Below are 144,179 nucleotides of genomic sequence, written 5' to 3'. Positions count from 1 at the left end.
AGGCGTGCAGCACTTAGCTCTTTTGAATGAGAAAAATATGTGTTCATAATCACCAAATTTGAAATGTATGGCTACCGGAAATTTGGGCTGCTTCAGAGCCAGATTAGATGCTCCCAGAGCCCTCTCCCACAGCCTGTGGCCTGGCCTCTCAGAGTCTGCCCTGCCCCCAGATCCCTGATGCTACTTCTCTCAAGTTCTACCTGTTCTTCTACCCGAAAGCCTTCTCTGACACCTCAAGGCTTGGCTAGGTGTCCTGCCTCAGTGTTTCACTACAACCTGCATTTTCCCCATCATAGTATTGGCATTGCTCCTTCTCCTGTCTTTCCATGGGCTCCACCCCCATCCCCAACTAAATTATAAGATCTTGAAATCCAGCAACCATGTCTTTTCTGTTCAACAAGACAGATAAATTCACCAAGACCAAAACAGGGTTGCTTGTTCCCCAGTGCATAGCCCAGCATAGGAATTCAATGATTATGAATGAATGAACGAACGAACCGAACAAACTTCAGATCTACCTAGGGCAGGAACATCAGAGTTGGAGGTGCCTTTCCAACAGCCCCAGGGGCAGGGAAGTTCCGGAGAGAGCCGTACCCCGCCTGGCAGTGCGTAGCGCCTTCCCTTTCTTCCCATCACCACCCTTCCTCTCCCAACACCCAGTCTGAAGGCTGGAGAGCCTTCATGTACCACAGAGAGAGCTTTCATCCTTCACCCCATCCCTAGAAAAGATCCATTTATTATTCAGCATTGTGTCTAAAAGTCATTTAGCTCCGGATGCAACCACTGCAGAAAACATGAAGAGCCTTAGAAAAACTGCACCGCTGCTGGGGATCTTATTTTAATTATTCTATAAAATTTCACTTTATGCTTAGTGTCTGATTTCATTTGGGGCTGGTTTCCTCTCTTGCAGGCCCTGGATCCATGAAATCTGTATTAATTTGTATATGTGGCAGAACAGTATCAGCCAATCCCTTTCCCTGTGTTTAACCTCCTCCTTTCTTCCCCTCACTCAGGAAGCTAGCCTAGTTTCTGCTTCTTACCCAGATGAGGGATGTGATAGCTAGAAGCAGAGCAATGAGTGTCTTCCTGGCTTTTGGCTTCAAAAGCTGCCCTTAGGAGAAAGAAGATAAATTACACCATAGACAAAATACTTGGAGGAAAAGATAATAAGAGTAGAAAAGAGCTCCTTAGTCCTGTGGGGATGAATTCATGGGAAAATACCAAGGGCAAGAGACATTGCTAGGTCCTGTGTGCTACTCTACAGGCTCACCCTGGAAAGGTGGCACAATCCCAGATGTTTGTATGGGGCCTGGGAATAGAGAAGATGTTTTCCTTACATCCTCAGTAGAGCCCCAGGAAGGTTGCAAGACCTCAGAGAAGAAGTGGGTGCCTGGTGAGTCGCTGCTGAATGGGCTTTAGGCAGCAGAATTTTCCATGCCCCAGTGAGACATAAAGCATGTCTCCTTGTGCCCAAGACGATGCCAGAGAAATGGAGGGTGCCTCTGAACCTGAAGGGGTCATGCAACCAGGATAAAGGATGTCTCAATAACTACCAGTGTATTTGGTAGAATGACCTTGAGGACCAGATTCCTCACTCCCTCCACTCCCCCTCCCCCACTGCATACCTTGACACCTCATAAGCCCCTCCCAGGAACTAGACACAATCCAGGGGAAAGGGGAGGTTGACATCTACAAATTCACTGAGATTAAGTTACTGACAGTGCAAAGAAATGGAAGATCGAAATAAAAATCGGGTTATATTTCTTATATAAATTTGTGGATAAAGACATGTATCCACTGCTCGTATCTTACATTTAGGGATGACATTTCCCACAGAGGAGCAGTGCTCAACTAGCCACTAAAATGTCTTCTTAACAGGTTTCAAGTTTCTAGATACCAAATGGTGAGTGTACTATTCAACATATGCCATGAAAGTAGAGCCAATAACAGGGGGAAAGTTTCTCTCCTAATGGTAAGGTGTCCGAATTCTCTGACCCAATCAATAAAGTCAAATGATCTGACAAGTGTAAAGACTGCATTTCAACATTGAAAAAACTGATTTTGCTTAAACTCAAGCTTAATATTAACTCTACTTTTAGTTTCAGCTGATTAAGAAAATACATAACAAAAGGCTAAGCTATATCCAGCAACATTGTAAGATAATTTCTTTTTTTCATCATAAAAACACTTATGCATATTTGAGAAGTAATCCATATGGATGAGCACATTTTTCATTCAGTCTACAGACAGAACATGTACGTGGGTTTGCAGATCCTGTGAGGTAACTCTACCACTCCCAGAGGTCTGAGGTCCACAAGTTGGGACCTGCTGGGCCAATTAATTTGAAATCAGCCTTATTTGGAAAATCCAAAATGTATGATGGGGATGCCTTACAGAAATACCTCTTTTAGTATTCCAGTCTGTGGACTCTGGCAGAAATAATAGATTTTTGCAAAACAGATCACTCTTTTTTTTTGGCTGCATTGAGTCTTCGTTGCTGCGAGGGGGCTTTTCTCTAGTTGTGGCGAGCGGGGGCTACTCTTCGTTGCGGTGCGCTGGCTTCTCATTGCAGTGGCTTCTCTTGTTGTGGAGCACAGGCTCTAGGCGCACGGGCTTCAGTAGTTGTGGCGCATGGGCTCAGTAGTTGTGGCTCGTGGGCTCTAGAGCGCAGGCTCAGTGGTCGTGGCCCACGGGCTTAGTTGCTCTGCGGCATGTGGGATCTTCCCGGCCCAGGGCTCGAACCCGTGTCCCCTGCATTGGCAGGCGGATTCTTAACCACTGCGCCACCAGGGAAGTCCTGATCACTCTTTTTTGTTTGCAAAGTCTTCATACCAGCTGAATCACAGCTTGCTTTTCACTTCTCGTAACACCTTGCAACATCGCAAAATATTTGCTGGAGTTTGGGAAGGGCGGCTACAGAATTAGTAAACTGAAAGGAAGCCTGCCTTCACTCCCACCCCTGTCAGCACCTTCTGTTCTAGCAGACCGAAAGGCAGCTTGAGAACTCTGATTGCTTCTCCAGATAAGGACAACTCTTGGCACCGTTGCCTGGGGCAAGAATGGAAGCAAAGGAAACATTAGGGAGTTGTGCAGGTGCCAGTACATAATACTGGCACTTCACAGAATGAAATTTATAAATGACTCCATGAAGGTAAATTGCTATGGCAACCAGCCTTCTCAACTTTTGTATCTGTGAACACAATAGTGAAGACAATAGTGAAGACAATATGGGCCATTTCTATTTGGGAGTATATAATCTGGGTTTAATGAATAGCTACCATGCTCTAACTCCTAGTACTAGGCTCATATAATGCTAAACCAGGAAGGGACCTTTGCAAGTATCTAGTTCACATCCCAGGTTTATAGATGGGGAACTGATACTCAGAGAAGTGGCGCTACACAGCTAACATGTCTCACACCTGAGCCCATGTTTCCTCACTTAGTTTTCTAGTGCTCTTTTCCTTTCACCATGCTGTCTTTCTGAATGGACTCACCCAACTTCCGTGAGTGGATAAGAGAAATGGGACCAGAGTTAGACATAGGACCACCATCACTTCTTACTGAGATGTCAAATCAAGTATTATGGATATGCTGGTATCTAAGTATATAACTTTCTCCAGAGTTATGACAGATTCCATATTCCAACAATTTTCATTTAGCCAGCTGATACTAAAAGTAGAGTTAATATCATGCTTGCGTTTAAGCAAAAACATTTTTTTCATTGTTGAAATGTAGTTTTCACACTTGTTAGATCATTTGACTTGATTATTGGGTCAGAGAATTTGGAAACCTTACCATTAGGAGAGAACCTTTCCCCCAGTTGTTGGCTCTACTTTCATGGCATATGCTGGACCACCAAAGGTACTAGGAGAAGACATGGCAGTGTGGAGAGGTAGATAGTGACCTGAAGAGACTTGATCCAGTATTATGGTTCTATCATACATAGGTTAGCAAAGAATTAGAATGTACCAAAATTATATTGAACAGGTATAGTAGGTAAACTTCTTTTAGTGATTCAGAAAACATCCTCTAGGAATTTTCAAGGCCTAGTTTCTTGACTGACAATTTCCATTGCATAAATACGTGCAAAGGTGCTTTGGATAAGAGCTTTCCTTCCAGTTAATGAATCACCAGGGCACAGAAAATTTGGCTATTAGGAATCTTCATAGGTTCTTGCTGAGAGAAATGGCAGAAGTTTGGAGTATTTAATACCTTTCTTTTGAAAGCAAATCAAAATCCAAAGTTAAACTAAACAGTGAAATTAAGGAGTGTTTTAGTTAGAGTATTATTTCATTTTAAAGGGACATGTAAATACAAATACTTAGTTCCCCAAAGTCTTTAATCATCTGGAGATCTTGTTAAAATACAGATTCTGGTTCAGGAGGCCTGAGATGAGACCCACAGTTCTGCACTTCTAACAAGCTCTCAGTGGTATCAAAGCAACTGGTCCTTGGTTTACATCTTTAGAAGAAAGGGACAAGTTTACTTGCTGCCCATCTCTTTAAATGTGTTTTCTGTGGAGGTCAACCCTGACTTTCAGATCTATCACCACCCTAGTCATAGGAATCTTTCTGGCCTCTGAATTCCTAGGGCTCTTATTATATAAGTCATCCATGAGGCACTTAGGTACTTCCGTGTACTATGTCCTGTACATGCATGTCTTGTATCCCCTACTAGATTATAAACTCATCTGTGTTTGCTCAGCCTTCTGTGTGCAACACAGATGCTGAGTGAAGAACTACTGATGACTGATTGATACACTGAATATCATTTACTCCTTCCTCAGAATGCTACACATGCTGTTGGAGGCCAACAGTCCTGGGTTCAGAGCCTCATTATGTCACCTGCAAGGTGTGCTGGATAGTTTTCATGCAGGGTATTAGCTCCATCTAGTGGCTTACTGCTGCTAAGCTTCCTCACAAAACTGTCTTTCCCTAGTACATTTATTTATTTATTTGTTTGTTTGTTTTTATTTATGGCTGCTCGCTGGCTTTCTCTAGTTGCTGTGTTGTGGTGCCCGGGCTTCTCATTGCGGTGGCTTCTCTTGTTGCTGAGCACGGGCTCTAGGCACACGGGCTTCAGTAGTTGTGGCTCATGGGCTCTAGAGCGCAGGCTCAGTAGTTGTGGCGCATGGGCTCAGTTGCTCTGCGGCATATGGGATCTTCCCGGCCCAGGGCTCAAACCCGTGTCCCCTGCATTGGCAGGCAGATTCTTAACCATTGCACCACCAGGGAAGCCCCTGGCAGGCGGATTCTTAACCACTGCACCACCAGGGAAGCCCGCTTCCCCTAGTACATTTGATGGTCGTTTGATTCATTCATGCAACAGCATTTATTGAATGCTTACTGTGTGCCGAGCATTGATTTGTCTGCTAAATCCACAAAACAGTGAACAAGATCGACATGGTCCCTGCCTTAAGGGAGTTCTTGGTCAGATGGGAAAGATAGAACTTAAATAATTTGTCAAGTAAATTTTTGTTTTTACTTTTGTTTTTCAAATTTTTATTATTTTTAATTGAAGTATAGTTGTACAATATTATATAAGTTATAAGTGTACACTATAGTGATTCATAATTTTTAAAGGTTATACTCCATTTATAGTTATTATAAAATAATGGCTATATTCCCTGTGTTGTGTAATACATCCTTATAGCTTATTTTATACATGCCAGTTTGTACGTCTTAATCCCCTACCTCCTTCCCTCTCCCTGCTGGTAACCACTAGTTTGTTCTTAATATCTGTGAGTCTACTTCTTTTTTGTTATATTCACTAGTATGTTGTATTTTTTAGATTCCAAGTAAATTTTGAATTCAAATTGTGAAAAGCAGTATGAAGAAGAAGTACAGGATCCTGTGAGTTTGTAATAAGGCTTCCCTAGAGAAGTGACACTGAAGAGAAGGAGTTGGCCAAGAAACAACATCAGGCAGGTATCAGACACCCAGCAGCATCCCTCTGGAGACCTTAACTCCCATTTTGGCTCAGCATCCTGCCAGTTCATTGGGAGCTCCAACCTTGAGCTATGGCCTCTTTCATCAGTCATTTAGCATCTATCAACCCACCCTATGCAAATCAGTTTACATTACATCATCACTAATCTTCTCATATTATCCTTTTACAGACAATATTCAGAGAAGCTGTCATTCGCACAAAGATATAAAATGACATGTCAGAGACAGGATACACATGCTGATCTTTCTGCCTCCAAAGTCCATGTCCTTTCTTCTACTCATGCTGTCTTCCTAATGCCAAGCCCAGATCTCTTTATTCTGCTGCTTGCCTTCCACTAAAAGGAAATCATTAGGGGAAGTGTCTCTTAGGAAGAATGAAAACATGAAGGGAAAACAAAATAATAGCTTGGTGGGTCATGTGTGAAGGACATCTTACTGAGGGATCTGAATCACCCTTTGTCCCACCTTTTCTGCCTTGGTCTATGACTAAGCCCTTCTTTGGACCTCAGGTTTTGATAACTGCCCCAGCCTGACTTTCATGGGTATAACTTTCATGGCCTAACCTTCAGACCCTCCCAGTCTGGCCCATTTCTAAGATGACCAATCAACATGGTTTGCCAAGAAATGTCCCAGTTTTAAAGCTGAAAGTCCTGTGTTATAGGAAACCTCTTAGTCTTGGGCAAACCAGAATGGGTTGGTCACCCTATGCACCAAACAAAACTGCAGCCATTTTCTGATCCACTGAAGTTTTGCTCCTGGTTTTAAATCACAAGAGGGTAAAGAACATTACTGGGGAGACTTTCTTTACTTTTTTTTTTTAATATTTATTTATTTATTTAGGCTGTGCCAGGTCTTAGTTACAGCATGCAGGCTTCTTAGTTGCGGCATGCAAACTCTTTAGTTGCGGCATGCATGCGGGATCTAGTTTCCTGACCAGGGATCGAACCCTGGCCCCCTGCATTGGGAGCACGGAGTCTTACCTGCTGGAACACTAGGGAGATCCTGGGAGACTTTCCTTCCTGATGGAGGAGATCTCTCCAATTTACTTTTCTAAAACACAATGATGGACCATAACTAACCAAGCCAGCAGAGCAGTGCCTGGCCCATAAGAATACATAAACTGTCACCATGGCATTCTCAGGAAGAGGAACTCATGTGTCACCTTGTACTGATCACTTCTATAGCTCAGTTTGCCCATCTTTGTACAGTGGAAATCAAAAGCCCTGCCAAAACTTTCAGAAGAAACAGAACAGGCCATGATCAACAAGGAAATGGATAGTGGTTAGGAATGTGTGCTCTGGAATCAAACCACCTGTGTTACATCCAGCTCTGCCATTTAGATGTTCATTTGTTATTTCACAAACACTTATGGTCCAGGCACTGTGCGAGCACCTTACACATATCAGCTCACTTAATTCTCATAGCAGTCTTATCAGGTAGGTACTGTTATTCTTCCCATTTTACAGATGAGACTGAGGTGAAGCACAGAGAGGTTATTTAACTTGCTCAACTCATACAAGGAGCCAGAACCATGGGCTGGTTTGTTGACATCCCTCTTCCCCTAGTTCCCCCAGAAAAGTGGGGCTAATAAATTATGATACCTACTTCACTGGGTTGTTTTGCAGATTAGGTGAGAAAATCTATGTAAAGCACTTAGCAAAGACTCTCCATACTGACACACAAAGTATGTACTACTTAATTGGAGTGACAAAACACACATTATATGCTGTAATTATCAAAAACATAACTGGAAGTTAAAGAAAATGCCTAAATGAGTAAAGTAGTAAAAGTGTGGGGTGAGGCAGGATGCATAAAATACCCTGAGCTTAGGAAAAGGAGGGCAGGCCTAAAGGTCTTATTTGCATGAGAGACAATTCTCCCATTTCTTTGGGGAGAAATGGCAAAGAGGACTGTAAGGATTGACAATTGGTCCCAAAGCTCCAGGCTTTACCTTCCTGAAAGAGGGACAATAAAAAAGTCCTCAGTTCTGGGAAGAAGTTCTTGAAAGCCCCAGGTAGGAGAGCTGAGGTACCTGGAGAAGTCCACACCTGGGCCTGGGCTGGGCTGGCCAGGGAGGCCTGTACACACAGCTTTTTCTGGCCTCTGGCTGGGAAAGCCTGGGCAGGGGCAGGACTCCAGCCCACATTCCAGATTTCTACCATGACCTGCTTGCCAGTGTGAAGCCACTGTTGCATTATCTCCCTGGCTTCATCCATTTAGACTCCCATCTTTGGCTCACAGAACTCAGCCCTCTCCTCTTCACCTGTTCTATTTTTGATTTGCTCCCCTGATTCCAGGGAAGACACATGCCCATCTGCCCCAAGCAGGGGGATCTTGAAGGCAGAGGGGATTTAGCAGGGATGGGTGAGGTAAGAGGAATACCTTTGATAAGAGACATGGCAGCGTTACTCACAAATAGCTCTAGACTCCTGGCAGAGTCCTAGGAACTCGCCCAAGTTCTTCATCAGAGGGGGCATTAAACTTCATTTCGGAAACCTAGTAAGAGTTGTAATTAGCAGCACAGAGAGAACAAGAATCCTCCTCTGGGTTGAGTGACCAGGGCAGTAAGCATTGAATGGACATAGCTTGTCCAGTCAAGCTGTGGTCCCTTTCTTCTTCTCCTGCCTCTTAAAAAGTGACTGGAGCTGTGGTCTTGGGCTCAGGGAATTCTTCCTGGCTGCACTGCTTTGCCTACAAATGGATTCTCCGTCTCTCCTAAGCTCTTTTGGATAGATGACTGGATTGGATGGGACCGGATTTGCATTTCCATTTCTCCCCTGGATGTTGCCCTCTTCAAATCATCAGCACCCAGGATTGGCAGATTCCATTTCTCCCCCTTGTGTGAGTGCTACTCCCTGTCCAGAGTCAGTCCCTCAGGACCCCTTGTCTGTGTGGAGGATTTGGACGTTGGTTGCTGCAACCTTGGTGCCTGGCATTTCAACCTTGGTTTCTGCGGTCTTGGATTGTGGGTAGGAAGTTGCAGAGTGGAGCCACCACATGGCAGAGTGGGGCACAGCAATGAGGAGATTCTCCCACAATGATTTTTGTGGGAGGAAAGGAGCACCTGGGAACCCAGGTAGTGGAAGGCAATTAAGTTGTTGCCTACAAATTGACGTTGCCTGGGGAGACACAGCTAAAGTTATCATGTGCCTCTAGGGTTCCTCTAGGAAAGCTTCCAAGAAGAGACTGAAATTGAGCTTCAGTTGGGCTTAAAGGGTGGTCCACCCACATTGTGCATTCAGGTCTGCATTTCAACTCCAAGTGTTGCAGGAAAAAGGAGCGTGAGAGGATGGTCATGTCCCAGGTCTCAGGTGAGTCCCTGGGATGGGCTGCCAAGTGAGGGTCCTTGGCTTTGCGCAGGAAAGACTTCAAGAGTGAGCCATAGTAAAGTGAAAACAGATTTATTCAGGGAGATACACACTCCATAGACAGAGTGTGAACTGTCTCAGAAGGCGGGAAGCAGCCCCAGGGCATGAGGTCATCTGGGAAACTGCGAGCAGCCCTGAGATGTGGGGTAGTTAGTTTTTATGGGCCGGGTAATTTCCTAGGCTAACAAATGGGAGGAATATTCTAACTATCTTGGAGAAGGGGTGGGGATTTCCAGGAATTGGGGCACCGCCCACTTTTTTGGCCTTTTATGATCGACCTCAGAACTGTCATGGCACCTATGGGTGTGTCATTTAGCATGTGCTAATGCATTACAATGAGCGTATAATGAGCTTCAGGGTCTACTGGAAGTCGAATCTTCTGCCATTTTGGATCTAATGCGTTCTAACCGGTTTTTGTCCTATCCTCTCAGATTTGAGGGGAACCTGTCTATGAAGTAAGGTGTGGACTTATTTTATTTTTGTTTATTGTGATTTTAAAGGGCAAGGAGGAGAAAATACAGACTGAGGCAAGGAATGGGGAACTAGCATTTACTGAGCCCTTCGAGTGCTTGAGATGGATGCCTCACACGCATTAACTTATTCTTCCTCACACTGATCTTGGGAGGTGTTATTTATTCCATTTTAACAGAGGAGGAAACAGAAGGTACTTTGTAGCACAAAGTACCACAGCTAGTAAACAGAGAAGCCAGTTGCTAATTTGCTCTTTATTTAGTGTAAAACTTAATGAAAATTTTCTGAATAATTCAGTCCTTTAAAAAAAAAAAGACTTCATGAAGCATGCCATCCAATGAGCTGTGTGACCTGGGAAAAGTCAGTGAACCTCTCTGGGCTATAGTTTGAATTTCTGTAAAATCAAGAGGCTATTCTGGAGTGATCTACCATCTAAGAGCTTTTGACCCAGTCTTTAATTACCCTTGCTCTCAAAGAAGGACTTCCTCTTGCCCAGCCCAAATCTCTCAAGACCCTAAATCATACTAATAGGAAGTAAGTGATTCGTACTCATCAGGAGTACATCAGGAATTCACAACCCTTTTGGCTGGACAGCACTTGTACAGCTATGCTGTAACTCCCCCTAAATCAGGACCTATGAATAGGCAGGAGGATGAAAAAATATAGTGAGTACTGAAGGGTTTCTACCTCCCCTGGGTTTCTACCTCACCACTCTCCGACAGCCGCTGCAGCCAGTGTGCCTCAACCCTGCCATTGTTCCCTGTGCAGCACAGGTGCTCCCCCGCAGCTGGCCACCAGCATCATGGGAAGGGCCAATGCCTACCATGCTTTATCCCTGGGCAGGCCTAGCCAAGACACAGAGGCTGGACTGGCATGGCCTCCCCTGCACCCTGGGAGAGCACTGCCCAGGTAGGGGAAATAAGATAATATTTATGAGAAACAATAAAATCTGCAGCAGCATGTGCACCTTGAAATTCTAGGAGCCATGAACTGAAAAGGCACTCCCTGACTCCCCGTGCAATTTGTCCTCACCTGGCCTCGGTGGGGAAGGGATCACACATACACACACATATACGTGCATGCATGGACACACATGTACACCTATGTATTTATATGCATGTATGCATACCAGCTGTCTCCTTGGGGTTTGCTAAGCCTCTTACATGAAGCATCAACAGCCCTAGGAAACTGTACTTATGAACTCTAATTCAGCTGGAGCTTGCCAGCATTCCAGGGCCAAGTCAAGGCTTTTAAATAGCTGTGGACTAGATTCTGACCTCAGAGCACAGACTGGACAAAAAAGGGCCTAAAGATCCAGGGAAGCCAAAGCCTACCTTTCTCACCATCCATGTCCCTCTCTCCTCTCCAGCCTCCCAACCCCCGCCCCCCGCAATACATACACCAAAAAAGCATTAAATCCCAGAATGGGCAATTGGGTATAAGAGAGACAGACACCAGTTGAAGCTTTGTGAGTGGGTGTAGCTGTGCCCAGTGCTTGATCCAGAGATGACCACCAGAGGCAGTGTTATAATTTAAGTCAAGTCGTCTTTGGCACCCGCCTGCATCTCACAGTTTAGCCTCTTTGTTCCCATCCCAACCCTCCTCAGGCACCCCTCCAAGCTGCTCTGTGCAATTCAACTAAATTTATAGGACACTCCTCTGCTCGGCACTGTACTGAGGAATACAAAGTCATTCTGGTACTAGGTCTGTTGCAAGCTCTGTGACCTTGGGCTTCTCAAGTGACTGTGCTCTTGCTCCACCTTAGAGAAACTGGCATGATGCAAGAAAGATGACAAGGAACTTGTACTTAGCGGGAAAAGCCTAGGTTTCTCATCAAAAGACTGGCAAATAAACCCCTATCTGTATGTTTTAAGTTAAAATAAGATGCTTAAGGCTTGTGTGTTTCCTTGTCTTACCTGCTCCAACCAATGTTTTCAAGTAACTGATCAACAGTAGTCCCATTTGCATTTGATGAGAGCATCTGCGATGATATCTTAATTCCTTTTTTTATTAACGTCTACAATTTGTAAGGGACTAAGGATGCACTGTGCTGGAACCAAAGGGAGGAGGTACTGGAGGGGTGGGGCAGGGTGGGGGGTCTTGAGCCAGGTTGATTGACAGGAGAAAGGATCAGGCTGGGGAAGGACACATGGACCCAGGTCTGGATGCAAGGCCAGAGTGGGGGGTCAGGGAGGAGATGGGGCTGGCTGGGGCACAGGAACTTGTAAGAGAGTAAACAGTAGGAAATAGAATTGGATAGGTAGAATAGGGAAGAGGGAAAAAAATTATTATGTACCAATTAGTTTATCATATGATTTTGCATACTATATATAGTTTCATTTAATCCTAACATCCCTGGGAATAGGTGGGCCTGGAGATGGTGGTTCCTCAGCCTCTAACAGGGTTCATCAATGAAACTAACTTACTCGCTTAATCTCAAACAGCTAATTAGTGGTAAAACCTACATTCTAATCCTCCATTTCTGTCTCCAGGTCCAATGGCTATTTCTTTTCATTTTACCACACCTACCAAGCTACTACCATGTTAACTTTCTAACAATATTATATGAAATGGATTATATGTGCAAATGAATATAAATAATATACAAGTATTATTTAAGAAAATTAAGTGCTTATGAACCCACCCCTCAACTTAAGTAATAAAATATTACCAATATTATTGGAGTCCCATATGCCCCTCTCTTCCCAGCCCAGAGGTAACCACAATCCTGAAATGGGTGCCAATGATACCTTTGTGCCTTATAATTTCACCACGTGTATTTGCTGTGTCATTGCCATTTGCCCCTCCAGATCCATTCTCCAATCTTCTCCATCCTTCCCGGTGCCCCCTGAGGCTGCCCTATATGGACTGTACCAGGAGGCTCCCTTGATGCCTGGCTTTCTGATGGGTTTGGCTGAAGTGAAGTGCTGACAGGAGATCAGAGGATGAGGAGAATGAGGTTGGGATGTTAGCTCCCCTGCCCTTCCCTGCTGGGTCACCCACGATAAGTCGGTTGCATTCCTCTACCAAAGGCAGGCAGCCCTCCATGCTGCTCCCTGCCCACCCCTGGCTCCTTCAAGCCTAGGGAGGGTGAAGCTTCGGACTGTTTTGCCAGCCCCCAGGGCACTACACCATTATTTGTGGTTACCCAAACCTAGTGTTTCTCAATCTATTTTTTTTTTTTAATTTTCACACCTGCCCCCAACCACTATGTAGCCTTTTCAGATTTTTTTCCTAGTCTTCTTCCCCACCATGAAATTTTAATACCACAGACATACTATGTATCTATTTATGTACTATACATATCTATGCTTTATACATGGCAAGAATAATACTTTTTTGCCCTCAAGAATCAAATTTTGCCCCCTTGGGGATAATATTGGCCTCATTGAGAATGCATACCCTAACCCAACTCACATTTTTTGTAAAGAGTACCTTTAAAAAGCTTCATCAGCCACCCAGCTTGTGTGTGTCATCTCTTTCTTGCTAGAATACTGACTAGAACATACCTGTGTCCCTGAACAATATGTTTTTAGTTTTTCTGTGTTTTGATCTTTACATAAACGAAATGACATAGTGTATTTTTCTTGGTCTTGTTTTTCTCACTCAATATAGTTTGGGAGATTCATCCATATTGAGGTGTGTAGCTGTTGTTCATTTTCACTGCTGTATAGTATTGCATTGAAAGGAACACATCAAAATTTACATGTTCATTTAGTGTTGATGGATATTTGGGTTGGTTATTCTGAACATGTGGCAAAAACATTCTTGTAAGTGTCTCCAGGTTTGGATATGGATATGGATATCCATGAATGTGGATGTGGATATAGGTATAGGCATAGATATAAACATAGATAGAGAGTATCTAGGGTACATACCTGGATGTAGAATTGCTCGTGGTAGGGTATGCCTATCTTAACCCTTAGTAGGAAATACCAAATTGTTTTCCTATACCTGTACCAGTGTACACTCACACTAATAAGGAGTTTTGGTTGCTCCACATTTTTTCCATCATTTGTTTTTGTTAGACTTTAACATTTTTGCTCATCTGGTGGGTATGAAATGGGTATCTCACTGTAGCATCTTGTCACTTGTTCATTAGCCATTTGTGTTTCCTTTTCTTTGAATGCCTGTTTATGTCTTTTGTCCATTTTTCTATTGGGGTGTTTCTCTTTCTTCTCGATTCATTGGTATCCTTTGTATATTCTGGACACTAATCCTTTGCCAGTTACATATGTTGCAAATATTTTCCCAGACTGTGGCTTAGCTTTTCACTCTCTTTAAGGTGAATTCTGATGAATAGGAGTTTAAAATTGTAAGGTAGAAAAATGTATTAATCATTTCCTTAATGGTTTATGCCTTTTGTGACTTATTTGAGATACTCTTTCCTATCCTGAGTTCCTAAAATTATTCTGTAGTTTTTTAAAGATCTTTTAAATTATGCCTTTTACCTTTAAATTTTTATTCTGTCAGAAATTCATTTTTGTACATAGTAGGGATCCAGTTTCCTTTTTTTCCTTATGTTAATAGAAACTAATTTTCCAGTCTCACTGAATAGACCCTCATCTCACTTGCCTATCTTTAGCGCCTTCTCAGTCATATATTTATACATGTGTGGCTCTGTCTCTGGATTCTTTCTTCTATTCTATTAGTCTGTTAATATATCCCTGAACCAATAACACAGTTCTAATTTCTATAAGCTTAATAATAAGTCTTGATATCTGGTAGAGTAAGTCTCTTCTCTTCTTATCTATTCTTTGCTCTTGGCTCGTCCCCGTAAAAATTTTTAAAGTGGTTTGTCAGCTTCTTAAAGGGACTTGTCATGGGTAAAAGCAGGAGCAGGGAGCAGCATCTACATGCAGAGCAATGAGGACCACTTGGGGCAGAGTAGGTGATGAAAGGTGGTGCCAGTGACCAGGTCATATTTGAAATCCAGGAGCCAAGGCCTCTGGGAGCCAGAACAAGATCACCCAGTATGGGGAAGCTCAGCCAATGTCAAAAAGTGATATGAGGCTGTCTCTGCTTATTTTTATTAACCCAGTGGCCCAGGGACATCATAAAGGTACTAAACCTCTGCCTTTGGGGAGGTTTATTAATGAACTGGAATTATTTATTCTGAACAAAGAGAAAAACTAGGAGTGACTTAATTGTTGAATACTGTTCTAGGCCAAGAAGGCTATAAGTGAAAATGGGAAAAGAGGCCAGAGTTGGGGATTCAGACTCATAGGGATCAACTAATATCACAAGGAGACAAACCTAGCTGAACCCATAACACCCACCTGTTTTCTTCCAAAAAGAATAGATGGTTCTGGTACAAGTCCATGTCCATTTACTGGTATTTTTGTTTGTTTGATTGTTTGTTTAGACAGCACTGAGCATTTGCTATGGGCCTGCCTCTCTTCCAGGAACTTACCATGTAGTGATTTATTTAAATCCTGCCTACCCCAACCCAAATCAACTCAGAGTACGTATCCAACTGATGATTTTCCTGTCGGTGTGCTCCTATGAGGAACAGACCACTGAGGGAAGCTGAAGAATTCTGTGTATAGACTTTCCAGAGCCACTCCTCAAGCCAGGCTTTTAAACATTTCCTAGTGATATTGTTTATTTGACTAAAGCCAGGTGTCAAGTTATACAGTTTAAAAACAAAAAGAAACAGGATTGTGGTGACAACATTTTCTCTGTGGAAGCAGGCAGAAGGAAGGGGATGAGCAGGAAGACGGGTATTCTAGAACAGGCTGCCTGGAGCAGCCATCATACACTCCACAGAGACTGTATGAATAAGACCTGGCCCTCTGCTACAGGCCAGGAAGCCGACGGTATCAGATTCCAGGTATTGGTAACAAGCGTTTTCCAACAAGAAGGCAGCACCTCAAATCTTTTGTGGAGCAAGACAGGTTATAAATAGACCTATAAATTTTTTTAAGTAGAAGGCAACAGGCTTAGCACAGCTATTCTTCCTTGCTGGTTCTCCTCCCTATGCTGCTTTGCCTATTAAATCCCTGCTACCAGGCAGATCCACCTGCCTCTTAGCCAATCCGCTGCAGCAGCCTCAGGAGTGCTAGGCTGGAAACTGGCTTCTATTGACTCCAGGTTGTGACCTTGTTTGTGGAAAAGAGTAAATCTTCCTATCTTCTCTCTGGCTAATTGGGCAGGAGGTAGAGGAGACAAGAATTTATGCTACAATTTGCCACCTGCTGACTAGAACACTAATGTATCCATTTCAGAGGCAGGCTCTGATTTTAGTGACAGGCTGAAGAGAAAAAGGATGTAGGCTGGGTTTCTGGAACATGTAGTGAAGACCTGCTCATGAAGCTTTTAACTACAGGATCCAAAGAGTGGTATTTTACTGGCCAAGTTATATGTGGCTTGTGTTTTGTGTGTGTGTGTGAGAGAGAGAGAGAAACAGAGAGACTGATTTCATCTCTCCTAACAGATCCAAAGGCATCTGAGCATTCAGGGACTTAGAAATTATTTAGCCCAGGGCGTCTCAAATTTTGTTGTACATCAGAATCACCTAGGGCTTGTTAAACACTGATTGCTAGGTGCCGCCCTCAGTGTTTCTTTTTTTTAAAATAAATTTATTTATTTGTTTATTTATTTTATTTATTTGGCTGTGTTGGGTCTTCGTTGCTGCACTCAGGCATTTTCTAGGTGCAGCGAGCGGGGGCTACTCTTCGTTGCAGTGCATGGGCTTCTCATTGCAGTGGCTTCTCGTTGTGGAGCACGGGCTCTAGGCGTGTGGGCTTCAGTTGTTGTGGCACATGGGCTCAGTAGTTGTGACTCGCAGACTCTAAAGCGCAGGCTCAGTAGGTGTGGCGCATGGGCTTAATTGCTTCGCAGCATGTGGGATCTTCCCTGACCAGGGCTTGAACCTGTGTCCCCTGCATTGGCAGGTGGACCCTTAACCATTGCACCACCAGGGAAGTCTCCCACCCCCAGTGTTTCTGACTCAGTAGTTCTGGGTGGGGCCTGAGAATTTGCATTTCTCTTAAGCTTCTGGGTGACACTGATGCTGCCAGTCTGAGGACCACACTTTGAAAACCACTGATTTAGCCCAACATCCAGATCACAGATGAGGAAACCAAAGCCCAACAATTAATAAACGTATGTGTTTAAGGGCCCACAACTGATTATTAACTAAAGTCGGACTAGAATAGAGACTCCCGACTCCTAATCTGGTGCTTTCCCCACCATTTCAGGCTGGTGCATGGTCAGAGTGCCAGGGAGGTACCATTCTAATGATAACCATGTTTTCCTTTATGGCTGAAGATTACCAGTCTCCACATTGTTTCCTCTTCTGCTGCCCTCCCCAGCCCAACGTCACTGGTCCTGCTGGCTCAGTACATAAATAGCCCAGCCCAGCCCACTCACTCCACCATCCAGTGGGACTAAGAAACAGGTCCTGTTCCCAAAGCCTGGTGTCTACTCCTAAAGGCTGGTGTCTACTCATTCCCGTCATAGCCTCACGGGTAAATGAGTGGAGATCTGAGGCCTCTGCAGTGACCATTGGTCATGCATATTGGCCCCGAGTTACAGCTCTTCCTACATCCTCCATGTTCACCAGAGCTTTGACCATGATGTCTGACATTTAAGTCTTTTATCCTGCTTAGCAACTAAGTCCCCTTCTGAGGCTGGAGCTCCACTCTGAATGACCATCCAGCATTGGGGGACTATGCTTCTGTTGGTCTTCTTCCTGGGCTGGACTGTTGGCCTATTCCCAAACCTGGTGACTGGGTCCTACAGCCCATGGGCAAACCTCCTACATGGTATTTGCCCACCCAGAGGTCTTCTGAGCACTAATTGTCTCTTGAATTCCCCAGGGCTGTGCTCTGCCTGCCAGATTGGAAATCCCAGGCTTGGCCTGGTATAAATCATTGCTGAGATTTTCATCAAGCTTGGGATGCTTGTCTACCTATCATGGGCCAGCTTCTCCATTGGGTCAGTTCCCCAAACCCATCTCACCCTAGCCACATTCCTTGGTTTTCCCAGTGAGATCCAGCACAAAGATGTCCTAAAGAGGACAGGTGCTTCGAGTGGGTTTTCCACAGTGTGGGGAAGGGATACACTGACCCATCCACGATGGTACCTTGGAGGCCTCTTTTCATTTGGAAGTGATGCTCCAAAGGCATGGTCTGAAAGCAGACAAAGAGTTGGCTAAATTATTCTGCATAAGGAATTGGTGGATACTGGAGGTGATGGAGAGAATACAAAAGAGAGGACCCTGGAGAAAGTTGGAGTAGTTTGAGTGACACAGCAGGATGCTGTAACCTAGGGGGAAAGGAGCCAATAAGAGATTCCCTGTGTGGCATGACCAGAGGACTTCTGCTGTTCAATTTTTTTTAATTTATTTATTTTGTTTAATTATTTTTGGCTGTGTTGGGTCTTCGTTGCTGCGCCCAGGCTTTCTCTAGTTGCGGCGAGCGGGGGCTACTCTTCATTGCAGTATGCGGGCTTCTCATTGCAGGGGTTTCTCTCATTGCAGAGCATGGGCTCTAGGCACGCAGGCTTCAGTAGTTGCAGCACGCGGGCTCAGTAGTTGTGGCTCACGGGCTCTAGAGCACAGGCTCAGTAGTTGTGATGCATGGCTTAGTTGCTCCGCGGCATGTGGCATCTTCCCGGACTAGGAATCGAACCCGTGTCCCCTGCCTTGGCAGGCGGATTCTCAACCACTGCGCCACCAGGGAAGCCCTGCTGTTCCATATTAATTTGTCTGCTGTGGGACAATATGACCTCTTCCCTGCTAAACAGCTGGATACACCTGTTCAACTTTCGTGGTGGAGACATGAAGGGTGAGAGAGCAAGACAGTGTAGAGAAACGTGCTCTGCTCCACGCGCCTCTGCTGAGACTCACGTGTGGCTGGCAGCACTGGATCTCGACTCTAGGCTGGAATCTGCTAGTTCCAGGTGGCCAACACTAGAGGGGTGAGCAGAAGCTAAAAGTGGGTCTGGGAGAAGCAGGGGGGAGTCCTTGACACAGAAACAACCGCGGGTAGACTTAGGCAGGGACATGAAACAGACCCCCTGTTTGCCAAACATACTGGAGGCTTTGAAGGCAACTCTTAGATGACTGTGCCGGTTATTCTGGGATTCATTGTCATTACACGCTCACCATTTGAGAGAGCTGGCCTGATATGAGACACTCTAGATTCTCTTAAATTTGGATCCAATTAACTTGGAATTTGTGTTCCCAGGGTCAGGGGTTTGGGTGAAATTATCTTTTTCTTGTCTGTGAAGAAACAAATCAGAAGTAGAGACAAAATGCTGGGAAACATGTTTAGCCTTTGTAAATTTAGTAATTCTTGGTTTATCGCCCTAGGGAAAAAATTACAATAGATACATTGATAGTTAATGGGGGTTTACAGTTCTGGGGAAAATTGTTTTTAAAACCCTTGATCCTTTTTTTACAATTTGATTTGAGGATAGTTCCAAACCTCTTCCTAGCCACTCCCTCCCCTGTAGAGAGTTGATTCCTTTGTTTCTCCCAAGCATACCTTGCATGGTGAGAAGATGCTATGGAAAGCCAGATCGCCATTTTAAAGGCTCCCCCAAGCATCCTGGAATGGGACAAATTTTCTTTCTTGCGTCCAGGTAAGTGTCGATCATCAGGGCTGGAGTAGATTGTCAGGATGTGGCAGTGGGAATGAAAAGGGAGGCGAGGAGAAGGTTCTTGCTGAAACCATTCCCTTTCCTTCGTTTGTTCCTAATCCAAGAGCTGCTGGAAAGTATCTCTCAGAGCACACCTTGATCCTTTTCCTGAGAAATCCAAACTTGGAAGTGACTAGCAGGTCTAACTGTGCCTCTGTGGAATCTAAATTCTAGAAGGAGACAAAGAGAGTTCTGGAGGCCTCTGACTGAAGAGCCTAAAGGATTAAATCCAAGTCTCTTAACAGTCCCAAAAAGCTGTCAGGGTGCCTGGGCAGTGTGGAGCCAATCTGGGCAATGCATTCCAGATGGTTTGCCTTCCTTCCTTGGGTTTGGGGCCAGTTGGAGCTCCCGGGCGGTCTCCCAAGGTAGACCCCCAGAGAGCACAGGGCAACTGTCCAGATGGGAGGGACCAGGCTGAGGATCACTGTGGCAGGCTTGAAATTAGAGGGAAGGGCCTCCTCCTTTGTGTTGAGCATCTGGATATCATTTTTCAGGCTATTAAATAAACTAACTCTACTCTGCTAAATGCAGCCAATTCATTTTTTTCAAAAAGCACTTGGGGGCCAAGCAGTTGCCCCAGAAGGGATCCAAATAATTTGGGGCTATATGATATGGTGAAGCTCAGAGAAGGCGCTCCAAAACTCTCTAACAGGCATCCAGCCACCACCCCCACTCCAACCTCCCAACTTCACCAGTTCACGGGCAATGACGCCACCAACTGCAAAGACTCAGGACCATGCCAGGTCTTTGCAGTATATTTTACTTTTTGCTTTTGTGCAAAATGTACGAGGCAGATGTAGAAGCCTTTCTTCCATGTTGAAGGCTTTCTGATTAGGTTACTGAAAATAAGCAGGAGACAGTAGAAGGGTGGGGGCAGGGAGAGCATGTGAGAGAACAGAGAGAAGGAGCAGACTACATGAACCACCAAAAATTCTCGGTGGACTCCAAGGTCTGTGAATCGACTCTAGCCATGACTGAATTTTCTACTGCAGAAAGAAGGCCTATTTGCCTATGGTCCTGTTGCAACTGTGTGCTTTGGCCGGCAACCTAAGGGCAGGCAGCTAAGAGCAGCCCCCTCCCCAAGGGGCCTGGGGAGGAGACAGGAGGTGAAGAGTGAGCTTCTACCTATGAGTGTCCCAGGCTGGTTGGAAGAGAAGTGGTCCCTGTTGTGGGGAAATCCCGGCTAACGAGGCAGCAGGTCCCAGTGCCGGGGAGCTTCTGGCTTCACTAGAAAAGAGTGATCACAGAGCAGCATGCAATAAACAATTGCAAGGGAAGGGAACCCATAAGCATTGAGGGGATACAGGGAAGGGGTGAGCAGAACAGTCTGCGATTATTTGGAAGGAGAAGAGTTGCTAACAGAGAAAACCCTTTCCAATCCAATAATAACCTTACACAGAGGAAGCAGAGGAAGCCCAGGCACAGATCCTGCCCAACCATCCCAATGTCTAGTCTGTTGCTTTTGGACCTGTGCTTTAGTCAAGCTATTTTGGATACATTTCCAGAGGGTAAGTATTAGAGAATTAAAATCTTACACACCCAACTAATCCCCGAAAGTCACCCTATTTGAGGAGTGGAAATGTCTTCTATATATATCTCCCAACTCTATGAACTACCTATGATGGCAGAAGCAGGTTTCCTAAAATTTTCAGCCTAGTCCATGTTGGAAGAAAGTGATGACATTCAGGACATAAATGTCTAAATATACATCATTATACATGAACAAGCCATGAATAATCAAATACACAAATCTGTATACTCCGAACTTGTGGTGGCATACCCCAATGTGATGTATCCACACACCCCTAACTCTTACACTTTGTCCTTAGGAATCAGTCAAGAGTATGGTTATTGCCATTATTTAGAGACCTCACTTGACCCTGGTCCTCCTGGATGCCTGCAAATCTCCAGCCCCGAGCCTCAGACCCTCGCCTCTCTTGACAGGGCTTTTCTAGGCTGCCAAACAGCTCCCTGTTGTATGTATTAATTAATTTTGATCTCGTTCATGGCAGCTCTGCTGTGAAATGTCAGTCCTGTTAATAGCTCACCATCAGGCTCTGTGCTTATCTTCTCAGAGTCGTACCTCAGGACTAACCTTTACCTTCTTTTATGATACCAGAACATTGACAGACTCTCAAATGCCATAAACAATAGTTTTCTGAAACTCATCCGCCTTGTAACTGAAACATGTCATGAGCACCAGCCAATCCTTCTGAAACAATATTGATGTAAGTGACAGGCACACAAGGAAATGATAGGTATTTTTGCCTCCAGATTCAAATGGAGTGTTTTGATATTGTTTCTCAGACCAGAAGACTTACATGGTGGAGAACTTTCCTGGACTGAATCTTTCTTGCTCACCTGAATATTAAGAGAAACTTTCTCAAGGGGTCCAGACAAGTGTTGCTGTAATTCTTTAAATGGAGCAACATTAGTTCTTGTCTTGTTCATACTTGGTAACTAGCATTGCTCTTCTGCATGATGCTATGTACTTTCCCGCTATGGTTGGACCTCTGCCCTTGTGACTCCTGCTTCTCCACAGTAGGTTGATGAGGGAGCCCGGGATTCTCCCAATCAGAGAAACCTGAGACAGGCCCCAAATCAGTTAGCCTAGGTAACAGAAGCAACAGGGGCAGGGCATTACTACCCAGCCCCAATTCCATGGCCATCCCATCCTCATTTCTTTTCCTGGAGTTGCCACGAGCTCCACTTGAGGTAGAAGCTCTGGTGCTTGCTCAGGAAGGAGATGCCTGAGGAACTATTCCATGATGAAAACTGGACTCCTTAAGGCTCTGCTCCATAGGGGTTTGGTCTAGATTTCCTAGGATAACTCATCCCACCAGAGGAAATGAGTTCATCTGGTCACTGACCTGACAGATGGCAATGATTTGGGTCCAGAGTGCCAAGGAAAACTCCCCAGAAGATTGCTGCTCCTCCCTGCGGCTTTAGTGGCAGTGCCACATGGATGGGTCTGTCTGCCTGGTAGCCTTCTCACACCCACAGAGTGTAAATACCAAGAGCAGCCACGTTCCTTGGGATTTGCATAGGGGATGCCTCTGAGGGCATCTGACCTGATTTGAGTCAGCAGAGGAGAATCTGTCAAGCCAGATCTCATTCGGGCAATGTGGAGCTGTTTTTAGACTCTGACCTGGTAGAGTCCATCCTGGAACCATGAGCTGAGGAAAGGTGGCTGAAGGGAGCAAGACTCATTTAAGAAGCTGTGATGGAGGGACACCCGTCCTGCCCTGGTGGCTGGCTGCCAAAGTAGATTGGCTCCAGGTAAGTCACTGGCAACTAAAAGAATACTTCTTCCTGCTCTGCCTCAATAAACTGTGCATGGATCATGAGCTGCTGGAGCAAGGGCACGCCATGGAATTGGAAGGGCACCAGGAGGTTTTTGCAGCCTGTACTCCTGGGGCTCAATGAATTCTTCCATATGATCTACTTCCAGGAGGCTTCCTCTCCTCGCTTCTCTCCAGGTACCATGATAGGCCTTTCATTTGATATTGAACAGCTATTTCTATACCATCTCTGTCCATGCCTTCATCTAAGAGAATTTGTTGTGTTCTTGACTGACCGGGGTGAATACAATCTGGGCTTTTCTTCCCCCAGTTTCTTTCACTTGTAACTGAGAAATGAGATTACCATGCAGGAAGTACTCTAGGAAGAAGGTACACATATTTGCTGTTACCAAGAGTATCTAAATCCATAGCAATTCGTGTTAGAGGGAAAGGCACAGCAGTTTTCCTTTTTCAAGAGTTTTCCCTCTGATTGTTCATTTTGTCCTTGTAACTCTTAGGACCTTGTAGGAACGAGTCATATTACCTCCATTTGACAGCTGAGGACAATACAGCTCCACAGTGACTTGTTTGAGGGAGTCCAGAGAATTGGTGACAAAACTGATGTCTGGTCCTGATTTCCATTCCAGGGTTCTTTTTACCAATCTTCCTTATTTCATTCATTCAGTGTAGCAACTGAAGTGAAAAACTGCGTACTACATGACATGGTAGAAACAGGTTTATAGTCTTATCTCCCACAGCCTGCCCACATAAACCATCTGTCCAGCCACACCAAAATAGCATCGTGTTTCAGGCTCTGCACCTTTGCTCCTGCATGTCACTTGCTTGAACTGCCCTCCCCCAATTCTCTGCTTAATGAAACTTAACCATCCCTCAAGCCCAAGCTCAACTGCCCTCGCTTCTATATTGCTCTCATGATTATAGCAGCAAGAAGTAGTTTTTCTTGCTTGGGATGGAGTTAATAAAAGAGGGGCAACTTTGATGCCATCATATACTGCCTTGGATTATAGCTTTTTGCAGGTGAATTTTATCTCCCCAAATAAACTGTGAGTCAAAAGGAGACAGAAATTTGTTTCACAGATCTTGTGTTCCCTAGAGAGTCTTGCATAGACTATAAGCTCAGTATTTACTGAATGAGCAAATGTGATATGGAGGAGGTTAAGTGGCTCCTCTACAGTTTCAGAGTACTGAGACTTGAATTCAGAATTCCAGAAGCTGATCTCCATGTTATTTCCACCAAGTCATGCTGAAAACAATGCAGTTTTCACTATGATTAGCCTCTTTGCAGGTCAAAAATGGTTGAAAGTAGGCAACTTCATATTGGCTCAATGTAATACAATGCATATTGAGTTATTCTGAAAGAACAGAATAGTTTAAATGATTGGGCTCAAAAAACTGAACTTCCTGGGCTGTTGGCTTGCATGAAATGAGCAGCCCTTTCCCAGGGATGCCACTTCCTTTCATAAATTTGAATTGATTCTCACCATGAGTCAATGTGGGAATAAAATGTGGTGGTCATTAAGGTGCCTTCATGGGCCAAACAAAGAGGAGAATGAGAGAGTGACCCAGTGTTACCTTCTTTTGATCATCCATACACTATTTACATCTGCACTGACTAAGCATGCTCTGCCCACAGTGGACCAGTTAATGTAGATACAGAAATAACACAAAAATCCCTAATGGAATGCCAATCTAGTGACCATCTACAGCTACTGCAAATCATTTAAGAAAAAATCTTAAATTCAGCGGAATTTTTTGTCTCTCTTCTTTTTGTTTCATCTGAAGAGTTGAATGAAGGTTGGAACTCCAGGTATCATTCTGTAAATGAAATGTATACTCAGTCTGTATACTGAATCAATCTATATACTGAAATGGAATAAAATAGAGATAATTATGCTTATTTGGAACCTCTCAGGAAGCTGCTTGGGGAGGGAGACTCCCAAGGGAGTTACTCAAGTGACAGCAGAAGTGTGTTCACCTGCTTCAGAGAGGGGTGGGGTGTGGTCAACTGTAGAGCTCTTCTGCTGCACAGAGGGTACAAGTTTGGGTCAGAACTAAATTGCTCAAGCCAATAGAGAAGAGACAGATTCTGTCCTCTTTCTCTTGTGGTTGTCAGGCTGTCTTTAAATAAATATTAAGCCCATATTTAAGATTATGTGTTTGAAGCAATACCAAATTGGCCCATTAAGGCAGCTGTCTGTCTTGGTCTAGGCTTGTTTATCGGCGTCATTTTACTTATCGAAGGAAATAGACCACTCCTTGAGGAGTCACAGAAACCACAATGGAACTCAGGTATCTTAACCCAGTCTTGCATCCTATGCATTAACATCCCATTGCTAATAGCAATTCATTCCATTTGTTTATTTATTAATGACAATTATCTGCATTGCTCAAATGACTTCCTCATCCAAATTAAATATTAGGATATTAGGTCAACAACATCAGTTTTCTGAAGGCCATTCCTCTCTGAAGTACAAACGAGAGTTAATAAATCAAGCAAAGATCAACAGCCTACTTCCTACCAGGCGCTGTGCTGGGCACTGGATGTCACAGTAGGTTAGATCTAGTTTGGTTTATTCAGAAGACAACTCTGGTAGACAAACCAAGGAATGTTTTTGTAGAAGGATAAAAATAGTCTTTAGTACATAATCTTTACAAAATTATAGACACATCCTAAGCAGCTCTTGCTTCCTTTAACAACTCATTGTGAATTCTTTATCCATGCAGTTACCTACATTCCTATAGCATTTATTTTGTTCATGTCTCCAGTGCTTCTTGGTATGATGAATTTATAACTCAAAGACTAAAAGTAGAATTTCCTCTTACATGTTCTAAAATTACTCCTTTCAAAGTTCAATGGCTCCTTCTTCCCTTTAGTTTTAGTGATGGAAAATCTGGTGAATCATTCCTGATTACACAGTGTATAAACTTTGTATTTTCATAAAATCTAATCATGTTTCTGTTCAGTCTTCTTTCCAAAGTGCTTCACCCCATTCAGTAAGTCAACAGTCCTCAAGTCATTTCTGAGACCTTTCTGGAACTTTTCTAGATCTTCATGTTTATATTGATATGTATTGTTTCCAGGAGAGAAGGCAATAAGTACTCGAGGTATAGGCTACTACGGTTCTATATATATCCAGGTTGATGTCTACATAGTTCTTTAATAATAAACAGGTCAGTATTTCACACCACAGTTTGTCATTAATCCATGCTTCTTACCCAGATATTTCATTGCTATATAAACTCCCTTACTGCAAAAACAAACAAAACACCTCTACTGAAGCAAACACCTGTCTAGAACATTCCTTCAAAACTCCTTGTCTACTGCTACATTCTCTTCCCTGATTTTGGTTTTCTGTGTACACGTAAGCACTCATCTATGTGCTCAAAATAAACAAACATGCAAAACAAAAGAAAACCAACATATCCTTCCTTTTCTCCTGCAAAATACAAATCAACAAACCCTCTCCTTATTGCCTACACATCCCGATTTTTCTCTTTACCATACTTCTACTCCCTCACTAAATTTCATTTTCTCTTCTGGCCCATAGAGGTTCTTTGTCATCTTTTTTTTTTCCCCTACTGGGTATATGTTGAAAACACAACAAAAAGAAGACTCCCCACTCTCCAACTAATGTGTAGCCAATGCAGCAAGGGGAAAATAGGTCTCTTAGGCCAGATAAATTTTAGCAATTAACAGTATCTTCTGTGCCTCATACTTAAAAATACAGCTTTTGACATTTCATACTTCACAAACGTCAATTGTGAAACTTACATTTAGGTAATAATTAACTACTTTAAAAATAGACTCCACAACATTGACTATGATTTAGCATGGCGCCGTGTGTATAGGAAATGTATAGTAAATAACTGATGAGGCTTTACTCTGATAACTACATGAGAAATGCCTCACTATCCTATAGGTTATACTTCTTACTGCAGATGTCTGGTGGTAGTTTAGTTAGCTCTATGGATGTTTTTGTTGGATGGATAGAAATCATGTGGTGAATTGATGAGGAACGGATGGAGTGTCTGGGTTTTAAGTTTTTAGGAGGTAATATTCCCTTTGGGACCTTCTAGATAGTTTGAGGGCTAGTACTCTGCAGAATTAACACAAATATGACAGCGATATATATTTAAGTAAATTAATTAGTTCTAGAAAATGATACGTTTTAATGTTTCATTGGTGTATCTTCAAAAAAGGCAGCATTGTATCCATTCACTCAGGAAAAGCTTTTGTTAAAAAAGCAGATTAAAATTGGAAAATTGTCCAGGGTGTCTTTAATCTTTCACTGAACTGTCCACTCTAAGTACTTTTAGTCTAGGGAATCATCATTGTCCTCAAAACTTCCCAAAGAAAGCCTCTACTGAGTTTTTATCCTGAGTTTTCTAGTGACAGGTTCAATGCCAGTAGGGCTGCATGGGCATGTAAGTGGGAACTTCACCTTTACATACTCAGGCCACTGAGTAGGTGGCATCATATTTCAGTATTGGGAGTGAACACAAAATTCACAGGGACAAATGTTGACCCAAGCATAAGAAGATGGTTGAGTCTAATATTCTAAAATATATAATTAGTCAATGACTAGGAACCCTTCCACACATCAGTCTGGAAAGATAGTCAAATACAGAATGTTTTCTTTTTCTTAAATATCTGCACTAGTTAAGTAGACAATACTATGTCCAGTGCTAATTTTAGAGGCCTTGGACTCAGTTTTACAGTATAGACATAAAGAAAATATGAGGACAAAAAAAGCGCAATTTTTTGAGAACATAATGAAAGTCCCTGTCAGAAGCTACATGTTGTTCATGAGAATCCTGTTGAAATAGAAGAATATAATAAAAACCAACTGTCCTTCCCTGCTGACTTTTACTTTTTGAAGAAAGCTGAAAAAACACAGACACATGACTTGTGATTTGAGAGATGCCCAAATAAACTCCTTCAACATATTTATATACAAATAACCCCACAGAGATCTTCAGTTTCTGCTTCAAAGATGCTATGGCTTATGGAAGGATCCATACGCGCCTTCCTCCTGACTGGGCCTCTGAAAGGCAGTATGCTTCCCTGTCCTCCAGCTGCCTTATTCATCTCAGAGCAGTCCATAAAGATTCTATAAAAATTCTACAGAATTGAAGATCCCACCAGCTCTTATTTACAAAGCTCTCTGATACCTATTTACAGACTTTTGGTTCAGAATGAAAATGCACAGGACGTACAGCCTCTTCCTAGAATATTCACTATTTTCCTTTTGCTATTTAATAATAGGAAGTGTATTAATTTAAAGCAAATGTCCACAGAAAGCACCTCATCCTCCAGGTAATTTGGTCATATGTACCAAATTTTAAAGTGAGGAGGGAATTCTGGGAAGATGGAGGAAGTGGTAGCATAGCTTTGAATGCCCCCAGATCCCTTTCCCAAAACAAAGTAACTAGGTGACAAACTCAAAACCCTTGAAAATATTTACAGTAAAGCTAGGTGACAGAGTAGCTCCATGAATATCAAAATATCAATGAAAGGGGATAGCCAGAAGACCTGCATGTTATCAGCACCTATGCAGGAGGAAGCAGAGAAATCCAAGAGAAACAGCGTATCCGAAAGAGCTGGGGACAGGAAAGTTCAACAATAGCTAAGGGGTATTCACTGGAAAGCATTGTGGGCTCATGTGACAACAACCCTGAGTTCTTCAACAGAGAAACTGCATGGAGAAGAAAAGTTTGGAAGGGAAAACTGCATATTTAAAGAGATTTAAAAGATACATCAGAAGTTTTTTTAATGGACAAAACTAAACTATCATGTTTATGGATGCCACTTGGGTGGTAAAACTACAAAAAAATAGAAGGAAGTGATTTCTATAAAAGAATAGTGGTTATTTTCAGGGAGGGAGGAAGTTTTGATCACAGAGCACATGGAGGGCTTCTTTCGTTGCTGACAAAGTTCTGTTTCTTAATCTGGGTGATGGGTAAAGGGGCCTTGACTTATAACAATCCATTAAGCTCTGCATTCACTTTGTTTGGTTTTCTGTATTTGTATTTTATAATAAAAAGAGGCTTTAAAAATTTTTAATGCACATATCCTTTGTCCTAGTAATTCCACTGCGAGGGATTTGTCTATAAGATATACTCACCAAAGTATGCAAAGATAGGCATGCCCATTGCATCACTCTTTGAAATTACCAAAAAGTTGGCGGTGGTGGTGGTGGAAATGAATGTCTGTTAGGTGGGGACTCTGAATAAATTATGATACAGCTAGCCATACAACAGAATACTATGCAGTCAAGAAAAAAAATGAGATGGGTCTGGTCTATGGGTTCCCAGATATATCGTTAAGTTTTTAAAAGAGAGAGGTATACAACAATATTATTATGATCCCTTGTGTGTAAATACACACAGAGACACACATTGTATTTGCATTTAAAATATTTGGAAGAATATCTAAGAAACAGTTAAATTCTTTACCTTTAAAGTTGAGGTGGGACTAGGGATGGAGTCAAAGGGTGAGAATTCACTTGTCACTTTATATGCTTTTATACTTTTCAAAAGTATGTATATATTTTACTTTTACAATTTTTAAAAAGCTGATGCCTTGATTGCAGTCTTGTGAGAGGCCCTGAGTGGGAGAAACCAGCTAAGCTGTACCTGGATTCCTGACAGAAAGAAACTGTAAGATAATAAATATTGTTGTAAGCTCTCAGTTTTGGGATATTTGTTACACAGCAACATAGAATTAATACGGTTGACTAAATCCCATCCCTTTTGGAAGTAGACCACATAAGGAAAGACACTTGCCTTTGGAAGAATATCTGGCACATTGGGTGGATGTAGTAAAGTCATGATGGTTTGTTTTTTAGCTAATGTCCTCACCTGTGCCACTTTGTTTTGTTTCAACCCTTCCAGTGAGGTGACCTTATCTGTGAAGGCTTAGTTCAAAATGGGCTTTCTTTACAAATCCATTTTGTTTTCTGACATTGAGTTTTTTCAATCTCATTTTCAAAAAAAATAACTTTATTTATTTATGTATTTTTGGCTGTGTTGGGTCTTCGTTGCTGCGCGCGTGCTTTCTCTAGTTGCGGCGAGCGGGGGCTACTCTTCGTTGCGGTGCGTGGGCTTCTCATTGCAGTGGCTTCTCTTGTTGTGGAGCATGGGCTCTAGGCATGTGGGCTTCAGTAGTTGTGGCTCACGGGCTCTAGAGCGCAGGCTCAATAGTTGTGAGGCATGGGCTTTGTTGCTCCGTGGCATGTGGGATCTTCCTGGACCAGGGCTCGAATCCGTGTCCCTTGCATTGGCAGGCAGATTCTTAACCACTGCACCACCAAGGAAGTCCCTCAATCTCATTTTTAGTTTGAAAACTGCAATTTGAAAGTGATTTAGTTAAGAATCATCCCAGACTCCAATTTATTACTCTATACACTTATTATTTTCTGTCCTTGACTGCTTTTCTCCATTGTCTGCATTCTTCTACCTTTCGTTAAAGTTTTTCTTAGTTCTTTCAGCTCTTGGAAGGAGCATAAGAATCTACTTGAGTAAGATCTCATATTATTTCCACATTTCCACATTTTTTCTTTTCTTTTTCTGGCTGGAACTGCATTTTTTATATTATAGTCATTGCTCTGAAAGCTTGTGCATGACTTCCTTTTATTTCTCATTTAATTAAAAAAGAAGGAATAAATTCTACTTTAAGAGATAGACCATATGACCACATTTAGTAGTGGGAGAACAATATTTGCATTATTTTTTGCAGAATTGTCAGAATACTTGTTCTTTGAACAACATAAGGAATCCAGATTTAGGAGGCCTGAAATTAGAGGGGTGCTCTTCCTTCCTCTCCCCACCACGTCTCAGAATGGCAATTCCTCAGCTATGTGGGAGAATTTAGAAAGATAAATGGGAAGGGAAGATTTCTGAGTACCATTTTACTTTGTTTACCAAGTTCTGAGAAAGCCTATTTGGCATGAAACACAAAGGGATCCAAAGATTATTTTGACTGAATCAAGATTATAGGCTCTCTGGGACTTCCCTGGTGGTCCAGTGGTAAAGAATCCATCTTCCAATGCAGGAGATGTGGGTTCGATCCCTGGTCGGGGAACTAAGATCCTACATGCTGCGGGGCAACTAAGCCTGCGGGCCACAACTACTGAGCTCGCGCGCCTCAATGACAGAGCCCGCGTGCCACAAACTACAGAGCCCACATGCCCTGGAGCCCACGCGCCACAACTAGAGAGAGAAAACCTGCACACAACTAGAGAGAAACCCACGTGTCACAACTAGAGAGAAGCCCGTGTGCCACAATGAAGAGCCCATGCCACAACGAAGGATCCCACATGCCTCAACTGAGACCTGAGGCAGCCAAAAAAATAAATTTAAAAAAAATGAACAATGCATTAAACACAGTTAAAGCATTAAAAAGAAAAGATTTTAGGCTCTCTAAGTTACAAATAATAATAATAACAAAACAAAAAAATACATCACTTTTCCTTCTAAAATATTTAGAGAGATGCACGCAATGTGAGGAAAATGGCCTTAGAACAACATAGCAATATATGTCTTCTACCATGAAACACACACATGAGATCATGTCAAATAAGAGATCAAAAAAGCTGGCAACCAATCCTGCAAGGTTTTTACTTGCACTAAGTATTTTACCCCTTTCTAAGTGTAGCACAGACCTGACATAGTAAACGTACCCTTCACCAATCAAACCACAGGGGCAACAACAACAAAGACATGCATAAAAAATTTGTTAAATGTTATTTTGTTCGTTTGTTTATTTAGCACATGGCCCCAGAGAAGCTAACCGAAGACTCAGTCCTCTAGCTCTATGGTGTTACTCTAAGTTGCTCCTCAGGGCAATGCCGACATCAGATATGGGTACTTGAAGAAGAAAGATACTCCTTTCCAACCTAGAAGAAAATATTCAAGGATTTGGGAGACAGCATATGATATTTTGCAAGGTGCCACCAGTCTTTCACAATAAAATATCACCAGTGAAAAAACATGGAGGCCAGAAAGGGCTGGTGAGGGAGAAGTATGACAAGGAGGGCTGGCAAGAGTAAACCCTTGGTGAATTCAACCCAAGGGAAAATAGAGAGAACATAAGTGAGTATTTCTCAAAAGTTTTTCTCACCAAATTCCTTTCATTTTAGAGTTGAGGAAACCGAAACATGGGCATAATGACCAAAGGCATATGACTAGTAACTGACAGAGCTGGCTCTTTCTACTATATCCCAGTGCCTCTTCACGTTCCTAATTTCCTACCTCTGTTCTATTCTAAATTGCCCTTGTTAATTGGCATTACAGTCTCTGCACCTAGTGTTTTAGACATATTCAGAAACTTCTTTTAAACACATTGATTCATTCATTCAGGGCTGAATTATGTATGACAGCAGTAACAACTCCACCCTGGGGCGTATCCGACGGGGTGAGGGGTTCAGGATCAATCATGTTGTGTTCCATTCTTCCAGGCTTTCGATATTTTCACAGAGGAGAACTCAGTTTCCTCAGAGTGCACAAGCCCCAAGAAGCCATCATAAGGGTGTCTGTGGAGAAAAGAAGGCAAAGTCCCATGGGTCCAGCTACCCTCCACAGTCATCCTTAGGATGACCTTGGGGAACCTGATTCCTCCTTTGGCAAGGATGTATGTGGATTGTGTGATTTGGGAGAGGCAGGTTAACGAGCTATATGTATGTAGTTAAGTCTTTGGTCCTTCTTAGCATCAGCTGGCAAGACCATGTCCTTGTCGCACTGCTTCTGAGAGCCACTGCCTCTAGGCAGGAAGAGGAAGAGGGAGTGATACTGCATCTAACTTTGAGAGTAACCATTACCGTGTCAGTGTGCAAATGACATGTTCCAACGGGCAGGGTAGGAGTGCGCAGGATTGTCTACCTATCTTGTATATTATAGGCATGGTCTAATTCTTCCTCATATTCTTTCTTCTAATAATGAATTGTGAGAGAACAGGATGTACTGTTGTGCTTTATAATTCAGGAAAACAATGCAGGTATTGGCTAACATTGACATGATCAACTGCTTTGTAAATTTTTTTTTAAAGCCAGTCTGGCAGAAAAGCATTGGCCTATTGTGGGAGTTGCGTTGGCCCTTCCAACACTTTTCAGTCCAGTCCATTAATCAGCAGCAGAATTGCCAAGAGACCACATTACTACGCTGTAGCTCAAAAAGGTCTGTGGTTGTGAGTGGGTTGACTGGGAACAAAGTTATATCAGTCCAATTCCGATTGATTAATGCTGAAGTCCTTGCTAAATAATGATTACCAGTCCCAGTCCCCACAAATCATTCAGTGGTGAATAAGGACTAAGTTAAACAAATTTGGGCCTGTGAACACAGATTTTTCTTGCAGTGGTGGGCAGAGGTGTAGAGATGGTAGGAGAGGGGAGAGAAAATCTAGATTTGACTGAATAAGCAAAGAAAAAACAACTGCAGTCTGGGTTCTCATCACTTCCCTTCCTCCTGCTGTTGCCTTGTCCCCATCTCTGCATTCGCCATCTCTCCGCAGTCAGATTACCTCCAAATGGTACCACCATAGTCACTCCCTTCTATCACCCTTGGCTCTTTCCTTACAGATGCCCATTACTAGCCAGATGGAGTTATTGCCTAGTCAAATGGTTTAAACCTCCCCTCTCTGAAGGCTTTTCTACCCAAATTCTCCAACCCCCCCCAATTCCTCCCAATTACTTGTTTCTAGCAAAGTACATTCCAAGTCATTCCCTTTGTCTCTTTCTCCCAGTTTCTCTTCTTTTTCACTCCCATATCCAAGTATGCTCATGTGTGGAAAGATAGCATTCTTCTGCTTCGGTTAGATGGCCTTTTCAAAAATGCTTAGTGTATTTCCACCAATCCTGGACATGGAGTAGGTAGGGTATTAGAGTTGCAAGAATATTTTGGACAATATCAAATTTAAATATTGCTTTTCTGTTTGGGGTTCTTTGAGACATATCCAAACAATAATGGGGAAAATTTTTTTTCAGTTTTATGTAAGCTCTGGTTGCTTCGGTGTCAGCAATCTCAAGTGTTGCTTCTTGCCAGCTTTCCATTTGGTAGAAGGTGCTTCCTAATGATGAACTTCTGTGAAGTCAGAACCAGTATAGACTGAGCCAAATCACGATTAAAATGCTTGCTGGCTGCTCCTTTTGCCAGGATAGTTCTGTGTTTCCACTTGTTGGAAAGCTATCTGCCTATCAATGTTTGCAAACGCCAGTACCTTTTGTTATAACAAACTCACAGTGTTCCTCTTCAAGAATGTCAGCATTCGTAATTTTTAATCCTCCAACTTTGAAGAAATGGAAGCCTCTGAATTTCTCTGCATTTAAAAGTAGAAATGGTAATATTACATAGCTAGAAATTTCTGTAAAGTGGATTGGCAATAATGTTATTTATGCTTTCAAAAATAGGGTTCTTCTAAATTTATGCCTGTGTATCAGTCACAAGCTAATAAATTCTTTGACTTTAAACTACTTTCTTTCTTGTCCTAGAAATCCTGAATGATTGCTACAATGTAGACATTTACAGAAGTTTGACTTGAGACAAAATATTTCAAAACTCAGTTAGATGTAAATTATAATTTATTACTGGCAGGAAAACACTTAGTTCCAACATCTCTGACTGGAAAGTTTTTGAATTTTCTAAATATGACAAATAAAGATTTATGAGGTGTGATTTCACAGAAGAAAAAGCATTTTGATGAAAACTTTTTTTTGGTAGGTAAAATAGGAAATCACAAGAGTAACCAGGATGAACTTCAGTGGAAATCATCTGTGAACTTAATTGATCAAATGAAATCCATTAAACTCTGGGAAACTAACATACATGTTTATTATTTAGTTTCTGGTATTGAGTCCTTTCCATTTCCCTACAGAGTTGTTTGTGGGATCTATTATTTGGAAAACATGCTATTTTAACTTGAGTTGTCAATAACTTGATCCTAGTAATTTGGTAGAAAGGGCATTAGATTAGGAACCAGATGGCCAGGGTTTCATTCTCACTCTGCTACTCACCGAGTTTGTGACTCTGGACATCTCCCTTCCATACTTTGGACCTCTGTCTTCTCATCTGTTCGACAATAAGAAGAAATACCTGATCTTGTTGCCTCTTAATGTTGTTGTGAGGATCAAAAAAGGTCCTAGTTGTTAAATCATTTTGAAACCATAAAGTGCTATATAATATAAGGCAGTCTACTCATTATCACCTCAGAATTCCTCTCAGATTACATTGCCTCAAATGCATTATTTAGCAAAAGCACAAACTTGGATACCATATGGAGTCCCTGTTGACACTGCAGATGTTGGTTAATTTTAGATTCTAAAAGAACAAAAGAACAGAAGCACCACCAAGCAAATTAGCCTCTCTTTAGCTTTTTCTTCGAAATCTCCTATTATACAAATACCAAACTAAAACTGGCATGCTAAATATTATAGAAAATTACATCATTTGGAGCATTGAAATTCTGTATATCCAAGCCTTTTTGCAGTTTATTTTTGCAGGAGTTTATCCCCTTCAAAGCACATCACCAATGAATTTAATGCTATAAGATTAATTACTTCGAGGACCAAGTAAGAGGATTTTCATCTTAAACTTTAACCTCAAATAGCACAGAGACGGGGGAAACACAAAAGTTTCAGAAGAGTCACAAAAAGATACGCAATCCATTTTGGTCTCTCTTGCACTAATGGAAAACTGAACTAAGCTCAGCTAGCCTTGGGCTCTGATTCTGAAGGTTCATATTTATGAGTGGGAATTTCCTTGTAGAACAGGTGTGACAGACTTGCACATACTCATGACAACTGCTTTTACAGCCTCATCAGTTTGGGAAGACCTGTTCTGCTCATGTGTGCTATCTGTAAGACATCTCTTTACATTTTGTCAAATCTGACTCCCTGCTTACACATGCACCAGCAAGAGGTGTTTTTGTAAAATATATAGATGGCATCTGTCTTTCTATCTCTTGTTTGTATACCACCCACTAACAAAAAATATCCTGGAACAAGCTGAGCATTCTGTAAGTGTCTTGAAATTATTTATATTATAAATATATAATAATTATATTATATATATATATATATATATATATATATAAAGGTCCAGTTGATATTCTAAACCTAGATTTTTACTTTTTATTTTAGAGGATAATCAATGTCCCCAAATTGTTCACTAAGTCTTAGTGCCTTGAGATATTGACAGACTATCACTTTAATTAGAAAAAATTTTCAAACTCAGGCCATAAATGTTTCATCTACAAGACACTTGCTCCTCTAAAATAGGCAAAATTTTCACACTTGCTCCTCTAAAAGAGGCAAAATTTTCAAAGTATGTTTCAACCTATCTTTTAGTGATTTGGTGGATACTACATGATATTTCAACATATGCTCTCATGTGGATTAGAAATATTAAAAGCAAATCCAAAGACTAGATTTTATGACACAGCTTATTATGGATGCAGTCTAGGCTGATTATTTTAGTATTAAGTATACTATTAATCACCTCCCTCTCCTGCCCATATGCTACCTCTTTTAGCACAAAATGCCTAATAAGGCAGGTGCAACCTGATTCTACGTTACATAGTTCTGTCAAACTGGAACAAAATTTTAACTCCCCCAAATATTTTCTCCTTGTGAAGGACTTTGGATTACTGCAGATGATTACAGGCCTAAACCAGAAATGGATTCAAACAACTCTCATTCACTGCTGAAACTGAACTGGAACTGACCCCCAAAATAAATTGGCTTAATTCCCTATAAGAGGAATATGAATCAGGTTGCCATCTGTTCCCTTCTTTCTTTAACTTCACCAGTGGGCTGGGTTTAAACATAGAACTGGAGGAGTCTTTAGGGGAAGGGGAAGAGAATTCTGGTTTGGTGTCTAGACAGGTATGCTGCAAGGGTAGATTCACTCTAGATGCAAGAAGAAAGGAGTCTGTGTATTAGCTGGGGAAATCATGTAATTTGGCAAACCGTGGGAACAACGTGAGTTTAATTTGTCTAATTTTGTTTGAAGATGTTGCATCAACTAAAAATCCTTTGCTCTCCAGAGGTGAAAAACATAATCCAAAGTAGCTTAGTCAAAAAGGTAAATTTACTGGCTCATGTAACTGAATAATTTAGAGTATTTGGTTCAGGTGAAGCTTGATCCAGGGCTCAAACAGTATGACCTAGGACTTGGTTTCTCTCTCCATTTCTCAATTCAGCATCTTCAACATTGGCTCCATTCTTGAGCAAGCTGTCACCTCGTGTACCCAATATGGATGCAAGCTGCTACTTACCTCTAGGTTCAAATCCAGAGCCAACTTTTCTAGTAGATCTAGAATGGATCACTGTGACCAGGGGAATAGGATAGACTGATGACCTAGACCTAGGTCACATGTTTCACCCCTGAGGCATGGGGGTAGAGATATCGCTATTCTCCCCAAGCCCTGAGAGTATGGAGGACCAGAGTCCCCAGAACAAAATTAGAGTGTGGTCAGTAGAACTGATGTTCTCTACAAATACTCAGGGACCAGATGCACAAATAATTTTATCAAATATTATTCCTCACTTAAGCAGGAATTCTGGCTATCTCCTAAAGACAGAGTCCAAGTCTTACCAACTGAAGAGAAAAAAGGAGAATGTATAATTGACATTTCCTAATGTTCACATAGAAGAGTTAGTGCTTAATGAAAACTTGAAGGATAAATATCGCAAATAGAGAAACCAAAATATATGGAAGGAATTTAAAAATTAATTAATTTAAAAACAAAAAGTGGGGGGTGCATAATGACCAAAAGAAAGACTGTAGAATCCTCATGTGAGACATTTAAAAAACTGAAGATAGTTTCAGTTAGAGCTGGGACTAAATACTCTTCAGAGATATTGTACAGTTCTAGTTCTACAATTTGTAGATTTTGTGATTTCTGAGGAAGAGAGCTTTAGAGCTAAGGAAAGCTTTCTAGATGGCTGTTGGCTAAAACTTGTCAATTTCATGGGTTTTGTTCCTTTTAATAAATTTATTTATTTATTTATTTTTGACTGTGTTGGGTCTTTGTTGCTACACGCTTTCTCTAGTTGCTACACCCTTTCTCTAGTTGCGGCGAGTGGGGGCTACTCTTCATTGCGGTACACGGGCTTCTCATTGAGGTGGCTTCTCTTGTCGCGGAGCATGGGCTCTAGGTGTGCAGGCTTCAGTAGTTGTGGCACGTGGGCTCAGTAGTTGTGGCTCACAGGCTCTAGAGTGCAGGCTCAGTAGTCGTGGCCCACGGGCTTAGTTGCTCCGTGGCATGTGGGATCTTCCTGGACGAGGGCTCGAACCCATGTCCCCTGCATTGGCAGGCAGATTCTTAACCACTGCGCCACCAGGGAAGTCCCTCATGGTTTGTTTTTAAATACCTCCTTTCATGCTACAATTAAAACGAACAAGCAAATAAACAAACCTCCCCACACATAAAATGGAACCAAAGAGAAGTTCTATGTGGAAAGATAATTTTATTTTCTAATAATGATAGTAATATGGACGGACTATCTTCTTAAGATGTATACATACATTTTTTAAATGGCAGCTCTCACTGACACGTTACTTCTACATATTTCTACATCTGTATATGCTCTCCTAAATATTTCATGTAAATTAAGTGCCCTAGGATTCTTCCATCCTGGTCTCATGTATCTGGAATCTAATAAATAAGAAAAAGTATGGGTGGTGGCTAGTGTAAAGACAGGATACTTACTTTATATGGCTCAGTTATAAAGCACATTTACCGAAGTCTACCCATTTCACCAAGCCATTAAACCTATTTTCCAAAAGCAACCATGGAAAACTGAAGAATTACAAAGAGAAATGTAAAGGGGTGCTAATAAAAAATGGCTGAAGGATATTTGACCCTGGGGCTAGGGTAGCACTAGAGCTGTTTGGGGCAGTGTATACCTTACAGGTTCTCAACTCCAAACCCATCAATCCCATCTGAGACTTCATTCTAGAGATGCTTCTATAGGTTGAATTAAGAAAACTCAAGTATTTTCTAGAGCTTAAAATTCATTAACTGGGGCATAATCAAGCTGAATTTTATTCTCTTTTTTCTTCTTTTTTAAAACATTATGCCAGCTATTACTGGTTGCAGGAGAAACAGATTAAATATTTTTAAAATTTCCTTTTTGGGGCTTCCCTAGTGGCGCAGTGGTTAAGAATCCACCCGCCAATGCAGGGGACACGGGTTCGAGCCCTGGTCTGGGAAGATCCCACATGCCACGGAGCAGCTAAGCCCGTGCACCACAACTATTGAGCCTGCGCTCTAAAGCCTGCAAGCCACAACTACTGAAGCCCACGCACCTAGAGCCTGTGCTCCGCAACAAGAAACCACTGCAGTGAGAAGCCCCTGCACCGCAACAAAGAGTAGTCCCCGCTCGCCGCAATTAGAGAAAGCCTGTGCACAGCAATGAAGACCCAATGCAGCCAAAAATAAATAAATAAATATTTTAAAAAATTCCTTTTTGGAAAAAATACAAAGATATAATTTACAGGCCAACGAATGAGGAACTATTCTTAATGGAACGTGAGAGTTAATCCTTGGAAAGCTAAGGTTCTACTTTGGAAATCTAGTCATACCACCTTAGAATATTCCTTTAGAAGATTTTATTAAAGTGTTTCGGAGACTTCTGGGGATTTATCCTATGAATAAACCTGCAGACATACGTGTCAGGTTATTCATCACAGCATTGTTTGTAACAAATAACAAAGATTGTAAACAGCCCAAATGTTCATCAATAGGGGAATGGTTAAATAAACTATAGTGTAATGCTATGCAGCTGTTTAAAAGAATGAGGACACTCTCTTAGTACTGATATGAAAGATCTCCAAGATAGGTTGTCAGAGGGAAGGCAAGATGCAGATCAGGAGATATAATATGCCACCTCTTGTGTAAGAAGGGAGGAAGAGAAGAAAGAAGAATTGCTTGTATTTGTGTGAAGAAACACTGTAAGGACACATGGGAAAACAATATAAATAGTTATCTCTACCTATGAGGGTGGGTGGGCATGGAGAATGGGGTGGAAGAAGCAGGGTGGGAGGGACATTTTTCACCATATACCTTTTAATTTTGTTTTGATTTTTGAAACATGTGAATATATCAGCTGGTCAAATATTAAAAATTAAATAAATACCAGAAAGAAAAAAGCTTGAGAACAGTCATTCAGGAGTCATATGGTAACTTCATAAAAGTTCCAGTTACAATTACAATAAAAAGAAGAAGAAATCTGAATTCATCCTCAACCAAAGGCATACTGTTGGCCTGGTACGAGTAGGCGGGTACAGCAGAAGCTCAGACCATACTGATTCCCATTCCTGTTGGCTGAGCACCTTGCCTCTGTCCAGCATCTTTAACCTACTGGCTGTTTTTCCATATCCTTCCTTCCTCTTCTCTTAAAAAAAAAATCCAAGATCCTGGAAGATGCTGCTGACACCTATGGAAACTTATTCATAAAGAGTTAAATTAAAGCTTTATCTAGAATGTGGATTGCTGCACATATTCACAAAAGCCAAGAAAGTGCCCTAGTTATCTTCCCAAGAGAGTAGGCCTCCTGGTTCACTTAGCTGGACTAGACTAGGGGCTCCTTCCTGACACTCTCAGGGTACTCTATGCAGAGCTCTGACATTGTGCTTAAAACATCCCACAGAAATCACCGGGGTAGGAGGCAGACCTCCCCACTAGCCTGGGTTTTTTGAGAGCAAGTACTGTGTCTTAGTGGGCTTTGTATTCTCAGAGCCTAACACAGCGCCTCCGTAGGCACTGTGTCAACTCAGTAAACTGAACTTTTATCCACCTCACTACTTAGCTCCTAATCCTAAGGGTCATCTTTAATGTCTTTCCCTCACTCACTGTCACTAAATCCATCAGTTAGACTGGTCAATTCTATCTGCCAAACATACACCCAAACCTACTACTCTTTACAATCTTCAGGCTACCACCCTAATCCAGACCACCACCATCTCTAGTCTGGACCAAAATCACTAGTCTGCTTTCTGATCCTCTCTCCCATCGCCCCCAGAACGCATTCTCCAAATGTAGTTAGGGAGATCTTCTTAAAAAACAATCAAATCATATCATACTCCTGCTTAAAATCCTTCAGAGGTTTCTATTACAATTAGAATACAATTTAAACTCTTTACCCTGCCCTTCCAAGCCCTGTCTGCTTCTTTGACTTCACCTCCTACCACTATCCCTCCCTTCCTCCACACCATGTCGGCCTTCTTTCAGTTCCTCACATCTACTCTGCCTTCTCCTGTCTCAGGGCCTCTGTCTGTGCTCTTCCCTCTGCCTGGAAGGCTATTCCTCCTTCCTTCTGTAGGATTGTCTCCTCATTACTGATGCTCAAAGGCCACTTTCTCAGGGAGACTTTCTCTGACCACTCCTGTTCCATCAGCCCCACTCTCAACATTGTTCTATTTGTAGCACCTTTGACCCTACAGATTAACATCTTTATTTGTTGGTTTGTGCTTACTGTCCCCACTCTAATGTAAGTTCTGTGAAGGCTCTTGTTAGCCTCTGGATGACCAGTGCCTAGAACAGGGCTGACATTTAATGGCTCTAAAAAGTTTTTGTTGAATAAAAATAAAGGCATTTAAAATTAATCATGGATAGATTATATATTCCATTTCCTCAGAGACCTTTTGATGAAACTATTTAATTATAAAGGCAATAAACAATTATAAAAAAATGAGGATGTCATGATCGGCTTTTATATTGTACAAAGTAGGCTAAGAGAATAAATGGAGAGAATATGATTCTGCAAGAAATGGTAACTTATGTCATAAACCAGTCTAGGCAACAGGCAGGTCTGAGCATTATGTTAGGTAGAAGGGATATAAAGATAACCAGATGCTGGTTTTGCACTCAAGGAGCTCACAATATATCAGAAGATACAGCTTTGTTATTATAGCTCTAATATCTGTATAGTACAAATCACATTCACATTTATAATTATTTCATTTAATCATCAGAAGAGTCTTATGAGGGGGTTATTATTATGTGTTATCACAATTTTATAGATTAAATAACTGAGGTTCAGAGAGGTTATGTGACTTGCCTCAAATGCACAGCAAGTGGTGAATGAGATTTTTAAGTTAGACCTAGATCTTCTGACTCAGCTCTCCTGTTCTATTTAACCACTTTGTCTGTTCAGTGTGATAAATGTATATGCAGCATGCTATGGGAGGTCAAGTGTAACAGACAGAAAGACTTTTTATCTGGAGAAGTCTGGGAAGACTTTACCGAGGAAAGTCATATAAATGGGGCTGTGAAAGTTGGAGGAGTTTCCCGGTGGAGGAAGAGGCACATTTCAGACAGAGATCTGAGAAAATGCACAGAAAGATGAAAATGTATAGCATGCTTTATGTGGCAGGGAGCAGAGGAATCCAGGAGGGGAGGTTGGGACCATACAGTGAAAGATTTTCAGTGCCACATTGTATGCAGTTGGGCAGTCTCTGAATGTAGAGGTTTTAAACAGTCAGATCTGGGTTTTCAAAAGAAAATTAGAGTGGCAGACTGGTGGATGAATTGGATCATGAAGAAACTAGTCAGGAGTTTTTTTGTGATCATGCAAGGGAGATGTGTCTGAATGAGGATACTGGAAATGGAAAGGACTGATTACAAAATGTTTGTGTGACGTAGAATCACTTTTTTGGGAGGTTGAAGAGAGGGAAGAGTGAAGATTATTTTTTTAATTTTCTAGCTTATATGACTCAGTGGATGACGACTACCTCAGCCAAATTGAAGAATACAGAAAAATGATTTGAGAAGGGAATTGGAAGTAGGAGATGGGGGTTTTCTTGTAGCTAAGATAAAGCACTTGCTTTATCTTTTCATCCTGTTTGATTTGAGGTACCTGTGTGTAGTATCCAGGTGGATATGTTAAGTAGGTAGCTAAAAGTATGGGCCTAGAATTTGAAAGCAAGGTTGAAGCTGGCGATCTAGGTTTAGAGTAACCAAAATATAAGTTGTATTAAAATTCCAACTGCAAAAGGGGCACAAGGGAACTTTTTGGGGGTGATGTAAATGTTCTATTTCATGATTACAATAGTGGTTACAAGGGTATACGTGTCTCAAAACAGATCAAACTGTACACTTTAAACAGGTTCATTTTATTGAATCTTAAACTCCTTGAAAAAAAACCCACTAAAAATAGAAGTGAACTGCCTTGTACAACATAGTGCTAAATAGTTTTTTAAAAATTATTAATCAATTGTTTTAGAAGAAATAAGAGAATGAGGAATTGTTCTACATACATCAGTTAAAAACAACTGATAGGCATCAGAGAAAGCTGCCATGGTTCCAGTTGTTTCAGAAGCCAGTGCCCAATGTGCCAGTTTATGGGCGATTTGGGAGTCCTCCATTCAAAAACTTATTCCCTCCCCAAACCACCCTCCTCCATCCTCAGCCCACCCTTGTACCACCTGGGTTGACTTCCTCATTTGGAAGAACTGAGATAACAAAGGTACTTGAAGAATATAATATGACTCATCGCTGAACAAGAAATCTTTCTCCTTATTGATTGATTTTAGGCTTATGGCCAATTTGGCCTCCTTGTTTGGCACCATTCCCTCAGCATCACTTCTGAATTGTCCTTTCAATGCTCAGCTTAAAATCTATTTTGTTCAAAAAACCATTTTTAATTTGACAGAAGGAGGTGGTGTCTGATACCTATATTCATCTCCCAGTGTGGACACATCTACCATGAGTATACAGTCACCAAATTTGTATATTTATGTTAGAATCTCAGTTCTGTCACTAAGTCTTTGAGACCTTGAAGAAAATAAGGATAATAAAACCCACCTTGCAGGGTGGTGTGGATCAAGTCAGTTAGCATATGTGAAAATGCCAAGTATGGCATTGAGTAGGCGCTCAATAAAAGGCAGATGCCTTGTCAAGCCTGACTATATTTGCTGAATTATTTAGTCTGTATTATAAGTTTCTTGAAAGTAAAAGCACTCTTTTCTGCACTCTGTACTCCCACCCTAACTAATACATCCTCTGGAGACATTGTAGAATGATGTTTAGAAAGCTGGCAGGTCAAGGATAAAGTTGAAAAAGATTTACACAATAAATATGTAGATGAGAAGAGGTCATTCAGGGGACATGGAAAAAAGGAACTCCATTTAGAGGTGGTGGCAAGGTCTTTCTTTACATTTCCTCTTTTCATTCATTTAAAATTTTATCTTGCCAAAAAGAGGGGACAGAAGGTTTCATTTTGATGAGTGGAGCTGCAGGACTGTGTGCCAATACACCTGGTATTGATTCATGCCAGCTGGGAGAGGAGCTTGGCTTCTCTGTGTTTTACTACTGTGGTTTTCTGGGCTGGGCAGCTGGGTGCCTAATAATGATAAAAACCATAATAATACTTCATAATTACGCACCGCCCTTTGCCAGAACTTGGGTTTAATTACAATGACTATGACGGAACTGGCAACATCTCACTCCCTGTTGGGGTGCAATACCCAAGGGCCCGGAAATAGAGTCAAGTGGCAACTGCAATTCTTCTCCTGCAGAGCTCTCCTGGCAATTCACCCAGAGTGCTCTGGGTTTGAATGAAGCTCGTCATCAGAAACAAAGAATACTTTTAAATTGCCCACATGTACTAGGCACTGTCAAGTAAAGTAGTGCTTATGATGCAACTCCTGCATGACATGGGGCACAGCATCATGGAATTCCAGGCCTGGAAGGGACCAACAGACGTAATCTCATTCATTATTACCCTGCCCCCTGCCATGAGGCACAACTGCCTCTACACTCCAATAGATGAGCTCACTGACCTATCACTCTGACTGAGCTGGAGATGCTTCTGTGGCAGCCTGATTCAGGGGTCAGGGGATTCACCAGTTCATTTCAACACGCATTTTGTGAGCACCTATTCTGAGCCAAGGCCCTGTGGAGGCATAAAAATGTATAAGGTGTGATCCCTGCCCTCAAAGTAGCTATCTCCTAGTTGGGGGATTTGTATTAAGGCAGCTGTAACATAAAGATAGAGGGAAGTCCTGGCAGATGAAAGGAAAGAAAATCACTCCAGTTGAAAGGATCAGGGCTATCTTTTCTTTGAGAATAAGAGGAAAGGATGAGAAGGTGTTGAGCAGGGTGGGGATGCCGAGGGGCATGGGGGAGCGGGGTGGGGGAGATTGAGGCAAAGAGCTGGGCAACAACTTTGGGAGATTCTTGCAGTTTTCCCTGTTTTTCTGGGGCGGGGGGGAGATCTTTATAGCACATATCACCCCTGAATTATTTTTTTTCCTTAAGAGATATAGCTTATTTATTTTATTTTTAAAATTTTTATTGAAGTATAGTTGCTTTACAATGTTGTGTTAGTTTTTTCTGTGCAGCAAAGTGAATCAGCTGTACATATACATATATCCCCTCTTTTTTGGATTTCCTTACCATTTAGGTCACTACAGTGCACTAAGTAGAGTTCCCTGTGCTATACACTATGTTCTCATTAGTTATCTATTTTATATATAATATCAATAATGGGTATGTGTCAATCCCAATCTCCCGATTCCTCCCACCACCACCCCGTTACCCCCTTGGTATCCATACATTTGTTCTCTATATCTGTGTCTTTATTTCTGCTTTGCAAATAAGATCACCTGTACCATTTTTCTAGATTCCACAAATATGCGTTAATATATGATATTTTTTTTCTCTTTCTGACTTCACTCTGTACCACATTCTCTAGGTCCATCCACGTCTCTACAAATGACCCAATTTCATTCCTCTTTATGGCTGAGTAATATCCGTTGTATATAGTACCACATCCTCTTTATCCATTCCTCTGTTGATGGACATTTAGGTTGCTTTCATGTCCTGGCTATTGTAAATAGTGCTGCTATGAACGTTGGGTATCACCCCTGAATTATTTATTTGCTACTTTACTCATATATGCTTTGTCTCACCCTACTCAGGAACTTTGTCCGTTTTGTTTACCACTATATCCTGAGCACCTCAAAAAATGCCTGGCACATTGTAAAATGCTTAGTAAATACTGGGTTAATGAATAAATGGCCCAGGTGAGGCAGTGGCTGTAGAAATTGAGACAAAAGGGCATTTAGTAAATATAATCAGCATGACAAAGTTCAAAGGGGTAGGGAAGTGTTACAGCAGTGAGGGAGTAGCCTGGAGGACTGCTCGAAGATTCTGGTTTGCTTAAGTGAATGAATGGTAATGTTATCAAAGAAGATAAAGAACAGATGGGAAGGAGCAAGTTTGTGGTCTTCTTAGTAGGTATTTGAGTTCTGATTTGGATATGTCAAGATTAGATTCAGGTGGAGATACCCAAAAGCACTTAGGTATGCAGATCGGGATCTCATTAAAGGTACACTCAGCCATCAAAATGGTGAGACCACCTAATGTGCAGTAGAATGACTATGCACCAACTGAGGATCAGATCCTGGGACTCTTAAAAAGCCAACACAGAACCGATTTATAAAGGTTAACTGAAGAGAAATACAATCTGAGGGTTTACGGTCTTAGGTAAACTGGGGTGAGGGATACGTTGGGGAGGAGAAAAAGGATGTAGTCCATAGAATCAACTGCAAAAGAGATCATATAAGAACGAAAAAGTGATCCTTGAACTCGATCATATGGTTGTCACTGGTAGCCTTAAGAGAAGCACTTACAGTGGGTTAGTAAGGAGTATAATTTAGCCTGTACTGGAAGCATGAATTGAAATAAGGATGAGAACTAGACAGGGTCTCATAGTCAACTTTGTTTTGTTCTGTCTGGAGGCGTTGTAATACGATCAGGGGTATGTCTAACACCGAAGTGGCGGGTAAGTTTGTGAATGACGACAAGGCTTCTATAAGGCCAGATGGCCTGTCCTGGCGTCGGCACAATGCCTCAACTAAGCTTTTATTCTTTCAGCCATTTCTAGGGCGGGGGCCCTTCCATACAGAGTGCAAGCAAAAAGTGGGAGACACTCCTCCATCTGATCATTGAGTCACGTTTGTGACAGCTGGGAGTGGGGATGGGAATGCTTGAATTAAACGAAGTGCCCTGGTTCCCGTGGATCTTGGAATTTAGTAACAGGGAGGCTCCTTGCTGGAGGGAGCTAGGGAGACTCATTCACATTTTCCGACCGGGCACTCACGCCCTCCATTCAACATTTTTCCTTTCTTTTTCCCTAACAGAGTTGAAACCAGGCACAAAGCTTTCCGGCTTCTCCCACCTCAAGGTTGACCTTCCGCCCCCAAGCCCACCTCTGGACCTTCTCCGACCACGTGACCCTCTTCAGCCCCCGTGACTCGTCGCCGCCAACCCCTCCCCTCCGGCCGCAGCCCGCCTTATCCCGCCTCTCAAGCCCACGTGACTCCCTCTCTCCCACCTGACTGGCTCCTCCCTTTCCCCCGGGCCGGACCCGGCCGCCGTCGCAGCGGCCCGACTCCAAAATGGCAGCCGCGCACAGCGCGCACCCGAGCGGCCGGACCTCCCTGACTCCCGGGCCTCCCCGCTCTCGCTCCCTGCCTCCCTCCTTCGGCCTTCACCTACACGCCTTCGGATTGGCCGTTAGGAATCCCGCCCCTCCAGAGCTCCGCCTGCTATTGGTCACGGTAGGCTGCCCTTCAGAGAGGCGTGCCCCCGCCGCCCCCCGCCCCGGGAGGTATTTTCCATTCCGGTGGGGGTTGGGGGGAGGGGGGAGGGGAAAAGGGTGAAGAGGGGGAGGTGGCCGGGGAAAGGGGTGGGGGCTTGGCGGGGGCATCCGGCGGAGCTGGGGTCTCCGGACTCCGTCCGGAGGAAGCGAGACTGCGCCCGTTCGGGCAGTCGGAGGGAACGGGACGGGACCGGCGGGCGGGCGGACTCGCCCTCTCGGTGACTACGCCGTCCGGGCCCGTCCTGCCTGGCCGCAGGTGCCCCTGGATGAGGCCGCCCCGCGCGCCCGGACCGGTGAGTGTCCCCGGTGGCCCGGCCCTTGAATGCTCCCTGGCCCCCGCACAGCCGTTAGCGGCCGCCTCTCCGGCCCCCGGTGCTCGCGCCCGGCGCAGTCCGCCTCCGGCCGGCGCCTCCACACCCCGGGCGGAGGCAGCGCCGGCCCTCTGGCCGAGAAGAGGACGACGGGCGGGGAACGGCGGACCCGGGCCGCGAGCCCCGTGCAGACCGTGCGGCGCGTAGTGGGAGCTTGCGCTCAGTGGGCTCTTGATGCATTTCGTTGAATCGTTTTTCTGGTTGGAGGAACGTAGGGCCCCTAAGAGGAAGGGGGTCGCTCCGGGCTAGCCGGAGGGCGTTCGTGATCTGGGTCGTGGTGAATCGGGGGGGAGGTCACCGGAGATGGGGGGGTATTTGCGCGCGCTGCAGGGGAGGGGGCACCCGCCAAGTCACTTGGGGCTCTAAGGCTCCGATCCGGGGGTCCTCAAGGTCGACGACAAGATAGGTTCATCCGGAGATGAGAGAGGGAACTGGGGAGCTTGGATGGGGGAAGTGACTGGAGCACCTCCGGAGTTTAACCCGAGGTGGAAAGGGATGCGCAGGCGGGCGCTGGAAGACCCTCTGCAACTACTTGGGGTCCTAACATTCTTTGGTGCTGGGATTTGGGGATTCAAGCAGCTGAAGCGAAGTGACTTTCTGGAGAGGGAGTTGCATTTAAAAAAGGATGCTCAGAAACAGTTTAAGCACACAACTTGCTTGGTTCTGAACTTTGAGAGGTCGGGGTATTGGAATCACGAGGTGATTTCTCACATTTTCTTTCGGCATTCCAACCAAAAGGTGGACCTTGGCAGTTATCTTTTATTTTAAAAGGTATGTATGCGTTCGATGGTGTTTTACCAGTTACTAGTTTTGCTGGAAATTCTCAAACTGCACCTTGAAATTCTTGTAGCAGCTTCTCCATCTGCTGAAGATCCTTTCTTCAGGTCTCTCCATCCATAGCAGTAGCTTACTTCCAACTTAACATTTAGACTGGACTCCATTATTACAGTTTGCTACTGGCTTTTATTCTAGAAGATTAATAAGTAATTCACATGCTTTCTTTCCCTTGCTTTTAATTGTTTCTTTACAAGGTCATGCAATTTTAACTTTTTTAAGTGTTGGACTGGGAAGATGTTGGTAAGCTAGTAGCTCTAGAAAGCAGTAGGCAAATTTGGGAATCTTAATGTCAGATGCTTAGTTTAATTTTAATAATCTTGTATTTGCATAACGCTCTTGAGAGTTAAGAACATAGAAAATGTATACCAGGGTTGGTCCACAGAATCCACCTCTGTGGCAGCCCACGGAGGTTCTTCATGTCACTGAGAAGAGGAACCTAAGAAGTGCACAGCTAGCTTTTTAATCTTTTCTTAATCATATATGTTATCTTACTAATTCCTCACAATTTACAAAATAAAAGCTTTTTTTTTAAAGGGAGCACTTAAACATGTATGAGAAAATTTTGTAGATTATATTTTCCCTTTGCTGTAAAATGTAATTCATCAGAGAAAACATTTCTGCAAAAAGGTGTTAATATATTCAGTTGGCACCTTCTTAGTTATTGAATAAATAATGGATAATTAAATTTTTTCTCCCTATTGTCCTTGAATTTTACTATCTGTCTTTAGGGAGAATGTACTGGCACACAAAATAGTAGCCTAAAATATTGAAACCTAACACCTTTTAACATTATAATAGCTTTTACATTATGCACCTTCAGACTCATCTATGGCAAACCAGTGGTCACCTTTGTTTAGAATGGGCTGTTTTCTCCCATTGTAAAACTAAGGAAAAATAACCCTTAATGCCTGCAAAGTAGTGGTAATAAACAGAATGAGAATGGGAAGCTTGGAAAAAAGATGTATGTGTATGAGTCACATTTCTTTTAGAGCTGGAAGAGTAGACCATGGATATGATTATGTTGCAGATCAGGAGACTGAGACCCAGACCAGTGGAAGGGACTAAAATTCTAGCTAGAGATGAGCCAGGATTGGTGGGCAGGTCTCTGAACTGTAGTCCAGGGTTTTTCTACTTTATGACATTCACATTGTTTATTTCTAAAGCATTCTAGTGTCAACTGTAAGTGGTTTTAGGATTATGGGTGATGTTGCTCCCTTCTAAGGATGGGGCAGTTTGGGTTGACTACTTTTATGCATGAAGTGACATAAAACAAGATGACCTTTTATTGCAAAGTTTAAAACAGTATGCTGCAGTGTTAGTGGAAGTGCTGATGTTCCCCTCTCATTGGGAAGAGACAAACTGTCATCTAGATTGAGGTATTAGATGAACTTCTTAGAGTAGGCTGGTGTGCTTTAACTTTTATGCTAAACATTAATTGCTTAAAAATTTCTCAGAATTCAAAAGGCTCTAGTATTTTCAAGATAAATTATACAAAAAATTATTATTTTAAGGAAGTGTGGGGGTTTTGTTATGTTAAAATGGATTTTGATACCTTTGCAGAGAGCAGTAGTAGAATTACATAATACTTATGAAAACATGATTTTGATCATAGTTGTGACTGGATTTGTATAATTAACGTTATGATCCTTGGCAAGTTATTTAACCATTATGTACCTAGGTTTCCTCACATGTAAAGTGAGGTTAGTAAAAGTACCCACCTCAATAGGGTATTGGTGAGGATTAAAAGTGTTTCCTTAGCACAGAGAAAGGGTGCAACAAATATTAGATATTATTTGTAATGTTCATTAGGTATGTACAGGTACTTGTTATGCTCATTTGTTTCCTTGCTGTTAACGAAGTCACTTTGTGGCTACAGAAAATTCCAGATAAATACATGATCAGTATTTATCATATTTATTTGATAAATAACAGTCTGCTTTAAGGGGCACTTAGTGCAAATGATGCCCTCATTTTTTTTTTTTTTTTTTAGTCCTTACTCTGCTCACCTTGGACCTTGAATTAGGTGTACCTATCTAGTTAGAGTGAAGGTGACTGTTTTTCTGAATGTCATTGGGAGACCCTGTTGCAGTTTCATTATTCTAGAATTAAAATGTTAGTAATTGATTTGCAGATATTCTACTGAAAATACAGTGAGTTCTGGAGTCCTACTGGTTAAACTTAGCTGAGGAAACCAGGGCTTTATAAGCTCTATTATTATTTGCAACCCCCTTCTCCCAATGGAACCTTGAGAAAATCACTGAACCTTGTTTTCTGTTAAATGAATATTTTGATGACTTCATTCATTAAACTGTTAGGTTTTAGTGATAAAATTTGCTTAGCTCCAATTTTGTAACGTTTCGTTCTTTTTGATTTGCTATAGTCCAGGCCTAGTTAGTCTCAAGAACATGTGGTTTAGCAAATGTGCTTTATGGTGACAGTGGTGGATTTCTTCTCCTGGATATTCTGGAGTTCTTCCTTATCAGGTTCTGCAGTTGATTTTATAGCAGCTCGTCTTCCGTTTACAGTCCTCTTAACTTTTATTCTCCCACATGTTTGTGGTCTTTCCTTCTCACAACATCTTTACCATCTGTACCTCCACGTAGCTTCTTACCAGCTGTCACACGTGAGCTTACTTTTTTTTAGACCTCTTTTTTTTAACATTAATTTCAGTTATTTTTTAAATGTATATCACATAATATTTAAAAATTGCCCTTATTTTTAGAGTTTCATTGAATTGAGCCCATTTTACAGGTTTGAGATTAAAATCAGAAACAGGTTATAGCTCAAAAGCATCTTTATTATGCCAGTAGTTGATTTTTCCTATTTTGTTTTAGATCTCAGGCAGGCGTTCTGTTGGTGGTACTTCAGATGATAAATACATCCCTTTACTCTGAAGTAATGCTAACCATCAGGGCTAAGAGAGTTACATGGAGCCATCCAAAGCTTCCAGTCATTTTTTTTCTTTCATTGATACAGAATTTTAATGTTTGAGAGTGACCAGCTCCTAATCTTCTTCTGATAAATAGTTTTAATAAAGATTATGAAATTATTACAATTTGTTGGCCGTTTTTGGCCTCATGACATGCTTTTAGGGATTTTGTAGAACTTAGACATGCAGACCTTTTCTTCACGTCTATTGCATAATCTGATTACGTGAATAAAATATTTAATTAAATATGGTTTCAAAAAATACCGTAAATACCATGCTATAATAAAAAACAACCAAGCATTGCTCAGTTTTTCATTAAGTTGATTTTCTTTATATATTTAAAAATAATAAACACATATATATGGAGTCTAAAAAAAATGGTTCTGAAGAACCTAGGGGCAGGACAGGAATGAAGACGCAGACATAGAGAATGGACTTGAGGACACGGGGAGGGGGAAGGGTAAGCTGGGACAAAGTGAGAGAGTGGCATGGACATATATACACTACCAAATGTAAAACAGATAGCTAGTGGGAAGCAGCCGCATAGCACAGGGAGATCAGCTCAGTGCTTTGTGACCACCTAGAGGGGTGGGATAGGGAGGGTGGGAGGGAGGAAGATGCAAGAGGGAGGAGATATGGGGATATATGTATATGTATAGCTGATTCACATTGTTACAAAGCAGAAAGTAACACACCATTGTAAAGCAATTATATTCCAATAAAGATGTTAAAAAAATAATTATGGCTTATGAATTGCCTGTTAGTCATATTGAAAATTCATGGGTACATGGACTGAGTAGATACAGACCATGCAAACTACTTTCTTAGCTTCAATGTAGATTAGTTAGAGAGTGAGAGTTAGAGATGTTAGAGAGTGAGATAGTCTAAATTATATTTAGAGGCTGAGTTGTGACCCAGGAAGGGGATCAGAAGTCCTGGAGATAACTTCCTTGAAGGCATTTATTGTAGTTACTGGCTGGCTACAAAGTCCGAGGAAGAACATGTTGAGTGTTGTGGGACATGGTTCTGAAAACAAGAATGATGTTGTACATGAAAATAATTATTAAAGGGGTTACCATTTTTTGACTGTTATGTTCCAGGCCAAGTGATTTGCAATCATTCTTTGATTTAATTCTCTTAACAGTTCTGAAAGGTGGGTGGCATTATCCAGTTTTATCAAAGAGGAAATTTGATTCAGGGAGGTTAAGTGACTTTCCCAAGTTGGCCAATATGTGGTACAATTGGGACTAGGGCCCTGGTCTTTTAGTTGTTAACCCTAAACATTTCCGGGATATTAGGAGGCAGCTCTTAAAACTTGTAATTGTTTAATTTAGAGTTTATGAAATGTTGTTTCACTTCTTTGCTGTGGCAACTTTGGATGTCATTACCACAAGAGGTAGTATCTAGATATTTTGAGAGGATTTAGAGACATTCCTTAAATTCTTGATTGTTAAGGAAATCTAGGGATGTTTTGGTGGACAGTCTTATCTGCAGTTCGGGCTGCCCATAAAATGTTTCTCCTGTTGCCTTTATAAAATGCTGGATCATTAATGAGCATTAATAAGGGTAACATTAACAAAGAAAATAGTTTTTGGTGGAAAAGCCTACAGAGTAGGCGTCCAGCGACCTGGGTTCTTCTACTGGTCTGAAAGACTGGTGTGAAAACATTAGGATAGCATTGAAACAGGCTTAACGTTCTTGCTCTGGGAGTAGGGAAGGCCTGAGCTGTGTCTTAAGAGATGAGCAGGTGAGGAGAGGTTGTAGAGTTGTAAGCAGAGGAAGTACCAGTGTGTTAGATGAATCACTGAGCTGTATTTTTTTGAACTGTAATTTCTTCAAATGTGAATTAAAATATAAGAAAATATTTTATATTTTACTTATAAGGGTAACGTATTGTATAGAAACTGTTACACATATTTTGTATTTGTTGATTTTGGAATCCCCCAAAAATGAGGTTCTAAGAACCAAGTAAATGTGAAAGTGCTTTGTAAGTTTTTAAGTGTTCTACCAGTAAGAGGGATAGAGGAATACTGATATTCTTGTGAAGGATGGACATAGAGGATGCTGTGAAAACTTAGGTAGCAGGAAGAGAAAAGTACAAGAGGAGAAACAGCAGAAGTGGAGAAGGGAGGTGTTAAAAGATGAAAGAAAGGAAGTGAATAGATGTGAAGAAGATTGAGTTGTAGTTCTCTTTGTGCCTGTCGATCAAAAGGAGGGTTATAAGTCTGTAACTGAAGACTTTTAACATTAATTTATGGTAAGGAAAAAGCTCAGCAGGTAGTTGAAACATTTTATTCACTTCTCCGTTTAGTCTACACTGACCATGTTAACAAGGCTATGAAAATAGGCTAATTGAGAATTGGCTGTATTGTCTGATTGTTTCCTCACTTCTGTATAGGTTTAGCTAATGGCTTTAAATTGTATAAGGGTGCTCATAAAAATAAAATAAGCTGCACTGAGTTACTGTTTATTCTAGATTTATTGAAAATAAAAGGGCATAGTGTGTTTAAGGAAAAGGGTGAAGTTTGATCTGTCAAAATGAGTGCAAAAGAAAATTAGGAAATCAGACTAGAACCAAGGTAGAATGGTAACAAAATGCCATATAGTAGGAGTTAGTTTTTTGTTTTTGTTTTTGTTTTTTGCGGTACGCGGGCCTCTCACTGTTGTGGCCTCTCCCGTTGCAGAGCACAGGCTCTGGACGCGCAGGCTCAGCGGCCATGGCTCACGGGCCCAGCCGCTCCGCAGCATGTTGGATCTTCCCAGACCGGGGCACGAACCCGTGTTCCCTGCATCGGCAGGCAGACTCTCAACCACTGCGCCACCAGGGAAGCACGGAGTTAGTATTTTTATTTTGTTTTATAGATGAGGAAGTGATACGAATAGTTGGGTCCTTTAAAAACTGATTATAGCTGTAATGAAGAGTACAGGCTGGAGGGACAGAGAATTGAGACATTTATTCACCAAGGAATATGTATGGCAGGATGAGTGAATGAGGCATTTTCTGTGGCCTCTGGTAGGCAAATCACAGTCAAGGATGCCATTTAAGGCTCTGCCCTAGTTCAGGAACGAGATTATGATGGTCTGAATTAAGGAATTTGTAGTAGGGATAGAAACGAGACCACTGATTTCAGAGATATTTAGGAGTTTAAGTCCTCCAGACTTGGTTAGTGTTTGGAGGTGACAGAAGTTGAAGACGAGTCTAAGGTTCCTGACTTGGCAGGAGAATAATATGTGCAAGTTTGAGAGAAGGGGAATACTGAGTTTGCTTTCAGATAAGTAGTTACACTTTTTAGATAAGTAATAACAAGATATCAGTTGGAAATAACGGGTCTAGCTCAGGAACATGGCTAAGTTTATAGATGTGATTTGGAAGGCATAACGTTTATAGTTGAAAGTTTTGAAATTAGACAAGTAATGACCATAATTCCTAAATAATAATGCATGCAGAACAAAAAGTAACTGCCAGTGCTGGCCCTAAGTTCGAGAGTGTAGACGTTTTAAAATATGTATTTTAAATTTTGCCCACCTCCAGTCAAACCCCCACCGCGTAGCTTTATAAAGAATATATAGAAGTATTTGCTGCCAGAAATATTTGTGTCCTTGAAATAGTGTACCACATCCTGTCTGGCCATCAGCATAACAGGGAATTTGTAGACAAATGCACTTCCTTATTCTTCACTTTAGTCTCTTTTTGGAATTCTCTTTGCTTCCTTGAGCTGGTGAGGTAGTCTAAACAGATTTTGAAGCCTGAAGGGTTTTTTCACCTTCTTTAAAATCTAGCCCAGATCAGCCCTATTCAACCATCTCTTTGCCTCTCTTTCTCTCCTACTCCTACAGCCCTATGGAGCTCAAGGCTCTGGCAAATAAAATGGCACTCCAGGAAAGAAAAGTAAAAACAGCACAAGAGAAAGAACCTTGAAGGGGACTGTAATCTTTTCAGTTCTCCCCCAAAGGTTCTACTCCCTAAGCCAGGGGATGGAGTTGGTGAGTCATTAAGAAGTGATGTCCAAATTCAGTAAAATAAATACATCTATTGGGAGCAAGGTCTTCAAGTGCTGAGGGAATTTGGAAAGAATCTGAGGTGGTTTAGCACTTAGTGGAAAAGATGAGTTTTTGGTTCAGTTTTAAAGGAGGTAGAAAGACAAGGCTGTGCAGCAAAAGGTAACAATAACATTATTAAAGAGGGAGGGAAAACAGTATGTACCAAGGAAGTAGAACATTAAGAAAAAACAAAGGAACTGGCGAACAGGACTCTTTATCTAAAATGCATGGTTTGGGATGGAGTTAATGAGAAATTAGGGTTGTTAAATGATTGAAGACTAAAATTTGGAGTTAGTACTCCTTGAACACATAGTAGAAAACTGAACATGAACAGAAGAGTATTGTAACATGATTTAAATAGCAATTAAGCAATTATGGAAGATGACAACTGTTATATATAGGTTATGATGTATATGGTACTGATTAATTTATATACCACCCAAATCCCTTATATTTTCTCTTTCTGTTTTCTTATTATGTACTTCTATACCCGTAGTTCTCAAACTTTCCTGGGCATAAAAATTATATGAAGCTCTTGTTTGAAATATAGATTCATCCATGTTACATGTAACAGTGTTTAGTTCCTTTCAGTTGCTGACTAGTGTTCCATTGTATGGATATACTATAGTTTGTTTATTATTATTGTGGAAAGGGTTGTTCTAGTTTTCAACTGTTATGAGGAAAGCTGCTATGATCATTCCTGTATAGGCTTTTTGTGACACATGTATTCTTTACTTGTGGGTGAATACCTAGAAGTGGAATTGCTGGGTATATGGGATAGGTGTGTTTAACATGAGAAATTAACAGAACAATTTCCAAGGTGGGTTTACCATTTTACACTCCTACCAGCAGTGTTCCCTCTTCCTTTCTTTTAGGGAGGAGTTTGGGTGCAATTGATGTTCTTCCTTAAATGTTTGTAGACTTCACCAATGAAGCCATCTGGACCTGGAGTTTTCTTCGTGGAAAGGTTCTTAATTAAGGATTCAATTTTTAAAAGAATAGGTCTAAGACTGTTTTGTGCTACAGGTGGCAAGGTTAAGTAGCTGGGACAGAGACCAAAGCGTGAAATATTTTCTGGTTCTTTATAGAAAAAGGTTGCCTACCACTAGCTTAGACCATTTACACTTAATGTAATTAAGGTTGGTTTAAAATGTACTATCTTACTATTTGTTTACTATTTGTTCTTTTTTCCTTGGTTTCCTTATCTTCTTTTGGATGGATTATTCTTTATGGTTCCATTTTATTTTTTCTGTTGGTTTATAACATATTTCTCTTAAAAATGTTTTTAGTGGTAGTCCTTCTAGTTAATTAATAACAGTCTGCCATCAAATAATATTATACCACTTCATGAGTAATGCAAGAATTGTACATGTTACAATTTCTCCTTCCCATCTTTTGTGCTTTTTTGTCATACATTTTGATATGTGTGTTTTAACCCTGTTGCTGATCTTTTTGCTTTTGTCAGGCAGTTACCTTTTAGAACAATTAAAAATGAGAAAAATGTCTTTCTTATTTGTCTCATTTTAATCACTTCTTTAGATCTTCATTTCTTTGTGTAGATTCAATTTTGTGTCTAATATCATATTCCTTTTGCTTGAAAAACTTCCTTTTATATTTCTTTAGTGCAGCTTTCTCTCTCTTTCCCTCTCTCCCCACTTTGTCCCTCATTTTGCCTTCAGTTTTGGAAGTTATTTTTAGTAGTTACAGAATTCTAGGTTTTCAGGTTTTTTTCCCGCTTTGAGCACCTTAAAATGTTATTCTCCATCTTCTCATTTGCATAGCTTCTGACAAGAACTCTGTGGTGATTTTTATATTTGTTTCCCCATATGTAATATGTGTTTTCCCTTTGGCTGCTTTTATGATTTTTCTCTTTATCACTGGTTTTCAGCAACTTTATTATGATGCTCCTTGGTATGGTTTTATTTGTGTTTATTCTTGTGGTTTATTGAGCTTCTTAGATCTGTGGGTGTATTGTTTTCATCATACTTGTAAAATTTTTAGCCATCTAACTTCAAATTTTTGAATTCCCAAGTATTTTTCTCCTCAGACTCCAGTCCTGCATATGTTCATTCAGCCACTTAATATTAGTTCACAGGTCACTGAAGTTCTCTCCATTTTTCTTCTAATCCGTATTTCTTTTCTTTCAACGTGAAAAGTTTGTTTCCCAGTCTTCAAACACACTAATTTAAAAAAATTCTCCTTTGTCTAATATGCTGTTATACCCATCAAGTTAAATTTTTATATCAGGTGTTTTTTTGGTTTTTTTTTTAGTTCTAGAATTACCATTGATTAAAAAAAATAACTTCCACTTCTCTGTTAAGATTTTTCTTTTTTTCATTATGTCCATGTTTTCCTTTAAGCCTTTGAACTCTTTTCTAATAGCTATTTTGAAGTCCTTGTATTAAAATTCTCTTTATCCCTACCACTCCTGGATCCTGATTATAGGTTACCATTTCTTATTTTTTCATACATCTGGTAATTTCTTTTGGGGTTATGGTGTTGAATATTTGCCTTGATTTTTTTTTTTTTTTTTTTTTTTTGTCTTTCTTTCTTGAGTATTAAGTTTTATTCTGGCAGGCAGTTGCTTTGTGGATCAGATTGATCTTTTGAGTTTTGTTTTCAGGGTTTTTTGGGTTTTGGTTTTGGGCAGTTCTAGAATGGCTTTCAGTTTAGGGCTAGTTTGGGCCCATTACTGAGGCATGCCCCTTCTTGTGTCTCACTTGATTGCCCCATGTGTTCATCAAGGTTTATTCATCCCAGCTGGTAGAAACTGAATGATCCTGGCCCTGTATGAACTCTGGAAGTTGTTAGGCTTAGAGCTCCCTGGTATTTGTTATTTTCTTGAAGTTTTTCTTTGTCTAGCCTCATAGATTTACATAACACACATACGCAGATTGGTGTTTAGCCAGAAACTCAGGGAGACCTCTTCTGTAGATTGTTGAGTGTTTCTGTTTAGTTTCTTCCTTTATGGTAATATGCCGTGCAAATTCTAGTCGTCTCAGACTCCACAAATTCTGAGCTCTGTCACCTCAACTCAGTGAGACCGCTGGCTCTGTTTGGGTTCCCCCTCCTTTTGTTGTAGTTCCAAACAGAAAGGTGGGGCGATCTTTGAGTTCACCTCATTTCTTTCCCTTTTTTTCAGAGATCATATTTCCATACTGCCTGTTACCTATAACAGGCAGTATGGAAATATGTCTGAAAATAATTGTTTTATGTTTTGTCTCGTTTTCTACTTGTTTGTGTCAGGAGGACAATTCTGGACTTTGTTGGTCCCTTTTGCCTTCATTTTTGAAGGGTATTTATGCTGGATGTAAAATTTAAGTTGGCAGCTCTTTTTTTTTTTTTTTTTTTTCCTTGTAGCACTTTAAAGTCATCATTTCAATATTCTCTCGTTTAAGTTGTTTCTGATGAGAAGTTAGTAGCCATTCTTACCATTGTTCACTTGATGTAATACGTCTTTCCCCCCTCCTCTGGCTGCTTTAAAGATTTTCTCTTTATCTTTGGTTTTCAGCAATTTTATTTATTCTAGGACTAGATTAGCCCTAATACCAAGACATGGCCTTTCTGAGATCTCTATCAAATGCATGTCATGTTCATTGAGGTCTCTCTACTCTAGCTGCCAGGAATTTGAACAACTCCCAAGTAGTTGTTCAGCTCATGCTCCATAGTTGTTCTTTCCCCAGATTTTGTTCTTTGACTCACCTCATGCAGTTTTGCCTTGTGCATATTCAGCTTAGTTCCTAGGCAAAGGATTAGGAGATCTCTCTACAGGTTTTTGAAACTTTTTCTCTCCACAGCTCCCTTCTTTCTTGTATTCTGCTCCTTAAATTCCATACCTTCAGTAGCCTCAGACTTGGAGCTCTAATTTTCTCAACTCAGTGAAATATCTGTGTTCTTTGGGGGTTCCCCTTCCCTGTGGCACAAGCAGAAAGCCAGGCTGTTCGTGAGTCTTTGTTTCCCTTCTCTCAAAAATCACAGTCCTATGCTGCCTGTTGTCCAGCATCTGAAAATTATACTTAATATATATTGCCCCGTTTGATGGGCAATATGTATAAAGTATTATTTTCAGATGTTGGACAACAGTCAACATAGGACTGCCTTTCATATCAGGAGGTCATAACTGGAAATGGAAGTGTAGAATTTCATTTTAATTTTTCTTCTTTTTAAAAACTTTTTTGCCTCACGGCTTGTGGGATCTTAGTTCCTGACCAGGGATCGAACCCAGGCCCTCGGCAGTGAAAGTGCAGAGTCCTAACCACTGGACCGCTGGGGAATTCCCTAAAAACTTTTAAAATTTTTGGTACAGTATATCATACCTTTTAGAGTATGGCTTCATTAAAAAAATAATGCCAGCTCATATTTTAATTTGCAAGCCATACAGAGAGCTACAAAGAAGGAAGTTCAAAAGAAAGAAAGAAAGAAAGCTCAATATCCCAAAACCCAGAGTTTACCATGGTTACCTTTATCATTTCAGATCTCATATTGCAAATAGGCACATAGAAGAATAATTTATTTTTAAAATGGATTTATGCAGTTCATGCTATTTTTAATTAAAAGCACTTAAATTTAATTAAAGGGGTAAATTTATTAAACAGAAGCAACACTGGAAAAATGGTTCAACCACAGATAAATATTTATTTACTACAAGAGATATTTCCTAAAAGATTTTTCTCTAAGGTTATGAAATAAGATTGTGGAAAAAGGCTAAAAGGTTAGAATCATTATGTCATAGTTGGCATGCTTCAATAGGTCTCTCATATAAAAAAGAATCACATGTTGGCAAATACCTGCTGTTGGTAGGAGAAAAAATTGGTACAAATTTCTAAATGGCTATTTTAGCTCAAGCTGCTATAACAAAATACCATAAACTTATGGTATTATAAACAACAGGTAGCTTATAAACAACAATTTATTTCTTACAGTTCTGGAGCCTTGAAGTTCGAGATTGGGATGCCAGCATGGCTGGGTTCTGGTGAGTGCCCTCATCAGGGTTGCAGACTGCAGACTTCTTGTATCCTCAAATGGCAGAAAGAGAGCTAGCTAGCTCTCTGACTGCTTCTTATAAGGGCCCTAATCCCATTTATGAGGGCTCCATCCTCGTGGTCTAATTACCTCCCAAAGGCCCCACTTCCAAATACCATCACATTGGGGATTAGATTTCAATATATGAATTTTGGGGAGATACAAACATTCAGTCCATTACAATGGCAATTTGGCAATATTCAGAATCCTTAAAAATGTTCACATCCTTTGCCCCAAATTCCATTTTTAGGAATTTATTATAAGCAAATAAGAGATGTGTACATTATGTGTACGCATGAGTGTGTGTGTGTGTTATTCATTTCAGTGCTATTTATAATGTTTAAAAATTAGAAGCCTGTTAAATGATTAAATTATGATACAGCCATATAACCAAATACCATAAAAACATTATAAATTGTTTTTTAAATATTTTGTTTAGTATACTACTAATAAAAATAATTGGCAGGTGATAAAAATCATGAGCTTTAAGACGTTTAAGGGTATAAGGTATAAGAAAATATTCAAATATAGTAAATGAAAAAAGTTAGATGATATTTTGGAGTATCTTAAAAATGATATATTTATTTTAAAAATAGGATGTAAAATAAAATATGCTGACTTTGAGTAGTTAAATTGTGGGTTATTTTTCAATTATATACTGTTTAATATTTTTCTACAGTAAGCATGTACTATGTTAAAAATCATACAAAAAACTTAATTTTTAAAATTCTGATAAATTGAATGATTGGATGAGGGAAGAAGGATTTAAGTGATTGTAGTTTTTCTCATCTTAATCATGCCTCCTCCACTTTTGCAGGTACTTTAGCTTGAACTTTATCTGTATAGATTTAGTGAAACAGGCATTTATTCTTATACTGTATACGTAATATATATCCTAAACTTTTTCTAATTTAAGGCAATCTCCCATGTTTCACAGTTTAAAATTGTGGGTTTCTATCAAGCACTGCTTTGTACATTTGAAGAGATTTAATATTGCTTTCTTTCCCTTTTCCATTTTTTTCCAGAGCTGTTTTTCTAAGTTTTTGTCTTGCTTTCTCAGCCAGTGTTACTGCCCACCTCCTTGCAGATGTGGATGCCCTTATGTTAAAGAAAGAAGTCGTAGTCTTTAGTTTTCTTAATAAAATATCACATTTGCTGTCTCAATCCCTAGCATCTTAGGCATATGGACCTGGTGCTCTTCAGGAACTCACTCTAGTGACTCAGCTTCACATTTTTTGCTATATATTGAACCTGTTAGAAATCCAATGGAGAAAGTTAATATTCTAAAGAAGAGACAAAGGAATGTTGTGGTTAATGAATAAAGAAATAGACATGTCCTCCAGGGAGGTATGATTTATACCAGACCTCAGAGAATGACCTTAACTTGAATAGTTTAGTGTCTATACCTCAGCAGTTACAGATCCAGAAAACTCATTTTGGTCAGGGGAACTGATTTCATGCTAAGCAAATTTACTGAAGACTCATATGGGAAACAAAGTTAATTTCTTAATTTACATTAAGAAATAATAACAAGCCATAATATTTTGATAGCTACATCTTCATTGTAGGGCTACATCTACCAAAGGGATGTGAACAGTTGGGGTCCAATAATCAGACTGTGTTTTCCTGAAGGCCCAAGGCAGTACATTCTTCTTCGATTACCTTATTTTTAGTCTTTGTGAAGGGCTCTATAGCTGTGGGCAAATTTTTTAACCTCCTGCGTCTCAAATCGTCTCATCATTAAAATTGTGATAATAACTAGCTACTTCCTAGGCTTGTTGTGAGAACTAAATAAGATAATCTATGAAAAGTGACTAACCTAGTGCCTATCAGACAGTTGCCATTCAGTAATTGTTCAGATGATTTGTTGTCTTCTACTTCTAGATTTGAGGTCTGGGGGTTAAGAAAGGCACTCTTGTTCTTTTCTTTCCCTGTGCAGGCATTGCTGGGAACTCTACTGGGCTAAGTGGTGTTGAGGTACTAACACTACTTGATTTACAAGAATATTGTTGTTCTGAGTGATAAAGTTTAACTTAATCTAGTGAAGAACTGTCATGAATCTTTGCACAGGTTATGTTTCACTGTGAGATCTAGCCATTTTAATATTTTCAGACTAAGGTAAGAATCATTCTTTTAAGGAATTCGTTAGTGTTTGCTTTTCCAATTTGACATTTGTAAAACAGCTTGCTATTTCTTGCAAAACAAGTAAATTCCAGATAACTAATAAGCTGTTTTTACCCGTTGCTGACAACTTAGTAACGTTCGTGCTCTGTAGTTAATATTTCTAATTTATTATATTCATAGATTGTAATGTTGTGAAGGACCAAATCCCTTTCCCTTTCCTTCAGATGAGCTTACTGAGGCCCAGAGAACCAGCCTGAAACTAAGCCAGACAGCTGATGCATCATAGCGGGTCCTGGGACTGTGAGGTGCCAGTGCAGCTGGACCCAGGACAGTGAGGCCCTTGATATAAGAGTTTGTACTCTGGAGGAGGCAAGGAGAGCGGCCAGCTCCTTCTTTTGGATGTCAGCATCCTTTCTTTCACATGGTTGTGAGAAGGCGGTATTGAATTCAAGCAGTGAGCTTGCCATAGTCCTGAGTGGCAGACATCCTAAGTGAGTCCCTTCTAGAAGGAGGCCCTGCTTGCCCCTCCTTCGTTGCTTAGCCAAATCCAAATCAGAGTGAATGAACAAATGTCCTTTTTGTGTCAGGTACCACGTCTACTAACTAGGCACTATGGAGCAGTTGGGACTTACCTGGGAGGTTTTTTTTTTTTTAATTTATTTTATTTATTTTTGGCTGCGTTGGGTCTTCGTGCTGCACGTGGGCTTTCTCTAGTTGTGTCGAGCAGGGGCTACTCTTCATTGCAGTGCACGGGCTTCTCATCGTGGTGGCTTCTCTTGTTGTAGAGCATGGGATCTAGGCGTGCAGGCATCAGTAGTTGTGGCACATGGGCTTAGTTGCTCCGTGGCATGTGGGATCTTCCCAGACCAGGGCTCGAACCCATGTCCCCTGCATTGGCAGGCGGATTCTTAACCACTGCGCCACCAGTGAAGTCCCTACCTGGGAGTTTTTAATGGCAGAGCTGAGACAGGTCTCTAGACTCCAGCACACTCTTCTTTTTGCCATATCCCTGTCCTCTTTACATCAGATGAATTTTTTTTTCTCTTCTGAATTACTGTTTGACTTATATGGGAGACTTGTTAAAGAATATTTTGACATCTGTTTAGATGTTATTCTCTAATTGTCCTACGTAGTACTTTCTTATTTACAGTTCTGGTTTCTCATTATCTCATGGGTGTGTATTATGTCCTCAGCTAAATCCTTGTGGACCTATACCATTTTGATCTCTTTCCTGTGACCCTTAGGGCTTGGAATATTTTAAGCATTCAGTAAATTGTTGATCAATAAGTAAATATTTGTTATCAATTTTTTAATTGCACCAGACTTTACATTTTAACATACTTTCAACAAGAGGAGAATCTGGATTTGCTACTTAAAGCTTGTAATCTCAGAATATCTAAGATTGAAAAGAGTTATAAAAGTGCTGTTGTCATTTGAAAGAAATTGAGTGCTCTCACAGATAACTAACTTCAAATGCTTTAGGATCTAGGAAAAGCTAGGGACGGCGAGGTTGGTCACTTATTTAAATAAATGACTTGTGGTCATCTGGTGTGTTTTTGTTTTTTAAAATCACAGTCTAAGATCTAACTTTTTTGGCAGCCATCAAAAAAATATATATGGTTATAGAGAATAGCTGTCTTGAATTATAATCCTCTCTGTGTTTTGGTGGACTAATTTGCTATGGGTTTATTTCTTGAGAAGAAAAAAAAAAAATTTCATGCCTCCTTAGGATGGTTTACAGAGGGATGCAGTTATGACCAGTCTTAGCACATGGTCCCAGTCAGCAGTCTTTCCCCTCGCCCAGCTTTATTGAGGTATAATTGGTAAGTAAAAATTATATTTAAGGGATACAGTGTGACGATATGATATACATTGTGAAATGATTACTGCAATCAAGCTAATTTATATATGCATCATCTCACATAGTTACCCTCTTTTGCGGGAGGGCTGAAAACATTCAGGATCTACCCTTTTTGCAGATTTCAAGTATACGATACAGTAGTATTAACTGTAGTCACCATGCCATACATTAGATCCCCATAAATTATTCATCTTATAACTGAAAGTTTGTGCCCTTTGACCAACATCTCCCTATTTCCCCCACCCCCAGGCCCCTGGCAATCACCATTCTACTCTGTTTTTATATATCTCATCTTTTCTTTATCCATCCTGTCAGCATTCTTAAAAGTGTATGTTTTTTATATCAAGGAGAATCAGATGAGAAAAATCTGGATAAACCGTTGTAAATCTATAATTGCTATTAGAAAAAATAAGGGACATACCATACTAATAATGGATAATAATGTCATTTTTATTTCAAGGACCAAATGAATATCTAGTATGAATGTGGAATCTTTCTTTTGACTTGATATTATTTGTTTTGTCTCAAATTATCTTTCTTACATGATGATGTTAAATATTTACCTTTAGTTGTTACTAGTTGTTACTAGGTGTTAACAACCTCTATGGTTGGTTGAGGGATGTAATTGTTTCTGAGTCTAGAATTTATACTTGTATCTTTGTATAATTTTTTAAAATTTAAGTCTCCTGTCTGCTGTCTCTGCATGCTCCCATTTCACTGGTGTTCCCATTTATTTTGAGCCTTAATTTGTAAATAACTAGAAAGTTCTAGGATAATTTATACTACGTATTTCTTTTTAAACAAGTTTTCATACTCAGAACAATTTTTGGTTTTTTTTTTTTTTTTGACTGTGCTGGATCTTTGTTGCTGCATGCAAGCTTTCTCTAGTTGTGGCGAGCAGGGGCTACTCTTCGTTACAGTGGCTTTTCTTGTTGCGGAGCACGGGCTCTAGGCACGCGGACTTCAGTAGTTGCAGCACGTGGGCTCAGTAGTTGTGGCGCACGGGCTTAGTTGCTCTGCAGCATGTGAGATCTTCCCGGACCAGGGCTCAAACCCATGTCCCCTGCATTGGCAGGCGGATTCTTAACCACTGCGCCACCAGGGAAGTCTCTACGTATTTTTAAAAGCTTTAAAAACCTTTGATTAACATACAGTAAAATTGACTTTTTTGGTGGGGAGGACATATGGTTATTTAAATTTTACCTCGTATATAGATCCATGTAACCACCACCACAGTCAGGATACAAAACAGTTCCATCATGCCCCAGAACTCCCTCATGCTGTCCTTTTGTATCACACCCCAAACCCCTGGCTATCCCCTCTTAACCCTGGACAATCACTGATGGTCATATAAATGGAATCATATACAGTATGTATACTTTTGAGACTGGATTCTTATATTTGCAGTAATACTCTTGAAATTCATCCAAGCTATTGCATATATCAATAATTCTGTTTTGTTGCTCAGTAGTATTCCACTGATAAACTCTACTACAGTTTGATTATCTGTTCACCTATTGAAAAACATTTGGGTTATTTTCAGTTTGGGGCGATTATGAAAGAACTGTTATAAACACGTATGTACAGGTTTTTGTGTGAGCACAGATTTTCATTTCTGTAAGATAAATACCAAGGAGTGGGATTGCTGGGTCATATGGTAAGTGTATATTTAACTTCATAAGGAACTTGCCAAACTTTTTCATAATTTATGTCCCATTTTGCCTTCCTATTTAGAATGTATGCAAGTTGTAGTTGCTCTGCATCTTCTCCAGCATTTGGCGTTACACTTTTAAAAAACAATTTTAGCTGTTATAATATCGTTATGCCTTTAATTTAGATTTCCCTAATAGCTAAAAATATTGACCACCTTTTAATGTAGTCAGTTGCCCTCCATCTAGCTCTTTGGTGCACTTTTTGTTCAAGTCTTTTACCCAGTTTTTAATTGGGCTCTATGTTTTCTTACTGTTGAGCTTTGAGAGTTCTTTACATATTCAGAATTCAAATCCTCTGTCACATATGCCATTTGTAAATATTTTCTCCCAGTCTTGTAGCTTGGTATTCATTTTCTTGACAGTGTCTTTCACAAAGCAAAAGTTTTTAATTTTGAAGTCCAATTTATAATTTTTTTTCTTTTATGGATCATGCTTTTGGTGTTATGTGTAAAACTTTGCCTAACCCATGTCACTACAGTTTTATCCTGTAGATTCTAAAAGTTTTATAGCTTTGTATTTTACATTAAGATCTGTGATCCATTTTTAGTTAATTTCTGTATAAGTTGTGAGGTTTAGGTTATATTTTTGCCTATGGATGTCCAGTTGTTACAAAAGTATTTTTGGAAAAGACTATCCTTCTTCCGTTAAATTGCCTTTGCAGACATCTTTGTCCAAAATCAGTTAACATATTTGTGTGGATCTGTTTCTCAACTATAGTCCATTGATTTATGTGTCTGTTGTTTAACCCAATACTGTACCCTCTTAATTACTGTTGCTTTAGAGTAAGTTTTAACATCAATTAGTATGATTCTTTTATTTTTATTCTTTTTAAGAATTGTTTGGCTTTTTTAGTTCCTTTGCTGTTGTTTTTAGAACAGATTTGTCTGTATATACAAAAAATATCCTGGGGGGTGGCAGTTTGATCAGAACTGTGTTTATCTACAGATTAAATGGGAAGAATTGACACCTTTACTATGCTGAGCTTCCAATTCATGAATGTGATACAGCTTTCCATTTATTTAGATCTTCTTTGATTTCTTTAATAGTGGTGTAGCTTTGACATACAGCTCTTTTACCTGTTCTATTAGATTTATACCTCTGTATTTCAAATTTTGGGGAGCTATTATAATGATATTTAAAAATTTTGGTTTCCACTTTTTCATTGCTAGTATTATATACGTGATTGATTTTTGTGTGTTGACCTTATACTTTATGACTTTGTAATTTTACTTACTAGTTCTGGGAGATTTTGTGTAGATTCTTTGAGATTTTTATGTAGACAATCATGTTGTCTGCAAATAGGACTTATTTTTTTCTTTGTAATCTGTATGCTTTTTTTTCCCCCTTGCCTTCTCATATTTGCTAGGACTTTGAATACAGTGTTGAATAGAAGTGGTGAGAGTAGGTATCACTGACTTGTTCCCAATCATAGGCGGAATGTATTCAGTCTTTCACCATTAAGTATGATGTTAGCTGTAAGCATGTCCTTCCTTCTACTTGATTTGGGTTTACTTTGCTCTTCTTTTTTTCTAATTTAAGGTGGACACTTAAGATTATTGATTTGAGAATTTTCTTCTTTGATAATGTAAGCATTTAATGCTATAAATTGTCCCCTGAGCATTGCTTAACTGCATTGTACAAATTCTGATGTGTTTTAATTTTCTTTCAATTAAAAATATTTTCTAATTTTCCTTGAGATTTCCTCTCTGACCTGTCGATTATTTGTAAGGGCATCATTTAATTTCCCAATTTTTAGAGATTTTTCTGTTATCTTTCTGTTATTGATTTCTAGCTTAAATTCATTGTGGTCAGAGAACATATTTTGTTACTTAAGTTCTTTTAAATTTGCTAAGATTGTTTTATGACCCAGGATAAGGTCTGCCTTGATGAACATTCTCTGTGGACTTGAAGAGAAGGTTGTTGGGTGGAGTGTTCTACAAATGTCAGTTAGATCCAGTTGGTTGACAGTTTTGTTCAGTTCTCTATCCTTGTTGATTTTTTGTGTACTAATTAGATAGATTACTGAGATAAGCATGTTGAAGTCTCCAGCTATAGTTAGAGATTTCTGTATTTTTCCTTCCAGTTCTGTCAGATTTCACTTCATGTATTTTGAAGCTCTGTTAGGTGCACACACATTTAGGATTATTATAATCTTCTTGGTGAATTGACCCTTTTATCATCATATAATGTCACTTTTTATGCCTGGTAATTTTCTTTGCTTTGAAGTTTACTTTATTTGGTATTAATATAGCTACTCCACCTTTCTCTTGATTAGTATTTCTATGATATATCTTTCCCCATCCTTTTACTTCTAACCTACTTATATTATCAGTTGAAATAAATTTCTTGTAAGTGGCATGTAATTGGATCTTATTTTTTTATTTTTTATTTTTTTTGCAGTACGCGGGCCTCTCACTGCTGTTGGGCCCTCCTGTTGTGGAGCACAGGCTCCAGACGCGCAGGCTTAGCGGCCATGGCTCACGGGCCCAGCCGCTCCGCGGCATGTGAGATCTTCCCAGACCCGGGCACAAACCCGCGTCCCCTGCATTGGCAGGCAGACCCTCAACCACTGCGCCACCAGGGAAGCCCCTGGATCTTATTTTTTTAATCCATTTTCATAATCTTTGTCTTTTAATTCGTATGTTTAGGTACTTTACATTTAATGTAACTGTTTATATATTTGGATTGAGTGCTACCATTTTATTGTTTGCTGTTTGTTCTTTTTGGTTTTTATTCTCTTTTTCTCCTTTCTGCCTTCTTTTTGGTTATTTGAACAGCTTTTGGAGTTCCATTTAAGTTTATTATTTTTTTTTCTTTTTTTTTACTATATCTCAATCTGGTGTTGGTGTGGGTGTGTGTGGTTGCTCTAGGGATTGTAATATACATATCTAAATTCTTATAATCTACTTAGGATAAATATTTTCCCACTTAAGTGGGATGTAGAAATCTTAATACTATATATATCTCTTTACCCCCCTTTTTTTGTTGTGTTGTCATATAATGTCTACATACAGAGAAAACTCCGTCAGACAGTGTTACAGCTTTTACTTTTAACCACCAAACATTTTCAAGAATTCAAGAATAGAAAAATAGTTTATTGTATTTACCCATATGGTTATTAATTCTTCTTTTTCCTAATTCTTTTTCATTCCATTTTTCCCTTGGCATCATATCCCTTCTGCCGTTTAGTAATTCTGTTAGAGCTGATTTGCTTGTAGTGAATTTTCTTGGTTTTACCTTCACCTGAGAGTGTCTTTATTTTGCCTTCATTCCTGGAGGATATTTTCACTGGATATAGAAATTCTGTGTTGATGGTTCTCTTCTTTCAGTCTTTTAAAAATATGCCATTTCCTTCTGAACTTAATGGTTCCTGGTGAGAAATTCACATCCATTCAAATTGCTCTTCCCTTATAAACACTGAATCACTTTTCTTTTTCTGTCTACTTTCAAATTTTTTCTTTGTTTTTAGTTTTTATCAGTTTGACTTTTATGTGTCTGGGCATGGATTTCTTTTTTTTTTTGAATTTTATTTTACTTATTTTTTTATACAGTAGGTTCTTATTCGTCATCTATTTTATACATATTAGTGTATATATGTCAATCCCAATCTCCCAATTCATCCCACCACCCCCCACCACCCCCGCCACTTTTCGCCCCTTAGTGTCCATACGTTTGTTCTCTACATCTGTGTCTCTATTTCTTTTTTTTTTTTTTCACCATGAAGAGGCAGTTATTTTAATTTCTTAACAATAATATGGAAGAATATTTGCCAATGCCTGGCTGTATCTAGTTTCTATTTTCTTTTCTTTTTTTTTTATTAGTTTCTGCTTTATAACAAAGTGAATCAGTCATACATATACATCTGTTCCCACATCCCCTCCCTCATGCATCTCCCTCCCTCCCACCCTCCCCATCCCACCCCTCCAGGCGGTCAGTGCGTCTCTATTTCTGCCCTGCAAACTGGTTCATCTGTACCATTTGTCTAGGTTCCACATATATGGGCATGGATTTCTTAGGGGTTTATTCTATTTGGGTTCTCTGAACTTCTCAAATCTATATATACATTGTGTCTTTTACCAAGTTTGGAAAGTTTTCAGCCATTATTTCCTCAAATACTTTTCTGCACTGCACTCTTTCACTTTCCTTTTAGGATGCCAGTGACTCCAGTGTTAGACCTTTTGGTATCCCAGAGGTCCTTGAGGCTTTGTTCATTTTTTTTTCTCCTTGTTTTTCAGACTTGATAATTTCTATCCATCTGTCTTCAAGTTCACTGACTTTGTTTTGTCATCTCCATTTTGCTTATTGAGCTCATCCAGTGAATTACTTCAGCTGTATTTTTTATATCTAAAATTTACATTTGGTTCTATTTCTTTGCTGAGACTTTTTAAAAGTCTTTTAAAGTATTAGATTAATTATAAAAATTAGTACATGCTTGTTGTAAAATAAAGATATATGTAGAAGTATATGAAGTTTTAAAATCTCATTGTGTGGCTGTTACTATTAATGGCCGTATAAATTGTTTTTACTTTTTGTCTATTGCACACCAACATGCAAGTTTATACATGTATATTTGTGTGCACACACTCCCACCTGTATGTCTATAGAGTAAATTTTAGAAGTAGAATTCTGGGTAGGCATCATTTTGAATACCCACAAAATAGTCCACATAACCTTTCCCCATTGAGGTGTAGTGTGAAGGTTATTTCTTGTTTTGCACTAGCATAAATTCTTGGAAAAAAAAATTTTTTTTGATCAGAAAAGCTTTTCTTATGTTTTAGATTAGTTCAGTAAAATGGCTTCCCAGGGCTTCCCTGGTGACACAGTGGTTGAGAGTCCGCCTGCCGATGCAGGGGACACGGGTTCATGCCCCGGTCCGGGAAGATCCCACATGCCGCAGAGCGGCTAGGCCTGTGAGCCATGGCCGCTGAGCCTGTGCGTCCGGAGCCTGCACATCTGGAGCCTGTGCTCCGCAACGGAAGAGGCCACAACAGTGAGACGCCCACGTACCGCCAAAAAAAAAAAAAAAAAAAAAAAAAAAAGCCTTCCCAGAACTAGAATTAGTTGATTAAAGGTTATGAACATGCTTAAAGTTTTTGGTAATTTGTAAATTGATGTTCCAAAGACTTGGTTGATTGACACTTGTAACTATGGAATTTAAGCTCAGGAATAAAGCCTTTGTGTTTCCACTACCAAAGAACAAGAGAGTATTGGCAATATGCAGAGACCTTCTATTCATTTCAAAAGTGTTTGCCCCTCTTGGAGCATTTTTTTTTTTTTACAAGTATTCGGAGCATTTTTATAGTAGCTGCTTTGAAGTTTGTCAGATACTTCCAACAACTGTGTCATCTCAATTATTGATATCTCTTTATTGTACCATGCAAGTTGAGATTTTCCTGGTTCTTCATATGCCAAATAATTTTGGATTGCATACTGAAGTGTTATGAGACCCTGGGTCTTGCTTAAATTCAGTGGTGAATGTTCATTTTTGCGTTTTAGCAGGCAGTGGACCCTGTTGGTTTAGGCTGCAAGTTGCAGCTAGCTTTCTGTGAGTTGTGATTTCAATATCAATTTGGTTTTCAAAGCCTGTAGTGCTTTGCTATTTGGATCTGTCCTGTGTGTGCACTGCCCATTGGCCAGTTTGAGATAGGTGACTATTTTTTTCTTTGTTCAATTCTCAAAACTTTTTGGTTTGCTATTTAGGATAAATTCGACGCCATTTTCAGCTCTGGAGTGAGCCCAGGCGTTCATAAGCAACCTTATGGAGTCGCTTTTCTGAGTTCCTCCCACTCAGCTATTTCCCCTATACTTTCTACTTCCCTGGGAACTGCCCTTTTTAGTCCTCCAGCCAGAAAGCTTTGTCTACTGTGCTCACTTCCTGTGATTGTGCCCACATGGAGGGACCAGGGGTAGGAGCACAGAGAGGGGGAAAAAAGGGTTAGGAGAGGGTTTTGCCCCACCCTCTTGAAACCACAGCTTCTGGGATTGGAGAGGATTTCCCTCCCTCAGACCTATAGGTACCTGTGGGCCCCCTGTTGTTACCGCCTCCCTTTTCCTGCCCAAGCCTGAACTAAAGCACTTCACATGAAACACTGTCTACATTGCTGCCCACTTCCAGGTTTCCCCCAGTCCACGTGGCAGGATAGAAGAGGGAAGAAAGTAAACCCACCCTTGGTTCCATGGCCCTTTGAATTCTGGTCTTCTTCCCCAATCTACCTGCTACCATTTACTTTTTACAGTCTTTAAATAACTGCTCCATACATTTTGTTTAGATTTGATAGCTGTATTCAATAGGAGGGACAGGGTGGATGGAGTGTTTTTACTTTATCTTAGCTGGCACTAGAAAGAACCCTGTATTGTGTACTTTTAAGAAGGGCATTATTTATTCAACCAACATATGTCCTTATCATTTGAGTCCTCACCATGTGCTGGACACTTTAAATATATTATTTGTTTAATTCTCTGACAACTGTCCCCCTTTTAGACATGAGGAAATTGAGGAGTAAACTTTTAAACTAGGTCCAGAGGCACAGATAGTGACAGGCTGGGATTTGAACACAGGACCCAAGGTGTGTTCCCAGGACCAGCATCATCAGACCCACATGAGAACTTGCTAGAAATGCAAAATCTCTAACCCCGCCTCAGATCTACTAAATCAGAATTCTGGGAATGGGGCCCAGTAATTTGTTTTGATGAGCCTCTGTTAATCTGATATATGCTAAATTTGAGCACCAGTTCTCTATGCTGTAGGACTTAACAATACTATGTTTTAGTTTCTTAGCAGAACTTTAATATAAGAAACAGAAGTAGCTTTTCACCCTTGTTTGAGACATATGGTAGTATGTTGAGTGAGAACTAATTTTCTTACTCATGTCACTAACATATAGCTTTAAAATCACACTTTTCTATATTATTCAAGCTTATGGTAGTTAAAATATAAATACTATGAATTTTAAAAATTTAAATGTGTGTGTGTGCAAAGAAATCAATTTAGATGTGGTTTTTGACCAATAAATCACTTAGCCTCTGGTAATTACTATGTTATATAATGCTCTGTATTTTAAATTTTAGGATATTATTACTGATCTCCCTCAATTTCAGGGTAGCTTTTTTTTTTTTTTTTTTTTTTTGCCGTACGCGGGCCTCTCACTGCTGTGGCCTCTCCCATTGCGGAGCACAGGCTCCGGACACACAGGCTCAGCGGCCATGGCTCATGGGCCCAGCAGCTTTGCGGCATGTGGGATCTTCCCGGACCGGGGCACAAACGCGCGTCCCCTGCATCGGCAGGCAGACTCTCAACCACTGCGCCACCAGGGAAGCCCCAGGGTAGCTTTTGATACAGGTTTAGAATAATATTGGGTTGGAAAAAATGGCCCATATTTGGGATAGGTCCTATTTTGTGTAATTTTATTTTTTTTCACAAAAGATTAAATGTATTATTATAACTAAATTTAATTTGCATATTCTTGTAAGGCATTTTTTTTTTATTGAAGTATAGTTGATTTAAAATGTTGTGTTAGTTTCTGGTATACAGCAAAATGATTCAGGTATACATAGCCATATATATTCTTTTTCACATTCTTTTCTATTATGGTTTATTACAAGATATTGAATATAGTTTCCTATGCTCTACAGTAGGACCTTGTTGTTTACCTGTTTTTATATATAGTAATTTGTATTTGCTAATCGCAAACTCCTAATTTATCCCTCCCCACCTCCTTTCCCCTTTGGTAACCATAAGTTTCTTTCCTATGTATGTAAGTCTGTTTCTGTTTTATACATAAGTTCATTTGTATCATATTTTAGATTCCACATGTAAGTGATATCATATGGTATGTCTTTGTCTGATTTCACTTAGTATGATAATCTCTAGGTCCATCCATGTTGCTGCAAATGGCATTGTTTCATTCTTTTTTATGGCTAATTAGTATTCCGTGTGTGTGTGTGTGTGTGTGTGTGTGTGTGTGTATGCTACATCATCTTTATCCATTTATCTGTTGATGGACATTTAGGTGGCTTCCATGTCTTGGCTATTGTGAATAGTGCTGCTGTGAACATAGGGGTGCATATATCTTTTTGAATTGTAGTTTTCTCTGGATATATGCCCCAGGAGTGGAACTGCTGGATCATATGGCAACTCTATTTTTAGGTTTTTAGGGAACCTCCATACTGTTTTCCATAGTGGCTGCACCAATTTACATTCCCACCAACAGTGTAGGAGGGTTCCTTTTTCTCCACACCCTCTCCAGCATTTATTATTTGTAGACTTTTTAATCATGGACATTCTGACCGGTGTGAGGTGATATCTCATTGTAGTTTTGATTTGCATTTCTCTAATAATTAGCAATGTTAAGCATCTTTTCATGCGCCTTTTGGCTATCTGTATAAGACATTTTAAATAAATTTACCAATCAGGAAAAAAAGTCTGTTAGAGCACATCTTCAGAATCTGTTTTTTTTTTAATTAGTTTACAATCCACATATACTTTGAGGTATGCAGATTAGTAGATTAGATTAGTAGGTATATGTAGATTAGTTATGGAGCATTTTCTTTTGTTATAATCTCTCCTCTTACTAATAGAGTAGCTGGCGGTTGGGGCAGAGAAGATATTCTCTATTGTAGAAATAGGTTTTATAGTTATCATTATTTATATTAGATTTTAAGTCTGTTACCCTCTGGTATCTGCATTAGCAAGACACATAATAATCACTGAGTATTCTTGAGGGAATGTCAGCAAAAAGGGCTCTACCCTCAAGGAGCTTGCTGCCTATTGAAATAAACAGAGAAACAGTTATTCAAAAAAATAATTACTGTGACAAAGATATGTAAAGTACTGTGGGTATGGTGTGTTGGAGACAGGCTGGACCCGTGAACCTAGCTGTTAGTATTTGAAATCATCTGTGGTGGTATGTATACCACACAAATCAGCAGATGCTACATACATACAGCCAGTTCTGCTGTAATGGGATGCATTCCTAAAAATCACTAAGTGTAGGGAAAAATGGGATTGGGCACAATACTTAAAAACTTCCTTAGCAACACATTAAAAAAAAAAAAAGGAGAACCAAATTAAAATAGTAACACAGTTTTGCATGTTAAAATGGAAATGGTTAAGAAAAAAATAAATATGGTGCTTTACCTTGAAAAAGACCAGAGGTTTGCTTGAGAAGTGGGCGTGGGAGAGGTTGCCTCTTGTGAATTATTGTGGAATGGTGGAGGGAAGGTGTCTGAAATCTGAGGAAAAGGTAACATCTCATGTGGATGGGTGAGGCTCCTGACAGGAGGTGGGCTGAGGTAGCTGGGAGATGTTTGAGGTAGGTGTGTGTACTGTGTATTCCCAGGCATTGGGCTCAGTGCAGCTGGGCGCAGTTTTCTGCATTCATCTAGTGTTTAATGGCACGTAAGCAAATAACAGTTATTCAGTGATCTTGTTGTTCCCTAGTGTAACAAGCACATTGGAACAAATTTGAGTTTTCCAGACAAATGTTAGAGCAAAACTGACTGTAACAGGGCTTTTTTTCCCCTTCTGAGAACTGATTGACCAGCACACCTCTGGAAATGGAGCTCTTCGGTCAGCCTGGAGGAGTCTTGGAAGACTTGACAGAGAAGATGGCACTTGAACTGAGACTTGGCAAATAAGTACAGTGTTTTGCCAGGTACTGCATAGGTAGAAGGAGGGCATTCCAGGCAGGGGGACAGCAGCATCTGAAAAAACATGCAGATGTAAGCCTGGTATGTTCAGGAACCTCTTACATAGTTCAGTGTTAAAAGAGAAGTTCAGTGTTAAGGTTAGAACTTGGAAGGAAGGAAGGAAGGAAGGAAAAGGAAACATTGTAAATAAAACATAATGGTTAGGCAGGGGCCAAAGTCTCAATAACCCTGTATGCCACATGAAAGAATTTACATTTTAACCCTCAGGGGGTAGAGAACACTGAAAATTTTTCCACAGTGAATTGTATTTTCTAACACTAATTTATATAGCACTCACTGTGACAGTATGGAAGGTAGACTGAAGGAGACTCAACTGGAGTCTGGGAATCTAGTGGGATAAGGAGGAACTAGTGTGGATCTTTCATAGGCTTGACCCCTTTGAGAGTATTATAAAAGCTGTAGATGCTTATTAGCAACTGTGTCCTTTCTGTGTTTTTAGAAGCTACTGCTTCTGTAACCCTGTTTCTTGGTTTTAAGGGCTAGGGCCATGAGAGTTAGTCTTCTATATGGTAATAAGTCAGGTGAATTTATAACCAGCTTTCACAATACCTAGTTTCACACTTAGCTTTATTTATACAATGTTTAAAACCGGAAGCAAAAAAAAAAAATGAAAGCACATGTACACCAAAAAAAAAAAAAATGATGTGGTGAATCATTCTTGAAGTTTTATCATTGTAATGTACATTCATTGAGAAATAACTACATGGGCCAAAGGTCTCTTTGCCCATCGGATTCCTATTTTTGCCCAAATTATTTTATAATAAATAACCATTGTAAGGGATAAGTAATTATCGGATGAAATTCAGGGGATAAGAAAATGATATAGGACTTCCCTGGTGGCACAGTGGTTGGGAGTCTGCCTGCCGATGCAGGGGACACGGGTTCGTGCCCTGGTCCGGGAAGATCCCACATGCCGCGGAGTGGCTGGGCCCGTGAGCCATGGCCGCTGAGCCTGCGCGCACGGAGCCTGTGCTCCGCAATGGGAGGCCACAGCAGTGGGAGGTCCGCATACCGCAAAAAAAAAAAAAAAAAAAAAAAAAGAAAATGATATAACTAGAGTCTTCCAAGCAAAATTTAGGTACAGATGATTTTAATTACAAATCTAAATTAAGAAAGCCATCTAGCCCACTCTAAAAAATTAAAATCTTTTATCACAGGGTTCCTTAGCATATTTTGATGCCTGTTACCAGAGGAGAGTACTGATAAAACCTCATAATCTGGTTGAAGATACCAAAGATCCTCTAAAACTAATTGAAAACAGGAATATCAGGATAAAACAGAAAAAAACATGTCCTACAGTTTTCTATCCAGTATTCCACACAGTACTTATGGTCTGATCAGCATGTAATAAATATTTGTTAGGAGGCTAAAATGCTGTACTTAAGTTTAGGGAGAGCTAGAGACAAAAATAATGGAAACATTGAGAGACTTTTTAAAAAGAATTTTCTGATCTTTGAAACTTTGATGCACACAATTAATGGATTATGGATTTATAGAGGCCATATACCCTCTCAGTAGTTTGCCTCTGATACTTTTATGAGGAAATAGTTGCTGCTGTTTTTTAATTTTTTTTGATGGGGCATTGGTGGTTGGTTGTTTCCTTAATTATAAAACTAAAACTTTACAAAAATGATACATGATTTTTGCAGAAAAATAAAAGAATACTACTTGCATGAATAATAATTAAAACTCTTAATAACCTTAAAGAGTATTGATTTTTTTTCCTCCCTCATCATTTGTATAACTCTTCTTTGATAGGGAAAGGTGTTTGATCATCAAATACCAAGTTCTTACCATAGACTAGATGCTGTTCCGTTATTACTATGATAGCCACTTGTGAAAAGAAACCATGGATGTAAGCATATAATAAAAATGTGTTATAATCAGATGGTCATAGTTATACTGTACAGTTCATGGACCTCATTTGCCTTAAAAGGCAGATTCTAATCTTTACCTAATCCAGAGATTACCAAATTATATGTATGCTTCCTCTTTTCTGTATTGTCCATATTCCTCTCCCATAACTCTCAGGACTCGTAATCTTTTCTTTGTGCCAGGTATTTCTTCTAGTCCTCAGCATTTACAGAAATAATAGTGTGCCCTTCTCTAATAGAAATAAGGCTTTCTTTTTCTTCCTGACCCTGTCCTCACCATACCTTAATCTGTATTGCTTTGTTTTCTGACTGAGCCATTTGGCTCTTCTAGAATATGCAGAGAATTACCAGTGAAGTCATAGTCATTTAATACAACCAAGTACAGGAATAAATCACCCTTTTTAAGCATGGCATGTAAGACCCTTTAGAGTCTTTCTTCCCGGCTTTTCAGGTTGCTTTTTCTTTTACTTCACTCCACCTATCCTGTACTTCAGCCATCTAAACCACTCCTCACCTTTGGAAAGCCAGATCCTGTCCTCTCTCTCTGCCTAAAATGCCTTTCTCCACTCAGCAGGCAACTAATTCATTCTTTAAAACCTAGCTCAAAATCACCTTTTCTGTGAAACCTTCCCCGACCCTCTGCATTAATTAGGATTAGGTACAATGGCAAGTAACAGAACCTCCAAAATAACAATGGTCTAAAAACAAGAGAGAATTTATCTCTCTCCTGTAACAGTGGACTTTGCAGTGTGGGGCTGAAATGACAGCTCTGTTTCATGATGTCATTAGGGAAGTAATGTCTACCTCATGGCTTCAGAATCTCTCACATTTAACCCTTGTCCTCACCATCCAAAATGGAGCTATCTGTCTTATGCTCTATGATGTACAAGGAACAAAAAAGGCACTAAGGGCATTTGAGAGCTCTCTCTCAACATTTCCCTAAAGCTCCCAAATTATGTATCTACTTGAATCTCATTGGCCTCAAGGAAGGCCTGGAAATAGTCTTTATTTTTGGTGGCTCTGTACCAGCTAATCGTATTATTATGGAAGAAAGGGAGAACAGGTATGGAGTACAGCTAGTAGTGTGCCACACTTCCCCAGCTAGAGGTAGTTTCTTTGTGCTTTGTGTTCCCGACAGCACTCTAATTAATTAGTATTTAAGTTGTATTAGAATTCATTTGTCTTCTTCACCAGATTGTGGACTTCTAAAGGCATTCAGGAAAATTATAGCAAAAGTATCAGAGACAAAAGCAGGGAATGATGTTTAAATACCCATGTGAACAAGGGAATTGCTTATATAGAGCTGATTTCTTAGACTTACATTTTTTTTTCTATTTTCTCCATTTTGTAGAGGGAAGTGGACACTGCCAATAGTAGAGGGCATGGCTTCTTTTCAGTAATGCCTCAAAACTGGTCACACAGAGAGAACAGTTATTTAAAAGGTGATATATTGTCTGTATTATACTGTTTTTTTTTAATTGTGGTAAAATATACATGAAAGTTACCATTGTAACCATTTTTCTTTGTTTTTGTTTTTTTGCGGTATGCGGGCCTTTCACTGTCGTGGCCTCTCCTGTTGTGGAGCACAGGCTCCGGACGCGCAGGCTCAGCAGCCATGGCTCACGGGCCCAGCCGCTGCGTGGCATGTGAGATCTTCCCGGACTGGGGCACGAACCCGTGTCCCCTGCATCGGCAGGTGGACTCTCAACCACTGTGCCACCAGGGAAGCCCCATTGTAACCATTTTTAAGTGTACTGTTCTGTGGCATTAAGTTCATTCACACTGTTGTGCAACCATCACCACCATCCATCACCAGAACTTTTCTATCTTCCCTGAGATTCAGAACCCATTAAACACTAACTCCCTGTTACCCCCTCCCCCAAGCCCCTGGCAACCACCATTCTACTTTCTGTCTATGAATTTGACGACTCTAGGAATTTTATATAAGAGGAATCTGTATTTGTTCTTTTGTGACTGGCTTATTTCACTTAGAAGGTCTTCAAGGTTCATTGTGTTGTAGCATGTGTCAGAATTTCTTTCCTTTTTAAGGCTAAATATATTGTTATATATATGTACCACATTTTATTTGTCCTTTCATCTATCAGTGGACACTTGGATTGCTGTGTTACACTGGTTTTTTTGGTAAGATTTTTGTTTTCTAAAGATATTCTCCACACAAATAATGTCTTATTATAATTTCACCACAACTACCCCCAGACACAAACCACATAATAACATATCTTTTTAAAAGGAAATTTAACAAAAATGCAAAGAAGATAAAAACAATCACCTATATTAGAAATTTATTTTTATAGGAAGTAATCCCCCCTCCCAATCACAGTTTCTGAAGTATAAACTAAAAAATAAAATTAAGTTATGAAAAACATTATCCTGGTGTCAAATCTGGAAAATAGGTACAAGAGTGGAATTAGAAAGAAATATAGTTTTTCACAAGAAAATATTAAATTTTGTTTTATTTAAGTCTCTTGATGATATGATAGAGACACAAAGGAGAGTGCAACCTATGAATCCCTAATTCTTTTGAAATATGGAAATTTTACCAGTGGACAGTGAGAAGGAAATGGTTATAGCTGTAGCCTGCTGGATTTGCTTTTATGATATTTCTCCAGCATTGAAGAGAAAAGGGTTATAAATGGGTGGAGTAAGGAAAAGTAGCTCCATTTCTCTCACCTCACCTCCTTTGTTATCAGATGGGAGTTAGTTTAGTGACAGTAATTATTGGATGTTTGATTGCCAGTAATGTGACTGATGCCTAGAAAATTCTGGGTTTTGGCCTCTATCCCACTGTATACATAGTCCAAATTGGTAGTTAAATTCTTACTAAAATTCTGAGTAAGCTTTCAAATAGTTACTTAAATAAAATGCATGTCCAGTGGTTTAAACTGGATCTCACAGATACTTTCCCATTGCAGCTGATTGTTTGGTCAGTTTGGCAAAATGGTGAGTCATACGTCTCTAGCCAGCCACAGACCAGCTGTTGATTTACTCAGTTACTTGAGCCAAGACCGAAGCACCAGAATAGAATAGAGCACCTTGGCTCTGATACCGTTTTATCTTTTTCCTAAAAGTCTGGATGTAAATTTCCATCCTTCCCCTAGGTGTTTTGAGTTACAAGAAGCAGTCTAAGAGTTCTTTGTCTTTTAAATCTTTTAGTACTGTTGTAGAAATAAAATTGACATGCCTGAAAGGATCTGAGAAGAACAGAACACATTGTGGTGTTAGCTGTAAACTCTTTTAGGGAAATTAGAACTTGATGTAGACACTAAAAATAGAATTGAATGGTGAAGGACAAAGTAGTGGAGGTGTTTTAGAGCAAGAATTAAGTTTGGATAAAATGAGGCCTAATTATGGATGGCAGTGAGTGAAGGTCAGCCACGAGAAGGTGTGTGTGACTGTTGAATGTTCCTGAAAGGAAATGAGTCTGGCGGTGTTAGGAGTTAGGAAGAGAGGAGAGACTAAGGTGTTGCAGAAATCTAGGAAAGTGGCAATAGAAATCTGGACAAGGTTATTGGCAGTGAAAGTGCAGGAAAAAAGGTAAATTTTAGAGCCATTCTGGAGAAGGAAACTATAATTGTGTCACATGGAAGAAGAGTAAAATTTGAAAAATTCTAAGAAATTCCGTGGTGTACTGATATCCCATTTTGGGGAGAACTCTTGAATTAGCTTTAAGTATGGTGAATTTGAGGTGCGATGGGGAATAGCCAAAATAAGACAGATTTTTTAGGCTATTAGTGGACTGAAAAGTGGGTGGAATGTGTGGACTAGACTTGTGCTTCTGGTACAAATCTAGCTGTACTCAAGGAGGTAAGAATTGGTCCTAGAAAATACCTGATTATAACAATAAAGGCAAGAACATATGTTCTCATAGCTTCTGCATACCTGAAAAGCTCTTAAAATCAAATAAGTTTTCTTTCCCCCCCCCCTTTAGCTTTATTTCAACTGAAAGGATTAGGTTAGTTAAATAGGTTTAATTCATAAATTACATCCAGGACACTGAAGTTCTTCTCCCATACTATTAAATAAGAAAGTAGAATCTAGATTGCCTTACATAGGAAGATGCAGAACAGGGGCAAGAACTTAGATTCTTTCATAAAGAACAACATCTTAGAATAAATAGATATTGTGGCAGAATAATGGCATACCAAGGAGCATTATGTTCTTAAATATTATAAGTTAAGTTATTGAGTTAACTGTATTTAACCTGTAGTGTAATTTGTAACATTTGAGTAATCTAGTGTGGAATTGAACGTTTTGTGTTTTTCTTTAGTGGAGCCTTTAGTTGGAGCTGCTGTGCCCAGTGTTTCTTTATGGCTTTCTCTCTAGGAGCGGCTCTTCGTATATGTAGCAAAACATTTAGAACCCTGTGGAGTAAAGTAGAAAAAAAAACTTGGCAAAAGAGTATTTCTCTTATAATTAGAAATTGTCTTAAGATATAATATGTTACAGCAATGATAAAGCTAATATATTAGAGAAATAATAGCTTAGTGTAGAGATGACTGGCATTTCGCTGAAGATACCTAAGGGGGTAGCGTTTCCCTAGTGCCCTAGTGCCTGCAACAAATACTGCTTACTGCTTTCTTCTCGCTCGAACCCGCGCCCCCTGCAGTGGAATCGCGGAGTCTTAACCACTGGGCCGCCAGGGAAGTCCCTCTTCTCTCTCGTGTACACTTCTTTTTTTGCTCTTTATTCCTTCTTTTTATGAAGTATAACATATATATAGCACAGTGAATAAAATAGAAAGGTACAGTTTAATGAGTAACTATAAAGCGTATTCACCACCCAGATCAAGAAACAGAACATTGCAAGTATACCAGAAGCCTGCTACGTGTCCCTTGCCAGTCAAACCCCACTTGTATGCATCCCATCCTATCCTCCAGAAGTAAGCAGTCTCACTTCGGTGATGATCATTTCTTCCTTCTCTTTGAAGTTTATCACCAAGTATGTGTCCCTAAATAATGTAGTTTACTTTTGCCTCTTTTGTATACATATATACAGACATGTTTATATGTCAATACAGTCTTTTGTATCTGACTTATTTTTGTGCCATTTATCCATGTGGTGTGTGTGTATAACATTTTCATTTCTCTGATCTATTATTTGCATACTGTTCCACTGTATGAATATGCCGTAATACGTGTATTCTGTTCCGTTTCCTAATATTGAAAAACTCAGCCTGTGACCATTCTTGTATATTTTTCTTGGGGCACATGGGCACCAGTATTTCAAGAGTTTATACTTAGGAGTGGAATTGCTGGATCATAGGGAATTCACATCTTCCAGTTCACTGGATAGTACCAAAGTGTTTTCTAAAGTGGTTATTTATACTCACCCAAGCAGGATATGAGCATTCCTGTTGTTCTCCATTCTCGCCATCACTTGGTATTGACACACTTAAGTGTTTTGGGCAGGAAAACTGTGTCTCATGATTTTATTAAGGACGATGAGCCCCTTTTCATATTTGAATTTCTTTTTGTGAAGTGCCTGTTAAAAAGGTCTTTTATCCCCTTTTCTATTTGGTTATCAATTTTTCCTACTGATTTTTAGAAGTTCTTTATATTTTCTGGATATTAGTCTTTTAGTCTCTAAACAAGTTTGTGTATTGAGAATTTTGTTTCCTTCCCTGTGTTTCTGATGATTAGAGAAGCCTTTAATTTTAATGTCATATTCTTTTCCTTACAGATTATACTTTTTTTTTCCTGTAAAAACTTGCAGATATTTTCTTAGATTTGTCCTAAGTACTTCATATCACTGATGCTATTGCAAATGGTATGTAATTTTACATTTTGTTTTGTTTGTTGCTGACAGGTAGGACCACAATAGATATTTTATATACTGATTTGTATCTACCAATGCTTCCACATTTTTGTTAATTCTAACAATTTTTTAGATAATTTTGAATCTTTTAAAATACACAATTATTTCATCTGAGAATAATGATAACTGGTTTTTTTTCAGATCTGTAGAGATGAATTTAAACAATTCCTTTTATTCCTTAACTTGCCTTTTTCTGCTGATTAGGACCTCTACCACAATGTAGAATAGGAAGGATGATAATAGGTATCCTTTTCTTCTTCCATTCTCAGCATTTCTTCAAGGATAAGGTTAGCTGTCGTTTTTTGGAAATGCTCTTTTTTTTGCGGGGGGGGGCGGTGGTACGCCGGCCTCTCACTGTTGTGGCCTCTCCCGTTGCGGAGCACAGGCTCCGGACGCGCAGGCTCAGCGGCCATGGCTCACGGGCCTAGCCGCTCCGCAGCATGTGGGATCTTCACGGACTGGGGCACGAACCCATATCCCCTGCATCGGCAGACGGATTTTCAACCACTGCGCCACCAGGGAAGCCCTGGAAATGCTCTTTATTTAAGTTAGGTAAGGTTACTTTTCAGTCTTAGTTTACTAAAAATTTTCATTAGAAATGTATGTTGAATTTTATGAAATACTTTTTTTTCTTTTTTTTTCATTTTATTTTTTATTTTTTTTTATGAAATACTTTTTCTACATCTAATGAGATTATCATGTATTTTTTGTTCTCAAACTATCAGTGTGATAAATTACATTAATTTTCTAATGTTAATTCAACCTTGCATTCCTAGGCTGTACCTAACTTGATCATTTTTATATACTATTGGATTCAGCTTGCTAATATTTTGTTTTTAAAAACTTGTATTTATATTGAGATTAGCCTGTATTCTTTCTTCTCATAGTGTCCTTGTTAGGCTTTGGTATCAGGTATATTAGCCTAATAAAATAAGTTGGGGAATGTTTCCCTGTTCTTATCTCTGAAAGAGCTTCTGTAAGATTGGAATTTTTTTTTCCTTAAATAATGATAGAATTCACCAATGAAGTTATCTAGGCCTTGGGATTTTCTTTTTGGAAAGAATCTGACTACAGATAATTTAATATTATTATATTTTATTTCCTGTGGACTCTTGTTCTCACTTATGATGTCTTCTGTATGCTTATATTTGACTGTGTCTAATGCTTTTTGTTTTTAAAATTACTTGTGGGTATTCTTTTTTTTTTTTTCTTTTTGTGGTACGCGGGCCTCTCACTGTTGTGGCCTCTCCCGTTCCGGAGCACAGGCTCAGCAGCCATGCATGGCTCACGGGCCCAGCCGCTCTGCGGCATGTCAGATCTTCCCGGACTGGGGCACGAACCAGCGTCCCCTGCATCGGCAGGCGGACTCTCAACCACTGCGCCACCAGGGAAGCCCATTGTGGGTATTCTTTGAGGCCTAGAATGAAGTTGTCTTCCTTCAGAGAGGGTTTATGTTTCCTTCTGCTAAGATGTGTGTAGGTATCATTAGCCCAGGAACATTTTAAAAGAATTTCACAGTTTGAAGTTCCCTGGATTAGGAGTCCATGCAGACACAGACTGCAAACCCCTGCCCAGGCTGCTCAAACTTCTTAGGGACCTACATCCTGGATGTTCTATCCACCATTCTCTTTTTCTCGTGCTTCTGTCTGAGCTAAAGCAATCTTCCCTGCAATCTCCTGAGGGTGGGATTAGGCTTTAGATTCAGTTGTAGTTTACCTTTACCTGAGGTTATAGCCTTTTAGGATCCCAGTTTAATGTGGCGAAGAGTTCCCTTGCACTCTCTACCTTTTGAAGAATCTGTGTTTGAGAAATTTGCTGCCCTCATCCTATGAGACCAGTGAAACCAAAGACCTAATTTACTGAGCTCTATCTACAATTGCCCTCAGGGCCAGAGTATCTTCAGGGAGTCCTATTACCTCTCTAGGTTCTAGTTGCTCCTAGTTTGTCTGGCAGTTTCCCACCATCTTGTCAGCTTTTTATTTTAAGGTGTTTTTGGTTTTTTTGTATCTAAGGGTTTTTAATTGTTTTCAGTAGGAGGGTTGATATAAAAAATCCTAGTCTGTCATTACTAGAAATTGTAGTTCCTCTTAATTTTTTTCCCCACTTAGTCTTCTATTTCTTTTGTTGACTTCAGCCTCCATGTTAATGACTTAGTTTCACAAACATTCATATATTGAGCATCTAATATGTATCAAGCATGGCACAAAACAAAGTCCTTGCTTTCTTGAAGCTAACACTGTAGTGGATTCTGGATTGTGGGGAAAGTTGCAGCACCATTGGACAGCATTTTCCACACTGATTCGCAGAGCATTGGTGACCTGTGAAATCCTAGTAAGGTTGCCATTGTCAAGTAAATTTGAGAAATAATGCCCAGGAGGATATCCTCTCTTAGAGAGCTAAGGCACTAACGTATTTGAACTGAAACCTTTATTTGTAGAATACCTCTTAATATCTTATTAGCATACTAGAATTCCAGGGAACATGATTTATGAAATGTTGCAGTAGGACTAACGTATTAAACATCTCTCTGTTATTTACATGTTGTCACAGCAATGTCAACTTCTGCTTTCCCATAGTCATGTCTACGGGGAACATCTGCCGAGGGAGTAAACCAAGGCAGCTGTGCTCTGCATTCTGAATGACTTTCCTTACTTGGCCGTGGGTAGTTAGACTAGCATGGGCACCCAAATCAAAGATGCCAGACATAGGTCAGTCACTGGCCAACCAGAGAAAGTGTAGAAAGTGCTGAATTAAGTTCTCACAGATCTCATTGGTTGGTTAAAGAAATAGAGCTCCTGCTTTCAACTTTATGTCTAGATGTACTCCGGATTGACAAGTAAGGGAGAGTGGTGGTTTCTGTAAGGATACATCTGATGATGCGGATCACAAAACTCACACAAAGAAATATATTTGGCAGTTAAGCAGTGGAAGAAGCAGAATTTGAAAAGTCAAGAGAAAGAGATAGAAGGGACCTATGATGGACCAAGAATTAGCCAAAGGTATGGCAGGGTGGCAACTGTGAGATAGAAAAAGAATCAAGCGGAGAAGCACAGAGACCAGCTTGTGGTTAGAGGCAAATCAGATACCAAAAGCCTGGTATCCAGGGAGTTGCTGAGCCGCAAGAATGGCAGGAGCACTAAAATAAGGACCCACAAACTCCTGAGGCTTGGTCCTCTAGGGCAACGTTGGGACTGGACCAGGTTCTCAGTTCCAGTATCCTTAGGGCCTAGGCCCACTTGTTACTGATTTTGTTCTTGGGGTTTTGTATGAATTCTTGTTTCCCTTATCATCAAATTCATACTTATAATCAGTTCTCCTCCCCCACCACACACACCTACATCTGCCAACCTGAGTGTCAGTGCCCTGCCACCAGAGGAGACTGATACTTAAGGAAAGAGTTGGATTCATAAGACTGATGTATGAGTTGAATTCATATCAGTGTTGCTTTTTTGATTAACATTTTTATAACAATGGAATACCCACCATTCCTACCCCTGCTTTTTATCTTCTCTTTTTATTACATTTTGGAAACTCATCTTCTAAGCTCAGCTGTGCTAGCAGTGTTAATGTTGTATTGCATCACATAATCTATTTCTGTTGGTTATCCTATAAATCAGGGGTCCCCAACCCCCAGTCCATGGCCCAATACCGGTCCGTGGCTTGTTAGGAACCAGGCTGCACAGCAGGTGAGCGGCGGGGGAGCGAGCCAAGCTTCCTCCGCCGCTCCCCATCGCTCACATGACCGCCTGAACCACCACCCCCCAACCCCCTCCGTGGAAAAATTGTCTTCCACGAAACCAGTCCCTGGTGCCAGAAAGGTTAGGGACTGCTGCCATAAATAGTACCTCCATATACAAAAGAATGCACATTACTTACTCTTGGTACTCTTTGGCAAAGAATATTTCCTACTTCCCAATCCAATGTTATTTGCTGCTGATCCCCAATACTGTTTGAGAATCACGCTGGCTTTAGTGGAGATCTCCGTATTTGTTATTCCTTCCCCACTGATTGTGTTCATCTGCCCCTCTAACCCCCATTTCTTTGTGTCTTTTTCCTCCACACTCTTCCCCCACCTTTTCTTTAAAAAGTTTTCTTAATACTTCATTATTTATTTCTTCTGCATTTTACACATAATTTTGGGTTTATAATATGAAATTAGATTGGTCTTTTTGAAGATCTACTTCCTTTTTAAATAACATTTTTTCCAGCCAGGAAATTCGTACATTTGAATGTAATGTCTTGGAAAGTACAGAAAAGAAAAAAGAAAAAATGAAATTACAATAATCAAAAACCACCCCAAATAACCACAGTAGTATTTCCTATCCATAATCTTTTTATTAAAATATGTTTATATGTATATGTATGTGTTGAGGTCAATTTATATACTGTTTTGTAACCATATTTATTTTATATCATGAATATTTCCAGAACATTAAATGCTCTAGAAACATGGTTTTAATGTCTATTATTCCAGTAAATGAAAGCACTACAATTTATTTAACCAATCCTCTATTAACTGAACAATACAGTTATTGCCAATTTTTTTGCTAATATTATGCCATGGTGAATATCTCTTGTATATAAACCTTTGTGTCTTTATCTGATTATTTTCTTGGAATACACTTCTATTGTGAAACCTTGAGTCAAAAGGTATATACATCTTTTTAAAGTTTTGATAGATAATACTATATAAAATTTCCTTCTTGAAATGCCATGTGGATTTATATCCTCACATCAATGTGTAAAAATACTAGCTTCGCAATACGATGCTTAGATACTACCATTAAAATGTAAAAGAAATAAAAACAAACTTTGCCAAGTTGATAAGGGAAAAATCTTATATCACACTTTAATTTAGATGTCTGATCAATACTAAGAATGACCTTTTTCATATATTTATTGGCCAAGTGTATATCTGATTTTGTGATTTTTCTGGACATGTCCTTTGCTATTTTCTATTTGAGGTGGTGTGTTTTATCTTCTTCTTATAAATGTATTAACACTTTGTCATATGTTGAAAATTTTTTCCAGCTTATCACTTGTCCTTTAATTTTGTTTATGGCATTTTTTGACATGTAAAAGTTTAAAATGTTCAGTCATTAAGTATTTTGATAATTTCATTTTGGTCTCTTTCTTCAGCATTTTGTTTAAATAGACTTTCCCACCTCTTCTTTGAGAGGTTAAATGGTTTCTTATATTTACTTCTTTATTTATGTTGAGTCTGTTTTTACAATTCATTGAAATGCTCACCCATTCTTCTAATACTGGAACATTTGAGATTACAAACTCTTAGATCCAGATGTATAGAGTTTTCTAGTTTCAGAAAATCTGTTAACTTCATTTTTACTCCCATCTACTTCCAAAAAGAAGGAAAAAAATTAATTAACAATAAACCTACACTTGGACATTTAATATGATGATAATTGATTAAGACTTATGCAGGGGCATGCAAGGGATATCTGAAAGTCTGTCAGAAATTTATAAACTAAGGCCTTCCATTTGGGTTTCCTGTTAGTAATAGCAGAAAGGAGGAGGAACAATGAGTTACATGTTTCTCATTGTCTGCTTAAAGGAAACATATCAGTTTTCTTAAAAGAGAAATCTTGGCAGTAAAGTCAAAGATGAATTTTTTGTGTGGGTGTTTATGTGAGGAATGATGTCTTGATACCATTTTTATAGAACATAGAATAATACAAGGCAGTTTATTTTATAAACTCTTAATAAAAGTTAAGGGCATAATATTAAGTTCTAATTATGGTAAAGTACTATGTCTGCAGGCAGTCAAAATAATACAAACCATATATGTGTCTTTCTGGTGAAGTAATTTGATAAGGGGTAGAGCTTAGACAATCTCTGGTTAGATATTTCTTAAACTAGCTCTTTCAACATAATAGTTGAGATTTTTAAAAATCAGATTTTGATTCATGTATATTTGTGATCTCTGGTTAGAAATAGCAATTGTGGAATGATTCATACACATTAGGTCCAAGTGTTTAACTGGAAAGTTTGACATTTTATTGTGAGAATTAGCCTACTATTTGAGAAGGTGGAGAATTATATAAGTGGGTTTCCAGAACTACCTGCAATCAATTACAATTTTTACTTGCTACACTTCAAACAGTTATAATGTGAACAGTTTAAGTAAATAGTAAATCTTCATTTCAGATCTGACAGAATGTCTAAGAATTTTTTGTTTTTCATGAAGTACTGCTTCCTTCATTATCAAAGAATATTGAGAATTAAGTGTACTTTAAGCTGCTCAATTCATCTTTGAAACTATTTAAACTTACTTTATCTGTGAAATAACCCTCATTTTTAAGCTGTGTGTAAGGGACGTAAATATATCTTAAACTGTGTAGGAAGGTTTTTTTAAGGGAAAACAGGAAAGGGAAAGTTTGTGTTGACAGAACAGTATTGCTTTTATTAATTTTTTTTTTTTTTTTTTTTTTTTTTTTGCAGCTGACACTAAACTTGCAGTGTTTATATTGAACATTAAATCAGCACCTGACTGGAACATGACTAGCTAGAGAGTTCAAGACTATCTAGATAACTCAGTATGTTGGACGTTAGGGGATTGTACTTTAATCAGACAGTAGTATGATTAGGAATCAGAGTTGTATCTGATGTGCTACCGCTAGACCTGAAATAACTTGAGTCTAGTTGTGGAATGCTATGCTTATATTTTAAATTCTAATATTTAAAAAAGTCACAGATCGTTGAGGTTAGTTAATTCAGTTGCTTGTAGAGGAAGGACTACCTGGGCTTGCTAGAGACAGAGGGTTGCTTATCCTCTTTAACATCTCCCATGAAAGACTCCTCACAACTCTCTTTTGGTTGTTTATTTACATTTTTAACTATTTGAAATATTAGTTTTTTTCTAAGAGTTTCTTTGTTTTTACTCTTCAGAAGGATTGAAGAGTGACCACTCAGAATTCTCCTTTTTAGAGAAAGACTCTTTATATACATTAAAAACAACCCATTGGTTATGTTATTTTTCCAGGTGAGATGATTTTAGCTGTATCTTTACATTCCTAAATTATAATACTGATAACTGTTGTTTTGTTGCTCCTTTTGTGCTGAGTTCTTAAGATGTAGAGGAAGCAGCCAGACATCGAGTCCCTTGACTTTTCTTAGCTGCTTGAAATTCTGGGATCAATTTTATGGCAGATGTTCTAGAGGGGAGTGAGAGTGGAGGAAGGTGCACTATTTAAACAGCTGTTTCAAGTAATACATGCAAATGACGATGAAGACTGAACCTGGGAGAAGGGCAGTGGAGAGAGAGAGGAGGGGAGGACCTGATAGGGCTCTGGAGTGGACTGTAGACCCCATTTTTCCAGTTCACCCACTGCCTCTGGAAAGTATAAAGGCAGTGGTAACTCTAGGATATCTAGCATATTTCTCCCCCTGCAGTTTGAATCTCCTCATCCTTCTGGAACATACAGAAGTTAGGGCTTTGGCTAAAGGCATTATTTTAAAGAAATGTCCCATCAGCCTGTTTCCTTACCCTTTTAGGTCATGTTCTTTGTTGCATCCATTTTAATTTCAGTTTCCATATGTCTGTTTTTAGCATATAGATCTTGTATCCTGTAACCCTGCTGGGTTTTCTTTTCCTTTTTATTTTTTTATTTTTTTTAAGATTCCTTAGGGTTTTCTATGTGGACAATCATGTCATCTGAAAATGGGTAGTTTTGTTTCTTCCTTTCCTATCAGTTTTGCATTTTTTTTTTCTTGCCTTACTGTGCTGGCTCTCGCTTCTCTTTTGACCCTAACCTCTTGCTCTGGCCACAAGTGATTAGAAATCATAGTTGTTAGACAGATTGACTTTTGCCTGGAACAGAAGTCAGGGTTGACTGGGTTGGTGCTTTTCTTATGCAGAGATTTTAAATTACTGATTCAAAATCTTTTAGAGTTATGGGCTTTGCTTTTTCATTTGTTTTTTAGTCAGTTATGAAGTTTTATGTTTTTCTGAAAATCTAGCCATCCCTTTTTAAAAAGCTTTTTAATTTATTGGCTTGAAGTTCTTCATCATGGTTCCTTTTAAATGTTTGCTCCTTTTTTAATGTCTTACATCGTTTATCCCTGTAGTTTGTGACCCCAGGCTATTATGTTTTCTAAGGTTTTTTAGTCTCTTGCTCTGGTCTGTGTACTGGCTCAAAGCACTTCTCTTCTCTCTAAAGCCCCTGCCCCCCACTGCCCTTTTCTCATTTGCAGTTTCCAAACTGCTAAGCACTTCTGCATGTAGTATCAGTAAATGTTAAAATGAATATATATTTTTATCATCTTTTCAGATTACCTGTTTTTCAACTTTTGATAGGTGAGGTTTTATTTCATTTCTGTTAACAAACTAAAGGTTTTTTGATTGTCCTATTTTTTTTTAAAGGGTAGTTGACTTTTTTAAATTATTTATTTATTTATTTATTTATTTGGCTGCGTCGGGTCTTAGTTGTGGCACGCGGGATCTTTGTTGTGGCGTGTGGGCTTTACTCTAGCTGTGGTGTGGGCTTTAGAGCACACACGCTTAGTTGCCCCACGGCATGTGGGAGCTTCCCGGACCAGGGCTCGAACCTGCGTCCCCTGCATTGGAAGGCGGATTCTTAACCACTGGACCACCAGGGAAGTCCCTCATTGTCTTATTTTTAAAAAATAAAATACATAACATAAAACTGGGGTATACTGCTTGGAATTTCTGGTCTATAATTTTGGTTAGAGTGCTTCTCTTGGAATAAGTTTTCTTAAATGGTTAAAAGGTATCCTGTTTGTCTTTACCTCTCCCAGTACTCCTCCCAAATATCTTTCTAAAGCATAGACTAATTTCAAGATGTTTAAAATTTCTTTTTACTTAGGCCAGTTTGAGGATCTAGATTAAAAAACAAAGGAAGTTGTCCTGATTATGGTTTTTTCTTTCTTTCTTTCTTTCTTTCTTTCTTTCTTGGATTCATTACAAGCTGTCAAATTATTTGAAGACCCTGGTTTCTTCAGGCCTATAATCTGGCGTAGAAGAGAGTAGTATACTTCTTTAGTTTGTAAAGGAATGATAACTGTATTCTAAGTAGTCTTAGGTAAACAATAGAAGGAAAGTGTTACTATTTAAAAAAAAAATCATTTTAGTCCTTAGAGTCTTTGTATTTCTTGTGATACTAAACTACTAGAGTTACAAAATGGTTATCCTTCCAAGAGAAGGAAATGGTCCAGATTACAGCTGCTCACTTACCATTGGTAATTGAGTATACTTTGTAAATTATTAGCAGGATCACAGTGAGCTCATTGTTAAGCAGTCCCAAATCAGAGATTCTTTTCTGGGTTAAGGCTAACCAGTGTGGTAGCTTGATCCACTAGGTTTCTCAACTGAGAGTTGTTTTGCTTTGTTGGTCTCTGTTTCTTTCTAGTTCACCTTTTGGCCATAAGGGAGATTTGTGTGCATGTGTGTTGTGGGGTAGGGGTGGGGTTGATGCCCTGTGCTCTAGGGAACGTTACAGGCATTGCCGAGACAGCACTAATCACATACCGTTATGCTGCTTAGTAGAAACAGTTTTGCTTTTTGCTGCTATCACCAACATGTAGCTTCTGCTGCCCTGTGGATTGGTTGTATAACAGAAGCTACCATTTTTGAGCCCCTGTTACAGACTCAGCTGTACGTACCTTTATGTCGTGTTATCCTCTTAAAAACCCTTGTAAGAGAGGGGTGGTTGTTCCTGTTTTCAGATGGAAAGGCTGAGGCTTAGATTTCACACAGCTAGTGAGTGCTTGAATTTGCTTTTAGGGCTCTCTGAAGCGAAAGCACATGTTCTTTGTGTTCCACCACAGTCTGCCGGTAATGCTGGCCAGATAGGAAACATTTCAATGAATAGTATGTTTGTTAGTGTATTACATAAGATACTTGCTCCATAGAAAAGGAGGCATAACTTAGGATTTTACGCCTCCCTGGTGTGCAGTATCTATATGGTAAAATTTAAAGTGTGGTGGTGTTAAAGACTAAAAAGGAATTTTGAAGCAAAAAAATGAATAAGGATTATGTTCCTGGGCCTTGCCCAGTACTACACAGATTGGCTATGCTTAGTTCAGGTTGCAGATGAGCTATAGCTTCAACTGCTAAGGAACACTGAAATCCCTGTAATGTTTCCTAGGGAATAGTATAGAGGTTTAAATGATTAATAATAGAACTTGCGATCCCGCATGTGTTGTACATAGGAAAATACTGACATTTGTGGCATGTCCTAGAAGAAATGAAAGGGAGAATTATTATTATTATTATTATTTTTTTTTTTTTTTCTTTTTGTGGTATGCGGGCCTCTCACTGTTGTGGCCTCTCCCGTTGCGGAGCACAGGCTCCGGATGCGCAGGCCCAGCGGCCATGGCTCACGGGCCCAGCCGCTCCGCGGCATATGGGATCCTCCCAGACTGGGGCACGAACCCGTATCCCCTGCATCGGCAGGCGGACTCTCAACCACTGCGCCACCAGGGAGGCCCGGGAGAATTATTTTTAAAAAGAAAAGAGAAGCTAAAGCTTTATGCTAGATAGTACTGGTAACATTTTAAAAGTTCCTGTCTTCTGAGTGTCTCCTGGGAGCCAAAGGCTTTATAGATATGGTTTCTAATCCTCACATCCAACCCATGAGGTAGATATTGTTATCCTCATTTTATCAAGAGGCACACTGAGGTTCAGAAATATGAAGGACTACATCAAAGTTCACAGCATTCTTAAGTGGTGAAGTTGGAATTCAGCCTCCTCCCTACCACACCCCCTCAACTGACTGTCTCTTGCCTATGCCCTTTTCATTATGTTGCCCTAAGCAAAGTTCAGGCAGAATCACTACAGGGTTTAAGAATCTGGGATTTTGATGGTTCGGAGAGCCCTCCTGTATGACACTGGAAATTAGAATTGTGTGAGTAAAATTGAAGAAGCAGAGATGCAAGTTTTAGATACATTTTTTTTTTTAATCAGAAAAAGAAATAGCTCTTAAATTGTCTTTTTTTTGGGGGGGGGCGGTATTAATGTAGAGTCTGTATAACACTGTTACTCTTAATTTGTCCTTTTTCTTCTTTTTTAAGATGTACTACTGTATTTCCCTTAATATAAAGAAAGAAATATAACAACTTCTTAAACTTCTTTCATCCCTTGAAATTAGCATGTGGTTTCAAACGTATTCTTTTTTTTGATAATTTTATTGTTTTTATTTATTTTTACTTATTTTATTTTTTAACATCTTTATTGGAGCAAACGTATTCTTAATTGACCATATAGTTGAAAGTAGTATTCTAGAAAAGAAGCGAAATTTAGTCATAGAGATCCATTAGTTATAATAATATCAGAACATTTTTGAGTGGTATACAAGCCTACAGAAAGTGTTATGACTTTCATAGTAGATAGGCATAGAATATAGACACCAAAACATTCACAATAGGCCTGTGAATATACCTTTTGCTCTGGGTTCTTTTGGTCAGAGTAATGTTTCACACATTGCAATTAAAATGGAGCAAGCCAATAGTTTTCTCTTGAGTGTGCACGTGCTAGGTTTGTCAAATTGTAATATCAGTTCCCTCCTTTAATGGAACATTTTGATAAACCACCAAATTGCCATACAGAAAAAAAATCCCCCAAATATTAATATGCTATTTTCTAAATAGTCTAATTTTCAGTTTTGAATTCTTCTTTTACTTAAGAGTTATGAGAGCCTTTTACTTTCCTAGTGGGTTTTTTTTTGTTTAATATTTGGTTATTAATTCCCATTATGGTCAAAATGTGGCTGTATAATTTTTAAAATTTTATTGTGTACAGGAAAGAATGTGTAAAATTGTAAGTGAAGTCAAAAGAACATTTAATAAGTAGAAACCATATAGCCGTTACCCAGCCAAACAAATAGGACATTAACAGTGTTTTAGAAGCCTTCTGAGTGCCTCTCACTAATTCTATATCCCTCCCCACAAAGGTAACCATTTACCTGCTTTTTATATTCTTACTATATATGTATACATATCTCAACAACATATTTTGGACTTTGCCTGTTTATAAGATAAATTGATTCATAGTGTGTATATCTTAATTTCGTATCTTTCTCTAAGCATTATATCTTTGAGATTCATATGTATAGATGCAAGTAACAGTAGTTTATCACCCCTGCTGTATAGTAATACATTATTTGAATATACACTCAGACTGATGAGGTTTCACTGGGATGTCTCAATGACAGTCTCAACTGCAATGTTTCCTAAGTTGAATTTATTAACTCTCTTCAACCCCTCACTTGCCAAAACTGCTCTATCTATTGTGTTTTCTGTCTCTGAAATAGCATCTCTTTCCACCCATTTGCCCAAGCCGGAAACTCGTTTTTGACACCTCTTCCTCATTCCCCATTTCAAGACAATCTTTAATCCTGCAGGTTTATCTTCTAAACATTTCAAATCTATCTCCACTATCACCACCCTAGTCGAGTTCTTGCCTGGACCTCTGTAGTAGTCTTTGTGCAGTATCAACATCCTTTCTTATTCTCTTACCATGGATTATAGGCCTGCCTACCTCTTCCACTTCATCTTGGCACTCTTCCCTTCACTTGCTAATCTATGTTAGCTTCAGCCATTGTGCATGCCATGCTTATTCCTGCTTCAGGACCTTTGCAAATGCTGCTGCCTCTACCTGTGGAACACTGTCCCTAATTCATTCTTACTCATCCTTTAGGACAAAATTTTGAAATACCACCTCCTCAGAGAGAAGTCTTCGTTGCTCACCATCCCTGACTCCCTGTTATCATTAGGACTTTGTACTACCCCCACCTGGCACTACTATAAAATTAATTAAATGATTATTAAGGAAGACCTCTCCTTTGATTCAGCCAGTGACAGTAGTCTACAGAGTCTACTAAAGCAAGAAATCATAAAAAGGGAGGCATGCCTTAAAATTCTTACTCTAAGAACATGACTGCATGTTCATTTGTCAGTCTTTTTATTGAGGGACAAAGGCCTTTTCTTTGGGAGTAGGTCCATGAGCTGCCAGTTCCATATTGTTTATCTTTCAGAAACCATACCCATAATATATCATCTCAGATTTCCAGTTTGGGTTTTTTAAGTAGAACAAGAATTTAGACTCTTCTGATACATTCTGAGTTTAGAATCCTTACGTATTTCTGCAATACTTTTTCCAATTTTAAAAACGATTTTCTTGCCTGTACCTAATTCAGCAACATAAGTATCTCACTTTTACTGAGTATTTCAAAATCATTCAACCCAGTCTTCCCTACTCCCCCGCATTCTGTTAAGTTAATTAACAAATCACCTAATTACAATAATAAGTATAAATGGCATGAACAGGTCTGGAAGTGAACTCAGTAAAAGTATAACTTAGCAGATGGGAAGAAGTCTCCAAGTGTAGTAGGTCGGTGGACTCCACAGTTTTTGAGTGCACATGTACATGGTCTACTGTATTGATATATTATCTATAGTGCAATACTGTAACTCTGAGGTTGAATTATGTGGCCATTTATTACCCACAAAACAGCAATTTTATATGGTTGAATATAATATTAAATAACAGTATAAAAGATAAACAGACATCCAGTTGGATAATATAAATCAAGTCACACTAAAGTATGTAAATATTTTTAAAATAAATAATTTTCTAAAAAAACTCCAGTGGTTCTCAGACTCTTTTAAGGGACTATAGCTATGATAGCCATGCATCCCTGGATTTCTGGGTCAGTCTTTAATATTTAACATTGTATTATTTTTTCTAAAAATTATTGAAATGTCACCAAAATATCAATCAAAAATGGAATCTCCTAAACTGCCTCTTGCACCTGACTTTAGCACAGAAATACTTTAATCAGCCATGTGTCCCAGTTTTTGTACTGTATCTGAAGAGCTTTCTATTGGAAAGGTATTACCATGACTTAAGTAGTCTACGTAGACTAAACAGTAGAGGAGGGATTTTAGTTGGGTCACATTCTTCCTCTTTGCTCACTGTGGCATGCCATGTCGTCTTAAAACTTGTTGAATTTAATTTGTTTCTAATAAAGTGTGGATCAAGTCCCGTTGAAATGAACTCCTGGGAACTATTTCAATTATTTTGTTTTGTGGAAATTTTGTAATAGATACTACTTGGTATTAAGAGGGCCACTGACTATGGTCTTTACTTTTTTAATGTATGTAAATTTTTGTAGTAATGGAATTTGACCTCTGATATTTCATAATTCTGATTTATAGCTTATCCTGTTAAGTATCATTTTTCAGCAAAAGCTATTTTACTTACTACATTATTATAAAACCAATTTCAAATTATGATTGTCCTTCAAGGAAGGAATGACTTTTTAGAACTTTGCTTTGGATAGTTTTAAGGATAACTCTGCAGGTACAGAAATGTGAAAGATGATGAACTTTCAATCTAGAGTCAATACAATTGAAATTTAACACTTTTTTATAGCCCTGTGTAACTTTATATAAAACCATAAAGTAATAGAGTTTTGATTTAGTTCTCAAAGGGTTTCAGCCAAACACATTTCCAAAAATTTAACAAGAAAACAAAAGAACCTCAGAACTGCCATTGTAAATAGTAAGATAGTTGAAATGCCTTCCTGATTCTTACATGGACTCTTCTATGAATCACTATCAGTGATTTTCTTCCCAGTATTACAGCCGCCCACATAGCATTCCCTGTCTTAGGAAAAATCTATGTTCTGTCCCCAAAGGGGTGTGGAAGCATAATAGTCTTTCTTTAAATTAGGGTATTTTGTCACGATGCAATCTAGCAGCAGTCTCCACATTAGGAATAGAGGAACCACTAAATTTCATGCTCTGTCTGTGAAACTGAACCAAAGGCTTAGTGTTAGAAACTGCCTACTGTCACCTGGCAAGTACAGATGTTTTCTGCATGTCCCACTTGTTTATACAGCTTACAAAGAACTGTATATGGAATAAGTGGTTTTAAGTTTGGTCTCTTTCTAAAATGGACAGTCATTTTTTTAGGTATAATTTGCTTGTCAAAGAAATATCTTTAGATAGCTACAGAATTTATCTTATAAACATGGAGAAGAGAGATTTCTGTACTTTTTGAATATTGCTCTTTTAGTTTCTGCAGTGGTGTGGTTTATAATCTTACATACACTAGACCAAGGTCAACAAACTTTTTCTGTAAAGAGCCAGATAGAAAATACTTTAGGCTTTGTAGGCTACATGTGGTCTCTGTCGAATGTTCTTTGTGGGTTTTTTGGTTTTGTTTTTTTAATCCCTTTTAAAAATGTAAAAACCATTCTTAGCTGAGTCTATACAGAAATAGGCCACAGGCCAGATTTGCTTCTCGGTTTATAGCCTGCTGACCCCTTCTCTAGATCAGTACTGTCCAATAGAAATATAATTTGAACCATATATGTAATTTAAAATTTTCTAGTGGCCACATTTAAAAAGCAAAAAGCAGATGAAATTAATTTTAATACTATATTTTACCAGTTGTATGCAAACTATTGTTATTTCAATATGTGGCACCAGCCACATTTCAAGGACTCAGTAACCACATTATATCAGACAGCACAGCTCTAGACCAGAGCTATTTAAAGTATGGACCATGAACTGGTGCCGGCCTACAGTTTGTTACCAGTTTATGACAGGTTAAGTATAGAAATTAAAGCAAGAATTTAAAATATTTTATAGCAATTTAACAGTTACTTTATATCTGTTCAATCTAATAAGAAACTTGGCACTTGTATTTCATATATCTTTTTTTACATTTCATTTTTTAAGCAATTTATTATTATATCTTACAAAAGAATCAGTCTGTGAAGTTAAAAAGAAACTGGCTCTTCACTACAGATAATTTAAGAGGCACTGTTCTAGACAGTTCCTCCTAAGATTCTGCAGGCCTCCTGTATACATGGCAAAAGTAAAAAAAGAAACAGTGATAAGATTGTGGTAGGTAGTTTCTTTAGTACTATTCACATGCCATCAACCACTACAGAGCAGTGTCCTTTTACTTGTCCCTTTCAGAAGTACCATTGGAGCCTCTGACCAGGCTACCCTAGGCCAGTGGCTTTTTTACACTGCTCTAGAATCACTCAGAGAGCTTATAAAAACTAGCCGTGTCCAGGCCCAACTCCAAGCCAGTTGAATCAGAATTTCTTGGGAGGGGACCTGTGTACAGTTTAAAAAGCTGTATATTTTTCCAGTTACATCCAGGTGATTATGTTTAACAGCCAGCATTATTGTTTGGATTCCCTCATCCCAGAAAAATCTGCTCTTTCTCTGTTTGGAAGAAATCATTAATCTGGGTGGGGGATTTTCTATGTGGGACCATTCACTCTCTTTAACAGTGAAAGGGGGACTTTCTGGTTAAATATGTCAGATTGAACTTTGGCATTTTATCTTTACGCCCTCCTAGAATCCCACTGAAATGAAAGGAATAAAACAAATAGAAGGCATAAATCACAAGTAGAAAGCAAGTGAGAGGAGACAGAAGTAGGCCTGATTGGTCAACAAGTTTTTGATAGAAGCAGGTGTGTAGAAATTAGCAGAACTGAGGAAGCTGATCTAAAAACCTGATGTTAAAGAGAAGCAACCCAGTTTATGCTGCTGGCTCAAATTCAAGGAACCAGTGACCTCAGAAGGTAAGGGTGGAGTATGGAGCTGAAAACAGGAACGGTGGGAAGTCTGTGTATCAGTCTCCCATGTGTCCTTCACCCTGAGCAGCCTGGAAACGACTGTTCCTTTACCTTGGATAAAACAACAGGTTAGAGCTGGAGAATTTTAATCTAAGAAGTTATTCGTAACTGAAATTGGGATATCTTGTGAAAATAAGGACAACTTTTGAGAAACAGGGACTAAGCCAAAGTCTGAATATTGAGGTTAAGACCTCACCATTCCCTTTTCCCTGTTCTCAGAACGTGGCAGTCAGGTGTCTATGCCCCAGACAGGAGATTGGAGCATTTCTCTCTGGGATGAGCAGCCAGGAGACAAGGTTTACAGATGCTAACTTCTGAGGATTCCCTAATAAAAAACCAACTCATTGTCTCATCACCTTGTAATAAAGCCAGTTGACAAGCACCGCCCACTCACCCCCACCTCCCCAGGTGGACAGAACTTCTGATCAGCATGTCAGTGGTGATGCATCATCAGACACTGAAGGCTCTGAAGTAAAAAAACAGAGACCTAAAGATTTAAGGAGAAAAAAATAAGGTACTAAGAAGAAAGAGATAAAAATATTTAAAATGTTAAAAAAAGAAAACATTTTAAAACTTTGTATCCGTAGAGAAATGAGATATTGTATCCAAGAAGCTAGAATAGGATGCTATTAAAAAGAACATTCAGGACTTCCCTGGTGGCGCAGTGGTTAAGAATCTGCCTGCCGATGCAGGGGACACGGGTTCGAGCCCTGGTCCAGGAAGATCCCACATGCTGCGGAGTAACTAAGCCCATGAGCCGCAACTGCTGAGCCTGCGCACCACAACTACTGAAGCCCGCACGCCTAGAGCCCGTGCTCCACAACAAGAGAAGCCACCACAATGAGAAGCCCACGCACCGCAACAAAGAGTAGCCCCCGCTCACCGCAACTAGAGAAAGCCTGCACGCAGAAACAAAGACCCAACACAGCCAAAAGTAAATAAATAAATAAATCTATTTTTTTAAAAAAGAACATTCAGAGAACAAGAAAATGGTCTTGGAAATTAAAACTGTGATAGGAAGAATTGTAACTGCAAGAGAACTGTTAGAAAGTGATGCCAAAGAAATCTACCAATAGAAAATGAAAAGAAATGCAATCTTGAAGATATATGATAATCAAAAGATGAATCTAAGTTGTCAAGCATCTAATGAAAAGGACTTGTCAGGAGAGAGGGAGGGAAGGTGGGGGAATAAAAAGACTCTGAAAGGGCCTGGCACAACGAGTGCAGAAAAGGCCCCACACTAAGGAGAAAAAGAAGAGGTACAATTTTTCACGAAATAAAAACAGGTCACATACAGAAGACTGGGAATTGGTGTGATATTAGACTTTTCAACAGCCATGTTGAAGCCACTAGAACAGTGGAATAATGCCCTCAAAATTTGGGGGGTAAATTATTTCCATCACCCAATAGAATGTTATCAACCAATAGCAATATGAACATGTTATCTAGAAACAATGAGGAAAATAGCAGCAAGAAACAACTAACAGAATTCAAAGAAATTTTCCTTGATTCCCTGGGAGTGGGAATCAAGAATGGAGAGGATGTTGCAGGCAATGCTCTTTTCTGTTATAAGCCTCGTAGTAGTATTTGACCTTTGGAACTATAAATGTATGAATTAGGTAAAAATAAAAAGCAACTCAAAGAAATGAGAAGGAAGCCAGGCTAGAAGGGACTAGGGTATCAGAAGAGTAGATCTACAAATTTTGGAGTCAACAGGAATGTAGCAGGAATTAGTCCTAAAAATAACAGGACTATGAGTGAAATCTTAATATAAAAAACAGTAAGTGATAACAACAGGCATGTTAAGTTCAAATGGTGTAAGCCTCAAAAAAGGCTTACAAAAAAATTTTTTTTGCGAGGAAGAGACAGAATGTTCTGACAGAGTTTAATAAGATTTAACAGTTCCATCTAATAGATTTTATTAGAATATATACCACTTAACAGTATGCTTTTAATAAAGAAGAATCTGAAAGTACAATTTATGATTTTGTAGACATAAATTCTCTATGTTGGCATTGTCACTAGTCCAAGAGCACTGTTAGTCCAAGAGCCCTTTCTGTAAGAAACTAAAGGGAAGATATGTAACTCATCTTAAGAAAGTTTATTCTTTATTTCTCTTGATCCTACTCAGCTTCTTGAAAAATGCAGGTATTTCTGACAAAGAGGATTAGTTAGTTATGGAAGGATCAGCTCTAATGACTCTCACCACTGTAAGAAACAACTCAGGTAGTTTTCCGATACTGATTCTAAACTGTGCAGAATAGTACATAATGACATAGTAAACATGAACAAAAAATTCAGAGGAAAAAGTGCCATAGTTACTAAATGGCAAAATAGAAAAAGAACACTTTTTAAAAACTTCTTGCTGTCATGTTGTGACAAAACTAGTTGAATTTTAAGTTTAGGCTTTTCCATTTCATCTAATGTTTACTTTTAGGTTACTGAATGCGTGTGCCTATAAATGTTGTAGTCTTAAAATAACTCACTTGTAAAGTGCCATAAGCTGCTTTAGATTTTTTTTAAAGGAGTAAGAATAAAGATGCCAAATTGCATGTTTTTTGTTTTTGTTTTTTATTTACTAAAGTATCATAACTTTTTTTCTATTACTCTGTTATTTTCAAGCTCTTCCAGGGTTAAGAATTGGGAAGCTTAAAGACATCTTCCATTTAAACCCAAATTTTATATTCTCTTTCTTTTCTCCTATTTTCCATTATACTCAAACTGCTTCTTCAAAATCATGGATAAAATTTATGTCATAGGGCGAGGAGGGCAGATATGGAATTTTTACAGGTGATTGACCTGTAAGGTTTAAACTGCCAGATGAGTAGAGCGGCAGTTAGTTGGTAAGTGAAATTGGTAAGATTACTGCTTAAAGGTTTTTAAACTAATTTTAATGTATTACAGAAATGTGGCCCTGATTATCACTTTTGAGAAGCTGAATGCAGATACCTTTCAACAATACAGAACATACTTTCCCTTTATAATACTTGAGGCAGAACCTAAATTATTCAAAGAAAGGAGACAGAAATCAATGTCATAATGAAATTAGGTCGATGCATAGGAAAAAAACAACCAGAGTGTAACGGTTTGTTTCCTTTCCCCTGAGTTCTGAGTATTTTTTCTGAAAGGAAGTGGATAGTGAGGACTAGCTTGAATAATGGTGCCACAGAAGGGCCTGATGGCCTTACAGCTGCCAAACACTGTAAGAGCCTCATCACCTGAGCAGGGCAATGTAAGGTGAATTTCTGACCAGAACCCCTGAAATTTCCAATGAGAAGAAGGGGAGTGCGTACTTACTGCCTTTTCTGTTTTTACACACTACTTTGATTAACTTATTTTCTCCTTTTCCTGTTTTTGTCTTTAGGTCTTATAATCAATGGATAAAGTGGGGAAAATGTGGAATAACTTCAAATACAGGTGTCAGAATCTCTTCAGTCATGAGGGAGGAAGCCGTACTGAAAATGTGGATATGAACTCCAACAGATGTTTGTCTGTCAAAGACAAAAACATCAGTATAGGAGACTCAGCTCCTCAGCAACAAAGCAGTCCCTTAAGAGAAAATGTTGCCTTACAACTGGGGTTAAGCCCTTCAAAGAATTCTTCAAGGAGAAACCAAAACTGTGCCACTGAAATTCCTCAGATTGTTGAAATAAGCATTGAAAAGGATAATGACTCATGTGTCACCCCAGGAACAAGACTTGCAAGAAGAGATTCCTACTCTCGACATGCTCCTTGGGGTGGGAAGAAGAAACATTCCTGTTCTACAAAGACACAGAGTTCACTGGATTCTGATAAAAAGTTTGGTAGAACTCGAAGTGGACTTCAAAGGAGAGAGAGGCGATATGGTGTAAGCTCTGTGCACGACATGGACAGCGTTTCCAGCAGAGCCGTAGGAAGTCGCTCTCTGAGACAGAGGTTGCAGGATACTGTGGGCTTGTGTTTTCCCATGAGAACTTACAACAAGCAGTCAAAGACCCTCTTTTCTAATAAAAGAAAAATACACCTTTCTGAGTTAATGCTTGAGAAATGCCCTTTTCCTGCTGGCTCGGATTTGGCCCAAAAATGGCATTTGATTAAACAGCATACAGCCCCTGTGAGCCCACATTCAACATTTTTTGATACATTTGATCCATCCTTGGTTTCTACAGAAGATGAGGAAGATAGGCTTCGAGAGAGAAGGCGGCTTAGTATTGAAGAAGGGGTTGACCCCCCTCCCAACGCACAAATACATACGTTTGAAGCCACTGCACAGGTTAACCCGTTATATAAACTGGGACCAAAGTTAGCTCCTGGAATGACTGAAATAAATGGGGACAATTCTGCAATTCCACAAGCTAATTGTGACTCTGAAGAGGACACAACCACGCTGTGTTTGCAGTCACGGAGGCAGAAGCAACGTCAGGTATCCGGAGACAGCCATGCCCACGTTAGCAGACAGGGAGCTTGGAAAGTCCATACACAGATTGATTACATACACTGCCTCGTGCCGGATTTGCTTCAGATCACAGGTAATCCCTGTTACTGGGGAGTGATGGACCGTTACGAAGCAGAAGCCCTTCTGGAAGGGAAACCTGAAGGTACATTTTTGCTCAGGGACTCTGCACAGGAGGACTACCTCTTCTCTGTGAGCTTCCGTCGCTACAACAGATCCCTGCATGCCCGAATTGAACAGTGGAATCACAACTTTAGTTTTGATGCTCACGACCCGTGTGTGTTTCACTCCTCCACTGTAACAGGACTTTTGGAACATTACAAAGACCCCAGTTCTTGCATGTTTTTTGAACCATTGCTTACGATATCACTAAATAGGACTTTCCCTTTTAGCCTGCAGTACATCTGCCGTGCAGTCATCTGCAGATGCACTACATATGATGGAATTGATGGGCTCCCTTTACCGTCAATGTTACAGGATTTTTTAAAAGAGTATCATTATAAACAAAAAGTTAGAGTTCGCTGGCTAGAACGAGAACCAGTCAAGGCAAAGTAAACCCTCCTGTCCCCAAAGGGCATTAACTAGATCTGCTTTTATGTGCATCGGGCAGTACACCTCTAGCAAGCACACATATCAGTGTTAGGTTTTTTCAGTACAGTATGTAAGCTTAGTGTTAGTATTTGTCAGGTGCAATCTGCTGTTACTTACTCAGATAAACGTGGTGCCTATTGAGACAACAGAGGATACAGCTACAGGTGTTCAGTAAGGCTACAAAAACATTCTGCCGATTTAGCTGACAGTTTGGTTTTTAATGGCTGTAGTTAACTGAGTGAAGCAACTCTGGGGCATTTGCTATGAAGAATTCTATTTCTTACTGAAGAACAAATTATTAATATTGGATGAGTATTTCAACAGTGTGACTAATGTTTGAAATTATTATTTTTTCTAAGAATTTTTCTATAACCTTCCAAAAGTAGTGATGTTTGTAGTTACTATAAATCAAGCTTTGGAAGTCCAAAAAATAAAGACTGCCTTCCTTTTAGAAAAAAATGCAATTTTCTGGCCACAAGGGCATAGTGCAGTTCACTTAAGTGTTGATATAGTTTATAGTCAGTCTCCTTTTCTCTTCTGCAAAAGGTACTGTTAAGTAAACCAGTTTTCTAAGTAGTAGTTCTTAAAATTTCAGACTTATGAAAAGTTGGTAGTAGAATTTTATTTAGAATTTTATTTAAGGCCTTAAGTATTCATTTTTAAATGAGTGCTTTAACATAACACATTGGGAATAGCTGCTGCAAAGTAGACCTGCGTGTGATTTTTTTAAGTTGACATGTGCAGTCAAATCGCTGATTCATTAAAGTTGGATCTTTTTCTATGCCCGTGATGAGTTTGTGAACCATGAAGAAAATGAGACTAAAAGATACCCAAACAAGTCAGATAATACTACAGTGGTTGCTGATTGTTGAGATTATTGTTAAACTGTAATTCATAATTTAGATGGCAGTATTTATCTCTTTGTTGTAAACTCTCATAGCTGAATTGCTTAAGTACAAGTTATAGAATTTCAGTGCACTTAATTTTTAATGGAAAATCTTAAACCTAAATTGCTGATTTAAAAGGTACTGTACAACCATTGTATCTGTAAATAACTTTACTTAGCACCTTTTTGTCACTTAGAATAGTATGCAATACTACTTGAGTGAGCTACTTTGGAAGTAATACCAAGTTCTAGTGTTTGCTTCTTAGTATTGGACTGAATTTACAGTTCCGTCCTGGACATTTTGCACTAAAGTAGTCGAATCCATTCTTCTGTCTTTTTGTTAACGTGCTCTGTACCACTGGTGAGTGCTCCTTAGTTTCCTTACCTGCTGCTACAGAAAGTTCTTTTACATCCCAATGGCTATTGCCAAGGCCACAAAAAAGAAAAGCTATATTTGTATGCAACACTAACCCTTTGACTGCTAATGTATGTTTCCGCTTGCTGTGCCTTGTTACGGCTGCTTTTTTTGTGCTAATAAAGTACGTTTGGTGTTCTCCTTGTATATCTGCTGTTTTATACATTTGCAACAATTTCTCTTGTAAATGGAATGGTTTGGGGTTTTTAAATAAGCATTACCTGACAACCTACTATAGTTAATGCAGAATTACTGAACAGTCTAATACTGACTTATTCCTACTAAGCTAACTCTAAATTTAATTCTATACATCTTTCCAATCATAATCACATATACTGTGGAACAGTATCTATAGTTACTGCAAATTACTGTATAGTTTAGATTATAACAGAAAATGAACAGAGAAATACTGACTAAACCTATTGATTTCTCTGCTTATAAGTGAAAGATTGAAACTATCAATGACACGTTATAATAAATGAATATCTATAGCCTCCCACTGCATCAGAAACAAGTTAAATGAAGTCTTGTAAACTAATAATACATCAGCACCATTTATTGGTTTGGGGACCATTTTAATTAATAATAAATGCCCAAAATGTAGAACTTTAACCAAAGACTTGTCCATTTTAAAGCAAAATGGGGATTGAAGGGACTTACAATTCCTGTTGTTTCTAATAGAAGTCCCTGAAGAACATATACCAAAGTGTTTGAGAACTTCATCCAAACCTACTTTAAAGCATTATGTGCAATTAAGTTGTTATGACATAATTACATTGCATAATTGTTGGGTCCGTTTTCTTGAGCTTATAATGTACCTGGAAAATAAACCTCTTGGGGAAAAAAAAGTTCTTACTGATTATTGGAGAAAGACTATATATGCAAGCAAGATCTTATTTTAAAGAGGTAACTTGAAACTCCAAGAAAGCACTTGATGTTTTGTATGCTTCTAGCAAATTGATGTTTTAACTGTAGTTTTATAGAAAGTATTAATGCTTTTATGTATTTCAGAAATTTCATGTTAAATGGAAATTGTTTTAAATGTGTAAATATTTGAGTTTATGTAAGCATGTATGTACTGTGCTAAAAGTCACTTATGTTTTGGTTCGTGTTTAATATTAATATGCAACTTTTGGTTTAAAATTTTTTCTTAAACAATTAGTGGCTTACATTTTAAAAAAGAAAAATCACCAGCATGAAACTGCACCTAAGTCTATATTCACTGTGTCTTTTTCTGAATCCTGTTGTAGCCTGTCAACTAAATTTGTGTTTTCATGGTCTTTTTGAAGTGCATTTTAATGAGAACTAGGAAATTCTTTAGAAGTTTAGACACTTCATAGTGAAGTAATTATAATTTAACCCAAGGAAAGATTGCTCTGATTCATATCCATTCTCATTCTTACATTCACTTATTCATTCATTCACACTCCCTATATACATATGCATATATATACATATATATATTTATGCTGTTATTAATTTCAACATTAATATTGCCATCTGATTCAAAATCATGTAAAGGCCTTATTCTATATATATACTATCCTTGTACCATTCAAATTTGATTATCTGTACCTGAAGTTTAGTCTTACAACTATAATCTTGTTTGTAATACCGTTACCTTAAAAAGAGAAAGCATTCATTAGTATTTTCTTTACTGGCTAAACACAGTAAAAAAAAATTTGAAGAAACAGCTTTGTTTAAATATAGTTACTAAGAGTCATAATTAAATTTATATTTTTTAGACAAAAATTGAACCCAAGTAATCATACTCCACAAACTGATCTGTGTTCCTATGGTCCATGAGAAGGTTTATATAAGATTTATAGTGGCTTGAACTATAAAAATTGATACTTGAATTCTAAGCTTCATTTTGACAAAATTCAAAGTTTATGAACATTTTTATTTGACATTTTGACCTGGTTGCTATTCATTTTCCATCCTAAGCTTCCTTTGCTCCATGGCCCTAATTACTAGTTTGGTAAGTTTTATTGAGATTGATGTTAGATCCCTTATTTTTGTAGCAAAGAAAGTTATAAAGTTCCTTTTTGGTAGAGGCAAAGAGTCTCGAGTGAGTCAGAACTCTCCTAGGAAAGATGCAGAGCCTACATCCATCTCTGGGAGTGTGTTACCACCACAAATCACACTAGTTCCTTCATTTATTCTGTACCGCAACACATAACAGTTTTACCTAGATGAAATTAGGTAAACATGCACACTAAGGGCTGACTTAAAGGTGAGAAACGTTTCCAAAGGGGGCAATGCTGCTTGGTGCATAAAAACTACATATCTATGAGGCTCAGGTTTTGTTTCATATTTTTGCAACAGCCAATAGAGAACATAGTCTTTTATAATGTGGTATATTTCTAAGGAGATTTGGGGTAGGATTTCTGTGGGAGGTGGTTGGTTGTTGTTTTGGAGGGTGGGGCGTGGAGGGATTGTCCTTTCAAAGTAGGGATCAGTTGGAACAACTGTTTCCATGCCCAGGAAGCTTGTTGAATACTTAGACTCATTTCAGCCATTCATTCAACAAATATTCATTGAAGACCCATGTGCCAGTCACCATTTTAGGTGATGGGTATATATTGGGTTACAAGACAAAGTTATAGGGTCACTGGAGAACAGTGACCTTGAGTGATGAGAAGAAGATCACCAAGATCAAAGAAAAGAGTATTTTAATGAAAGAAACAAAACTAAAGATCTCAAAGCAGGAATGAGCTTTTATACTGAAAGAATGCCAGTAAGACAAGTCCAGTGAGTGTGGTGAGGAATGGTGGGTGATAAGTTTGTAGAGATTGGCAAGGGCCTGATCATTTGGGACTATGGGCCCAAAGTAAGGAATCTAAATTTTATTCTGAGTCTGATGGTAAGTAAGGGAGTGACATGGTCTGCTTTATATCCCTTTAATAGATGGAGAACAAGCTATAGTGGGGCAAAATTCAGGTGACTGTTGCAGTTTCCTAAGTGCGAGATGGTGAGAGCCTGGACTGGAGTGGTAGTCATAGGGAGGAGTTTTTTTATGGAAAAACCTGACAGGATTTGGTGATGGGTTAGATGTGAAGAAGAAAGAAGAAAGGTGAGTCCGATTTTAAGCAAAGGATGGTGATGCTGAGATTTCAGAACAACAGTGGAGGAGCAAATTGGAGGGTTTAAATCAGATCTTGCCTTGGATATGTTGAGATTTGAGATTCCTATTAATTATCTCAATGGAGACAGACGTTGGGTAGACAGATGTATGAATGTAGAGTTAAGGGAAAAAAGTAAAATATGGGGAGTTGCTATATGGATAATATTTAAAACTATAGGACAGGATGGTAACAGCTAGGGATTTTGCAGGGGGTTAAGTATTTCTTCAGGGGAAGTAATTATGGCAGCATTTATCTTAGTTTGTCGATTCAAGATTCTGTATCACTGAAAGCCATCTACTTTCAATAGAGGACTTGCCATTCAAAAAGTTTTTAAATACTGGAATCATAAGCCCTGCACTCAGTTTTAAAACTTCATCCATGTCAAGTTGGTTGTCATGTTTTCTATGTCAAGTTGACTTGTATATCTTTTTTAGTACAAATTTTTATATGAGAAATGCAAGTTTATTATGGAATATTTAGAAAATACTGAAGATTATAAAGAATCAGAACCACGGAAAAGTCCATATTATCATTTTCTCTACCATCACCAACCCGACCCTGACCCTCTCAACTCCCATTTTGTAATCTAACTGCTATTAACATTTATTATATTCCCTTCCACTATTTTTAATGCATTTCTAACAATTAGAGGATGAAAGTTTATGCAATATGGATACAGATAGATGATAACATACCAAGGGAGGAAGAGAGTTATAGGCCTTGAATCACTTTTAGAGAGTATACTCAGATGTGCTCCAAATTTACTTTTTACCTAATTCAGTGTGGACCTAGGTTTCTTGAGAGTTTTCAGACAGGTCATTCAATGGATAGAGTAACTGACACTGCTAAGGCCCAGTCACTGAAGGTTTCTTGAAATAAAATTTCAGTAGAAGATGAGAAACCTCATCTCATAGAACTTTTAAACCAATGGGGACAGAGGCAAATATATAAATGTGTAATGACGAGAATACATGAAAATAAGCAAAAAGTACTTGAGGAAAAACTGGCTGCATGCTTGATAAGGAAATACACAAAAGTGACCCACATGGAGGCAGGGTGATTCAGTGCCTTAGATTTGTTTCATCGCAAGAATGTCTAAGAAATTGACTTAGTGGATGGTGGAGCAGTCAGGTGTGGAAGTGTAGTGGTTAAGTAGCAACTGATGAGGGCAGGGTGTGGTAGAAGAATTTGTTGAGTGTAGCATTTGAGTATACTAGACTGAAGAGTCTGAATTTATCTAGGTTCATAAGCAAGGTAGAATTAGAAATTCTGCCAGCAGCTGTAAAATGGATTATGACCAGGAGAGACTGGAGAAAGGACGCCCTGTGAAATTTGCCTGGGTCAGATTGATAGCACTGGAATTAAGCTGAGGAGCACATCAGAAAGAAACCACACAAGGGAAAAAAAAAAATAGCACCAAAAATTTGGGGTAAGGAAAACAAGCAGTTTGCTTGCCTAGAAGATTGTTAGTTAACTATGTCATAATTTCTCCAAATCCAAGCAAATTATAAGAAAGCCAAGCTAGTATCTCCCATTTAATATGAATATCCTCTCTGTTTTTAAATAAAACTAAATATGTATAGTATATTTTTGAAAGGCACATTTTTAATGCAAAAAAGTAATATTTAAATAAGGAAAACTCATCACTCTTAGCTATACTTACATAGAGAAATTAGGAAAACTGTAAAATCTAAACATCAAAACTTTTTTTCAACCTGACAAAAATGTTGAGAACAGGTGGCAAAATAAGATTTAAGAGGGTGTTACTGAATTTAACCCCCCAAATACTACTGTGATTGATGTATTTTTTTCTCATTCTTAATTTGAGTGAGTGAAGCCTGCACTGAGTTTTTATTTAGTAGTCAGTCTTACATTTAGAAATGTATAGTATTACCGCCTGATATTTCTTCCTCTTAAGTATTTACTAAGCTTCCCTCTATAACTGGAAACCTAAGATTTTAGGGTATTTTTTTAAACTTAATATAACTTTATCATTACATTGAATGGTTTAATACTTTCTCATCTGTCTTAAAATACATACAATTATGCACTTAATCCTACTTTTTATTTGCTTCTATTTTTAAGATGAATTATTTTAAATTTATAGTGGTTTTTGTAAACACTTTAATATATTTTTAAAAATTGAACTGGAATAATTTAAAGATTTTGTCATCTAATTTTATAAATATTTTTTAGGTATCCTTGGGTGTAATACAGGCAGTATGGAATTTTAATGACATTATAGGAATAGAGAACAATTTTGGTATACAGTAGTAGTTACAACACTGAATGATAAAATCTGTAAATTATATTTTAAAAATACTGTCTTTTAGCAATTTTTATCCAACTAATAATAATAGGATTAGAAAACTAAAATTAATTTCTAAAATTTGGCTATGCTAAGTTTCTCATCTTTCAAATAGATAATCTTAGAGGCAGTATAGTTTATTGGTGAAGTGAACAAAATAAACGTTAAGGGCCTACATTTGATCTATGAATTCTGCCAGAGGCCGAGTGATGTACCTAAAATAATCCTAGAGGGAAAGCTGCCAGAATAGCTTCCTGGCCCAGCAAACAAACCATATATAACCTGATGCAGCAGATGGATTATTATGTAATACATAAGAACTACCTGAGCTGCTGTGTTCTAATCCTCTACTTGTCTTTGATACGTGACTTAGAGGTGTTAAGTACTTGTCCAAGGTCAGAGGAAGAGTGAATGTTGGAGCTAGGTTTTAAACACGGGTTGAGGCCAGAACCTAAGCTCTTATCAATGATACTTTAATTTTTGGATCCTAACTTTTTTAGCCAAGTTCATATCTCTTCCAATGCTCTGTCCCTTATTTTCACCTCAAGGGGACAATAGATTTTCAACAACTGATAAAAATAGATTCTAAACCACTGATAAAAGTGTTGAAACAACAGACCTCTAGAGTTTCCTCAATTCATATTCTCCAGTTCATTATCTAGGGAGTCACCCACATATTTCTCCAACTTTTTCTAGCACTGCTCTTCCCCTTGCTCACTTCTCTGCTGTCACGCTGGCCTTCATATGATGGCTCCAACACTCCAATACTGTTCCCACCTCAGAGCTTTTGCACCTGTTGCTCCCTCCTGAAATTCTCAACCTTTCCTCTCTTCCACATAGCAAGACAGGTTTTCATTCTTTGTCTCTTAAGCTTAAATGTCACCTCCTCAGAGAGACCTGATTATGCCATTTAAAGGAGATCTCCCCCATATTAGTCTCTGTCTCTGCCCTGCTTTTGTTTTCTTCATAGACTTTATTACAAAAAACTTGCAAATATGTTATTCATTTGGGTTTGGGTTTTGACTTTACCTCTTGAGAAACTCAGAAAAGAGACCACCTCTACCTTGTTTGCTATTTTATCCTCAATGCCTAGCAGAGTACTAACCCAGGGTAGATTATTAATATTTGTTAAGTGGGTGAATGAATTAATCATCCTCTTGTATATATTTATCCACTTTACTGACAAATATATCATGAAAACCTTATTGCATGTCCTCCTAAAATCTAGATTTCTAAGAGGGAAGTTTATAGTGATACAAAGCTTACCTCAGGAAACAAGAGAAATCTCAAACAAGAGAAATCCCACAACCACCTCTAAACACACCCTTTGACATGGCCCTGCCTACCAGAGGGACAAGACCCAGCTCCACCCAGCAGTGGGCAGGTGCCAGTTGCTCCCACCAGGAAGCCTGCACAAGCCCCTGGACCAACCTCACCTACCAGGGGGACAGACAGCAGAAATGAGAGGAGATACAATCCAGCAGCCTGAGGACTGGAGGCCACAAACACAGAAAGTTAGACAAAATGAGATGGCAGAGAAATGATATGTTCCAGACGAAGGAACAAGATAAAATTCCAGAAGAATAACTAAGTGAAGTGGAGATAGGCAATCTTCCTGAAAAATAATTCAGAGTAATGATAGTAAAGATGATCCAAGATCTTGGAAAAAGAATGGAGGCACAAACCAAGATGATATATGACATGTTTAACAAAGAGCTAGAAGATTTAAAGAACAACAGAGATGAACAATACAATAATTGAAGTGAAAAATGCACTAGAAGGAATCAATAGCAGGATAAATGGGGCAGAAGAATGAATAAGTGAGCTGGAAGACAGGCTGGTGGAAATCACTGCTGCAGAACAGAATAAAGAAAAAAGAATGAAAAGACATGAGGACAGGGACTTCCCTCATGGCTCAGTGGTTAAGAATCTGCCTGCCATTGCAGGGGACACAGGTTCAATCCCTGGTCTTGGAAGGTCCCACATGCTGTGGAGCAACTAAGTCGGTGCACCACAGCTAATGATCCTGCACTCGAGAGCCTGCGAGCCACAACTACTGAGCCCACATGCCGCAACTACTGAAGCCTGCGTGCCTAGAGCCCTTACTCTGCAACAAGAGAAACCACTGCAATGAGAAGCCAGCACACCGCAATGTAGAGTAGCCGCTTCTCACTGCAACTAGAGAAAGCCTGCATGCAGCAATGAAGACCCAACGCAGCCAAAAATAAATAAATTAAATTAAAAAAATAAAAGAAATGAGGACAGCCTCATAGACCTCTTAGACAACACTAAATGCACCAACATTTGCATTCTAGGGGTCCCAGAAGGAGATGAGAGAGAGAAAGGGCCTGAGAAAATATTTGAAGAGATAATAGCTGAAAACTTCCCTAACATGAGAAAGGAAACACTCAAGTCCAGGAAGCACAGAGAGTCCCATACAGGATAAACCCAAGGAGGGACATGGTGAGACACATATTAATCAAACTGACAAAAATTAAACACAAAGAATATTAAAGGCAACAATAGAAAAGCAACAAAAACATACAAGGGGATCCCCATAAGGTTATCAGCTGATTTTTCAGCTCAAATTCTGCAGGCCAGAAGGGAGTGGCACGATATATTTAAAGGATGAAAGGGAAAAACCTACAACCAAGAATACTCTTCCCAGCAAGGCTCTTGTTCAGATTCAATGGAGAAATCAAAAGCTTTACAGACAAGCAAAAGCTAACAGAATTCAGCACCACCAAACCAGCTATACAACAAATGCTAAAGGAACTTCTCTATATGGAAAAGAAAAGGCCACAACTAGAAACAAGAAAATTATGAATGGGAAAGCTCACTGGTAAAGGCACAAGAGACAAAACACCTGTACTCTGAAAACTATAAGATGCTGATGAAAGAAATCAAAGATAACACAAACAGAAAGATATACCATGTTCTTGGATTGGAAGAATCAATATTGTCAAAATGACTATACTACCCAAAGCAATCTACAGATTCAGTGCAATCCCTAACAAATTAATAATGGCATTTTTCACAGAACCAGAACAAAAATTTTCTAAATTTATATGGAAACACAAAAGACCCTGAATAGCTAAAGCAATACTAAGAAAGAAAACCAGAGCTGGAGGAATCAGGCTCCCTGACTTCAGACTACACTACAAAGCTACAGTAATCAAAGCAGTATGGTACTGGCACAAAAACAGAAATACAGGTCAATGGAACAGTGTAGAAAGCCCAGAAATAAACCCATGTGCCTATGGTCAATTATTCTATGACAAAGGAGACAAGAATATACAATGGAGAAAAGACAGTCTCTTCTATAAGTGCTGCTGGGGACACTGGACAGCTACATGTAAAAGAATGAAATTAGAACATTCTCTAACACCATACATAAAAATAGACTCAAAATAGGTTAAAGACCTAAATGTAAGATGAGATACTATAAAACTCTTAGAGGAAAACATAGGCAGAACACTCTGTGACATAAATCACAGCAAGATCTTTTTGGATCCACCTCCTAGAGTAATGAAAATAAAAACAAAAATAAACAAATGGGATCTAATTAAACTTAAAAGCTTTTGCACAGCAAAGGAAAGCATAAACAAAGCAAAAAGACAACCCACAGAATGGGAGAAAATATTTGCAAATGATGAGACTGACAAGAAATTAATCTACAAAATATACAAATAGCTCATGCAGCTCAATATCAAAAAACAACCCAATCAAAAAATGGGCAGAATATCTAAATAGACATTTCTCCAAAGAAGACATACAGATGGCCAAAAAGCGCATTAAAAGATGTTCAACGTCACTAATTATTAGAGAAATGCAAACCAAAACTACAGTGAGGTATCACCTTACACCAGTCAGAATGACCATTGTCAAAAAGTCTACAAACAATAAATTCTGGAGAGGGTGTGGGGAAAAGGGAACCCTCTTGCACTGTTGGTGGGAATATAAATTGGTACAACCACTATGGAGGAGAGTATGGAGGTTCCTTAAAAAACTAAAAATAGAACTACCACATCATCCAGCAATCCCACTCCTGGGCATATTATTGAGAGAAAACCATACTTTGAAAAGATACATGCACCCCAATGTTCATTACAGCACTATTTACAATAGCTAAGACATAGAAGCAACCTAAATGTCCATCAACAGAAGAATGGATAAATAAGATGTGGTACCTTTATACAATGGAATATTACTCAGCCATAAAAAAGAATGAAATAATGCCATTTGCAGCAACATGGATGGACCTAGAAATTATCATACTAAGTGAAGTTAGACAAAGACAAATATTATATGATATCACTTATAAGTGGAATCTTAAAAAAAGGATACACATGAACTTATTTAAAAAACAGAAACAAACTCACAGACTTAGAAAACAAACTTATGGTTATCAAAGGGGAAAGGTGGGAGGGAGGGATAAATCAGGAGTTTGGGATTAACATATACACATTACTATATATAAAATAATCAACAAGGACCTTCTTTACAGCACAAGGAGCTCTACTCAATATTCTGTAATAACCTACATAGGGGAAAAAAAACCTGAAAAAGAATGGATATATGCATATGTATATAACTGAATCACTTTGTTGTACACCTGAAATTAACACTACATTGTAAATCAACTATACTCCAAAATAAAAATTGAATTTAAAAAACAGCATGAAAAAAAGCATGTAAAAAAAACCATAGGATTATCTCAATAGATGCAGAAAAAAGCTTTTGATAAAATTCAACATCCACTTATGATAAAAAGCTCTCCAGAAAGTGGGCATAGAGGGAACATACCTCAACATAATAAAGGCCACAAACCCACAGCTAACATCATACTCAATGATAGAAAAACGGAAAGTATTCCCTTTAAGATCAGGAATAAGACAAGGACACCCACTCTCACCACTTCTATTCAACATAGTTTTGGAAGTCCTAGCCACAGCAATCAGAGAAAAAAAAGAAATAAAAGAAATCCAAATTGGAAAGGAAGAAGTAAAACTGTCATTGTTTGCAGATGACATGATACTATACATAGAAAATCCTAAAGATGCTACCAGAAGACTACTAGAGCTCATTAATGAATTCGGTAAAGTTGCAGGATACAAAATTAATACACAGAAATCTCTTGCATTTCTATACACTAACAACAAAAGATCAGAAAGTGAAATTAGGGAAACAAGCCCATTTACCACCACATCAAAACGGATAAAATACCTAGGAATAAACTTACCTAAGGAGGCAAAAGACCATACTCTGAAAACTTTAAGATGCTGATGAAAGAAACTGAAGACAACACAAACAGTTGGAAGGATATACTGTGTTCTTGGATTGGAACAATCAATATTGTTAAAATGATCATACTGTCCAAGGCAATCTACAGATTCAATGCAATCCTTATCAAATTAACAATGGTATTTTTCACAGAACCAAAACAAAAAATTTCTAAATTTGTATGGAAACACAAAAGACCCCGAATAGACAAAACCATCTTGAGAAAGAAAAATGGAGATGGAAGAATCACACTCCCTGACTTCAGACTATACTACAAAGCTATAGTAATCAAAGCAGTATGGTACCGGCACAAAAACAGACACATAGATCAGTGGATCTGGATGGAAAGCTCAGAAATAAACCTACACACTTATGGTTAATTAATCTAGGACAAAGGGAGCAAGAATATACAATGGAGAAAAGACAGTCTCTTGTATAAGTGGTACTGGGAAAACGGAACAGCTACATGTAACAGAATGAAATTTAAACATTCTCTAATACTATATACAAAAAATAAACTCAAAATGCATTAAAGACCTAAATGTAAGCCCAGATACTATAAAACTCCTAGAGGAAAACATAGGCAGAACACTCTGACATCAATTGCAGCAATATTTCTTTTGGATCTGTCTCCTAGAGTAATGGAAACAAAAGCAAAAATAGGGCTTCCCTGGTGGCGTAGTGGTTGACAGTCCGCTTGCCGATGCAGGCGACACGGGTTCGTGCCCCGGTCCGGGAGGATCCCACATGCCGTGGAGTGGCTGGGCCCATGAGCCATGGCCGCTGGGTCTGCACGTCCGGAGGCTGTGCTTCGCAATGGGGGAGGCCACAACAGTGAGAAGCCCGCGTACCGCAAAAAAAAAAAAAAAAAAAGCAAAAATAAACAAATGGGATCTTATTAAACTTAAAAGCTTTTGCACAACAAAGAGAACCATAAACAAAATGAAAAGACAACCTACAGAATGGGAGAAAATATTTGCAAATGATGTGACCAAGATTAATTTCCAAAATATGCAAACAGCTCATACAGCTCAATGTCAAAAAAAAAACATACAACTCAATCAAAAAATGGAAGAAGACCTGAAGAGACATTTTTCTAAAGAAGATATACAGATGGCCAATAGGCACATGAAAAGATGCTCATCACTGTTAATTATTAGAGAAATACAAATCAAAATTACAATGAGGTATCGCCTCCCATCAGGCAGAATGGGTACCATCAAAAAGTCTATAAATAACAAATGTTGGAGAGGGTGTGGAGAAAAGGGAACACTCTTGCACTGTTGGTGAGAACGTAAATGGGTGCAGCCACTATGGAGAACAGTATGGAGGTTCCTTAAAAAACTAAAAATAGAGTTACCATATGATCCAGCCTGGGCGTATATCTGGAAAAGAAGAAAAATCTAACTTGAAAAGATAAATGTATCCCATTGTTCATAGCAGCACTATTTACAATAGCCAAGAGATGGAAGCAACCTAAATGTCCATCAACAGATGACTGGATAAAGAATATGTGATATATATATATATATATATATATATATATATGTAATGGAATATTACTTAGCCTTAAAAAGAATGAAATAATGCCATTTGGAGCAACATGGATGGACCTAGAGATGATCATACTAAGTAAAGTAAGTCAGAGAAAGACAAATATCATATGATACCACTTATATGTGGAATTTTTAAAAAATGATACAAATGAACCTACTTACAAAACAGAAATAGACTCACAGACATAGATAACAGACTTGTGGTTACCAAAGGGGAAAGTGAGGGTAGGGATAAATTAGGAATTTGGGATTAAGATACACACTACTAACACTATTATGTATTAAATAGATAGAAAACAAAGACCTATTGTATAGCATAGGGAACTATATTCAATATCTTGCAACAACCTATAATGGAAAAGAATCTGAAAAAGAATAGATATAGATACAGATGTATAACCGAATCACTTTGCTGTACACCGGAAACATTGTAAATCAACTATACTTCAATTAAAAAATACAAAAAAAAAAGAGAGAGAGAGAGAGACAAGGAGGTAACTAATATGATGGCCCTTCTGTGGTGAATGGGGAAACCCATGAATAATACACAGAATAAATGAATGCTGCAAACACTAAGGCAATAGTCTTAAGTAGTTGGAGGCAACTATACCTGTGAAACTACAGGCCCTAAGTTATATGTTACTGAAAGTTATCTTTTTAAAAAAGTGGAAGACAATACCCTTGAAGAAACACTGTATGAGATTTTATGAGATTTTAGGGAGTTGGGATGTGATGGGGTTAGAATACTTGGGTTCAGGTTCGGAGGCCACCACTCATGTCACCTTGGTCAAATCACAGTTTCTCTTGGCTTTTCTTTCTTCTCGTGGTGATGGAAATATCTGTGCATTTCACAGAATCACATTTTGGAAATTATCTCAAATAAGAAATGACAGAAAAAGCACCAACCATTAATTTTCAGAATGCTGGCCTTTGGGAAAATGAACATTTCGTAATATGTGGCTTAATGTAAGACAGAGAAGATTTACCTAAAATAATTTTTTAACTAAGAAAGAAGTTCTTTATATAACGTTTTTCTTCTGAAGAGCTCAAGTTTATTTCATAGCTGTGTAGCTGTTCTCGGACTGCCGGGGTTGTGCTTCCACTCAGCTACCTACTAACTGGTAAGTTTCTTAACCCTTCTCAGGCTCAGTTTCTTCATCTCAGGCTCATCTATCTACCCTATTGTGGTGTGGAAATATATTCAATAATCCTTGAGAAGTACATATCACACTGCCTGGCACATAGTAAGTGCTCAGTAAATACTGTTACTGTTTTTTTATCCTTCCATCGGTCACTGATTTCATTAGCAGACATGCAGAATTGCAATCTAGACCTTCTGATCTAGACGTTTTCTGTTAAAGCCTTGACTAAAATGTGAATTCAGCCAGTAGTTCTCTTATATACTGGTTTAATATGGTTAAATATGGAGTTTTATTGAAGGACATAATCAAAATGTTGAAACATTATCTCTAAATCTCAGAAAATTACTGGGGAGCAGGTAGGATAAAGCAAACCATAATTCTACCCAAATTTTTATTTCATTGCTTATAAGATGTAAGATGTTTTTGTTTTCCATAAAGCAAAAGATTTTTGGAATCGACAGAAATATAGTTATTATGAATTTGGTTCATGTTTTTACATCCCAGTAGAAATGTGGCAATACACATAGAAAAGTTTCAAGAATTATTTTTCTCCAAATGCACCATTTTATTTTATAACCTTGGCTATGACTATAGGACAAGGAAACACACACACACACACACACACACACACACACACACACGGCATAGGCATGGCTACAGGAAGCCATAAGATCTGTTGTAGCCATCTTGTACCACCAATACAGATTACAACTGTGTCATCCTGTGAGAAATCCACATTGCTATCAATTGCTGCCTGAGACTTTGAAAACCAATGTGGCTCCTTTCATGATTGAGATTTCTGGGAAAATCCCCTAGTTTCACTTTTCATCCAATTTGTTTGTCCCCTCCCCACTTTACATGCTGAATTATTGCTATTCGTTCCTGTGGGCTTTGTGAGGGCAGAGAGCGCGCTACCACATTCCCAGGTGTATTCCTAGTGCCCAGCCCACTTCATGGCTCATGGCAGGCACTCAGTAAATATTTGTTCAAAGAGTAGATTAATCTTTAAATATTAAGGAATTTAAGTATCTATTTTGCCTACATTTAAAAAGCATAAAACACTATGTTTTGCCCTAACACTTAAACCTCTTCAATTTGCAGGAATTAAAGAACAAGATAGCATTGTGTATCTGTTAGCTTTACCTTGTCTTATGTCAGAAATGTTAATAAGAGTCATTGTACTTTATTCTAACCTTATGACTTAATTAGCTGACTGCCTTACAGTTAAAAGTCTCTTCATTTTGGAATTGAGACCATCTTTTTGGGCCTATTGCATCTTTCTGCTGCTTATACAACCACCCCTTTAACCCCCAAAGACACTGCATTCACATCTTCTGATTCTAGAACTGCCGGAGGTTTAGAAGATGTCAGTTTTGCCTTGAGGCTGCAGAGCCGACCATTCGTTGAGAAGTGAGGCTCAGAGGACCTGCAGTGTATCAGTTAAAGGAGGAAAGTGCTTCTACCTAATTAACAGCAAGTATTTCCTGAGAGAGAGAAAAGAGACCGTGGGACATAGGTAAAGGCCACAGAGCTGTCCCTCCTGAATGTGTCTATCTACGCTGGATGGATATCAGAGTGGTACTTTCATTCTCTAAGGCAAAATGTTTAGACTCTTGGGACCGACGCTGGAGCAGTTTCTACTGGAACGTTCTCAAAACTATATGACACTTTAAGGCAGCAGTCTGCAATCTTTTTGGCAGCAGGGACTGGTTTTGTGGAAGACAATTCTTCCGTTGGGCAGGGGGGCAGTGGTGGATGGTTCAGGCGGTCATGCGAGCAATGGGGGGCAGCAGAGGAAGCTTCGCTCGCTCCCCCGCCACTCACCTACTGCTGTGCAGCCCGGTGCGCGGCTGGGTACCACTCCGTGGCCCGGGGGTTGGGGACTCCTGCTTTAAGTAATGTCTCTGAATGCCACTATACAGATCAAGCCAAAGAAAGCACTGTTTTGATTTTAATGGTTTGTGACTTCTAGTGCGTGTCCTGTCCTTGGGTCCTGGCCACTGTGACACTGTGTGTGCTCTTCACTGCAGAGGCCTGTGTTTCTCCAGGTCTGTCAGCATGGGAAGGAAGGTCAGGGTGAAGGAAGGGTGTCCTGAAACAAACCACTTTGACCATATCATTCAACTGAAGCCCAGTTCTACCTTAAGTCATTTGATTCTTCTTTGAGTTCAAGAAAGATAATAATACCGTAATCATACCAGAAAAATTTTGAGGAGAGAATAGTTCCAATCTCTTTGGATGATTCTAGTACCTTCAGGTTAAAAACTTGATATTATTTGATCCTGTGATTATTTTATTATGTTATTAAATGAGAGGATAATATTGAATGACCCCAAATATATTTAATTTGAAAGTTTTGGTTAAATATATTAAGTGTTTAAAAATAGTAACTGTCTGGCAGGAATAAAGATGCAGACGTAGAGAATGGACTTGAGGACACGGGGGAGGGACAAGGGTAAGCCGGGACAAAGTGAGAGAGTGGCATGGACATATACACTACCAAATGTAAAATAGATAGCTAGTGGGAAGCAGCCACATAGCACAGGGAGATCAGCTCAGTGCTTTGTGACCACCTAGAGGGGTGGGATAGGGAGGGTGGGAGGGAGATGCAAGAGGGAGGGGACATTATGGGGATATAAGTATACATATAGCTGATTCACTTTGTTATACAGCAGAAACTAATACAACAATGTAAAGCAATTATACCCCAATAAAGATGTTTAAAAAAAAAAGTAACTGTCTGGATCTCCCAAACTCACATCTTGGAAAAAGAATATCTCCATGCCTACCAGGAGTCTCTCTGCCCAATAAATGACTCCTTCAAGAAATGATATGGCCCCCACCCACACAATAGGTCTGCTCTAGTCCCTCCAGACCCTCAGGAGTGGCAGTTGTGTGGCCTTTTACTTGTGTCCATGTTCTTTTGTCTCTTTCTGGAATTAGAACCACTTCCTTCCTCTAACTGATGCACACCTCATGTCACTTGAGCCCATTGCCCTGATAATCCTAGGTTCCCATCAGTTTAGGGCAGCAGTTCTCAAACTTTTCGGTCTCAAGACTCCATTACACTCTAAAAAACTATTGATGGCTCCTCAAAACTTTTATTTGGTGATTTATCTATCAATTTTTACCATTTTAGAAATTAAAACAGAAATTAAAATATGTATTTATTTCTTTTTAAAAATCCATTATACATTAACTTTAACATTTTTTGAAAAATAACATATTTTGAAGAAATTTAGTAAGAAGAGCAGTATAATTTTAATTTTTGAAAGTCTCTTTAACATCTGGCTTAATAGAAAATATTCTTATCTGCCTCTGCATCCAATCTGTTGCAATATGTTGCTCTGGTTAAAGAATATGAAGAAACTCTGGCCTCACATAGATATGTAGTTGGAATAGGAAAGGAGTATTTTAATAACCTTTTCAAATAATTGTGGCTATTCTTCAATAATACTAGAGTAAAACTCAGCAGATCATAGTTTCTTAAAGGCTGGTTACAAAGCAGAGTCTGAAACTGTATCAATGAACTTTAAAAATTTATTACATTAAAATCCAGTGGTCTGGACTTCCCTGGTGGTGCAGTGGTTAAGAATCCTCCTGCCAATGCAGGGGACACGGGTTTGATCCCTGGTCTGGGAAGATCCCATATGCCGCGGAGCAACTAAGCCAGTGCACCACAACTACTGAGCCTGCACTCTAGAGCCCGTGAGCCACAACTACTGAAGCCCACACTCCTAGAGCTCATGCTCCACAACAAGAGAAGCCACTGCGGTGATAAGCCTACACACCGCAGGAAAGAGTAGCCCCTGCTCGCCGCAACTAGAGAAAGCCCGTGCACAGCAACGAAGTCCCAATGCAGCCAAAAAGCAAAACCAAACAAAACCAATGGTCCAGTGGTCTATCTTGCACTCTGAATGAGTTTTGTAGCATCATGCATTGGTTATTTAAAAAATATTAGTTCACTGATTTATGAAGTTCTTCCAAACATTTACTCATTTTAATATATAATGTCCAAAAAAATCGCATTTGATAAAAGCACCCCAATCTCATCTGTAAGTATTGGACAACTCATAATATTTGATACAAGTTCTCCAAAATTCTAATTTTTGATTGAAAGCTCAAATTTTATCATTAGCAACAAATACTTTCAATTACTTACCTTGAAGTGACATTTTCAAGAAAACATCTAAAAGATAAAGTCTGGGGCTTCCCTGGTGGCACAGTGGTTAAGAATCCGCCTGCCAATGCAGGGAACACGGGTTCAGGCCCTGGTCTGGAAAGATCCTACATGCCGCGGAGCAACTAAGCCCGTGTGCCACAACTACTGAGCCTGTGCTCTAGAGCCTGCCAGCCACAACTACTGAGCCTGCGTGCCACAACTGCTGAAGCCCGTGTGCCTAGAGCCCATGCTCCACAACAAGAGAAACCACCGCAATGAGAAGCCCATGCATCGCAACGAAGAGTAGCCCCCGCTCACCGCAACTAGAGAAAGCCTGCGCACAGCAACGAAGACCCAACACAGCCATAAATAAATAAATAAATATTTTTTAAAAAGAGATAAAGTCTGAATAACCACAGCTTGTCAGTCATTCTTTCAAGTAAAAATGGTGTTCCATTAAAAAGTGGCTTGGGGCTTCCCTGGTGGCGCAGTGGTTGGGGGTCCGCCTGCCGATGCAGGGGACGCGGGTTCGTGCCCCAGCCCGGGAGGATCCCACATGCCGTGGAGCGGCTGGGCCCGTGAGCCATGGCCGCTGAGCCTGTGCGTCCGGAGCCTGTGCTCCGCAACGGGAGAGGCCACAACAGTGAGAGGCCCGCGTACCACAAGAAAAAAAAAAGTGGCTAGTTCAGCTTGAAATTCAGTCACACAAGTGCTTTTCATGGAAACAATTTACTTCGAGACACAGCAGAATGCTTTTGTGCACTTCCTATTTTGTCACGCATAATATTAAAAAGATGTGTACTCAAGAGTTGAAATTGAATAAAACGTCCTTTCTACGGCTTCATCAAGGACTTTCTTAGGTGGAGCTGGCTCTTTCTGTTTTGCCAGTGCACAGCAGTAAAGAATACAATAACTCCTAGTACAGTTTAGTATCACCTCCTTGATTGATGTAAGGGCACCGTTTTTGCCCACCATGGCTTTTGCACCATCAGTGCAAATTTTGACACAGTTGTATAGAATAAACCATGAGATGTGAAAAAGTTATTGAACACTTTGACCATTTCAGCACAACTATTTATATAATAAAAGATCTTCAATGACTAATCAGGGCTGATATGGACAAATATAAGCAAAACAGCAAATCCAGTCACATCTGCAGATCTGTCCATTTTTAAGGCACAGGTGCAATTCTGTAGATGAGATATTAATCTTCTTGTTTGCAGTGAAATCTGTAATTTGATAAGTTCTTGTGTCTTTGGGAAGTGGCACTGGATGCTTTTACTGATTTTTCATCCAGCAGGCATTCAGCAATGTCAATTTGCAGGACTTTATTATTCTTTCAACTACTGTGTATACTTCTCTAGCCAATGCTAGACATGTAACTCACCCTGGGAGATGATTCGGCATCTTTTCTGTGGCTAGTTTGAAAACCTGAAACAAACAATATTAGCTTTTAAAGAGCATATCATGTCTACATGTAAACTATTCCTTTTTCTTTAAACTCTGATCAGTCTCAAAATGACAACTTGAAATTGTTTTGTTGCATAAGACATAATAAGGTGAATTATTAGCATCCATATACAGGTGAGAGAGAAGGTATCTTTCCTTGTATTTTCACTTCTTATTAATGGTTTCATCCAGCTTCTTTGAAGTTGGTTCTCTCTTCCATGTGTCAGAGAACTCTGATATTTCACTTTCATCCTCTTCAGCATCTTTGGACATAGATGCTATGTAAGTGGATTGAGAAAGTGAGTCTTATCTCTTGTTTTTAAGCCAACAATCCATCCTTAAAGATAATAAAAGTGTCCTATAGATATTTCTATTGATTGATTGATTAATTGATTGCCATGCTACATGGCTTACGGGATCTTAGTTTCCTCGACCAGGGACTGAACGCGGGCCATGGCAGTGAAAGCGCCAAGTCCTAACCACAGGACCACCATGGAATTCCCTATTTCTTTTTATTTAGAATAAAATAATGAATTCTAAAGAAACCATATGAGACTTAAATTTCTTTTTCTTTTTTTTTTTTTTTTTTTTTTTTGCGGTACGCGGGCCTCTCACCGTTGTGGCCTCTCCCGTCGCGGAGCACAGGCTCCGGACGCGCAGGCTCAGCGGCCATGGCTCACGGGCCCAGCCGCTCCGCGGCATGTGGGATCTTCCTGGACCGGGGCACGAACCCGCGTCCCCTGCATCGGCAGGTGGACTCTCAACCACTGCGCCACCAGGGAAGCCTGAGACTTAAATTTCTTAATTTGAAGTTTTTGAAAAACTTTTAAATATTATTGCAACAACAACAAAGTATACTTATTTCTTGTTGAGCTTCCAAATGTATGCAAGGAAAACTTCAGGATTTCAAAACAATACATTGGACAATAAGTTATACATATTATAGCAGGTGTAAGGAAAGATAGTAAGAACATTGTCCAAATATTATGAACAAACTGAGTTAATCTCTGAAAATGCACATATTTATATGCTAAACCTAACACCTTAGAAGATTCTGGAAAACACAAGAATACACAAAGCACATCTTCCATTATTTGCCAGAACAATGATGTCATCATACACCATGTGGCCTCTGGAAAAGTCCACTATATACTTGTGAGAGAATGAAAGTGAAAAAAGCAAATAATGTCTTAGCATTATTATAAATTACTTTTGACCTCACAGACCTCCTAGAAGATCTCAGAGCCCTCAGGACCCCCCAGACTACACTTTAGGGAGCCATCAGTTTTTAATGCATTTAAATTATCTTAAATATGCCAAGGGGGTGAGGTATAATAGTTTTTCTTTATTTGATGCACCTTAAAAAGCCTAAATTAGATTTTAGGATTTACTGATGCCTTGAATGAAATAAACAGTGGTTCCCAAGGTTAACAGTCCAAGAGCCACGGATTCAAACTTAGATCCAGCAACTCCTTCCACCTTTGCAGTATGAATCTGGAAGCCTAGTCAGTTCTGGTAAAGAAGCTAGAAATAGCTATTTGATAAATTTATGAATTTAAATTCCCACATGCTAATCCTCCAGATCCCTTCATAATCACTAATTTTCCTTCAAATAGGAAACTGAAGCAGCTAGAAATGTTTGTATGTGGTTGGAATTTAATCACTTTATATTTTGAACATTCCTTCTGAAAGAAATTTCCTTCAATTCAATACAAAATACATGAGTACCATGCACCCAATACTAACTAGGTACTTGAGGGAATAAAACAGGTGCATACTCCTCCTTCTCAATTAATTTTTGCAAATACCTACTGCATGAAACAAAGGACGTATAGTTAAATGTTGCCTCAGATGTAGGTTATGAGCAATAAGAATAGAGATTTGGGGGTTTCACAGAGAAGGTGATGTATAGAGACAGGGTGGAGGCTCATTCCAGGGGATTCATGGTTTGGACTAAGGAACTGAAGCTGGAAGCTGGAGCCAAGCCTGAGGGATTGGAGGTCCTTGGGACTGTAAATATTTGCACACAGCCACATCCAGAGCTGGAGAGGTGAAGGGAAAGGACTGGAATCGTTCGTTCTTCTTCTCCCTCCTACCCTCCAATTGCCTTTAGTTGAGCCAGGAGGATAGAAAGTAAACCAAGGGACATGGGGGAGGCAACTCCAGAGTGAGTCATAGCCAGAAGAGGTTGTCAAAATAAAATGACCAAGAGCATCAGGAGGACACCATTGTCCGTGGTAGACCCGATGCACTGCTCAGATCTCCACCCCGGAAGGGACCTGCTGCCCACCTACCGGAAGCACGTCAGCCTCCAACTGTCAGCTCCTTCAGGTGCGGCCTCAGCCACAAAGAGCCACTTCACTGCAAAAGGCTGCCATGCTCAAGGTCATACCCTTCCCAGGGCACTTTGCATCCATTAGCAGAGAGGCAGGGATGTAAAGGCATAGCCATCCTAGATGACTTTGCAGAATGGTATTGGCTCCAAAGCTCCCTGCTGGATTGGCTGAGGCCTTGACGCAATTCAACTTCTCCTTCTGACCCATGCTTCTTTCTGCTTCTTCTCACAGGGGGGATCCCTAAGAATATCTTGCACTCCAAATTCTGCCCCAGTATCTGATTGTGGAGAATCTAACCTGTGGCATTCTCTCATCCAGAGCAGAATATATATATATATATATGCATGTTTATGTATATGTGCACCCATTTATGTATATGTACATATGCCTATGTATACATATATTTATTAATTACTTTCTCCATTCAAAAGTACACTGCCGGGCTTCCCTGGTGGCGCAGTGGTTGAGAGTCCGCCTGCCGATGCAGGGGACGCGGGTTCGTGCCCCGGTCCGGGAGGATCCCACGTGCCGCGGAGCGGCTGGGCCCGTGGGCCATGGCCGCTGAGCCTGCGCGTCCGGAGCCTGTGCTCCGCAACGGGAGAGGCCACAGCAGTGAGAGGCCCGCGTACAGCAAAAAAAAAAAAAAAAAAAAAAGTACACTGCCTACAAATTATCACCAAATTGTGTTTTCAACCTATATTCTAAATATAGCTGTTATTTCCCCCTAATGAAAACCTTTGTTGCCAAAAAATTTTTATAATGGCAAAATTATTTATTTTTCCCACTAATCCCTATGTAATTTTTGACCATTTTGGAGATACTAAGATCCTAAATATGCACCATTTGTTCAGAACAATAGGGCAAGATATAAACATATACAATCAACTAGTTTACTGGTAATTGCAGGCATTAGCTCTAACTTACATATGGCACAGCTATGAATGTTGGTACCAGGCTCTCAAAACTTGACTGGGAGATGGGATAATGTTTATTTTTTATTTTACTTTTTATGTTTGGCCACGCTTCTCACCTCGTGGGATCTTAGTTCCCTGACCAAGGATCGAACCTGCACCCTTGGCAGTGAAAGCACGGAGTCCTAACCACTGGAACACCAGGGAATTCTCAAGAGATAATGTTTATTTAGAACAGGACGTCCAGCAGTTATACTCAGCTTCAGATCCCTGCACCTAGCGTTACTGTTTTAGCCTCAGTAATATTAATCATAAGTAAGAGTAATTCTTGGTAAGAATGGAAAATAGTCCAGTTGTAACTTCAAAAATATGATATCTGGAAGACTGAAAGTCACTTTCTCAGCAGTGCCTGGTGTAAGCCTTAGTTTTGACGCCTCTATTTAGTAGCACACTCCGTCCTTTACACTCGTGTGCAGTGCAGAGGACCAGGGTCTGATTGAACTGGATCTGTTTGCAGGAAACTCAAGCAAGGTCAAGCCTTTTCTGAAAGACCTTCCATCAAAGGAGTTGGACTAGAGGATCCCTAAGGTTGTTCTTTTTCTAACATCCCAGGTCCCAAGTTCTGTGTTATATTGACACATGGGTTATTTTGAGTCCTGAGAAGTAGATTAAACTATGATTTAAAATGTTTATTTTAGGCAAGGCTTTTTATATAAAACAAGGACAAGCAAATGTGACACCCGTAAAATTCGTCATGAGAAATAGGTGTTCCTTTCGTGAAGCCCAGGTGGGAGGGCAGCCCTGGGCTGGACTGGAAGCCCTGCAGAGGCATCTTCAGCGTTCTTCCCACGTCTCCTCTCTGTGCCCTGCCTGGTGACTCAGGCCTGCCTCTCACCATCCTGCCGCTCTCACCACAGCTCCTGAATATCTTCTACAGTTGCTGCTCCACTGACTCCCCAGGGCCACAGAATGCAATCCAGATCCCACAGGCTGGCATACAGGACCTCTGTGGTCTGACCACTGGCCACCTTTCTAACTGCCCCTGAGCCCCTCTCCCACCTACGCACTCTGTCTCTAGCTGCTCTGGAACGCTCACAGCCACGAACACATCACTCACTCTCTCAGCTCTGCCTTTGTGCCCTCTGTTCCTCTTTGTCCTCACACCGCCCTTCCCTCTGTCCACCCACCCCCACCTGCCTGGCAAAGCCCTGCTTAACCCCCTGCCCCATTACCTCCCTCTGACTCCTCCCACCTGCTCTGGATTTCCTTTCTACTCTGTTCATAACGCCATTACAACCAGGTTTTTGCATTAGAGACCATTAATTTTTCACACCAGACACCTCACTGGAATGTGAATGCCTGAGGAGCAAGAGCAGGATCTGGTTCACCTTTGCATCACCAGTGCCGTCACACTGCCTGACACACAGCGGGCCGCAGTCACTGCTGCATGTACAAAAGTGAATGAATGGCCTCCTGCCACCACACCCCCCGCCCAACTCTGCTGAGAGAACTATTTTTGTCTTGTTTTGTTTGCTTATATTAATTCTTTCCTTCTGGCCAAAGCATCTCCAACAAATGGGAGAAGTCTAGAGAGTGACTTTCAGACAAATCATATGCCAACTCCAATGCCCAGCATCTAATAAGCAAGTACTAAAACTTCACTAAATTAATGACTAGAGCCCCCATCAATAGGCAACGCTATACCTTTCTTTTCTAACCCAGTGGTAACTCAATTTCAGGCTAGTGGGAAGAGATATGGCGGAGGGAGAAGTAGGCCTCTCAATGCCCTCAAGTCGTGGCATATGGGGGTTACTGTAGTCTAAATGTTTTGTGTCCCCCCCTCCCCTGGCAAATTTCTACGTTGAGATCTAACCCGCAAGTTGATGGTATTAGGAGGTGGGGCCTTTAGGATGTGCTTAAGTGATGAGAGTGGAATCCTCATGAATGGGATTCATGCCCTTATAAAAGGGACTCCAGAGAGAGCCCTGGCACCTTCCACCAGGTGAGGATACAACGATAACTCTGCAACCCAAAAGAGGGCCCTTACCTGACTATGCTGGCACCCTGATCTCAGACTTCCAGCCTCCAGAACAGCAAGCAATGCATTTCTGCTGTTTTTAAGCTACCCAGTCTCAGGCATCTTGTTAGAGTAGCCTGAATGAACTAAGGCAGGGGGCCACCTGCTCATACACCTGGTTAAATATGGCTCCCAGAGGGTAAAAATGAGATTACTTCAACCCTTTTCCTGGGCTCTGAGGGTATTAGTATTAGCTTAGTAAACTGAAGCAAAAAGGTATAGTAAGCCTTGGGAAACTGGGGTTGAGTGCTGGTGTGAAGCTGAAGTTGGGAAGAGTCTCCCTCATCTACAGGTTTCATGGGTATGATTGATGTTTGACTCTTATCAAGTGGGGCTGCGGGGAGGTTCCAAGGCAGCCCTTTCACTAGGACTAGGAAACAGAGAAGGTGTGGGAAAATGTGTCTGAGAAGCTCACCCAGAACAAACATATTTGCTGCCGAACTATGAAATTGGTAAATCCATGCCACTAGCCTGTTATTTAAAACCTTGTGGTAAAATTGCCTGCTGAAGCAGAAAAGAGAGCTTTGTGCACCTCTTGAGGGAGTGTCATGTGCTCAGGTGTGAGTCCCTGCCTCCTCCTCTCCTCAGTACTTAGTATCTGTGTTTCCTAAGACCCTGTGCTGCTCTCTGCTCCATGAGTTTCAACTAGGATTTGAGCTCCTTGAGAACAAGGTCTTTACTATCATCTTCCTCTCTTATGCTGGGCACACAACAGCAGCTCAATAGATGAGCATCTAATTAGACTGGAAGATGTCAACATTGCCAAGGGTGAACTGCCACCATGTGGCAGCATGGAGAGTCCAAGAATAGCTCCCTTTATTGCTCTGCACCAGATACACCTGTTATCCCTTTTAATCCTCATCAACTACCCTCTATGGTAATTGCTCTTATTATCCAGTTTACAGATGTGTACACTGAGGCTTGGAGAAGCTAATCAGCTAGTGTGAGGTCACAAAGCTAGAGATTAGTGACGGTAAATTTTAACTCAAGAACTTTCACTTCTGGTATTGCTTGAGAACGATCCTACCAGACCAGCCCTCCTGCAGATAATAACTATAAGCTCTGAACAGAATGCAGATGATAACTAAAGTAGAACACAGCTATCTGAAGGCACTGGTGAGTGAACAAAAGCAGGCAGATTCTGGTGAGGACTCCATGCTTGGAGGAGGGGAGTTGTATGGAATGAGTTGCCATTTCCACAGCTTTTAGTCTAGAGCCAGACAGTCAGTGTGGCACATGGGACAGTGGGACTGCTGGTGGAACAACTGCTGTCTTTCTGGGGAACCAGAAGACTAAACACGGGGGAACCATAGCTACTGGAAGGGACTCCCAGAAGAGAGAGAGCTGGAGAAGGGATCTCCAAATTCTGCCTGCCCACATCTCTACTGGCCCCTGAATCACACTTACGCAGAACAAACTCAAAGCAGCTCTGTTGAGGACAAAAGATCTGAATTGAGATTGGAGGTAGTGGGCAAAAAAATGATTTGCTGCAGTTTGAGTCCAACAAAGGTAACTGTCTGCTTTAAAAAGAAAAGAAAAAAAGAAAGAAAGAAAGAAAGAAAAATTGTTTAAGAAACGAAAAGAAAAGAAAGAGTGCTTATCAGGGTAAAATAACATAATCCATAATCCAGAGTCTCCATAAATTAATGTTCATAATGCCTGGGATACAGTCCAAAATTACTCAGAATAAAAAGATACAAAAAAATGGAACACATTCTCAAGAGAAAAGAATATCAACTGAGGAAAAAACCTGAGGTGAATGGGATATGGAATTAGCTGAAAATTTTAAAGCAGCTATCATAACTATCCTCAGTGAAGTAAAAGAAAATATGCTCACAATGAAGACAGAATATTTCAGCAGAAAAATAGAAAAAATGATATTCTTAAAAAATTATATGTAAATATATAATACATATGAAATATATAATGGCTGAATTTTTAGAAAATCTACTGGATAAATTTAAAAGCAGAATGGAGATAACAGAGGAAAAAGTAAGTGAACTTGAAGATAGAGCAATAGAAACTATCCAATATGGAGAACATAATTTTTTATGTTTTTTTTTAAAGACTGAAAATAAATAAATAAATAAAAGCCTCAGGCACCTCTTAGATAATATTAGTCTAAAATGTGTGTAATTGAAATTTCAGAATGGGAAAAAAAAGAAAATAGGGCAGAAAAAAAATACTTGAAGAAATAATGACTGGAAATTTCCTCTATTTGTTTAAAACATAAAGCTATAGATTCAAAGTATTCAAAGAACACCAAGCAGGCTGTGCTAAAGTACATTATAGTCAAAATATTGAAAGTTGAATACAAAGGGCAAACGTTGCTGAGGTAGCAAGAAAAGAATAGCATATTGTGTTCAAGGAAAAACAATTCAATAAATGGCTGACTTCTTATCGGAAATTATGAAGGCCAGGAGAGAGTGGAACAATATTTCCAAAGTGCTGAAAGGAAATCTGTCAGCCCCGAATTCTATATATAGCAAAAAAAAAAAATCCTTTAAGAATGAAGGTAAAATAAGGACATTTTCAGATAAAAGAAAACTAAGAGAATTTGACACCATCAGACCTTCACAAAGAAATGCTAATGAAGTTTTTCAGGCAAAAGGAAATGATATCAGAGTGAAATTCAAATCATCAGAAAGGAATGAAGCAAAAGGAGCGACTAGGCAGCATTAGAACCTGCTTCCTCTCTTTTGGCCCAGAGCCCTCTGCTAGCCCGAAAGTCAGAGATAAGACTGCCAGGTTTCCATACAATCCATGTCATTTTGTTAAAACTATTGATAAATACCATTTACAATATTGTACTATTTACAACAGGATAAAAAACATCAAGCACCTAGGAATAAATCTAACAAAAAATGTTCAAGGAAAATTAAAAACTACAAACCATTGCTGGGGGGAATAAAAGAAAAGGGGAGACTATGCTGGTGGAGCACATTTGGTCCACCCCCTCTGCAGGTTCTGCCTTGGTGGTCTAATGCCCCAATGTAGAATGGGGAGCAGATGGAAAACATGGGCCTCTGGCTGCTCTCCAGCTCTTGAGTTTATGTTACACATCCAACTACTTAGAAACAGTCTGACTTCTCTCTTGCTAAGTCCATATTCTAAATTTCTAGCCAGTTGGCCCAGTCCTGAAACAATTAACCATAACCATGCATTATTGCATAAAAGAGCTACCAGTACCAACTGCTTTTACCAAATGAGTTGGTAGGAGGCCGTTTCTACAAAGTGAGCAGGATGGCAGCTCGTTTGGTGTCCAGTACAGTAAGAAAAGAAAGAAGAAAACTCTCTTGATGTTCCAGCAGGCAAATGCTAGGGTGAAACTACATCTTAGGAAAGTCTCCTTATTGGGAGGGCGCAGGATGTGCTAGTAAGGGGGAAAAGAGAAGGAACAGGAGGAGCTGGAGACCAGAAAAACATCTGGAATCAGGCATATAAGATGCTGGCGGGGATAACCAGCAGGAATATGCAGGTGTAGCCACACGAGTTCTTGTTAATACTGAAACGTCCATGATGGTTGCTCACGAGTGTAATAGTAACTGCATCATGTGGTAAATGAATGATACACATTTTGGCACGTGGCATTTATCTCAAAAGCCACACAGCAATGCCATTTCAGAATATTTGTCTGGTTTGGGCAGTGGAGTTCAGAGCTGAGGGGAGGAGTGCAGCTTGGAGGGTGGCAGACATCCTGCTGTTTATTTCAGATGTTGGGGACTTGCTTATTGACCATGATCATTTACTTTTCTAGAGCCCTCTCCAGTATTCTCATCCATTTCCTCCTTCAGGACTCGCAACGTTCTTGAGCGGGACTATGAGTACCTCCATTTCAACTGAAGCGGAGGGCGAGGCTTAGAGGTAGGGGTAGCTGTTCAGGGTTGGCTCTGGGGACAGAGCCAGCTTTCAAGTCACCAGCAATGACATCAGGGCCTGCTGTGAGAGGCTGCCTGGGGGCCTTGGTCACGGTGGCATTGTGCCCCCGCCTTGGCCCACTGGGAAGTCCTCTGCGGGCTCAGAGGGCAGTATGTGCATATGACTTCCTGCTTCAAGCACCTGAGACTCTGCCCAAGGGCTCTGTCTGGGCCTGAGCACACTTTGCCTGTGGGCAGGTCAGACTGAAGGTTTGGGGGAGTTAGTTCTTTTCAGGGCCACCCCTCAAACCACAAAGGATGGTACTTCCCAGAACTTCTGCTGCCAGTGTCCTTGTCCCTACGGTGAAACCAAGCCATCCCCCGCCTCTGCAGGAGACCCTCCAACACTAGCAGGTCCCCCAGGCCCACCAGGGATAGTGATCGTTGAGGAAATCACTGAGAGCACAGCCACACTTTCCTGGAGCCCAGCCACTGACAACCACAGCCCAATCTCCTCATGCAACTTGCAGGCTCGCAGCCCCTTCTCCCTGGGCTGGCAAACAGTAAAAACAGCCGTGTGGATGAAAGGCTCTTGGTGCTGCAGCCAGGAGTCAGTGCTGTGCCTCTGACGTTGGAGAGCCAACTTCAGTTCACTGGTCCACAAGAGACCTCCCAGCTCCACATAATATCAAACGGCGAAAATCTCCCAGAGATCTCCATCTCAACACCAACAACCAGCTTCACTCAATGACCAGCAAGCTACAGTGCTGGACACCCTATGCCAAACAACTAGCAAGACAAGAACACAACCCCACCCATTAGCAGAGAGGCTGCCTAAAATCATAATAACGCCACAGACACCCCAAAACACACCACCAGACGTGGACCTGCCCACCAGAAAGACAAGATCCAGCCTCATCCACCAGAACACAGGCACTAGTCCCCTCCACCAGGAAGCGTACAGAACACACTGAACCAACTTTAGCCACTGGGGGCAGACACCAAAAACAATGGGAACTAAGAACCTGCAGCCTGCAAAAAGGAGACCCCAACCTCAGTAAGATAAGAAAAATGAGAAGACAGAAAAACACACAGCAGATGAAGGAGCAAGATAAAAACCCACCAGACTTAACAAATGAAGAGGAAATAGGCAGTCTACCTGAAAAAGAATTCAGCATAATGATAGTGAAGATGATCCAAAATCTTGGAAACAGAATAGAGAAAATGCAAGAAACATTTAACAAGGACCTAGAAGAACTAAAGAGGAAACAAGCAATGATGAACAACACAATAAATGAAATTAAAAATACCTAGAAGGGATCAATAGCAGAATAACTGAGGCAGAAGAACGGATAAGTGACCTGGAAGATAAAATAGTGGAAATAACTACTGCAGAGCAGAACAAAGAAAAAAGAATGAAAAGAACTGAGGACAGTCTCAGAGACCTCTGGGACAACATTAAATGCACCAACATTCGAATTATAGGGGTCCCAGAAGAAGAAGAGAAAAAGAAAGGGACTGAGAAAATATTTGAAGAGATTATAGTTGAAAACTTCCCTAATATGGGAAAGGAAATAGTTAATCAAGCCCAGGAAGCACAGAGAGTCCCATACAGGATAAATCCAAGAAGAAACACGCCAAGACACATATTAATAAAACTATCAAAAATTAAATACAAAGAAAACATATTAAAAGCAGCAAAGGAAAAACAACAAATAACATACAAGGGAATCCCCATCAGGTTAAAAGCTGATCTTTCAGCAGAAACTCTGCAAGCCAGAAGGGACTGGCAGGACATATTTAAAGTGATGAAGGAGAAAAACCTACAACCAAGATTACTCTACCCAGCAAGGATCTCATTCAGATTTGATGGAGAAATTAAAACCTTTACAGACAAGCAAAAGCTGAGAGAGTTCAGCACCACCAAACCAGCTTTACAACAAATGCTAAAGGAACTTCTCTAGGCAAGAAACACAAGAGAAGGAAAAGACCTACAATAACAAACCCAAAACAATAAAGAAAATGGGAATAGGAACATACATATCAATAATTACCTTAAATGTAAATGGATTAAATGCTCCCACCAAAAGACACAGACTGGCTGAATGGATACAAAAACAAGACCCATACATATGCTGTCTACAAGACACCCACTTCAGACCTAGGGACTCATACAGACTGAAAGTGAGGGGATGGAAAAAGATATTCCATGCAAATGGAAATCAAAAGAAAGCTGGAGTAGCAATTCTCGTATCAGACAAAATAGACTTTAAAGTAAAGACTATTAGAAGAGACAAAGAAGGACACTACAAAATGATCAAGGGATTGATCCAAGAAGAAGATATAACAATTGTAAATATTTATGCACCCAACATAGGAGCACCTCAATACATAAGGCAAACACTAACAGCCATAAAAGGGAAAATCAACAGTAATACATTCATAGTAGGGAACTTTAACACCCCACTTTCACCAATGGACAGATCATCCAAAATGAAAATAAATAAGGAAACACAAGCTTTAAATGATACATTAAACAAGATGGACTTAATCGATATTTATAGGACATTCCATCCAAAAACAACAGAATACACATTTTTCTCAAGTGCTCATGGAACATTCTCCAGGATAGATCATATCTTGGGTCACAAATCAACCCTTGGTAAATTTAAGAAAACTGAAATTGTATCAAGTATCTTTTCCAACCACAACGCTATGAGACTAGATATCAATTACAGGAAAAGATCTGTAAAAAATACAAACACATGGAGACTAAACAATACACTGCTTAATAACGAAGTGATCACTGAAGAAATCAAAGAGGAAATCAAAGAATACCTAGAAACAAATGACAATGGAGACACGACGACACAAAACCTATGGGATGCAGCAAAAGCAGTTCTAAGAGGGAAGTTATAGCAATACAATCCTACCTTAAGAGACAGGAAACATCTCGAATAAACAATCTAACCTTGCACCCAAAGCAATTAGAGAAAGAAGAACAAAAAAACCCCAAAGTTAGCAGAAGGAAAGAAATCATAAAGATCAGATCAGAAATAAATGAAAAAGAAATGAAGGAAACAATAGCAAAGATCAATAACACTAAAAGCTGGTTCTTTGAGAAGATAAACAAAATTGATAACCCATTAGCCAGACTCATCAAGAAAAAAAGGGAGAAGACTCAATTCAATAGAATTAGAAATGAAAAAGAAGAAGTAACAACTGGCACTGCAGAAATACAAAAGACCATGGGAGATTACTACAAGCAACTCTATGCCAATAAAATGGACAACCTGGAAGAAATGGACAAATTCTTAGATATGCACAACCTGCCAAGGCTGAATCAGGAAGAAATAGAAAATATGAATAGACCAATCACAAGCACTGAAATTGAAACTGTGATTAAAAATCTTCCAACAAACAAAAGACCAGGACCAGATGACTTCACAGGCGAATTCTATCAAACATTTAGAGAAGAGCTAACACCTATCCTCAAACTCTTCCAAAATATAGCAGAGGGAGGAACACTCCCAAACTCATTCTACGAGGCCACCATCACCCTGATACCAAAACCAGACAAAGATGTTACAAAGAAAGAAAACTACAGGCCAATATCATTGATGAATATAGATGCAAAAATCCTCAACAAAATACTAGGAAACAGAATCCAACAGCACATTAAAAGGAACATACACCATGATCAAGTGGGGTTTATTCCAGGAATGCAAGAATTCTTCAATATACGCAAATCAATCAACATGATACACCATATTAACAAACTGAAGGAGAAAAACCATATGATCATCTCAATAGATGCAGAGAAAGCTTTCGACAAAATTCAACACCCATTTATGATAAAAACCTTGCAGAAAGTAGGCATAGAGGGAACTTTCCTCAACATAATAAAGGCCATATATGACAAACCCACAGCCAACATCGTCCTCAATGGTGAAAAACTGAAACCATTTCCACTAAGATCAGGAACAAGACAAGGTTGCCCACTCTCACCACTCTTATTCAACATAGTTTTGGAAGTTTTAGCCACAGCAATCAGAGAAGAAAAGGAAATAAAAGGAATCCAAATCGGAAAAGAAGAAGTAAAGCTGTCACTGTTTGCAGATGACAGGATACTATACATAGAGAATCCTAAAGATGCTACCAGAAAACTACTAGAGCTAATCAATGAATTTGGTAAAGTAGCAGGATACAAAATTAATGCACAGAAATCTCTGGCATTCCTGTACACTAATGATGAAAAATCTGAAAGAGAAATTAAGGAAACACTCCCATTTACCATTGCAACAAAAAGAATAAAATATCTAGGAATAAACCTACGTAAGGAGACAAAAGACCTGTATGCAGAAAATTATAAGACACTGATGAAAGAAATTAAAGATGATACAAATAGATGGAGAGATATACCATGTTCTTGGATTGGAAGAATCAACATTGTGAAAATGACTCCACTACCCAAAGCAATCTACAGATTCAATGCAATCCCTACCAAACTACCACCAGCATTTTTTGCAGAACTAGAACAAAAAATTTCACAATTTGTATGGAAACACAAAAGACCCCGAATAGCCAAAGCAATCTTGAGAATGAAAAACAGAGTTGGAGGAATCAGGCTCCCTGACTTCAGACTATACTACAAAGCTACAGTAATCAAGACAATATGGTACTGGCAGAAAAACAGAAAGATAGATGAATGGAACAGGATAGAAAGCCCAGAGATAAACCCACGCACATATGGTCACCTTATCTTTGATAAAGGAGGCAGGAATGTACAGTGGAGAAAGGACACCCTCTTCAATAAGTGGTGCTGGGGAAACTGGGCAGGTACATGTAAAAGTATGAGATTAGAACACTCCCTAACACCATACACAAAAATAAGCTCAAAATGGATTAAAGACCTAAATTTAAGGCTAGACACTATTAAACTCTTAGAGGAAAACATAGGCAGAACACTCTATGACATAAATCACAGCAAGATCCTTTTTGACCCACCTCCTAGAGAAATGGAAATAAAAACAAAAATAAACAAACGGGACCTAATGAAACTTAAAAGCTTTTGCACAGCAAAGGAAACCATAAACAAGACCAAAAGACAACCCTCAGAATGGGAGAAAATATTTGCAAATGAAGCAACTGACAACAGATTAATCTCCAAAATTTATAAGCAGCTCATGCAGCTCAATAACAAAAAAACCATCAACCCAATCCAAAAATGGGCAGAAGACCTAAATAGACATTTCTCCAAAGAAGATATACAGATTGCCAACAAACACATGAAAGAATGCTCAACATCATTAATCATTAGAGAAATGCAAATCAAAACTACAATGAGATATCATCTCACACCAGTCAGAATGGCCATCATCAAAAAATCTAGAAACAATAAATGCTGGAGAGGGTGTGGAGAAAAGGGAACACTCTTGCACTGCTGGTGGGAATGTGAATTGGTACAGCCACTATGGAGAACAGTATGGAGGTTCTTTAAAAAACTACAAATAGAACTACCATATGACCCAGCAATCCCACTACTGGGCATGTACCCTGAGAAAACCATAATTCAAAAGAGTCATGTACCAAAATGTTCATTGCAGCTCTATTTACAATAGCCAGGACATGGAAACAACCTAAGTGTCCATCATTGGATGAATGGATAAAGAAGATGTGGCACATATATACAATGTAATATTACTCAGCCATAAAAAGAAACGAAATTGAATTATTTGTAGTGAGGTGGATGGACCTAGAGTCTGTCATACAGAGTGAACTAAGTCAGAAAGAGAAAGACAAATACCATATGCTAACACATATATATGGAATCTAAGAAAAAACATGTCATGAAGAACCTAGGGGTAAGACGGGAACAAAGACACAGACCTACTAGAGAATGGACTTGAGGATATGGGGAGGGGGAAGGGTAAGCGGTGACAGAGTGAGAGAGTGGCATGGACATATATACACTACCAAACGTAAAATAGATAGCTAGTGAGAAGCAGCCGCATAGCACAGGGAGATCAGAATGGTGCTCTGTGACCACCTAGAGGGGTGGGATAGGGAGGGTGGGAGGGAGGGAGACGTAAGAGAGAAGAGATATGGGCATATATGTATATGTATAACTGATCCACTTTGTTATAAAGCAGAAACTAACACATCATTGTAACGCAATTATACTCCAAAAAAAATGTTTAAAAAAAAAAGAAAAAACAAGCAAAACAAACCAAAAACCACAAAGGACCAGAGTGGGTGGAGATACCCCAGCTTCCTCGCTGTTCCAGCCTCCTCATCCTCAGTGGGGTGACTCCACGGTGAGTTGTACACTCACCCTCTGTGGGTCCTCGGCAGCATTGCCTCTCAGTTGCCTGAGCTCCAGCCCAGAGCTCAGTGACGTAACCCTGAGTGGTGTCCTCCCTTCCCTCTTTCCCTCAGGTCTTTACCATGCTTCTGGGTATCATCTCCCAATAAACGACTTGTACCCAAATTCTTGTCTAGAGCCTGCTTTGGGGGGCACCCACACTGGGACAGATAGCAATCCTGTCCAAAGGCACCAGGTGTCTGAGCCAGTGGACCCCTCTGCCCAGACTAGTTGGGAGACCCTTGGTGGGGGGGTGCTCAAGGAGGGACAGGATGGAGTGAGGTCAGAGGATGGCATTTCAGGCAGGGGGCCTGGCATGAGCCTAGTCTGGAGGATGTGTGGGATGAAGTGGGAGGCTGGGGGGCAGTGGGAGTCTGCAGGGTGGTGGGAAGGGAATCAGGGGTGAGACCCTGCCTCTGCCAGCAAAGGGGACTGTGCCGACAGGTCTCGGAGCAGATGCCAGAGAGGCCACAGTCACCCTCTCAACTCAGTCAAGGCTTTTAAGGGATGGAATTGGAAATGCCATTTTCTGGCTTGCTGTTGGCCCAGTATTTCTTGTTTTACATTTTTCCTCTGGAATTTCCATTGTCCTTACTCCTTAGAGGAGACTAGACGTCTGTGGGTAGTAAAATATGTCCTCCAGGTTAAATGTCATTTCAACAAATGCCATCATTACATTTTTCAGTGCCTGGCCATTTACATAGCTCTTTCATTTTGTGCTGATAAAATAGCCCTTTGCAGTCAGAAAGGCAGGGCTAGTATTTCCATTTCTGAGATGCTGGCTAATGTGCCCAAGGTGACCCGGCTATAAGTGGCAACACCAACAAAGGTGAGAGGGGGCTCCCAGAGCCTGGCGTGTGGCTTCACTCCTGCAGCAAGACAGAGTGGGGAGTTCAGCAGGATGCCTGGGGCTGCGGCCCCTCCACGGGGCCAGTCAGCACTATGACAATAGTGGGCAGGGCTGGCCCCCTGGGGGCAGAGAACCAGCGCCTGGATGCAGACATCCGAGGCCCAGGCAGTGTTGTTCACACTGATTCCACCACACCTGTCCTCTCAGGCCCCCACTGCAGCTAGCTGAACTTTCTAAAAGAAAGCTCTCTTTACCAGGAAGATTTCCAAGCCTAGTTCTTGCAAGTGGTTCTGGAGATGGCAGCATTTGGACAGAACATTAGCACTTGGCCAGTGTCTGGCCTTGCCAAGGGCGGGCAACCTGGTGACTTGGGGCCCAGCTCAGGATCAAGTGTGACCGGTCTCAGGTCCATCTGAACCTCCCAAAGCACAGACAAATGGCCAACTCTTTGTAGGTTTTGTATCTTTATGGTCTGCTGCAGCTTCCAAATATATGTGTAGGATGTTGAAAATGCTTGTTATTCCTTGTGTTAATAGGATGAAAGCAATAATAATAAAGTGTGCTCAGTCTCTCAGAGGGTCTGTGAACAGGACTGGGCTTCCTGCTCTCCTGACCTTGGGCGAGGTGAGCTGCTCTGTGGCCAAGTCAACTTCAGCTCTGGCAGAATCCTGTGACCCTTCCAGCAGTTCTGATGCCCTGGATCAGAGCCCTCAGCCTGTTGATTCCCAGGGGTGGTCCCAGGCCAGGGAGCATCTCTAAGGGCTGGCAGGGCTGGCTGTGGAGCTGGAAGCAGGGGCCCATCCCCACTGACTCCAAATCCTCCCGGGCCTGGCCATGTGGAGTGGGGCCTGCCTTATGGACGGGAGAACTCAGAATCCCAGAGATGCCCTGAGGTCTCCCGCTTTAGGGGGCAAAGGTCAGGGGGTAGGGGTTGACCAACCCCCCCTTTTTTTTTTTTTCATTTTTTGGCCATGCTGCGTGGCATGTGGGAACTTATTTCCCCGACCAGGGATAGAATCCGCGCCCCCTGCAGTGGAAGCACGGAGTCCTAACCACTGGACCTCCAGGGAAGTCCCCCAATGCCCTGTCTGCTCGAACTCCTGCCTCTTTCTCATGCCCACCACCTTCTGGGAATTACAGCCTGTCTTGACCAGCATTTCACTCTAACCTTCTCAGTTTCCTCCCAGGAAAGTGAGGATTTAACAAAGCAAATTAGGAAACTCCTCTGCTGGAATCAGACAAAAAGGAAGATCTTTAATAAGAGAATCAATTATGAATGTTACACTGTTAGGCCTAGTTCTCCAAGATGCCAAAGATGACAATGAGAACTAATGTTCTCTTAGCTCCTTTTCAAACCTTCAAGTTCTGAGTCTAGCTGTTGCCTCATGGAAACATTTTCTCTGTGCATGCTCTAACATTCCAATTGCCATGAAATTAACCTGGATTTTAGAGATGACATTTTTCTTCTCTTTGGAGAGTATTGTAAGAAGCCCATCTCTGAACGCAAAAGAATGGCTTTTGTCTCCTCCTTTCTTCCACTAAGGGAAAAGATGTCAGCTGGCCAATCTTCTTTCATCCTTCACAGCCTCACCCCCATGAGAAGCTGACGCTCTGCCCTTCTCAAGTACAACTGCCTAGACCAGGTGGACCTCTGACCTAGGGTCCCTCTCCGCAGCCTGCTGAGTTGTGGCCTGGTGAAAAAGATGATCTGAGCCACTAAGATTCCTCCTTCAGGCCATAAGTAGGGGAGACTGAGAGGCTGTTGACATTTTGGAAATGGAAACCAAACCAGAAGATTGTGGTGCAGAAAGGGGAGAGAAGCAGGTGATCGTCATTATGGTCACACACGAGATGAGGGCACGGAGGAGACCCTGACAATAGCAACAACTAGAGGCCACGGGTTCTTGGCAAGATGGGGAATGTGGCCTTAGCTTGGGATGGCTTTCCCATCTCAGTCCCAGCTCCCTTGAGAGCTAGCTGAGTCAAGGCTCCCGTTCTAGGGGTCACCATCCCTTCCTCACAGATCCTTGCAGTAAACCCCTCTTCCCTGAGCCAGTTCAAGGAGAGTGGGGAGGTCTATTTCTGAAACACATCTGCTCAGCAAGGGAAGGGGTTCAGATCTTTTACACTTAATGTAATTAT

General features: G+C 39.7%; 1 protein-coding gene across 6 annotated transcripts; it reads left to right on the top strand.

Annotated features, from left to right (window-relative positions):
• The first annotated feature begins 46,906 nt into the window (after positions 1 to 46,906).
• SOCS5 (suppressor of cytokine signaling 5) lies at positions 46,907 to 106,094 on the top strand. 6 transcript variants are annotated; one of them, XM_081253645.1, is made up of 3 exons: positions 46,907 to 47,298; positions 60,440 to 60,489; positions 103,655 to 106,094. In XM_081253645.1, exon 3 carries the CDS (start codon positions 103,667 to 103,669, stop codon positions 105,275 to 105,277), a length of 1,611 nt encoding a protein of 536 aa, XP_081109771.1. In that variant the 5' UTR covers positions 46,907 to 47,298; positions 60,440 to 60,489; positions 103,655 to 103,666; the 3' UTR covers positions 105,278 to 106,094. The 6 variants fall into 6 exon arrangements, with proteins under 6 accessions (XP_081109771.1, XP_081109773.1, XP_081109770.1 ...); XM_081253644.1 differs by lacking the exon at positions 46,907 to 47,298 and adding an exon at positions 47,428 to 47,632; XM_081253646.1 differs by lacking the exon at positions 46,907 to 47,298 and adding an exon at positions 56,468 to 56,484.
• The last annotated feature ends 38,085 nt before the right edge of the window (positions 106,095 to 144,179 follow it).

The sequence above is a fragment of the Mesoplodon bidens genome, assembly GCF_964165515.1.
Source record: "Mesoplodon bidens genome assembly, chromosome: 14".
NCBI classification, from domain to species: Eukaryota; Metazoa; Chordata; class Mammalia; order Artiodactyla; family Ziphiidae; genus Mesoplodon; species Mesoplodon bidens.
Note: the sequence above shows the minus strand (reverse complement) of the source record. Positions and strands in the feature narration are given on the sequence as shown.

Coding starts and splice junctions, on each gene's coding strand:
- SOCS5 (XM_081253647.1), top strand. CDS start 103,667: ATGGATAAAGTGGGGAAAATGTGGAATAACTTCAAATACAGGTGTCAG.